General features: G+C 37.1%; 4 protein-coding genes across 8 annotated transcripts; 1 reads left to right on the forward strand and 3 right to left on the reverse strand.

The window, feature by feature from the left end:
* Positions 1-1,855: 1,855 nt before the first annotated feature.
* OSGEPL1 (O-sialoglycoprotein endopeptidase like 1) lies at positions 1,856-18,604 on the forward strand. Of its 4 annotated transcripts, none has more exons than XR_008998228.1 (9): positions 1,856-2,011; positions 3,147-3,380; positions 6,536-6,923; positions 7,748-7,952; positions 8,029-8,177; positions 8,967-9,097; positions 10,038-10,142; positions 14,188-14,296; positions 15,861-18,604. XR_008998228.1 is itself a non-coding variant. In XM_057503780.1 (9 exons), exons 2-8 carry the CDS (start codon positions 3,163-3,165, stop codon positions 10,114-10,116), a joined length of 1,242 nt encoding a protein of 413 aa, XP_057359763.1. In that variant the 5' UTR covers positions 1,856-2,011; positions 3,147-3,162; the 3' UTR covers positions 10,117-10,142; positions 14,188-14,710. The 4 variants fall into 4 exon arrangements, 2 of the variants coding, with proteins under 2 accessions (XP_057359763.1, XP_036737697.1); XM_057503780.1 differs by lacking the exon at positions 15,861-18,604 and adding an exon at positions 9,218-9,289 and having other exon boundaries at positions 14,188-14,710; XR_008998229.1 differs by lacking the exon at positions 14,188-14,296.
* On the reverse strand, positions 11,987-77,683 carry ANKAR (ankyrin and armadillo repeat containing). The gene is made up of 23 exons (XM_036881837.2): positions 77,065-77,683; positions 68,505-68,942; positions 66,863-67,026; positions 66,140-66,243; positions 58,901-59,081; positions 57,581-57,800; positions 56,439-56,474; positions 51,721-51,922; positions 49,030-49,238; positions 46,247-46,351; positions 44,643-44,884; positions 40,541-40,709; positions 28,464-28,705; positions 28,145-28,298; positions 27,899-28,060; positions 26,008-26,114; positions 24,239-24,361; positions 21,021-21,179; positions 20,207-20,324; positions 17,972-18,081; positions 16,304-16,500; positions 14,013-14,059; positions 11,987-12,775 (listed from the first exon to the last, which is right to left on the reverse strand). The coding sequence occupies exons 1-23, from the start codon at positions 77,663-77,665 to the stop codon at positions 12,528-12,530; spliced, it is 4,338 nt and encodes a 1,445-aa protein (XP_036737732.2). The 5' UTR covers positions 77,666-77,683; the 3' UTR covers positions 11,987-12,527.
* A 4,858-nt stretch (positions 77,684-82,541) lies between these two features.
* Positions 82,542-88,130, reverse strand: ASNSD1 (asparagine synthetase domain containing 1). Its single transcript, XM_036881770.2, has 3 exons — positions 86,673-88,130; positions 86,211-86,392; positions 82,542-83,040 (listed from the first exon to the last, which is right to left on the reverse strand). Exons 1-3 carry the CDS (start codon positions 88,128-88,130, stop codon positions 82,755-82,757), a joined length of 1,926 nt encoding a protein of 641 aa, XP_036737665.2. The 3' UTR covers positions 82,542-82,754.
* On the reverse strand, positions 88,110-92,159 carry ASDURF (ASNSD1 upstream open reading frame). 2 transcript variants are annotated; one of them, XM_036881813.2, is made up of 4 exons: positions 91,999-92,157; positions 90,186-90,239; positions 88,802-88,877; positions 88,110-88,222 (listed from the first exon to the last, which is right to left on the reverse strand). In XM_036881813.2, exons 1-4 carry the CDS (start codon positions 92,086-92,088, stop codon positions 88,152-88,154), a joined length of 291 nt encoding a protein of 96 aa, XP_036737708.1. In that variant the 5' UTR covers positions 92,089-92,157; the 3' UTR covers positions 88,110-88,151. The 2 variants fall into 2 exon arrangements, with proteins under 2 accessions (XP_036737708.1, XP_036737720.1); XM_036881825.2 differs by having other exon boundaries at positions 88,127-88,244; positions 91,999-92,159.
* Positions 92,160-144,179: the final 52,020 nt, after the last annotated feature.

A 144,179-nucleotide genomic window follows, 5' to 3' on the forward strand; every position in this document is an offset into this window, starting at 1 on the left:
ATTTAGACAATGAGGGACAAAGTATTGTAAAGTTTCCTTATATAATTTTCTTCTAAAGTTTACAAATGGAAAGTTAGACGAGCAATAGGGGAGACCAAATGAGCCTATTTAGATTCAATTGCAACTCTCAATTCAAGTTGAAGTTACAGTAATTAGGCCATATTTCATTGAAAATGCCCCTGAAAGGTGTTCTTACTATATGATGTGATCTGCATGAAAGCCCAGAAATAGACCCCACAAAGCATACATGCCTTTCCTCCAGTAACTGCTCATCTAGTACAATAAAGAACTTGGACAATGGGTACCTTCACTTGGCAAATACGTGTGACTGTTGTGCCATTTCTTTCTACGACTCACATGCACTCAAAAGGAAGAATGAAATTCCTTTCTGATGTGTCCTAGAGTTCTGCTGGTTCAACACCAGCCAAGAGTGCCCAGACAAGGATCTACTAAGAAACTAGCACATACAACAGGTGTAACTCTTGACTGTACAGGAGAGCACTGGGGCACACCAGCTTACGTAATTCAAATTACAAGAAAAACAGTGCTATATATGAAAGGTTTTATGTTCATGTGAACTAGATTCCAGTTTACAATAGAAAATAATCTCTGACTTATCATACACAATCAGACATGATGATTAATTTTTCTTAACTATTATATGTTCGATTTTCCTTTTTTCTCTTTGGGTCAACAACACATCCTAGGCAAAATATGAGTTATTTTCCCTTTTAGCAATTAAGAAAACAGGCTCCAGAACCAGATGGCCTGACTTCCAATCCTAGCTCCACAAATCCTAGCTGTGTAAACTACAAATCACCCAAGCTCTGTGGCCCCCCTTGCCTTATTGGCAAAATGAGGACAGTAATTCCCTTAAGGGATTTAATAAGGATTAAATAAACTAATTTGCAACACTTTCTGGCACAAAATAAGAATCGCTTTATTGTTACTTCTGGTTTTTATTGTCACTGGTTGTGTTTTCAAACACAAATTTCACCTAAACTCTCAAAAACATTCTGGCAATTATGAATTTACGTATCTGTATCTACCACTAGACTGTAAGTGTGACTTCCTGATTGTGATTTATTCATTTTTTATACCAGAAGTTTCACACTGAGCAAGGCAGATATATGTACCAGCGCTGTCCAAGTTTGCATATATAAAGTCCTTGCTTAGTAAAACCTTAAAGCCCAGCAGAGAAGAAGAAAGCCTCTTGGGAAAATCTATTCAATTTACTTACAAATGGTAAAAAGTTCACGTCCCAATAAAAGCAAAAAAGAAAAAACGGAGGTGCAATCTAAGTACATACTATGCTGGTTTGCATATATTTATCCTTATGAAAATAGGATAATTTTTTTAAGAATACCACCGCATTCTTCCTGCCTTTTTTTTTTTAATCACGAAAAACAAACCTGTTCCTGTCAACTTTTACTGCAAGTGAAAATGGGCGTAACGTTTTAGACTGTCCGACCTGAAACACTTCACCCTGTCGGAACCTTGTACAAGTTCTTGGGGGAATGTTCCTAGTTTCCACTTTATATGTCTGAAAGTATTAGGTTATCTCAGGCCACAACCTTTACATTTGGTAATAGTTCCTTTAGGACGGAAGGAGGAATAATCTTCCCTTGTCCTTTTCTCACAGTGGCATCCAAATTTCAGCCAAAAGAAAAATTTCTTTTAATACAGCGTAGTATTTAATACTGTGTAGTCAGACAAATCTGTATTCGGCCTCCGATAGGTCAGTCACCAGCCATGTGACGTTGCGGAAGTCTCGTTACCAACAAATCCGGGAGAAGGGCATGAACGCCCAGCTAGCGTCTGGAACAGAGACAGCCTTTCCGCTTACATTCACTATGAATAAAAAGCAACGCCGTCTAGGGCTGTAGCAGCGGTCCCGGCGACGCGACGCTGGCACCGTGTTGATTACATCACTTCCGGGGCGACAGGTTTACGCTTCTTGCGCGTAAGGAAGGGCATTTGGCTGTTTTTGCTCGGGAAGGAGACCAGTGAGGTGGGTGAATTGTTCACCCCTCTCCCGCTGATACTTTCACGTGTCTGGAAAAGCGGTTTCAGCCCGAGCCCCTTGCCTGCTTAAAGCAGACAGAGACTAGTGATGGCCACCTGCCCTAGATTCACTTGGGAGCCTTCTTGGCCCCGAAGAAAACTGCTTCGCACAGCTGCTTTGCCTGGATTTAGTGAATGCATATATAATTTCTCGAGGTGTGCCCATTTGGACTGCACACCCCGCAGCTGCCCTCTGCGAATAGGTCCTGCATATCTAATCCCTGCATGCCCTGTTCTCCCATGGAACAATGTAATTTTACAATAGTTATTTGCTCTTTTTTCCATTTTGTCCATTATTGTGGTAGGAAAGAGCCTATTTAAACATCCGGAAAGTTCTAGAACAGGTGATCTGGAAACTTGGCAGTGTGAAAATAACAGGGTGCTTTAGTGATGGACTGTTATTTTGGGGGGGGGGAATATTGGGATAGATCCCCGTTGTGGTAAACTTGTGGCAAAAATGAGATTTAATTAGAAAAATTGTAATTAGGGAATTAAATGCTTACTAGATTGTAGTTAATTTAGTTGAGATGTGGGTTTTTTTAAAGGTATGCTTTATGAGAACGCCTTTTTCTCGACTAAATCTTGTGTGTGTTTATGTGAATTACTGTTTTCAAGCCAAACGATGAAATTCTACTTTAAAAAACGTTTCCAGGATATGGCGTGCATATTTTTTTTATCTTTTCTATTTTGCCTTTATCGTTTGACCTTTTAAAACCATGTTTTATTGTAATTTTAGCAATCAAAAAATAAATAGCGCTCTCTAGAGGACTACCCATACAACTATTGTACTGTACTATTTGTTGTTTTATAAAGAATAATAGTTTAGTAAAAGCAGCATGAAAGTAATAGTAATACTAAAAAATTTTATATCGGACTTACCTGTTTTTCCCCTTCAAGAGCATTTATACTTTATTAATAGATTGCTACAGCCTTTAAAACTTTTTGCTGAGTTTTGTAAAACTTTCCTATAATTTTGCAAAACTATATGGAAAAATAAGTTATCAGAAATTTGCTTAACTGAATGGGCTGGTGGCTAATGTCAGTTCCAAATAACAGTGTTTATTTCTTTAATTCTTTTCTAGGAATGATCTATAAAGTATGCTAATATTAAACAAGACAGGAGTTTTTTCTAAACTATCAAAAAGGAAAATTTATGAATTTTTAATAAGTTTTAACTTTTATCCCGGAAAACTATTTCTTCATAAACTAGTATTGGGAATTGAAACCAGTTGTGATGATACAGCAGCTGCTGTGGTGGATGAAACTGGAAATGTTTTGGGAGAAGCAATACATTCCCAAACTGAAATTCACTTAAAGTAAGTAGACATCATCTTGGTAGTTTACACAATTTTTGGAAAAAGTAAAATGAAATAACTCTTTTGTGTTTATCATATATAAAAGTTATATTTTCGCAGTTAATTTCTTTTGTGCCAAAGCTTCTAATAACTTGCTGTAGAAAACCTTAAACCCTCAACATGGCTTTTAAGGTCCCAACATTAGCTAATCTTTTTGCCAAAAAGAAACTATCATTTCCTATTCCAAACGTGTCCATGATTTCCCCTAAGTAATGCCTTTTCCTCTCCTAGGCACTGTATGTTTCATGGTCTCAACTAAAGTCCTAAGAAAGTGTGACCCAACATAACTTGCATTGATCACTGGGAAAAAAAAAGTCCTTTCACTTTTATACACATAATTCATGTTGGTACTTGAACAAATAATAATATACTGTTATATTAAAGCACAGAATGGTGCAAGTTTTATAACTATATAAAAGGACCCCAAGGTGGGTTACATAAATAAATGGGCTGGATATTTATAACCACATGAAAGGACCCCAAGGCGGGTTACATAAATAAATTGGCTGGATGTAAAGTTGGAAAAAGTCTGGAGAAGGCCTGTACTCAGATCCAGCCAATTGTTGCCATGTGGGAATGCAGGCCCTATGTTATTTGATAGAATTTTCAAGAGAAAATGGAAATCCAGAATGTTCCTGTAATATCTCCATCATATTTTTTAAATTAGTAGCTAATTCAAAACATTAAAATACCATACAGATCGAATATGCCTTCATGCCATCAATTTTCAAAATCTGAATAGTGATGAAAGATGGTATTTTGGTATCACAGACCTGTATTTGAATCATGACTTAGGCACTTAGTATTGCTCTAACTTACGGCAAATTCCTCCTCATCTCTGTGTTTTCACATACATAAAATGGGAGAGATAATACCTGCCCTGTAGGACTGTGGGGAGTATAATAGGGATAATATAAAATATTATAATTGGAAATATATGTGGAGTCAATATATGACTAAGATACGTGATCCTTGCCTCTAAACAGTTTACTACATAAAGTAGTTTAGTGTAGGTTTACATTCTAGTTTAGCTACTTAACTAGCTTTGGGACCTTGCACAATTTTCTGTGTCTTGGTTTCCTTATCTGTGAAAGGGGGATAATGAAACTAGTTCATAATATTGTTGTGAAGATTAAATGTGAATTCTCTCAAAGCATTTAGTGCAGTTCTTGATAAACTGCTAAATAAAATAGCTCTCAATAAAACCTACCTATTATTAGTAACAACAGTACTTCTACTACTTCTGTAAATAAGTGAAGACGGGAAAACAGATCACGTTGAAACTGCATGGGAAGTGCAATAATAGAGGATTGCTTGGGAGGAGAGTCGTTTCTTCTAAGTGCAAAACCTGAAGGACAGTCTTGACTTCTCTTTCACCGTTCTGTATCCAAACAGCATCCAGTCACAGGAAAACTACCTCCCAAATATTTCTTGAAACTTTCATCTCCCTTTGCACTGACTTAGTTCCAACACTGTTGTCTCTTGTTTGGATTCCTGGCTGTAGCCTTGAGACCAAAGGGTTTCCCTGCCTCTTTATTAGCTTTTTTCCCTCATCATCCCCTATCCATACTGTATACAAATTAAGAAAGACAAGAAGACATGCTCATTATTAATCCTTCGAAAATAAAGCCATTGTCTTATTTATCCTTTTTGTTTCTGGTACTTAGCATAATCCTTGGAAGGTAAAATACATTGCAGAGGCACAGAAAGGAAGGGAGGTAGTCAAGTGGGAGAAGGAAGAAATAAGTGGGAGGGAGAGGATTTGGCTTTAAAGTCTCCCAAACTCCAAGAAAATAAAGGCTTTTGAGTAGGAGACTGATGGAGTTAGCACTGTGCTTTACTTTCTGGCAACACAACATAGAATGGACTTCCAGGATGAGAGAGTGTATCTAGGGTAGTGCAATTAGAAGGCTTTGAATATACTGAGATAATGAGAGCTTTCTAAATGTGTTGGCAGGGGGAATTGTGATAAACTTAAACGTGAAAAGTCAAGGAAAGAAAGGAGATAAAGGTGAACCGTGAAACCCAAGTGCTTAGGAGGTTATTGACACCATTAACAGTTGAGGAATATAGGAAAAAGTAGCTTTGAAGGATTAAGGAAAAAGGTATAATATGGATATGTTGAAATAAATTCATTTATTTTAATACCTCCCTCATTGCCTGACACAGTACATACAACTATTAAATAAATATTCACTGAATGCTCCTAACTGAGGATTTTCATTTCTTTGTATAGAACTAGCAGATCTTGCAACATCAAATATTTGAAGTTTTTTTGTTTTTTTTTTGAGATTAGAGGTGCATCTAGCAAACCCTGTATTTTATGGCCCGGCTTCTCTGATTATAAATCAGTCACATGCTTACAGATTTTTTGCTAACAACTTTGCTTCCCATTTCCTTACTCTTGGTACTTAGTCATCCCCTCCTTGTCCTGTGTGGACCACAAATCAAAATTACCAACTCTGAGTACTGGATTCCCAAACTTTTTCCCAGGATTTCAAGCTGTCTGTTGTCCTGCTGAAACCTCAAGAGCAGTGTGTTTAAAAATAAGCTCATCTTCACAAAACTGTCTTCATGTTTTTCTGTTAATACTTCTTTTCTTCCAGTCTTTCAAGCTCAATATCTGAATCATCTTTGATGACTTAAGTTGTCCTTCCCTTATATCCAATTAATTGTTACTGTTTTCAAGGCTCTCTCTCTCTCTGTTTCCATGATCACCCAGTTTAAGATGTAATTGCCTTATACAAATACTCTAACAAAAACTTCTTTAAAAATTTCCTTGTCTGCAGAGAGATTAATTTCCCTAAAATCCACTTTTATCCTGTGTCTTCCTTGTTCAAGACTTCTTACTTAGAATGCTTCTCAAAACTGTTTTGGTGATTTCATAGTAGCTTGTTGTACACAATTTTGAAAAGTCAGAGACACTACGCCCTCAATCACTGCATATTGAGTTCTTATAGTGTGCTACTTTATAAAGCACAATATTTGAAAATGCTTAACGTTTTTAGCTATATAATGATTAATTTGAAAACATGCCTTCATCTATAATATATAACTTTTCTTCATCTATTTTTACAATCTTAAAATTATAAAAGCTGGTTTTTTTTTTCTTTCAGAACAGGTGGGATTATTCCTTCAGTAGCTCAACAACTTCACAGAGAAAATATTCAACGAATAGTGCAAGAAGCTCTTTCTGCCAGTAAAGTCTGTCCAAGTGAACTCTCAGCAATTGCAACTACTACAAAACCAGGACTTGCTTTAAGCTTGGGAGTAGGCTTATCATTTAGCTTACAACTGGTCAAGCAGTTAAAAAAGCCTTTCATTCCCATTCATCATATGGAGGCTCATGCACTTACTATCAGGTTATCAAGTAAAGTTGAATTTCCTTTTTTAGTTCTTTTGATTTCTGGGGGTCATTGTCTCTTGGCATTAGTTAGAGGAGTTTCAGATTTTCTGCTTCTTGGAAAGTCTTTGGACATAGCGCCAGGTGACATGCTTGACAAGGTAATTATTTAAGAATTAATTTCTTCATTTTTTTGGTTAAGATGTCTGTTTCAATTAAATAGTAATAGATGCACTACTACCATTCATCTAGCAATTCTTCTACCATTTCTGAATAATATATTGGACCCCCCCAAAATTATGTGCAGTAAGAAAAAAAAGAAAAACACTACTACATAGTCATATAAAAAATTCTTACACATTTTAAATAAAATGGTAATAGACTTAACATCAGTAGATAAAGGCTCAGATAGTTGGCAGATGCAGGTATGCTTTTAATCAAATAATATATGTGAAAGAAAGTACTTTTTAAAGTGTAAGGTACTGTAAAAGTGTGAAATAAAAGGATATCTGAAGTTAATATAAGGACATTAAAGATGCCCTGGGTTTATGATTAAATATCAAAATTGCTGACCCCACCACCAAGCAGATTTCTTTTTCCTTTATTTCAGACTCCTACAGATCCTACTGTCATATACAAAAAAACCTGCTGTCAACAGCTGAAATAATTGGAAGAAATAGCACAGGTTCTAATTTTTGAAGTTCATCATTAATAACCACTTTGAACTTCATACCTATTTACATCCCCAATAGAAGAGCAAAACTAGATAGGGAGGCAGTGATTGGCTACCACTGACCAAGTTCTCAGAAGGAGCAAGATTTTCTTGTTTTACTGATCACCAGCTGTAGTCCATATTTGTAGAAGTCTAGCATGTGTTATTCATCCAAAGTTTTCTTTTATAAGTAAAATTCACTTCTTTTGCATCTTGCTTTCAAAATGTACATTTTTATGACTCATTACAGAAATTTTTGTTTGTTTTTGATAGGTAGCAAGAAGACTTGCTTTAATAAAACATCCAGAGTGCTCCACCATGAGTGGTGGGAAGGCTATAGAATATTTGGCCAAACAAGGAAATAAAGTGCATTTTGATTTCATACCTCCCATGCAACGTGCTAAAAATTGTGATTTTTCTTTTTCTGGACTTCAAAATGTTATTGATAAGATAATACTGCAAAAGGAAAAAGAGGAAGGTATATTTCCAATTAATAAAGTTGGACAAATAAGTAATCCTGGATTATGCCTAAAAATACCTTCTCATTTCTTCAGGTATTGAGAAGGGGCAAATCCTGTCTTCAGCTGCAGACATTGCTGCTGCAGTGCAGCACACAACAGCATGCCACATCGCAAAAAGAACACACCGCGCTATTCTGTTTTGCAAACAGAGAGACTTGTTATCTCCAAGTAATGCAGTGCTCGTAAGTTTTGTCAACTCATTTTAGAATAGTAGTAACTCTTTACAATATGTTACTTTTCTTCCAAAAGCACAATTGACCCTGTGCATAGGATGAAAAGATGTTTATGCTGTATGCTAGCCCTGACAGTATGAAATAATGCAGAATAAAGGAGAACAGCTACTTCATGTACAAGTATGGCAGCTCTATGGGACATCTCTGCAGCTTGTGTGGCAAAAAAGCTCAAGGCTGCATCTTTTCATTGAATTTAAAAGAGGGTTTTCAATAAGAAAAGGAATGCAGTAACTGCTGTCATCATCTTTAGAAAAATAGGCTGGTTTCCTTCAAATTTATGGTCTTTGATGAAACCTTTTAAATGTGCATGAAAGTCTTCATAAACTTCCTGTTTATATCTTAAACTTAATTATTTTGAAAGTAAAAAAGTGAAAAAATATTTAAATGATGGTAGATTAATAATACACATATCAAGGATAATAGGTTTTTAAGAATTATGTAGTAAAATGAAGAAAATGCTTTTAAGTACAGCTGCAGGGTCTAGAGTATTGTTGTACTATGATTGTAATTAGAAATATGTTGGAAGAAAATATACAGGAATAATAGTTGTAAGCTGTTATAGAAACTGTTGATTTTTTTTCCTTCTCCAAGTTTTTATTATACAGATACATGACTTGCCCAAATATCTAAATGTGATTATTTTCTTATTGTATAAAGTTGGTATTTTCCTAAGTTAACTAACAGCTTGGCTCATCAGTATGTGATATTTGTTAATTTTCGTCTTCCCAATTTCTTCAGGTTGTATCTGGAGGCGTTGCAAGTAATTTATATATCCGGAAAGCCCTGGAAATGGTAACAAATGCAACACAATGTGCTTTGTTGTGTCCTCCTCCCAGGCTGTGTACTGACAACGGCATTATGATTGCATGGTAAGCCACTGGATGTATGAGCTTTACTCATAATTATGTAAATATTAATTGCCATTTCATCATGCTAAATCTTCCTCTAAATCGTGGGCTATTCATTTTATTTTACTGATTCTTATTTAGGAATGGTATTGAAAGATTGCGTGCTGGCTTGGGCATTTTATACAACACAGAAGGCATACGCTATGAACCAAAGTATGTGGAACCATTTATAATGTTTATGCAAGTTGAATTATGAAAGTCAAAGCCTGGATTTTGCTTTTACATTTGAGGTTTTCATTGACATTCTGGTGGTACTTGAAGAAAGGTTACATTAATTTCCTTTAATGAACTTAGGCTAATTAATTTATTTAATGAACTATAGTATCAAATTATAAAAATGTGACAAATCATAGGATAGAAATAGACAGAGGGTAAGGGTGATGAATTACCTCAGAGAAGAATCAATAGAAACCTTGGGAATTTCTCAAGAAGGATTGGACACAGGTTTGACTTTAGCTATGTGGTAAACTTTATGCTTAAAGCTTTATAGAGAATTATGAGGCATTTTTTGTTATTCTGTTTCATTTTCAGTGTTTACTTATTTACAGTATTTGAAAACAATAGAACTATTTCTTTCATAGCATCTAAATCCCCAAATTCATCGAGTTGTATACATTAAACACAGATAGCCTTTTATATGTTGATTATACCTCAGAGTGGTTTTTAAGAAATATCTTCAAATTTAGATTTCTTATTAATGGAATTAGCCTTCCTTCACCCATTCTTCTTGTTGGAGGTCTCACTGTATTTGTACATATTTAAGGACTATCACTGCATATCGGTGATTATACATCAGATAACTATACCGATTGTCAGAATTCTAAGCAAATAATGTACAAAACTAGTGACAAATCAGGAAGCAAATATTTGAAATAATGTGATTTATCTGATTGTGATGCAGATGTCCCCTTGGAGTAGATATATCAAAAGAAGTTGGAGAAGCTGCCATAAAAGTACCACAGTTAAAAATTATGATTTAAGTTTTACTTTCCAAAAATCCCTAAAGGTAATAATTTCAACATTAAGTTTTGATTTTTTTGTATATCAAATTGTGAAAGATAAATAATATTAATTGTTTATCAAGACTTCTGTTATACCTTTTTATGTTTGATGTTCAACCTTCTTTTCTAAGAGACTATAATAATATGTTATAGTCTTATAAGGGAGTAGAAGTTTTTTAATTACCAAAAGCAAAGTAAGACATTTTGTGGGGAAAAGAATGTATTAGTATTGGTGGGTAGAAAGAAAAACCATGAAAGAACTACAGTGATCTGCCAAATCCTGGCCCCATATCAGATAGGCCCAGATCTTTTTCCCCCTTTCTTATATCAGGATTGTAGACGCTATTGTTTGGCTCCTGCTAAAAAAAACATTAGCCTGACTTTTTTAGTAAGAGAGCAGTTTTAGAAAGGTAGCCAGGTCAAAGTCGTGTCAAATCAGAGCATTCTAAATCAAGACAAAAGTGACTTCTCTAACAGAATGTATGTTATTAACTATAAAAATATGTTGGTCAATTTTCTTCCATAAGTTTCTATGTACTCTGATTGTAATAGCCACAGGAAATAATACACCACTTCTCTATGAATTCAGATTCATGTGGTACAGACACAAATTCAAATGTAAAATGTGAATTCACAAACTATTAGTTTCTTTTAAATGATATTCACAAACCAATTCTATCATACTTATACCTCAACATCAAAAATGCAAAGGGGTTGTGTATGTATTTCTTAAAATCCATCTATTTTAAGAAATATGATATGCAAGTAACTCCTTCAGTGTGTATTATATTTTTTTAGTTGACCACAAACACTTACGTCCATTATTTTAGAATTTGTATTTAATCGATGAAAATATATCAGATAAAAAGGGTTTTTTTTGGTTTGCCTTGGGATAATTACCTTTGAATCTGAAACTTTGTACTGCAGCTATCGTAACAGTTTATCACATTTCTCTGCCTAGAGTAAAGCAACTGAAGATACTATTTCATTGTATGGACAATGCTGCTGACTGTTTAATGTCCTTTGAGAGATTGTATCAGAAATTTATATTTCATCATCCATACTGGACCAAGTTATTAACTTTGTAATTAGTGACTTGCTTTATTGAGAAACTAGGGGGTAAGGATAAAAATTCAGAATGAAAACATTTCTTATTTTAATCATGCCTTAAGGTGACCTCCCTTTTGAAAAATTCCATAGGCAGTTCTTTTTTTTTGAATTGTGATCACACAATAATATTGCATTGTCATCATCCATTTTATCCTGGACATAGAAAATATAATTTATATGGGGAACATAAAAAACATACAGAAACAGCAATATTTATGAAGCTTTGCATTTTTGATATTGAGGTTTAAGTATGATAGAATTGGTTTGTGAATATCATTTAAAAGAAACTAATAGTTTGTGAATTCACATTTTACATTTGAATTTGTGTCTGTATCATATGAATCTGAATTTATAGAGAAGTGGTGTATTATTTCCTGTGGCTATTACAATCAGTGCATAGAAACTATGGAAGAAAATTGACCAAAATTTCTTGTACTATCACAAATATTATAAAATAGGGGTATCTGTAATCTAATTTCTTAAAAATTCAAAGTATCAAAATTGTTCCAGGTGCTACAAGCACACATCAAAATTGAGCTCATGATATAAAGAAGGGAAACTGCAGATAAAGAAAATGATAAAATTCTGTAAACATATTTTTAGTTCTATCAGTACTTAGCCATAAGGAAGGAAGGAAGGAATGGAAAGAAGAAAAAGGAAAAGATGGAAAGGAAAAAGAAGGAAGAAACATTAACAGGCATATGTGCTGAGGTTAGTTTATAGTATAGTTAAGAGGCAGGCCATTTGCAGAAACCCTCTTTATCTTGGAGAATGGTCAGTGCTGGTGGCCACATTTTTTAGAGCCATGCTTTTGTATTTGATGGACAATGATTTCAGGGTTTTTAAAAAAAAATATTTTTAAAGTATACATTTCAGGTTTTAGAAAGCGTCATGCAGGTATAGTAGTTATCATTAAATATCTCAAGGTATTTACAGTGTTAACATGTGGGCTACTTTGAGTCAAGTCTCTAGCCCAGCTTACCAATTTAAAAATGTTTTCAACACTTGATAGACTAGCCACTCGTGTTGGTTGCCATATATTAATAGTTTTAAGTGCAAATATTCTATTACAGAAAATTCTACTAATTTTTTTTGAAACCATAACTCTGACCTGATAACAAAATCCCAGTAGACATGCTTAGGAAAATCTGTTAAGCATCAATATCAAGAACTTCCATTCAAAAAGATTACTAAGATATGTGATGTTTACCAAAACTAAAAATTAGAAGCTTTAAAAGATTGCTCAGGTATCCTTTCATCCTTTCATACTGATGCTTTTATTAGTCTTCTGCAGACTCTGGATTATCTTTCTGTACATGTTTCCCAAGTTGGCTCAAAACTACTATTCTTGGTCTTGATACTTTTATGATATCTGATGAAGTTACAGATGAAAAGGAAAAAATATTATGAGAAACAGTGGTCTTTTTTGTTGTTTTGAAGGATCCCATGAAGTTAGTTACAGGAGGTATTAAAGTCAGAGAATCTCTTCGTTGGATTTTAGGTTTAAATTTTCTTCGGTGCTCTTTTCCTAAAAATTAGAGAGCCACAATTAAATGTCTCTTTCTTACCTAAAAGCCCTAGGTATAGTCTCATTGCTTTCAATTCTGCATAGTTCTATTTTCTTCACATCGCTAAAGCATATTAAGAGAACAAGTCAGTAGCCCCCATACTTTTAGATGTCAGAGTGCAAAAATTGTGGGGACCAATATATGGTTGCCGATTTTTTATTATTTCAAGTTGGCACTAACAAAAGAACAAATGTAAACTACTATCAACATCGTTTTGTAAAAGAAGGGATATTTTAACACCAAAAGAAAGTGTAAAAGGCATTATTTCAAAATGACAGACTTTATATTGAATGAAATTAACTATCAGAAATTTGCTACATTGCCCTTATTTTTTATTTTTCCACAAACCTGTGAAACTTAATTGTTGTTTAGAAACCAATATTAAAGTGAAGAAAAAAAGGGACTGACTTTATTCTTTTGTGTAAATTACTCCTACACTAAAGAAATTATACAAAAAATATTCTTTAACCTGTGATATTCAGAAATATAGCCTCCCACACATATGTAACTACCCTGAATAAATGAAGTTTCTTACCTCTCCTTTTATTCTCTCTTCCTATTCTCTCCCTTTCTATTTGTGGCTTAAGCAAACTGATCATGTCTTCTAAATGTTTCTAGCCTTGCTTTTCACCATGGGACAATATACACTACTGTAAGCATACATGAATAAGCACCAAGCATATACATGAAGTCAATAAGTACCTTATTTTTCCTATTACATGTTTAATAGGAATTGGGGGATAATATAATCATATCTGGACTCTGCTCTTAACAGGCTTAGGTCACTCAGTCATTATCTACCAACTATGTATAAAACTATATGGGGTATCAATGGAAAAAATATGGTCTCTGCCCTGAGAACTTTTAAGACAGATAATTATATGTGAAACAGAACAATAGCAAGATCATAATTTAAGTCATACTTACGTGTTTCAATAATAACATGTGCATGGCTTGAGAGAAAAGACTACATAAGAAAGGAATTTCTGTCAGGTGAATTTTAATAGAGAAAACCTTAAAAGGAATTATTAACATGGGCTTGCAAATGAGTGGATGTTTTAGGTACACAGAAAAAGCAAAAGTTTACAGGTAAAGTTTTTTGGTAGCCTCTACATTTTCACTTTTTAGAAATGGAACACAGTATTATAAAGTGTCAGAGCTAGAAAGTAACTCAGAAATAAAGGAAAAATCAATTACCTTTTTTAAAGACAGGAATTATGGATGGTCCTCCATTTATCTCTAGACTAAAAGGAAAACATTTTTACCACAAAAACTAGAAATATATAGAGACAGTATACCCAGATACCATGTTCAGTAGCTAATAGTCTAATTTATACAAGTTACTTATACTAACTATGCATGTTACCTGCAGGTATTTTATATTCAGTTACTCATTTACTCACCACTCAAAATATTTCGAACATTAAATCTGCTTGAAGTGATTGGGAAAAGCTTCATGGGAGAAGAGACACTTCAGCTAGGTATGGAAGAAAATAGGTCTTCAAATGAATGACATGGGGGGAAGGTATTCTAGATAGAAGAAATAGGATATGAAAAGTTATAGTATTGTAAAACATCATGGCATGTTCAGAGGGCACTAAGTAGTCTGAGGTGGTTGGAATGAAATGTGATGGGAGATAAGGCTCAAGAATAAAGATCAGGTCAGTCACTTTATGCATTGAGAATGAAAAAATTTGAAAAGCAATTATTGATGAAGTGTTTCAAGTCAAAGAAAGTATCTAAGTTAATATGGTGCTCTGTGTGTGGCTTTAACAGAAGTGTTAGTTAATTATCATCCTGTACATGTAACATACAAATAGAGTATTACAAAATTTCCCTCGTAATAAAATGTAAGTCTTGATTAAAGTTAATATATTAAAGGTTGTTATCACAAATGTATTGCTGGTTACTTTGATGAGGAACATTTGCTGTTGTCAGCTTCAATGAGGCACAGGCCTCAGTCTGTTCACATGCAACTTTGTGGCTATAGGGTAATACAAAACTAGCTAGTGTTAGGCTCAGGTTATTTTCATGCAAGGTCAGTTAATGCCAGTATAATTATGTCTCTCTACATACTTCAGAATGTATATATCCATGGCCTCTTCTAATCCACTATTCTTGGAGCTGGATGGGGTCATGGGAATAGAGAAGTGGTATGTACTCCACAAAATGCTAGCATGATCACAACTATTCATCTACTTTCTGTTTCTAGTAGTGGTATCAGGGAATATTTTATGGAAGGATATGATTTTCCATCCCAAAGTTCCAAATTGTTCTTACTAATCTTTTAGTGCATTTCCCATAGTTTGATTTGAATCAAACTCCTTCATGGATTGTTATAAAATTTAAAGGAAATAGTCCATAAAAATGCTCTAAGGAAAGTGTATAGCACTATTAGTTATGGGAGTAATTGTTATTTGCTTACCAATTCTACTTCACTTGGTAACCATTCTTATAAGTTTACAGACCAATTGTTATAATCCTGAAGGTTGATTATTCACAACTCAGGGGTGCCGCTTGCCTTACAGTCATTGCAGATTTGTATAGTTACTACAAACATTTTCCAGCAGATTAGCAGCGAAGTGTCCTGAGGAAGGGGCACCTTTTTCTAATGACCAAAAAGTTGCCATATGGGCTAGCTGTAAAAGTGACTGTAAAATAATACCTCCATTATTTACCTTAAATTAATTTTTTGAATCATATTATTTTTTAATATTGTCAATTATAGCAGTTGTAATTTTGATTTTCCTGGCTTATTGTATAAAATTAGATAACCAGTTTTGGGTTTTCAGTTTTTGAAAGAGTTAAACTTAAAGTGACTCTGAAGATGTAGTCATTTTTCTCCATATTTTAAAACTAATTTATAGAACCATGATTCACTATTGGATCTTATTCTTTTCTATTATCATAGATTTAATATGTCTTCATTAGTTATTTCCTGTACATAAATAGTGCTAATTGCAGAGAAGACTTGTATTCAGCTACATGTATGAAAAAAGAGAAAATTTGCCCATTATAAGGAGGTTCTCCTCTCTGTTTTTTCAGAAACTTAAGTTCATGATGAAACTGACAAGAAGGAGGCAAAATCATCTGAATATATGCCTGAGGAACTTTGCTGTTATTCCAGCCCTGTTTCTGCTGTGGGAATTTGGCATAGTTTTGAATCAAGTCCAAAAGTTCATATGATGTCAAGGTCATGGTGTTCCTGGTTGGCTTAGAACTCTCAAATGTACGCCAGCTTACCCCCAAATGGCTTCCTGGATCAGACTTAGAGGCAACCAGTCTCCCAAAAACTTGTCTGCATTCACAGTTCTGTTGCTAAGTTGGAATTAAAACAGGCATTGGCAATGGACATTTAGAGTGAAGTTTTTCTCTTGGTAAACAATTCATATGAAGAAGAGTCCCCTTTGTTTGATCTTCCTTCAACTTCCTTAAAATTTCCTCTATCAATAATTTCACTACTGCAAATTCAAACAGAAGCACAGTACCTTAAGGAAGGAAGTCCCACTCTTTGTTGCATTTGAAATTCCTTTAAAAATGCTGGGTTAATACTTGCATCTCTGCTGATATTATTTGTTATACGAAGGAACTGACTGGGCTTATTCCTGCACTCCTTTAATAGTATGCGGAAAGCATTTGCATTGTAAGTTAAGTAGCCAAGAGCACAGGAGCAAGCTGTGCAGACCTAGGTAAAGAAGAAACAGTTCCTCCTTAAATACTGAGCTTTGTTCTTAAAATACCTAACCCAGTGGTCTCATTAGAAATTTCACAGGAAAGTCTTTGTAGCTATTAACGAATACATATGTCAACCAGTGGCAATCTATAGATGGAAGCATAACAGCCATAATTTTAGAGAGGGCTGCCAACTGCCATTGATTTCTACTAGTTCTCAATTTCCATTACATTTTTTTAGAACCACCAGGAGTTTAAGGAAAAGCCCACCAATTGAATCAGAATCTCTTGGGGATAGAATCTGCGTATTTGCGGTGTTCTTTAAATGCCAAAGGTGATTTTACTGTTTAGCCAGAGGAAAAAACATTGAGTTTTAACTAAGAGGGTTTCAGTCTTGACTATGCCTTACAGTCATCTAGATAGCTTGAAAATTATTCGCACCTGAGTTCCACCCCTAGAAACTGATTTAATTTTGGAGGGGTGTGGCCTGGACATTGGAATTTTTCAAAACTGCTGAGGTGGTTGTAATAGGAAGCCAGAGAAGAGACTGTAGGACAAAAGTAAGTAAAAAATAAGACAAACAGGAAAGCAACTCCGTTTTTTCAACTGGCGAAAACAAACAAGCACAAGTGTCAGGCCACAGGATTCCAGAAATAGTAGCCATTTTCTTCTTTGAAGGAAATACCCTCTGCCTGTGACCTGAAGTAATTAGGTTTTCATGTGATTAATTTAAGTATAATTTTGGGGGTAGTTGTTAGGAAAATCTGTTCGTGGTGGCATAAGAAGTATCATAGAATGAACATAAACCAGGCCCATGCAGGATAACAGAGGGTTGACATATTGGTCTTTATATTGGCAACTGACTGCTGTATATGCCTGTATATCTTCCACATCTTGAACAGTGGTTCTCAGTTTATGTTCCCTGGACCAGCTGCTTCAGCTTCTGCAAACTTGTTAGGAATGTAAATCCTAGGGTGTTAGGTACTAGATCAGAAACTCTGGGAATGGAGGCCAGCAACCTACGGTGATTCCAGTGTACCCTGAAGTTGGAGAAACACTACCTTAGACTTTGGGGGAGAAGCGTAGGGGAACACTACACACCCTCATCTCTAACACTGTCTGGCAGGTAAAGAAAACTCCATTGGATTCCACTTTCATTCATTCCAAATAATCACAGAAATGACTTAGATCATAAAAATGAACCAGTTTTTATGAGATATTTTATAAATGTTTTAATTATACATTTCTTTATCAGTATACTTTTTCATAGATTGAATCTTAAATACTGAAGTTAAAACAAATAAGTACAATTGTGGGAACCAAAATTGTGTATGGCAGATGTAGTATTTAAGAAATCACCTAATTTTGAGTTAGTAGCATGAAGTATTATATAAAAGTCAACTTACAGAGAAATTAGCCCACAGAAGTGAGAGAGGCAATTATATTTTTAGAATAGACAATTTTAGAATTATTTTTGTTTTTACCTCTTCTTTTCCTGAATACAAATGATAGCAGAGCCGTTGGATTGTCCCTAATGTGGTAAATGCTTCTGGAATACCAGCTCTCGAATGAGCCAGGCTAGCTATTAAATTCCCTATAAATTAAACAAGAAAAAATGCTTATTATTTAATTGATACAAACTGACATACTGTGCTTTTGTTCATTTGCACAAAGCATTAAAAAGTTTTGAATCACAGACATCTCTATTAATGAAGTGTTGGGAGGATAGTGTATGTTAAGTGTAGAATACACTTTTGCCAAAATTATGGCTTGGTTTTCTGTCTCAAATAGTAAAGGTTACATAGTTTATTTAAGAGTGAGGAATTTTGAAAATAAGAGGTTTTCTTCCTCATGACTTCAGAATATATTTTGTTTTGAGGCTCTAGGGTTTTTTTTTGTGACTATGGATGTAATAATTGAACTACCATATAATATGTCCTTTATGTAGTTCTAATGGCTTTGAGTTAAGAGCATAATGGTATTTTAAAATCAAGCAATGTATTGTTTATTGAAGTTTAAATTTAAAATCAAGTTTTTGCTGTAAAATGAAATGTTTTGGGATTGGAAATAATAAAGTGATCTGATAATTAAATAAATGTGCAACTACCAGCTTAAAATTATTTCATTCGAATTCATGTTTTTGGAGCTTTCATGTGATATTTTTTCACAGTATTTTTGCTATGTTGGAGTAAGTTTAACATATTTTAAGATATAAATGCATTTTTACATTTGTGAATGGATATTATATAGAGATATTAACTGGGTTTTTGTTCTCCTTGTATTTTTTTTCTGGCCTCCATTATAAGCCAAGAAGGCTTTTTATATTTATTGCTTCAGGATGGGGAAGGCCAGATTCAATGCCTTAGAGCAAAAATTGTCTAAAGATAACCTTTCTTTCAGGCTTATATTTTCAAAAGCCAGAGTTTATAAAAGGCATTATGCTAGGGAGAAGGGCGAGAGGTGTCTTTAAAGATAGGACTAAGAATTAGGAAACAAATGGAGGAGGACAGAGAAACTAAGTCTAAGAAGAAGATAGAAATAGTTCTAGTGGAGAATGGCTAAGTAGTGCACAAAGGAAAACTGGACACTTGCCAGTAGAAATCCCACATTCTGCAAAACTTCACCTTTGGAGCCTCTTCTAGCAACCATGTCGACTTGGACACTAAGCACATCGTTTATTTTACTTACACCTAAGGCTTAAATATTCTGCTTTGCTTGAGATACAATGGACATACATTTGACTCTAGAGGTGTGTATGACTCTGATGGTGAAGTGCAGAGAAAGCCCAGTAATTTTTTTGAGATTGAATTCCTACCAGCCTGGGGAAATTAATATTTGAAAGCTAGTTTGTTTCTTGCATGTAAGAATTTGTGGAGTAGAATTTAAACCCACTAAAATTGTGTTTCAGAGTCATGGAATTACTATGACAAATTAAGAATGTTATTTAGGTAGAAATATATTTAGTAATTTCTTTTAAACATGTTTTTCTTAGCTAGTTTCCAATAGAAAGTTTTAGTTTGCTTGAATTTTCCTTCCATATCAAGTAAATATACTCCATAAAAAAATAATTCTGTGGCAGCAAGTGGAGTTTCCTTTGCTGCCTTCAGTTATCCTTGTCGGTTAAGAAATAAACACCGTATTTATTTTTTGGTAGTAGTCACCCCATATGGCTGTCATTCCAATACTGTTTGTGTTGAGAATGATCAAGTGAGTTAACTCACTGATCATCTCAAGAGTTAGGTGTGGAGTAGGTAATAGTTACACAATTCTCTTTAGTTGTGTAGAGAGCCCTCTTGGGCCATTTTGTTTTGCTACTTCACATAGCAATATAGGAAAATCCTAAATGTTAGCTAAATATGCACAATTGGTCAAAAAGAAACCAGACAGGTACATCAGTATAAATCTGCCAGTACTGCTATAAATCAGTGTGTAACTTGGTGGTGGCAGCTAGTAGTTGGATTCTCATTTCATACTCTGGAAAAAATTATTAGGGGTTTGAAATATAATTAGGAAATCAAAAAGACCATGTTCAGAGTTGACTCTGCTCCCATTCAGGACACAGAGTAGACTCACATTGCTCCATGTAGACTTAACACTGGTTCATTCCTCAAACTGTGACAGGTGTATCAGACTTATTATTTTATCATTGCTCAGATTATAAGAAAGCTTTTTCAAAAACAGTTTTATGTGGGTACAGTTAGCTTCTAGTTATTTCTTACCTGTCAAGACAATAGTAGTGGAATGAATTGAATATAGACTATCAGCTAAAATAGTAACGCCTCTTGCAGATAAAGTAATATGGTCCACATCTATAATGACTTTAGCTAATACAATAATCTAAAGAAAAAAGAAGCATAGAATCATTGAAAATTTTCTACTCATCTTTTCTAATTAAGCCTTATGTTTAGGGGGGCACTTCTCAGGAAGGTAGAAGGAGTCATTTGGTATGATTCAGTAGAAGAGAAAGCAAGTGGCAAGGGAGGAGTTTGCACACTTGTTCCTGTCTGATCCCTGCAGTGACAATAGTAGGCCATATTATTCTTTCTTCAGTGTTTGCAACCTTTGTATCCTAGAAGTATGGGTTCATAGAAAATACTAATACTAAAGGTCAGAGGATAGAAAAAGAAGAGAATAAGACTAGGAAGAACCCAGATACACATCATTGTCATAGGTTGAAGAATCAGGGTGATCAGCTAAAGATTTGCAAATGAATACTTGTGTTGAGCACTACCACATTTCTCTCTTGTAATCGGGGTGATGAAAATACTACTATCTGCCTAGCAACCTGACAGAGTTGTTCTAAGCATCAGCTGAGGAATAAAGGCAAAAGTGCCATGTAACTTGTAAAATTCTATATAAATGAAGAAATCCTCATAGGATTTTTTATCAGGTGGAAGGGTCTGGTGTGAAAAATACTGTGAATTTTACAAAGCAGTAAACATTTTTCTAAATTCTTTTTTTAAATTTTTTCTATTTTCAAGTTTTCACTAAGAAAGATTTATTGATTTGAAGTTTTAATTTCCAGTTTTATACCTGAAATGCTGCCATTGCCTTCTCAGTTTCAACTGTAGATTCAAGGAAAGGTTCAAAAATTGATATGGTCATTATTCCACTTTCCAGTATTAAGTATTGTTGCAAACGATTTTTGAAGGCAAAAAGGGCTAATGCATAGCCTGCTCTTAAACAAATATTCTGGAAATGGAAGAAACATGCATTATCTTGAACTTACTTCATTTATCATGTTATTAAAGGTAATAGATTTTTAATTATTATCCATTCAAATACAGCTAACCCTCAAGCAATGCAGGGGTTAGAAGTGCCAAACCCTCCTCAACTTTGTGCATTGGAAAATTCACATACTTTTGACTCCCAAAATGTTACTGCTTAACTACTAGCCTACTGTTTACCAAAAGCCTTACTGAGAATAGAAGCAGTTGATGAACACATATTTTATGTATTTTATGTATTATATACTATATTCTTACAATAAAGCAAACTAAGGAACAAAATAATTTTTCAAATTGTTGCAGATCTCCCCCAATTTTTCCAATATATTTACTAGAAAAAATCCATGTATAAATGGACCCCTGAAATTCAACCCTGCGTTGTTCATGAGTCAACTATGTATTACAGTCTTAACTCTGGGAATAAAATTTTAATGACATTATTGGGGAAAATAGATAATAAATTTACCCCAGAGTATTACTGAGAAGATAAAATAGGAAACTAGGTTGTGGTATTGGGGAAAAAAAGAGAAAAAATTTTTAAATTTTCATAGGGAATGTTAAGATTACCAATTATGCAAATTAATACTTAAATGGTAATAGGAAACTCCATAATTTCACTAACCCTCAACTTTTTGTTTCAACCTACTTTTATTTTCATTTCAACCTTTCAAAGTAGAATTGATATATTAAGGCTTCCCTTACATAGCATGCTATTATTGCATTGTGAATGACCTCTATCATTTCTTAAGATAGGTTTATTTGTAAAATTCTATTGAAGTAAATCCTAAGAGGAGTTCTAGAAAATGATTTACTTTTAAAAATCACATTTTAACATTCAGGGACTGGGCAAACAGAGCGAATTTTCCCTTAGAGTCAGTCCACTAGCCAAAGATGAAGAAGTACGGTAGATCTTCCAGCAAGACCCAAAAAATGGAATCGTATCGCTAAACATTATTTTTAATATTTTAGTTGAACAGTTTGGTATACAGAGAGAGAACCACTCATCTGAGTGAGTTTCCTCATGCCATTCTTCACCTTTACATAAAAATGCTCTGTTGTACCTACTGGAATATTTACAGGTAAAATTTTATGGTGCCTGAGATTTCCTTCAAAAATAATATAGGGAGAGCAAGTAGGTATATGCATGAAATAAAACTGACCATGAGTTGATAACTGCTGAAACTGGGTCAGGGAATATTTAAATTTTTTATGCTATTTTCTATTCCATATATGTTCGAAATTTTCTGTAATAAAAATTATGTGTATCAAAGTAGTCATCTGGCCAAAGGGAAGAAGAAAGACATTAGGTACAGTCAAGGGAATAGGGTCCAGAAAGTGAAGCAGGTGGTAACAGTCTGGGAAAAAAAGGAGAATGATTGAGAGTGGAATGGGTAGGAGAAGAAAAGGGAGAGAACAGTGTCCCTGAGGAAGAGATATTGAAAATACAGTGTTGAAGGAACAGAATGGAGAGGAGAGAAATGTGGCTGAGGGAGTCAGTCAGACATAAATTCAATCTCCTCACCCTGTTATCCCCCATATTACTGTAGCAGCTCTTCTGCATCCTTTTGTGTACCAAAGTAAATTTCTATATTAAAAAAAAAATGCAACGACTTCCTTTCTCCCCTTACAACTCTTTCTTCCTCCAAAATTTCCCAGAACTGAGAGAGTTGGCAGTTTTCTTCCTTGATTGGTAAATACACTGTAGACAATAAAATTTCTCACGTTTCTCTAGGGTTAGTGCTTTTCAAAGTATGGCCCATGGAACAGTAACAGTTCACAAAATGGTTGACAACAAGATTATGGAAACTGAGAGGAAGCATTTAAAGTAAACAGCCCTTCCTTACAGTTAAATACCAATTAATGTAGAAGGAAGAAGGAAATTTTTTGAAAATCACATTAGGTAAATGCCACAGTAATCGTTGCATCAGTGGATGCTTAAATTGGTGAATAAAAGTATAATGCAAGACAGAATATTTGCATAGTCTCAAAATACCTCACCTCAAGATAATTGTTAATTACAAACAGAAGGACAGAAACTTCACAGTGGAGAAATATGGCAGACTTCATGTTAACCAAGTACCATTGCCAGTTAAAAGATATGTCAACATCCTATAGCCCCTGAAATGATGCACTGGGAAGGTGAATAAAGGAAACTGCATCACTTCTGTGGTATTCTTGCCAAAGTGCATTACCTCAAATTAATCATGAGAAAACATCAGATAGCTCAAATTGAAGGACATTCTGCAAAGTAACTGGCCTGAACTTAATCAAAATTGTCAAAATCATGAAAGGCAGGAAAAGGAGACTAAAGAGACATGATTAGATGGAATGAGGGATCCTGGAATTCTGGAACAGAAAAAGGACACTGATAGGAAGATTGGTGAAATGTAGAAAAGGTCTGCAGATTAGTTAATAGTGTAGTTCAATGTTAATTTCCTGGTTGATAACCAGGAAAGCTGGATGAAGGATATGCCAGAACACTGTATAATTTTTGCAAATTTTTGGAAAGCCTAAAATTATTCCAAAATTTAAAGTTTTTTTAAAATTATTTTTTTAAAATTACCACTCCATAACAAATTGCTAGGAAAAGGCTATTCCTTGTGTATCACAGTAGAGTAAAAATGTGTATTTAAAAAATAATTAGAAATAGTAATTTGTAATTATTCTCACAATAGTTTGAGAATAGTTTGAGATGCAGCACTGTAGAATATTGGGTAAGAAGTGGATGACTGAGGGGTGAAAGGTCATAAAATTAACTTAAAGGTTTGATGTATCCAGGACAGAAAACATTCATTTTTGGTTAGTCTCCAAGCATTAAAATTGCTATATTTCAAAGGTGAAGAGTACTGTGAAAAATATGGAACATATTCCATTATTACAAATTAATGACCTACCAAAGGGCTTTTACATTTCTTAAATAACATATTTAAATATTGCCATGAAAAAGATACAATGATAATTTGAGGATATGGTCTAAAAAACATTTTCTTCTAAATGAGCTCTAACATTTTGTAAAGGTATTACCTTATCTTGTAAGTGAAGGAGATAAAGGACATCAGCATACTTAAATCCTTCCTTTTCTTGTAATTCATTCTGTAACAGGTCATTCCCTAGGACAATGCATGCCAAGGAAAATGCCACTTCAACCTAAATATGTGGTTTTCAGATATTAATTTATTTTTCACTCATGGTTTATCAACTGATGTATTTCATTATACAGACATATACATGGGATATACTAATTTAAAGACACTTTAAAAACCATTGATTCCAATCTTCTGACTAGTATTCAGAGAGTGGCATTTATAGCCTCTGGAGGAATGTCCCTTGTAATTTTTAACAGCTGGGAAAATGTCCTTTCTCTGTGTGCCAGCACAACCACAAAGCTCCATTTGAGGGCATGGGGGAAGGCAACCAGGATCAGTAGGACATGTGAGGAGAAATTATCTTAAGTGCATAGTTGTATCCCTTCCACATCTAAAAAAATTTTTTTAAAAATTTTCTGGCATGGTTAAAAAGCTGTTTTGAACTGCTTGTTGGCTCCTGACCATTGAGTTTGAAGGCTTTAATGGAACACCTATCAATTAAGCCAAGCACTGGGGAGAAGTCCTTAGGAATAATTTTCCTCCTCTAATTCTGGAGTCATTTAATGCACATTCTGAGCCCTTGAGGAGTATGTAAATGTTTACTATGGGAATGCAATAGATACGTGTTCTAAATACTATATTATACATTTCTAAGAAAAATGTTATGAATTTGAAAAGCATGATTATTACTGCAAAAATATTTTGTTTACTGTAAATTCTCATTTAAGGAAAAATATTGAAATGTATTGTTTTAACATGTTTAAGAAATTGAAAATATATACTGAAATATAGATGGGTACAATTGAAGTAAACTGTTTTGCCATGAAAATGAATATTCTAAGAAAATACTTTGATGTGGCGTTTCCCATAGTCTTTTGAAAATTATTCATACTTTGAAAGTGAGTGTAGTCTTTACATATAATGCAAGCCAAAAAATTGCTAGCATGTGCTCCATCCTTTATAATCACTTCCATAGCCAGATAAGCCACATAATTTATATCTTTTCTGATAACACATTCCTTCAAAGAAATAATATGTTTACTTGCATATTTTCCTCCTATGTTAGTTCTATTTTCTCATTTCCAACAAAGCCCATACCAAATTTTAAAGTGAAATGTATTTTTTTCTTATAATTTCCTGCCTGGCCAACTATAGATGTCCTGACTTTCCAAAGCCATGGTAAAAGATTTGAATAGGTGTGAATGTCACTTTATTAAAGGCATTTTACTAGAAGTAAATAGACGAGTGAATGACTCTTTAACAACTCATTAATTCTTCATAATGTCCTCACTTGAGAAAACTATTGCTGCCAGCCAACAGGTTACTAGGTAGAAGGTAGGTTTTGGTGTAACCCTGACAGGATTCACTTATATTTGAGAAATTCTGCTGTGTAAATCAAACATCTTCATTATATCCACCCAGTTTTATTAATCAATATTTGAGGAAGTAGGAAAGAAATTCTGTGAATAATCAAATATCTAAGGAATAAAACTTCTTTGATGAGTAAAGACAGAAGACTTTCTTATTATATTTGAAAAAATCATATTTTAATAAAATTTACTACTATCTTGGTAGCACCTTTTTGTTTGAAAGATTAAATATTTTTATTATACTTGTAAACTTGCATAACGATAAAAAGGATTCTTTAAAAATCATATTTCAGTTAAATTTTACAATATTAGAAAAAAACATAAACCTTATATGTACCTTAATATTAGGAGAAGGGTGATTTCTCAATAGTTGAATGAGTACTGGAAAGGCATTTTCCTCTACAACAAAATGTTGACTAATGGGATTGCTTGTATGGGCAACACCTGTAAGAATCCACATGTCAATGGGAGTATTTTTTCCATCTTGGAAATGGTAAAATCAAACATAGCTTGATATGTTTAGTTGACAAAGTGTTCTAGCATAATATGGTTAGTAAATTACAAAGGGAAATGCTCTATTGACACTATTTACCTGAATTAATTTTTTAAAAGGCAAAGTGAATAAACATGGGAAATTTACTATTAGAAATGTGGGTTCAATTTTCTAATAGTCAAAAAACAAAGAAATGAGAAATGCTAGACAATTAATGAATAATATTACAAAAGCTATCATTTATTAAAGAATTATTGTATGCAAAAGTACTTAAGCTTATACTTGCTATTGTTTTCCATAAAAAGTTTTATGAAAATGACTAGAGTAAATTACCTGTTTAAAATTTCTGGGTTCCTTAAATACACGTACTAAAAAATAATCTATCTCCTTTTATAATATGCTCCTTTAAATTGCAGGCCTAATCTCAATGAAGAAATGTAAGTCATGTCATCTCTTTCTAGTGGACATGAAGAAAATTTGAATTCTATTCTTTTGACAATAAATGTCACAACAGATATATAGTGGGTTTATATACTTAAATATAAATACAAGATTGGGCCTCTTTATAAACAATGAAGTGAAGCCATCTACTTACTATGATTTTTTTTTTTTCTTGAAGAAACTAGGGGAAATAGAAGGAACAAAGAACACTTTTATCTCCTTGTCCCCTACTCCCCGACTGGCCACCTGGGGATGTACACAAACACTAATCACAAGAAAGTTCTTCCTTCAGCTTGACAGGTATTGTATACCTAATGCATCAGACACTGAGTAGAAAGTAGGACTAAAAAGAGGAATTAGAATCTCTGCTCTCAAGGGGTTTATATTTTATAGGGGAAGCAACTGTTTAAATACATGATTTCCATACTGTGCAGCAAAGAAAAATACACTTGAAGTGCAAAACAGGGATTGCTTAATTCAGAATAGGCGGAAAATGAGTAGGTAGAGACATTTCAGTGGGGAAAGATGTTGGGTGTGGGTCTCAAAAAATGAGGATTTTTACTAATAATGATTATGATGAGGGTGGTAGTGTTACAAGAAGACTACTCTCAAATCTTTGACTAAATATTCACAATGAGATGAAACTCCATTAAGATGGGAAAAGAACCATTACAACATTCTTCAACCAGCTAGAATATTTTTGGAGGAAATACAGTGAACTAGAGATAATATTTTTTTCCTCTTTTCTAAAAGAAGCATTGTACAGTCAGGTCCATACATTCATAAAAGTCAACAAAGGATTCAGGTTTTTGTTTTTGGTTGGTCAATCACTGACAGTTCCACAGCATTCTTCAGATATTCCAAAATGTTCATTCCTTTGCGATGAAAAGAACAACTAGACCGAGTGACCACTTTATAAGCAAAGAATTGTTAAGAAAAGAGACTGGAATTGAAAAATGTGCCCCAGCCTTAGAAACTCTTCTGTCTTCAAAAGGATACACTTCTTAAGATTCAAAAGAAGAAATATTTTTATACTAAAATTTAAAAATGAGATTCCTTTAAGTGAAAGAGTCAAGGCTAATTGTCTTTGTTTCCTTTAAAAACTAGAGTTTAAGAACAAGACTGATAGAAAATTCTTAATTATATGCTTTTTACTCTTTAAAGTCTTGGAGAGAGAAAATAATTATACTAGCCTTTTATATATTGAATATGGTGTAGGGCTCTAACAGCAGGGTAGAGAGGAAGAGATATATCTTACTCATATTTTTAAAAAATTGAGAATAAGTTTACAAACCAATACAAATGGATCCCACTGCTCTGATGACACTCAGAAGTGTGCCTTCAGCTAGTTCACGAATTCGTAGTAAGCGAACCAATGGTGCAATACCATTCTCTTCACATATTTTATTTTGATGCATCCTGCTGTCCTTACTTAGAGCTATGACCGCTTCACCTCCTGGCAAAGAAAAGTGAGAAATATATCTGATACTACGATGCTCTGTTCTATATTGTGCAGATTTATGTATAGAAAATAACTTACCAACATACTGCATCTTAGCTGATGGTGACAAAAGCATATTTATTATAAGGGTGTATCCAATCTGTTCTGCCATGTACTTCTGTTGTTTCAGTGTTTGTCCTGCCAAGGCCCAAAGTGCTACAGCTGCTTGTTCCTTAACATCTATTTGAAATGCCTGTTAAAAAAATACTCCATTCATTCAATGGGCATTTATTGAACACTGAAGGAATGTATGTTTTATATAATATTCCAGAATTGATTTTCATTTCTTTACAGCTAATTAAATTCAATATTGTCTACTTTGTCTAAGAAAAATGATAAGTACTCATAAAATTCCTACCTTGAGGAGTTTTAAAAGATATTTACTTAATGATTTTTCCAGAAATGCTTTCTGTATAGGAGGGTTGTAACTTGCCAGTGATTCCACAGCCATTGCACCCTTCACTTGGACACTGACTTGTTTCCCTTTGAAAAGAGCCACCAGAGGAGGAATGGCTCCTTCCAGAGCCACCACATTCTGAATATCCTTATTGTCACGTGAAACCTCAGCAATTGTAGCAGAAGATACAGCCTTCAACACATCTTCAAATGAATTCAAGAACCAGTTAAATATATATTTTACAAAGTAAGAATATTAAAGTGCAGCACATCATTAGTTTCCCATAAAAAATCAAATTTATAGTTAATAGAAAATTTAGAAAGTAAAGAAAAATAGACAAAAGAAATAAAACTGTCTGGATTATCACCATCCAAATGCAAACATTTCATTTAATCACTTCTATTTTTTATGCATATAGTTTGGTGTTATACACATATTTAATATAGTTGTTCTATAAACACAATATTCTACAGTTTACTACCAAAACATTTTCCCACTTTTTCATGAACATCAGTGTCTCCTAAATATTCCATTAATGGGTGTACTATATTTCCTTAGCCATTTGCATGTTTAAAAACATACATTGTTTCCACCTTTTCACTGTTTTAAACAATGCTTAGGAAAAATTTTGGCACACAAGGTATTTCCTTCCTGTCTGTATCTTTTTCCCTTAGTATAGAGTTCCAGGAATTACTGGAATAATTTAATATATCCCAGTAAATTGCTCATAAGTGATAATAGCATCTCACCCTTCCATAGAGTATGAACGTACCAATGTTACTGTGTCTTTTTAATTACATATATTATCATTAAGAATAAATACATAGATAAATTTTTCTAATTTGATAAAAAATTGTCTCATTTTATTTTGTATTTTTAGTTGCTGGTGAGTATAAACATTTTCATATATGCTTATTATCCAGTTGCATTTGTTCTTTTTAAACTTTATAGAAAAATGCAAGAATAAGTTAGAGATTCATTTACAAGATTTAGCAACAATTGGTATTTTTTTGCCCAAACCAATCTTTACTATGATATTTGCAAAATATTAATTTTCCAAATCTATAACTCCCTTCACATTTATCAGTTGGCATTCCACTATAAAGAAGAGCTCTGCCTACTTATTTATTTTGCATTTATCCAGTCATCAAGACAAACTCTTGGATTTTTGCTTTACTTTTGAGTTATAATTCATTAATTTCCTTATTTGCATTGGTAGTCAAATTGTCCAAGATTTAGCAATTGTCCAACTTGAAGGACTAGTGGGGGCCCCTTCAAGTTGTCCTCTGTTTCCTTTAGATATACCTCCATCATTTTTTATAGTATTTTCTCACTTTTACAATATGATGTTTCAGACTCACCACATGCCTGCTCTGACTCCTTTTAATGAGGAACAGTATTTAGAAATTAATATTTGGGTTCTAGGTATGCTCATTACTACTGGAATATCATTGCTTCTAGACTCTTAGCAGGGCAACACTAGGAAAATACATATATTTCCAATTTTCAATTCCAGTCTAATGTCACAAGATTCTTTATAGCCTTCCCACATTCTGTATATTTCTTCTCACAGTGAGAACCCAGTAATGTCAACACATTCATTCATTTGTTCAGTCCTACAATATGTACAGCACAGGTTCAGAGCTGCTACACCCATAGCACTAGGAAATACAAATCCACTAGGAATTCAAAATATACTTAGTTTTTTTCTCCTATGGACTAAGGCTATATAGTAAAGCACTGTTTGAAAGTTATTTGTATTCTTTTTTCTTTTTCTTTTTAAATCTAGTTATGTAATGCATTTTAAGAACATTCAGGGAGAGATTAAAGATGGCGGTGTGAGAGGTGAGACAGAGAACTCCTCCCAAAAACCACACATAACACAAAAATACAGTTAATACAACTAATCCTAAAAGAGCGACAGAAAAGAAGGCTGTTCCAGACTGCATACACCTGGAGAACAGAGCAGACTTCACGAAAAAGGAGTGTATATCAATGATACCTTAAAAAGAAAGAAACCCTAGGCAGTGGCCGCCCCTCTCCTCATTACCAGCTCTCGAAAAATTGCCAACATTGGTCATTGTCTCCTGTCAAATGTCCTCTGACCATTACCACCACACAGAAAAAAAAAAAAAGAACATAAGATTCATTTGTTTCTGTTTGTATTAAATTTTAGTTTCCACCTTGTAGCCTTGTAGAGTTAAGGCATTTTAAAAAATATATGACGTGTTTCCAAACGTTAAAACTTTTCCAAAGGTGTTTTTGGATTCAAGCATCCAGACTCTAAATCTACCATTTGTTCTTTCATAGATGATCTATTCAGGTTAATTATCTTGATTAAGGTCTTTTCAGTCTATATACCCACTTTATAGTCAAGTATATAAACTTCTTTTTTTTTGCTTGAACTTTTAATGTCTAAGCCATTCATTTTTTTTAAAACCCATTCATTTCTAAGTGAGTGCTAAACTCAAGTGACTTTTTTTTTTTGGTACCATTAATCTACAATTAGGGCAACATTACGGTTACTAGACTTCCCACTTCATCAAGTCGCCACCACATACCCTATTACAGTCACTGTCCATCAGCGTAGTAAGATGCTATAGAGTCACTACTTGTCTTCTCTGTGTTGTACAATCCTCCACGTGCCCCCTGCCTACACCATATGTGCTAATCATAATGCACCTATCCCCCCCTTATCCCTCCCTTCCCACACATCCTCCCCAGTCCCTTTCCCTTCGGTAACTGTTAGTCCATTCTTGGGTTCCGTGAGTCTGCTGCTGTTTTGTTCCTTCAGTTTTTTTTTTTTGTTGTTGTTCTTATACTCCACATATGAGTGAAATGATTTGATACTTGTCTTTCTCTGCCTGCCTTTTTTAACTGAGCATAATACCCTCTAGCTCCATCCATGTTGTTGCAAATGGTAGGATTTGTTTTCTTCTTATGGCTGAATAATATTTCATTGTGTATATGTACCATATCTTTATCTATTCATCTGCTGATGGACACTTAGGCTGCTTCCATTTCTTGGTTATTGTAAATAGTGCTGCGATAAACATAGGGGTACATATGTATTTTTCAAACTGGGCTGCTGCATTCTTAGGGTAAATTTGCAATTCCTGGGTCAAATGGTATTTCTATTTTTAGTTTTTTGAGGAACCTCCATACTGCTTTCCACAATGGTTGAACTAATTTACATTCCTACCAGCAGTATAGGAGGGTTCCCCTTTTTCCACATCCTCGCCAACATTTGCTGTTGTCTTTTGGATGATGGCCATCCTTACTGGTGTGAGGTGATATCTCATTGTGGTTTTAATTTGCATTTCTCTGATGATTAGCGATGTGGAGCATCTTTTCATATGCCTGTTAGCTATCTGAATTTCTTCTATGAAGAACTGTCTGTTCAGGTCCTCTGCCCATTTTTTGATAGGAATATTTGCTTTTTGTTTGCTGAGGCACGTGAACTCTTTATATATTTTGAATGTCAACCCTTTATCGGATCTGTCATTTATGAATATATTCTCCCATACTGTAGGATGCCTTTTTGTTCTCTTGATGATGTCCTTTGCTGTACAGAAGCTTTTCAGCTTGATATAGTCCCATTTGTTCATTTTTGCTTTTGTTTCCCCTGCCCCAGGAGATATGTTCATGAAGAAGTTGCTCATGTTTATGTCCAAGAGATTTTTGCCTATGTTTTTTCTAAGAGTTTTATGGTTTCATGACTTACATTCAGGTCTTTGATCCATTTTGAATTTACTTCTGTGTATGGGGTTAGACAATGATCCAGTTTCATTTTTTTACATGTAGCTGTCCAGTTTTACCAACACCAGCTATTGAAGAGGCTGTCATTTCCCCATTGTATATCCATGGCTCCTTTATTGTATATTAATTGGCCATATATGTTTGGGATAATTTCTGGACTCTCTTTTCTGTTTCACTTGTCTGTGGGTCTGTTCTTGTGTGGGTACCAAATTGTCTTGATTATTGCGGCTTTGTAGTAGAGCTTGAAGTTGGGAAGCAAGAACCCCCCTGCTCTATTCTTCCTTCTCAGGATTGCTTTGGCTATTTGGGGTCTCTTGTGGTTCCATTTGAATTTAGAACTATTTGTTCCAGTTCGTTGAAGAATGCTGTTGGTATTTTGATAGGGATTGCATTGAATCTGTGGATAGCTTTAGGCAGGATGGCCATTTTGACGATATTAATTCTTCCTAGCCAAGAGCATGGGATGAATTTCCATTTGTTAGGGTCCCCTTTAATTTCTTTTAGGAGTGTCTTGTAGTTTTCAGGGTACAGGTCTTTCACTTCCTTGGTTAGGTTTATTCCTAAGTATTTTATTCATTTTGATGCTATTGTGAATGGAATTGTTTTCCTGATTTCTCTTTCTGTTAGCTCATCATTAGTGTATAGGAAAGCAACAGATTTCTGTGTATTAATTTTGTATCCTACAACTTTGCTGAATTCAGATATTCTAGTAGTTTTGGAGTGGAGTCTTTAGGGTTTTTTTATGTACAATATCATGTCATCTGCACATAGTGACAGCTTGACTTCTTCTTTACCAATCTGGATAGCCTGTATTTCTTTGTTTTTTCTGATTGCCATAGCTAGGACCTCCAGTACTATGTTGACTAACAGTGTGGAGAGTGGGCATCCCTGTCTTGTTCCTGATCAGGTGAAAAGCTTTCAGCTTCTCGCTGTTAAGTATGATGCTGGTTGTGGGTTTGTCACATATAGCCTTTATTATGTTGAGGTACTTGTCCTCTATACCCATTATATTAACTTTTTTGTTGTGCATATTTTCATCATTCAATCATATTTTTATTCAGCAAATATTTTATTAAATGGCTACTACAGCCAGGCACTATCCTAGGCACTGAGAAACAGTGATGAACCAACAGACAAAGTTCTTGACCCTGTGGAGCAGCTCAAAGGCCAGAAGGATAAAACAATAATAATAAGCTCGTTATTACTTTAGAGTAAAATAAGAGAGGAAAGGAGTGATAGAAAATGATAGAAGGTAATTTCCTTTTGAACTAGGAAGGTTAGTGGATTTAAAGGCTATGCTAGAAATTTGGACTTTATCCTAGGTGACAAAGAGCCACAGATAATTTAAAGGAGGGGAAAGATAATACTCAACTTTGCACTCCAGATACATCACTCTAGTAACACTTGGAATATTGTTAGCCAAATAGGTTAATAAAATTTAGAGTTGAGGTGAACTGTTCTTTTACCACATATTCCTGCATCAGTCCAAAAAGTAAAAATCCCTACTCTGAGTTTCCATTTAGGAACATCATTCATTCCTTCCATAAAAGGAGCAGTGAGTTGCATAATTTCTGAATTTGAAGAACGAACCACTGCAAATGCATGGCTTACGTTGTTTTTGGCACTTTTTGCTATTTTCTCAAAACAAGCTTTCCAATAATAAGGTTTAAGTTTTGACATCTGTTTGATTCTTCCTGTGTCTGTTTATCAACTGAATCCAAATTCTAACTGGAAAGGACATAGGTTGTCTACTTAGCAACTCAGTAATCCAAAAAAGCTCTTAAACTCAGAGGCAAGGCTAGGGTTTTAGATAGAGAACTGGGAAGAATAGATGATAACCTTAGTGAAGTTCTTATGAGTAACAATATTACTTTAGGAAAGTGTGTTGTGTGAAAAAGCAACTGACTAAGAATAGAACCTCTAAGAACTCCAACTTTTAAGAGTTGGGTGGAAGAAAGCCTAATGGTGAAAGTTGTCTTTTTCTAAAACTCTTGGCGTCAGAATTCCAAAGCTTTCAGATTTTAGAAGGTGATGAGTACTTATACTATATACTACATAACATCCCAAGTTGTCTAGTAGAAAAACAGTTCTGCAGTGAAATGTGAATAATCATTCTAAAAACAATGAGGTGAAAGATGGTGCCATGAGTAGGGCGTGGTAATCTCCTCTCAAAACCATATATATTTTTGAAAATATAACAAATACAACTATTCTTAAAAGAGAGACCAGAAGATACAGGACAACAGCCAGGCTACATTTACATCTGTGAGAACCCAGTGCCTCACAAAGGGGGTAAAATACAAGCCGCGGCCTGGTGGGACCCGAGTGCCACCCCTACCCCAGCTCCCCAGTGGGAGGAGAGGAGTCAGAGCAGGGAGGGAGTGGGAGCCGAGGACTGCTAAATACCCAGCCCTAGGCATCCACACCAGGAGCATAGACACACAGTGCGTGGTGTACTGGATACTAGGGAAACAGAACAGTAAAACCTGTGAGCAGGTTCCCACAGCTGGTGCCCCTGGGACAAAAGAAAGGCGAGTGCTTTTTGAAAGTCTTAAAGGAAGAGGAGCCTCACAGCTGGACAGAAGCATCCAGCACACTCAGCCAAGCAGCTGGGAATCCCGGGGAACTCCGGGTGCCATAACCACCTCAGCAGCAGTGCAGCTCTGAGGCTCCTCACGGCGGTAGCCTCCCGCCTATTCCCCCTCCAGCATGGCCCCGCCATAGCAGAGAAGCAGCCTGAGACTGGCCACACCCACAGCAGCAGCGCAGAGCTTCCTCCACAGCAGCCTGGGCAAGAATCAGAGACCCCATTTGCAGGCAGCTGCCCAGCACAAGCTGCTAGGGGTCGCCATTCTCCCAGGAGAGGAAAGTGAGGAGCAAGTGGGAATGGACTTTGTTCTCCCAGCTGACACAGGTGCCAACTGCCCACAACTACCTCTATCATCATGAAAAGGCAGAAGAATTTGATCCAGAACAGACTAACCCAGACATCCTCCTCTGAGAAGGAATCTGGGGAGATAGACCTAACCAATCTCCCTGAAAAAGAATTCAAAATAAAGGTCATAACCATGCCAATGGACTTGCAGAGAAATATGCAAGAGCTAAGGAGGGAGAATACAGAAATAAAACAATATTGGAACGACTTAAAAGCAGAATGGACAAGATGCAAGAGGCCATTAATGGAACAGAAATCAAAGAAAAAGGAATGTAGAGAAGCTGATGCAGAGAGAGATAAAAGGATTTCCAGGAATGAAAGAATATTGAGAACAATGTGACCAATCCAAATGGAACAATATTCGCATTATAGGGATACCAGAAGAAGAACAGAGAGAAAAAGGGATAGAAAGTGTATTTGAAGAAATAATTGCTGAAAACTTCCCCAAACTGAGGGAAGAAATAGTCGCTCAAACCATGGAAGCACACAGAACTCCCAACACAAGGGACCCAAGGAGGACAACACCAAGACACATAACAATGAAAATGGCAAAGATCAAGGACAAGGACAGAGTTTTAATGGCAGCCAGAGAGAGAAAAAAGGTCACCTACAAAGGAAAACCCATCAGGCTATCATCAGACTTCTCAACAGAAACCTTATAGGCCAGAAGAGAATGGCATGATATACTTAATGCAATGAAACAAAAGGACTTTGCACCAAGAATACTGTATCCAGCACGATTATCATTTAAAACCGAAGGAGGGATTAAACAATTCCCAGAGAAGCAAAAGTTGAGGGAATTTGCCTCCCACAAACCACCTCTACAGGGTATTTTAGAGGAACTGCTCTGGATGGCAGCACTCCTAAGGCCAAATAGATGTCACCAGAAAAAATAAAATCACAGCAAAGAAAGCAGAACAATCAAATACTAACTAAAGGCAAATTTAAAATCTACTACCCACAAAATCAGTCAAAGGAAACACAAGAGCACAAAATAAAACACCTAACATATAAAGAATGTAGGAGGAGGAATAAGAAGGGAGAGAAATAAAGAATCATCAGACTGTGTTTATAATAGCTTAATAAGTGAGTTAAGTTAGACAGTAAGATAGTAAAGAAGATAACCTTGAACCTTTGGTAACTACTGACCTAAAGCCTGCAATGGCAATAAGTACATATCTTTCAATAATCACCCTAAATGTAAATGGACTGAATGCACCAATCAAAAGACACAGAGTAACAGAATGGATAAAAAAAGCAAGACCCATCTGTATGCTGCTTACAAGAGACTCACCTCAAACCCAAAGACATGCACAGACTAAAAGTCAAAGGATGGAAAATGATATTTCATGCAAACTACAGGGATAAAAAAGCAGGATGTTACAGTACTAGTATCAGGCCAAATAGGCTTCAAAACAAATAAAGTAACAAGAGATAAAGAAGGACATTACATAATGATAAAGGGCTCAGTCCAACAAGAGGATATAACCATTATAAATATATATGCACCCAATACAGGAGCACCAGCATATGTGAAACAAATACTAACAGAATTAAAGGAGGAAATAGAATACAATGCATTCATTTTAGGAGACTTCAACACACCAAAGGACAGATCCACAAGACAGAAAATAAGTAAGGACACAGAGGCACTGAACAACACAATAGAACAGATGGACCTAATAGACATCTATAGAACTCTACACCCAAAAGCAACAGGATACACATTCTTCTCAAGTGCACATGGAACATTCTCCAGAATAGACCACATACTAGGCCACAGAAAGAACCTCAGTAAATTCCAAAAGACTGAAATCCTACCAGCCAACTTTTCAGACCACAAAGGTATAAAACTAGAAATAAATTGTACAAAGAAAGCAAAAAGGCTCACAAACACATGGAGGCTTAACAACATGCTCCTAAATAATCAATGGATCAATGACCAAATTAAAATGGAGATCCAGCAATATATGGAAACAAATGACAACAACAACACAAAGCCCCAACTTCTGTGGGATGCAGCAAAAGCAGTCTTAAGAGGAAAGTATATAGCAATCCAGGCATATTTAAAGAAGGAAGAACAATCCCAAATGAATAGTCTAATCTCACAATTATCAAAATTGGAAAAAGAAGAACAAGTGAGGCCTAAAGTCAGCAGAAGGAGGGACATAATAAAGATCAGAGAATAAACAAACAAAAGTGAGAAGAATAAAACAATAGAAAAAATCAATGAAACCAAGAGCTGGTTCTTCGAGAAAATAAACAAAATAGATAAGCCTCTAGCCAGACTTATTAAGAGAAAAAGAGAATCAACACACATCAACAGAATCAGAAACGAGAAAGGAAAAATCACGATGGACCTCACAGAAATACAAAGAATTATTAGAGAATACTACAAAAAACTATGCCAACAAGCTAGAAAACCTAGAAAAAATGGACAACTTCCTAGAAAAATACAACCTTCCAAGACTGACCAAGGAAGAAACAGAAAATCTAAACAGAACAATTACCAGCAATGAAATTGAAGCAGTAATCAAAAAACTACCCAAGAGCAAAACTCCTGGGCCAGACAGATTTACCACAGCGTTTTATCAGACATACAGAGAAGACATAATACCCATTCTCCTTAAAGTTTTCCAAAAAAAATAGAAGAGGAGAGAATACTTCCAGACTTATTCTATGAAGCCAGCATCACCCTAATACCAAAACCAGGCAAAGACCCCTACCAAAAAAGAAAATTACAGACCAATATCCCTGATGAACATAGGTGCAAAAATACTCAACAAAATATTAGCAAACCGAATTCAAAAATACATCAAGAGGATCATACACCATGACCAAGTGGGATTCATCTCAGTGATGCAAGGATGGTACAACATCTGAAAATCCATCAACATCATCCACCACATCAACAAAAAGAAAGACAAAAACCACATGATCATCTCCACTGATGGTGAAAAAGCATTCTACAAAATTCAACATTCATTCATGATAAAAACTCTCAACAAAATGCATATAGAAGACAAGTACCTCAACATAATAAAGACCATATATGAAAAACCCACAGCCAACATCATACTGAGCAGCGAGAAGCTGAAAGCTTTTCCTCTAAGATTGGGAACAAGACAGGGATGCCCACTCTTCCCACTGTTACTTAACATAGTACTGGAGGTCCTGGTCACGGCAATCAGACAACACAAAGAAATACAACGAATCCAGATCGGTAAAGAATGCAGCAGCCCAGTTTGAAAAAGACATATGCAACAAAGGAAAAACTGAAGGAAAAAAGAGCAGCAGAATCATAGAACCCAAGAATGGACTAACAGTTACCAAAGGGAAAGGGACTGGGGAGGATGGGTGGGAAGGGAGGGAGAAGGTGGGGGAAGAAGAAAGGGGGCCTTATGATTAGCATGTATAATGTGTGGGGGGCAGGGGGAGGGCTGTGCAACACAGAGAAGACAAGTAGTGATTTTACAGCATCTTACTATGCTGATGGGCAGTGACTAATGGGGTATGTACAGGGGACTTGGTGAAGGGGGGAGTCTAGTAAACATAATGTTCCTCATGTAATTGTAGATTAATGATACCAAAAACAAAACAAAACAAAACAAAAAAAAACAATGAGTTGATCTTTAAGTTTTGCTCAGATAGTTTGGAGTTTAAAAGCATTTTATATGCTTTCTGTTATTTTTGGCTTTCCATAGTGGTGTCATTTAAACCTTTGTTAGTGACACATAAACAGGACAATTCTGTGCTATAGAAAAGATGAAATCAAAAGCATTTTAAGAGTGAAAACTTACATGCATGTGCATACACAGGTGTAAGAGTGTGAAACAAGCAGCTAAACATGGGTGAAGGAAAGGCTAAAAAAACCAAACTCAGCAAAGATTGAGGAAGTGACCCCTGGAGAAAGGGGTTAAAACTAAGGAGATGTTAAGAAACCCATAGTCTCAAGAAACTTCATGTGAATCTATTTTGGGGCCATTTACTTTAATATATGAAATCTCACAGTGGTTCATAATGGTAAGAAGATATTAGAATTAATAAAATTTCTTTGTTATCCCCTACAACTTAACAACCCAGCTAACATCCAAGAGGATTATTTGTTAAAGCACTAAAATGATGAATGTACCTTTTATAAATAATATATGGAGAGAAAAAATAGTTAAAATGTTTTTTCAAAATTAAGTTGATCGTGCTTGGAGTGTTTGGAATAAAGAGAGTAAATATGATTACAGTGTAGGATAAATTACTTTTATTTAGGTTTCAGATAAGGCAATAATGTAAAATAAATAATTCCAATAATTTTCTCTATAGCTTTCTTTTATGAATTCATTTATTGTTTATTCAAACTGCCTGTACAATTTGTGCTTTGTTCAAGCATATGGGGCTGGGAGGATGGAAAAGATAGGGAAAACCTAGTCCCTGTCTTTAAATTTTGATTAGGGAGATAAAACAAAGAATAAAATAAAGAACAATTATAATCAAGTAAAAATGCTATGGTTAAAATATGCATGGAAACTGCTCTTCTTAGATGATAAAAGAAAGCATTCTTAGTGATGGAAGGAAACTTAGAGCAGATGACCTTATGAATCTGTAATGAAAAGAAAGGACTTTCAAAAGATTTCACTACATGATAGAGGTTCTTAGAAGATGACACTTGCTTAAATTCGAAGTTCTAAAGTAAAAAGCCCTCTGCAACAATATTTTTATCCATAACCTTTTCTTACATGTTAACCAACATCTTTGTTCAGTATTTTTTCCTAAAGAACTAGAATAGAAAGACATATGATGAGCTGAACAGGAAGAAAAAAGGATAAGCTCTTCCCAAATTTTTTATCCCCCCAAATTCGGGGAAAGCTGTAAATTTGAAACTTACACTGTATGTGTATGCTCACTGAAATGAGATAATTCCTACAGGACCTAAACTACCATATAGCTTCTGGTATTCGTGGTACTTCAGAGTCTTATAATTAGACTAATAGTCTGCTAATGTTGAATTTTGATACCAAATAGTCTAATGGCACATCTGAAGTCCTTGTTGTAACTTGAAAAATTACCAGTATGTGTTTTTTCACACAAGGAGACATCTACTTGAGTTCCCGAGCATATTAATTGTATTGTTTTTATTATTTCCATTTATAAAAATGTCTAACTTTTTTTAAACTATGGTTTTGAGAGTCGATTCCTTTTACAAACCCAAAAATTTACACTCAAGTGTTTCAGATATTATGTATGTCTAGATCCATTCTAAGATAAATCCAGGAAATTTATTCATATAGGACAAGTCCATACCTCTTTGCTTCACTTTTCTGGCCACTTTAATAAAGAAATGGAGTCTCACCTGAGTCAGAACTTAGAAATGTGATAAGGTATTGGATTCCTTTATGGTCTTTCACTGCTTTTTGATTTTTTTCATTTCCCATACATAATACCCGAATACAGTTCATTACATTTACTAGCACATTTTCTATGTTTAACTTTAAGAGACTTAGTAGAACTGGGATTCCATTCTAAAAATAAAGAAACAAAAAAGTTAATTACAATTGGATTTATTTAAAATATATGCAGTCTTTATTTAGAAAGACAAGTCTATAATCTTTCTTGCTATAAATATCTATTTAGGACAGAACGATTGACCCTAAATAAATGTGTCTGCTGATACAGCACATTAAATGACAGTTAATACAATTTTGAACATAAAATAGACTACTCCATACAAAAATATACCTCTGTACCAAAACTGAGGCTGCAAGTTCACTGTAACTTTTAACAAATATCTAAAAAATGAAGTAGTTGAGTGAGATCAGTTGAATACACTACCCATTTGGAAATATTTGCCATTGTAGACATTGCACTGTTAACTGGTAATTGTATTTGTGCAATACAAAATGTTATTTTTAAATGTGAATATAATTTCATAATTTTAAGTGGAGTAAAGGTGGCATTTCTCCCTACTAACAGAAATAATGCAAGAGTATTAAGGAAGATAAATAGAAATGTAACCGCATTTTCAATAAAGTTAGAAGACATCTATAATGTTGAACCATAGTAAGTATGTATGAGTTGCCTGCTGAAATGAGAGAAATCTACCATGGCCACTGGCTACAGGTAATGCTGGCAGAGCATGGTTTTCCAAAATGAGTGGCTCTACTTTGAAGAGCAGAAAAAGAAACATACACTTCCCTTTTTCCTGCCTGGAACAACAGGAATGGGTATGCAGGAGGCCAACAGACTGTTTCCTGGACCAGTTTGGCATTGTTTCCAAAATTAAGGAAGGCTAGGATGATCAAGGAATCACACCAACAAGGTATGTTTGGAACAAGTCTATTGGTGAGGTAAAAAGGAAAAGATAGACTTTGCCTTATGGAAATAGAATCTACATTGTGAGGTACTATGCACCAGTCTCTGTTGGTTAGGGAAAAGTAAAGCCAAAAGGATCCATTCATACAACTCTGTGGCATAAGTCATATTCTTGGTAGCCTAGAACATCAGTCTGGGCTCTTTCCTAAATATACTTCCTACCAACAGGTGGACCAGAAAGAATACACCTAATTAAAGATGAGTAATGATAAAAAAGACTGAGAACAGGATCTGTCCAAATATAGGGAAAAAAAAAAAGAAAATCTTATGATAAATGAAAAATGCTCATTAGAAAAATATTGCCACAAAGTAGATGAAAATTGTAACCCAAAGTGGCATATTATTACCAATGGGGAAAAAAAAATGAGGCAGCCATCTCATAAAACAAGCATGCACAGAAAAATACCAGAGCTCAGAGAAGAGTTTTTGACATGGGGGAGATGAAACAAGAGCTGAAAAAGCTCAGGAAAGATGTAGAAAGATATGAAGGCCAAATTGCAATGCACACAAAAATGAACAATGCTAAAAAATATATATATAGCAAGGGACAAGAAGGACAAGATTGTGAAAAAAAGAAAAATGAAATGAAACTGGAAAAGTATTTGAAAATGATAGTTATGTAAGACAGGAAAAGGTGATACAATACACAAATAATTGATTTTACCAAAGAGAAATGGTCAGTAATTCAGTGATCAGTTAATTCAATGGTCAAATTTTGACTTTCATCTTACTACAGCATTTGACATTATTGATCATTCTCTCCTCTTTTCAACACTTTTCTTCATTTGGCTGGTAGGACCACAGATTCTTCAGGTTTCCTCCTACCTCACTGGTCATTCCTTCCTAGTATCCTTTGAGGTCTTTCCAGATCTTCCGACTTCCCCACAAACCCTGGTGACTCAACTTTCAAAAATACTACAGAATATGATCACTTTTCATTATTTCCAGTGTTACCACCCTGATTCAAGACAACATTATCTGTCACTTGAACTACTGTTAATACTTCTTAATTAATTTTTTCTGCATCCACCCTTGCCCACCTATTGCAACAGAGAAGGTAGAGTGGTATAAATCTAAATCTTTTTGTGGAACGTTTCAGAACAAAAACATTCAATGGCTTAACAGAGTAAAGTCAGGGTGTCTAATAATTGCCCACATGGCCCTACATGATGTGGTCCACCACTAATCAGCAGAGAGTTCTTCTATTTCTCTCCCCTCATCTACTTTTGTTTTCTTGTTGCTATTCCCTGAATATGGCAGGCATGCTTCCTCTTCATTTACTTTGCACTTGTTTCCTCTGCGTACAGTGCTTTTCCCAAAAGAAAAAGAAACATGGCACACTGCCTCATCTGGTTTGGGTCTGCACTCAAATGCCATCTTCTTAGTGAAGCATTTTTCACCATGTGTCCTGCTCCCTCTTCCCTGCCTTATTTTCCTCCGTAACACCTATTCTTATCTAACATATTTGGCTTATTTGCTTTGTTTATTGTTTTGTTACCTTGAACTAGAATAAAAGCTCCACAAAGCCTGGAATTTTGTCTGTTTTGCTCACTGCTATAACCACAGCACCTACAATAGCATCTGCTATATGATAAACTCTCAAAAAGTACTTGTATTAATGAACTGAAAGAGTACTACAGAAAAAGTATTTAAAGATATGAATTCAAGAAACATCCCCAAAATAAAAGAAGATGAATGTGCACGTTGAAAAGTTATACAAAGTCCCAGGCAAAATAGGTAATGAACATTGATGTGTAAATCCTGGACTTCAAAGATAAAAAGAGAAAAAAATATTTATCATAAAGTAAAAGATCTAAAAAGGTCAAGAATAACAAAATATGACATAATTAAGAATAAACATGTCACGCCAATAGATATAAAAGCGATACTCATTAAAAATGAGACAAAGCAAGTAAATGACAAAGCAAAACCTAAATATGCTGCATATGAGGACACATTTATCCTAATTCTGGGTAATTATCAGAATCATGGGAGATTATAAGGTGTAAATGAATACAACTAACTGACAAACTCTGGAGGTGAGCCTGGGGATTTCTATATTTTTCATACATTTTCCAAGTGATTGATACAAACCAACTAACAAGAAATAAAATGACTCTAAAAAGTTGAAAAGAATGAGTAAAGCCAAATTAAGCATGAGAAGCAGATCACAAGCATAATTTTGGGGAAAACAATTCAGGACAAAAATGTAGCGCCTGACAAAAAGGGTATATTTTATAATGCTAAATGACTCAATCTGTAATGAAGCATCACCTGAAGAAAACTATACAAATAATCTTACTTGTAAATATCTATTAAAAGATTTTAAATAAAATATTAGCAGACATAATAAGGTAGGTTTTATTTGAGGAAATACAGCATGGGGAAGATTGCTTGCTGTTAACAAAAAATAATGTTCTTCTACTTCTTTCTGATACACAATTATACTACCTTCCCAGCCAGAATGGAAATAACCAAAATGATAGAATTTCTTTTAATATATTCTCATAAACAAGAAGCATCCCCTCAAGCTAAGTAGGCACTTGGCCTGCCTTCCATGCTATCACAAGTGACAGTTTTACCAGATAGTTTTGTTGAGAAACAGTCCTTCCTGGGTCTCTTGCACTGCTATCTGTATTGTGAGTGTATCTGGATTGTAACAGCTTTTTATCTGGAGTGTTCCTCAGGGTTTTTATGTATCTAGTGATCTTGAAAGGTGTGGTAATGTCTTCCTTCACATGAAGAACAGTCTTGCTTATTGGTTCTATCAAAGTTCAAGGTTCCTTAGATGTGACACAGACCCAACGTACAGGTAGCATCCATCGGGGTCCACTGTTGTCGTCTGAGACTTGGGGGTGGGGAACTGAGTAACTGCTGAAGCTCATGCCCTTTGGTGATTGCTCTGCTACTGACTTGCTCTTTTTACTTTGGGCACCCGTGGGATTGTGGGAAGTTTTCTCTCTGCCATCATCATTGAGATTGGAGTTCTTCCCTGAGAGTTTTACCACTGTGTAATAATATGGGTATGTATCTTTCTAGCTTCTAACTAAGGGAATTACTGATCTTCTATGCAAAGAACTTACATATTTAGCAATAATGTCCTTGTTTTCAAGTTGAGCAATATCATATAGAATGACAGCACAGCGAGAATGTAGTTCAGGCTCATCAGAAGCAAGTAGGTTGATGAGAGCTGGAATGCCTCCTGCCTCTACTATAGCATGCACTATATTTGCATGGGTTGAGATATTACTCAATAACCCAACTATTTTGCACTGTAATTTTAATTTGGAACTTTTTAATAGATTGATTAAGGCAGGAATTGTGCCTGCAATGAAGAAATCAAGGAAAAGCATGAATTATTTGTAAACATTTACCATAATATTTAAATGACATTTATGGACATTGTCATATAAACAATTAGAAAATAATTCTATAAAATATTTATAAAATTATCATTTTTAAGTACATGAATGTACTTTTCTGTCTTATCCACAGCATAGGCAGCTCCCATTGCTCACATACTGGATTTTCACAGAGCACACAATCATACATTTCATGTTGGTAACCCCAAGCCACCTTTGAAATGCTTAATTTTGGGTTGATATCATTCATAAATAATTCTTTGAGCTACCAATATAGTAGCATTCAGTTCTGGTTACTGCATCAACTTTGTGTGGCAGTGTTTGTGCAATTATTTGAGCATTTTATTGTATTTTACCTGTATTTAATACAAGTGACTGAAAAAATAAAGTGCTGAATCTAGTAAAAAGCAACCTTAGCCTCATTAATTACAGTTGGCTCAAAGATATGAATATCACTGGGCATGGCGAAAATAGAAAATCTGGCTCCAGTTGGATGCTTATATCAGTTCAATGTGAAAGAAAAGAGCACATTATAGAGTACATACAAAATGCTGGAAAATATAACAGGGATAATTAGGGGTTTATTTATTTATCTACCTGAAATAAAACCTACATCAAAGACTTGATTATCTATGGTTCACTTCTGAACAGAGCTTTTTATACATGTCTTTAGGAACTTATTAGGGAACCACCTATAATAATTTTTTTATTCATTTATTCATTCGACAAATATTTATGGAGTATCTCATGTGTGCTCAATATCCGTATTAGAGTAGTAGCTCTCATATTGGACAGTGCAGAGAGAACATTTCCATCACTTCAGAAAGTTATATTGGATACTGCTATTCTCAGAACAACCCTATAAAAGTAGGAGCCATTTTATTAATGAAGAAACTAGGCTGAAAGAGGTATTTAGCCTATTAGAAACTATAAAAAATTCATAGCTAGTTACAAAGCCAGTACTGACACAAAAACTGCTATTTTTAATTAAAAATAGATTGTGTAAATACAGAATCGGGATAATCTCTAAATCAAATCTCTAAATCAAAAATAAAGAGGTAATATGGTAAAGTGGTTTAATATCATTTTTAAGTTTGTAAATTTTTAGAGAAATGGGATTTATATGCATTTTTGATACTGTGAAGGAAAATAAAATATAAGGTTATCAGGTAAAGGAAATGATCTTAGAAAAAGGAAAACACAAACTCAAAATCACCTAAAACATTTCCTCCACAATTAAAAATAGATTTTAAAGCTATTGACTGAATATAATATAGTTCTACATAAAATGACATAAGAAAAACAATTAATAGATTTTATGTCACCTGCACTCAAAATACATCTCCAGTATCCATCCCTCGCTAAGCAAATTACTTCCAAGGACATGACGGCCATCATCCTTCGCTTATAGCTTTCACACTGCAACATTTCTGATAAGTATTCAACAGAAAAGCATGTTATAATTTTACATAGGGAGTGGAATGATTAATTCTGTTTCTGTATAGGCCAAGTGAAGCTATGATTTGAGATCACCACCCTCAAATGCATTCATTAAACCCCCTCTGTGCATGGCCTTCTGTGAGATGCCAAACAGATTAAACATACATGTGATCTTTGAGGTTTTTAATCTGTATAATTAGTACAAAAAAATCCTGAAATTTTTTATCTAACTTTGGTCTGAATAACTTAGATTTGCTGGTCATACAGTTCAAATTCACTTGGAAAATAGTATACCTCTCTCTTGCCTGAAATAAATTGTTGAATAAAAGTTGAGTATGGGTTTTCAAAGATGGCAAAATAATCTACATTATTGTCAGTAAAAATTTTATTCATTAAATCATATATGAGGCTTTATACGTATATGAGTATGAAGTAGATACTTTTAAAAATCTTGAATGAACTTATACTCCAGATAGGAGGTAATATAAATATACATGCTTCTAAGCAATGTCTGTGGTATAAGAAAAAACACACAGATATATCCTTACCTCATCTCTCTTTACCAAACCCCTGTAAAGCAGATCTGGTCCTAAACTCCTACCTTGGCTAGATCATTTCATGGCTTCTATTTCAAGACCTAACCCTGGAAACTTCTAATAAATTCTAATTATTCTTTTACTCAAGTGGAAATGAGCAGTGTGAAGAGGGAATACTATTCCAGGGCTCAAAGCAAAGAAGCAGTGATGAGATGCTCACTGGTTGTTACTGTGTTTGAGTCACTGTTAGGACTACCCAATAATGGTTGCAGGAAAGGGTGGATGTCAGGAATTTTTTGTGCCATTAGGCCATTCTTTTTTGGGGTCAGAGTTTCCTATGATTGTGGTGAGTATTTCTTATGTGTTAGTCTATTAAAAGTAACAGGATGGTTTTTTTAGTTCCTCCTAAGAAGACTAAGATATATATACACACAAACATTGAAAATACTTTCTAATATCTCTTGGGGCTGATATAATTGGAATGTGTTTCCAGTAACCAGTAAATTCCAAAATCAGGTATTAAAAATGTTTCAAAACCAATTATTCAGACTTCTTGAATCCGTAGAATGGGGTTGAAAATCTTAGATATCCCATCTAAATGATTTGTTGGGAACACTATCAGTTCTCGTTCTACACTTTGTTTCATTTTTTGCTTGAGTTTTTATCTTATTGAAGCAATACATGCTCATGATTTGGAGCATGGAAAGACCTATAGCAAAATACAGTGGTTTCTTGCCCACTCTGTCCACTTGTCTGACTGAGTTCTTCAGATATAACCACTTTGGACATTTTTCCTGTATCTTCTGTGATGTAAATATCTCCACATTTCTAAATATTAATATACACTGTTACCTTTTGTTATATAAAATTTAAATACCACTTGACTTCATATTATGTTAAATGAGAAACTAGCTCTTTCAACACTGCTCTGCCATTTCCCTGCTTCCCATTCCCCATATTTATAGTTTTTAGTTAAATGAATATTCAATACTTACATTGTAATGCCTGTGTAGGTATTATTCACAGCTAAGCATTGTAGTCTAGTACAATTGTGTCTCCTTTATTACTTTTGTCTTCCCAAAGGTAATAATTTCCTTATTTTATTTTATCTGCTTAGTTTTCTTTGTACCTATAGGTAATTCCTCCCACATTTTCCCTTTGGCTGGGTATACAGTTTCCAGTCTGGGATTTCCCTTTACTATCATCTTTGAAATTTCCTTTGCTATGCTCTTGGTTAGACTCCCAGTTTGCTGTTTGTTGGGGAGAATTCCCACCTTAGTATCTTTAGGTCTTGACTGGTTCACCTCGGCAGAGACCACTCCTGACTAGCACTGCCGTCCTCGAGCGCCCTGGAGATTTACAGTGTGAGTCTGCGAGGTCCTCAGCTTCCCCACTGTTGGCTCAAAATGATTTCTCTGGTCTAAGTCCTAAGACTTGCCTGTTGCCAATATTTTATTGTGTCATATCCTTTCCTGTTTTCTCTTGAATGCTTGTTTGATGCTGCTTGTTATTATTCAATCTCCATGTAATGTTAGTGGGGTCTTGAGAAGAAATAAAATTGTATGTGTACATTCAACTGGAGTTTTGTGTTCCCTTAACCCTTATAGTATTTCTGAAAGCAACCTTTACCTTTACAATATTTCTGGCTAGATTGAATACAAATATGGAAATATCTTGAGCAGGATTTTTCAAAAAATCTTTAGCAAAGTCTGAAGGAAAATGTTGCTGAATCTGTCTCTAACATTAGGAGTAAGGAATAACATGGAGGGAATCTTTTCCATTCAAAATTTAATTTCCTCCCTGTGTGTGTGTGTGTGTTAATTAGCTCTTTTGATGGAGAAGAGAATGGTTGGACTTTGGAGAAAGTTGGAAAAACAAAAACAAATTGTGTAAAATACAGTTTGGGTTATTCCTTGATTTTAATTTAGAAGTAAAACTATTTTCATACACACATACAGTTCAGTATTATTTGTATTTCTGGCTTTAACTAAAAAATATGTCATGATTTTTAAATACTTAAAATACAATGCATGTGTTATTTTATTTGCTCTCTTTCAGAGTCAGTATCAATATTTAAGCTGTATAATAATCAGAACATTTATTTATAAAGGGATTATGTGATCTATACTCACCTACTAAAGTTTTCCAAACTGGGAGTTCAGGAATATTTAACTCTATTAAATGCTTGAGAACCTCTGTATGAAAGGTTAGCACTGATAAATGAATTATATTGTTTCCTTTGTTATCTGTTTTTCTCCAGTTAGCGCCAAGAGCAAACAGGTACTGGACAGTGTCCAGTGCTCCTGAAGTGGCAGCAAGAAGGAGTGGGGTACATTGGGTCCTGAAAATCAAAGAACATTGTGGTGACTGAATTCTTGCAGTGTCAGATTTACTTCTGTGAAAGCACCCAATTGCTGTTGGAGGAAGTCTGATTTATACCATCATTGTCTTTTCCCTATTTGTTATTATTTATATTCCACATGTAAATAGATTGGCCTCTCTTGCCCTGGCTGTCCTTGGTATTTACTCCTACCCTCCCTCCCAACTTAATTATCATGTCTTATAATTTGTTCAGCAGTTAATACACTACCTCATCTGATCCTTACGGCGACTTTCCGAGTGAAGGAACAAGCACGGTAAGTACTGTCAGCCCATCTCACAGCTGATGGAGCTGAGGCTCAGGAAGCATTCCGACCTATGTCTTTACACTTCAGGTCTGGTTCTCAAATCCCAGCTTCCTCATTCAAAACAGTTTTTTCACAAAAATCCACTGTCTGCCTTTCAGATACTGAAGATCTTTTGGTTTAGCACATGGCTCTCCATACAAATATTACATTTCCCAGTTTCCATTATGGATAAGTATAGCCAAGCAACTAAATTTGCCCAGTGTGATGTTAGGAGAAGTTACCTGGGCAACGCCCTAAAGGGAAGAGTATGCCATTATTTCTCTCTTTTTCTTCTCATGGCTAGAATACAGGCATAATAATGAAAACAGGAGCTGCATTTTGTACCACGATATGGAAACCACGTGTGAAGAAGCAACAAGAGGAAGTCTGGGTTCCACACACCATTTATGCCAGCTCATAGCCACCAACCCAGACTTCATAAGAAAGTGCTACATGTTTATCTTGTTTAAACTACACTATTTTGGGGTATGTTTGCAGCAGCTTTAACTGTATCTTAACTGATAGATCTCCTGAATAGCAATGTGACCTTAAGCAAATTGGGTTACTTTCTTTGTAAAAGAATGAGGGCAACAAGAATCAGCGGATGGTGTAGGTGAAAGGGATGAATAAGGTGCTTAGCGCTGTTCCCCTCTCCCTTTTCACCACATCAGATTGCCTCAAAGATTACTTTTTTATCCTTATTCCTGTGCCTTCCTCCCTTTGTCAAACCCCTTTCTCTTGCTGCCTGTCCTTGAACTCTCTCTGTGAGGCTGGCCCCGACTCTCCTCTATACCCTTTTTTCTGGTTCCTGGGGAAACTCTTGTCTATTGTGAGCAGTGTATGCTTTCCCCCCTTTCTACTTTAACAAGACTATTTTCCTGCTATTGTTTTTCTCTTACACAATGGTAGGAATAAAGATTGCTTGTACTTCTAATACCATCACTGATTTTCCTCATTTGAAAAATATGTTACCAAATGAATTATATTACCCTTTTCAGTTCCATATTGCCATTCTGCCTGCCCAGCTGGGTCCTCTTCCAGCAACCTAGCTTATGAATTGCCTTACAACATGCCCCTTCCTGTTGTCAATGACTTCAACATCCATGCTATTAGACCTGTGTTCTGATTTTTCAGTACCTTGTCACACCTTCATTTGTGCTCCATATTCACACACACCAGCATGGTCACACTCCTCATGTGTGCCACATAGATCTCAGTCTCAGTAATTGCTTGAATTACTAATCCTTTGCTTCTTCCCTACATCACAGTTTCTTACTTCTACCTCTGACATCCAATTGTTCGAGTTTTTGCAGTCCACCCAGTCTTTTAGCCTTCTTCTGCTTGAAGACATATTATTAAAATACGACCGAACCAAGAGCTGAACTCTGGTCTCCACATTCCATGACTCTTTCCAGAACCTATTAGAGAATCTATTAGCCAGATACCCTAAAGCTTCCTCCACATATCTTTGCCCAAAACTTGAGTGAGGATTAATTTTTTCACTTAATAATAATGGGCAGGTTTTTTGAAGGCCCTGAGTGAATGAAACTATGTCTAAATCATGCTCAGAGATTCAAAATAATAACCTGGTCTTTCAATTAATAGCCAAGAATGTACCTTCAGGAGAAGTTACACCTTCACCCTAAAGGTAGTTCCTCAACGAAATTGAAAAATGGAAGATTGTTTAGGAATTTTCCCTATTGCAAAGTTATTTTCCTCTTTTTAATGTTTTTCTCTTCTAACCACTAGATATTCTCCTGTTATCCAAGGCTTATCCACTTTGGTCTAGAGCTCTTGATTTGCTTCCTGGTAGTATAAGTTTCAATTCAGAGCAGCTCACCCCTTCCTAGTCTCAGACTTCTTCGAGGGCACTAAGTAGCTAACCTGATAGTGTATAGAACTATATTGGGAGGAGTTTAGGAAAAATTCATTAGGTTTACTCCTTATTCTTCCAGACAACATGTATAGGTTAATAGAAGTTCTGTCTTTATAAATTCTAAAGATAAGTGGTAGGAGGAAAAAATAGTGACCAGAAAAGACAGCAGAGCAAGGCTTCCATAGTCTTTCAGGTCAACCATACCAACCATTCCTTCAGCGTCCATGTCTGGAGAAGCCATGAACACAGAGGTTTATATTTACAAGTGCTTGATAACTTACTCAGCTGTCGCCTCAGCTTCTAGCAAACTAGGATCCTTCCTACAGAGAGCAATGATGATGCCAATGTTATCATAGAAAGCAGCAAAGTGAATCGGCATCCAGCCTCTTTTTTCTGAAAGGGTATAATCAGCTTTGAAACAGAGTAGACAGATGGTTGTTTCCAATGAGCAAGCCTGTGCAGCCAGGTGTAGAGGTGTTGGACCTACAATGGGTGGACAATTCCAGTGGTCAAAGATCTAAAATTCCTAAAAAGCATGCCTTTTTTATATCAAACCACAGAGCTTAGTATTGAATGATACAAAAGCTCCAAGATAAGCACTGAAAGGATTAACTTAGACAATTCTATATTTCTTTAACTCAGGATGTCTGACCATTAAAAATCAATACTTTTTAATAAATTAAGAATAAGTAACATTGATAATACTAGATAATTGAAAAATTAAGTCTGTGTAAAAGTCTTGTGATAAAATAAGCTATTTATTATTTTAATTATTTTCTATTTTATTCAAAATGTTTTGTAGTAGGAGGTACAGTCCTTTGAAATTGAAAAATAAAAAAAGCTCACAAAAAGCCTCTCTATGTCGCTAAATCCAGTGGGTGTTTTTCAATTCTCATTCTCATTTTACCTCTCAACAGTAAGTTGACCATTTCTTCTTTATAATAGTTTCTTTTCTTGGCTTTTGTGCCAAAACCTCCTGTTTTTCTCCTACCTCCCTGGCCACTCCTTTGTAGTCTCCTTTGGGACCTTCTCATTGTCCTGTTACCTAAATGAGCCTTAAGGCTTCTCTTGGGTCTTTTTATCTTTTCAGTGTCTTCATTTATCACCTATAAATTGTTGGTTTAGGATTACGTCTCTGGATCTGATTCTTCTCCAAGCTCCTGATCCTCATATCTCCAATATCTCACTTGGCATCTCCACATACCAGCTCAAACTTAGCATATTCAAAATTGACCTTGTTGCCCCAACATAATGATTAGTACCTGTCTTGCCAATGGGTTTCAGCCACCGGCAAGGTCGCTATGGATTCAGTGTGACCAAAGAAATGACAGTAGAGTATTTCTTTGGGGTGAAAGGGTTCTCCTGGCGATAGGTTGAGCACTAGTGTCTCTGCCTCCTCCAGAGCACTGGGCTGAGCTCTCTATGTAGAGCAGTAATAGCTTATTGCCTATGGGTGTGGAAGCGGCAGCCCAGCAACAGGCCAGTTACATCATCAGGTGGTTTAAGTTCAGTGAGGATCCTGGCCGTAGGAACCCCAACTGCCCCAGAGTACCCCTTCCATTTTCAAGTCTCACTGATTTGGCTGATAAATTATCTGAGCACCTTGGACTATTCCTGCTGTTTGAAAGCTTCCTTCTCCAAACAACACTTCCCTTCCGGGGCCTATTCATTTCTCAGCCTACGTGTTATTTCTTCGGTGAAGCACTGTTTTTCTCCCAACTTAGAAACTTCTGGTGACCTCCTGCTGGCTTAATAGTATAAGTTTTATTTCATAGCCTTTGATAATCTATAATATCTGACCCAAATCTACCTACTTAAAGTTACTGCTTCGTTTTCTGGTCTCTGGACTGACATTAAGGAACTTAAAAGTCAACACTCCATCCTAACAGCAAGGGAAAAGCTGAACAAAATGAAAAATCAACAACCCTTCCTAGATCCATTAGAGAAGTGAGGTCACAGGGTGTGGATAAAGTGAAGGTTCCTATGGCCAGGATTCTCACCTGGCCCTGGTCAGCTAGCTTACTACATAGGTGTGGTCAGTACATCATTATTGACTGTATATAAAGAGCTCTGCCCAGTGCTCTGGGTGACACAGTGGTATAGCTGCAAGGCTGCAGGAGAGCAGAGGCAAGACTGGAGGGGTGGCTGCACTGAGAACAGAGGCTGAGACAGCTGCAGGGGGCAGAGAGGCCCAGAGGCAGAGACTGGCTTGCTGCATGCAGATTTGCTCTGAGTGGACAGGATTCTAGTGATTGACCTGCCACTATGGGAATAAAGTTGGGTATAAACCCTTTCACCCTGAGAATGTTCTACTGTCATTTCTTTGGTCACATTGAATCCATAGTGAACTTGCCCAGGGCTGAAACCCACTGGCAAGACACAGGGAAAAATGCTGCCCCTGAAATTGGGTGTAGAGACAGATGGGTACAGAGTCACAACTTAACTGCAACAGAAACCTTCACAGGAACCAGCACTAGGGTAGGAACATCTGACCTGTAATGAACAAATTGCTGGCAGCTCAGTGTGGACAAACTTGAGAGTTAAAAATTCCAGGAGGACTCAGTCACAGGAGGCCTCCATGCTTTAGTGAGTTTTACCTTGTTGGGAAAATCGAATCCTATGGCCAGGATCCTCACCTGACTCTGAACTATTTGATGATGTAACTTTCCTGCTGCTAGGCTAATGCTTCCACACCCTAGGCAATAAGGTATTATTGACTGAGTCACTATATAAAGAGCTCTGTCCAGTGCTCTGGGCAGAGGCAGAGATGGAGGAGAATTACAGACCTGCAGACTGTTGGATGCAGACGTGATTCTATTACTCAACCTATTGCGGGGAGAACAAGCCAGGTAATAAACCCTTTCACCCCAAGAATGTTCCATTGTCATTCCTCAGTCTCACTGAATCTATAGTGAACTTGCCCAGGGCTGAAACCCATTGGCAAGACATACCTCCAGGAGCCTGACCATGTCCTCACAGTGAATATTGGAGAAAACCCCCTTAGGCTTCTGGGAACCATTTCAAAATATGCCAGAGTACTCTGTTTTTCTTAACAAGGCCTGCCCTCAGGAGAACCTAGTTTACCAGAGCATAACCTGCTGGGGTTTTATCACAGCCTAACCTACCCAGGGGAAAGAAAATACCCAACTCTCACCCCCTCCAGCCATTCTAAGGTGGGAGAGGACTCACAAGAACGTGTGAAGTTCACAGTCAGGTAGCACAGGCTCCGGGAAAGACTTCAGCCTCATCACAGGACTAGAGAACACGTTGGTTCCTTTCAGTCAGCAGAAGGCGTTAGCTGCCCTCAGCAGGACAAAACATACCAAAATGACTGAAGAGGGTTTTAAAACCAGCCTCCCCATTGACCCTTTCCCTTCTCTCCACTTCTTTCCAAAAAATATATCAGCACAACCTATGGGCAGGAGTACTATTCTTATATCCCCCTTTTACTTCTTTAACATGTGAATAGAATGCAGAATCTTGGCTTCCATGCAGCCCTTCTGAATTAGAATTTGCATTTTAACAAGACACCTGGGTGATTTCTGTGTACTTGAAGTTTATTCTAGAATAGTGGGATAAAGTGCCCCCACCCCATACCTGCAATGTCTGATGACATTTTTTGCTTGTCACAATTTAGTGGGTACAGGCCAGGGATACTACTAAACATTCTACAGTATTCAGAACAGCCCCCCACAACACAAGATTATCCATCCCACAATGTCAGTAGTGCTGAGGATGAGAAACACTGCCCTAAGATGTGCTAGAATCAGCAAAGTTCTAGAGGGGTTTATGTAGTCTAAAGAAATTATTTTGTGGTTGAGATCCCTTGTCTAGGGAACAGATGTTCTGCTAGGACCTGAAAGCCACATTTATCTCCCTTTTCTTCAATTTTCTATAATATCTCACTGTATATGAATTATGCCAGTGACTTTCAAATGCATTCATCCATCCATGCATTCATTCAACAATTATTTCCTAAGCATGTACTGATGTCAGGCTTTCTTCTGGGCACTAGGATACCATGTGCAAGTAAACCAAAATCTTGCCTTTCATGGAAATTATACTTGAGTTAGAGAGACACAATAAACACATACATAATATTATACAAGGCAGTTATAAAGTGATACTTAGAAAAAGAAAAAAAGAGAGAGAAATAATGCAGGAGGCACGCTATTGTTACTCCACTGCCAGTTCACACAGGGTAGGTGGGCCAGATAAACATCCTTTTACCCCACCCGGCCCCTTCACCTCCCTTTACCACCTTCCCTGAACTCTGCCTTGGCAGATTTGACAACCCCTGTTGTCCTTTGGCCTTTTGTCAGCATCTGTCAGTGGCGAACACTGGCCAGAGGTTGGAGGGAGGAGGGAATAAAGTCAGAATACTTATATACTCCCTGAGAGGTTCCCTCTCTGAGGTCGCCTTTAGCTGTGTTCCTCTACCAATGGAAGGTGGCTGGTTGAAATAACTACCACCCTCCCCTTACAAAATTAAAGTCTTTGTAAATGGTTTCTTTAAAAATAACTATCCTTGCATTACCTTATATAGAGTATTAAGGTATAGCCTCTTGGATTTAGAAGATACAGTCCTTAAAATTTTTTGTTTTCCCCATATCCAATATTTAGGTCAGGTCTCTCACCTCTGTCAAGAATGACATCCTCAGAACTCACAGATTGTTATTGTCACTAGATGGCAGCATATCTAAATAAGTGCCCTTTTTTTTTTTAAAGGCATAACAAGCACTTTGGAGCCTGATTTTATAAAAATAAGAGGTGATAGCAAATTTCAAAGGAAGGAAGGGAAGAAGGGAGGAAGGGAGGCCAGTCAAACTCAAGGAGAATATGAATAAATAACTGTAAGTAGAGAAAATTTATACTTTAAAATGTATACAAAACAACATTATGTGATATCCTCACGTGATAGCATTTTGGAGATTATATAAGAAAATTTTAATGTATGCAATAACATTTTAAATGCCCAAATAGTTTACTTATGTCTCACCATTTCTTTCTTTTTTCACATCCATTTTTGATGACTCTGTTTTGAAAGGGAATACACATAGAAGTATGATTATTAATATATAGCAGTATCCTAAGTTAGTCAAAGTAGACTCATATGAATAAAGAACAAAATGATTATATTTAGATACAGATGACAGGATTACATCAAACAGACAGAGTGTAACTTTTGGTCAAGCCATCTGGGCGCATGCATGCACCTGACATCATCCAGAGCAGACCTGGAGCACTGCCTCTCAAGTTGCTGGTGAAAATCACAGCAAGCTGGGACAATACATAGACAGTGCCAGTAGAGTTACACATTTTCCATATTTCCAGATCTACCCAATTCTCAACAAATGGAAATCCACGTAGCCATAGGATGAATGAGAGACTTTACTTTACCAAAGTATTTTTTCTACACCAATAAAGGCTTAAAATATAACACATCTTTAAATGATAAGTTACCCATTGCATTTTTATACTGGTTAAATTTATTCCAATGAATATATAAATATGTATGTATATCAAATAATCAGGAAAACATTGCTTGTTAAAGTTTAAACTAGGTTAGCCTTAAATGCATCACTAATCTTAAAAGTTATTACTGTAGAGGAATTTTTTGTTACTAAATGTAACTTTATGTAGTGTGAAGAAACTACTCCTTGGTTGAGAACCCTGGGATAAGAAATGGATGTTCTGTGGGAACTTTATCTCCCTTTCCTCTGAATATCTGTAGTATGTCACTGTATATTAATTCTGCCCATGATTGGCAAATGCTCCTCTGCATTCATTCACCCACATGTTCATTCAACAATCATTTCCTTGAGTACCTATTAATGCCAGCCTTTCTTCTGGGCACTAGGGTACAAAGTAAACAAAGTAAAACAAATCCTTGCCCTTTATGGACCTTATTTTAAGTAAGGGAGAAACAATAAATAAATAAGTAAATAAATAAATAAATACTACCATATAAGGGAGCAATAAGTGATACTTAGAATACTAAAAGGAGTCCCTCTGAAACAAAAACCTCAACTACTCTGTGTATCAATACCAAATTTTATCCTTGTTCTAAAATCAACATGCATTCTTAATGCTGAAAAGGGATAAGTAAAAGAAAAATATTTTAGATTTAAAATTTTGTACCTTGGCTAAACATAATGAAGCGTCTCTGGTTGACATTGAAGTTAGCATTGCACAGCTGACATATAATAGCAACTCTGTTGTGTAGAGCGGCATGATGGAAAATAGCATAACCTGCCTCATCTGAAATGTTAATTGTTGAGCTTGAGGTTTTACGGCTAAGTGTATGGAAAACAGCAGATAATCCTCTTTCAACGGCAGACTTCAGACCAAATGGGATACTCTAAAATTATCAAATAGGCCAGAATTAGTTTTTTCAAAATAAACTTAAAGTTTGGTTTAAGGAAAAAAAAGGACAATGAACTATGTTAATATAATCATATAATATGTGCTCAGTTACAGTAGATCTTTTCACAAGAGCCATGTGGAAAGAGTCTTACTGGACAATGATTAAAGTTGTTAGAGCTATAAAGAAACATGGAGACCTTTAAAAAATATTTTTGGTAAGTTTTTCCCCTTTTTAAAAGGAGAAGTTGTAGATAACTCTTTGGAGGCAATTAAGACAGTATAGACAACTATCTTTCTGAAATACTCTAAAAGCAAATGGATATCACTGGTTTTTTTCCTCTAATTTAAGATCAGTATAACTTAGTAGTCAAGAAACTTAAAATATATAGCTGTAGATATAGTTTGTCTTGTTCTAGGTCTCAAAATGGAGAGGTAAAAATGTCACACACTAAGACATTTTGACTAGTTTATATTTTAAAATTAAACTAACAGATTATTAAATTTAAAATTTTATGGACATTGAAACAAATAAATAGTAAGAAAATGCCAGGGTAACCTTTGAAACTGGTGAGCTCAACACTTAATTTATCAGTTCCAGAAACTGTAGATCAAGGCTTCTGGAAGCAGATGCAGAGATTTGATTCAGGATGCCGGGTTTGCTCCTTAGGTTTAATTCCCAGGACTGAAGCCAGGCTCTGCTGTTTACTGGCTGTGTGAATTGGGAAAGATCCTTAACTCACTGCACCTCAAATTTCCCATTGTAAAACAGGAATGGTAATGATAGTACTACTACCTTGAAAAGAGTTTGTTGAAAGGATTTATAATAGTGTCTGCCATATAAAATAAGCACTCAATAAATATTAGCCATTATTAAGATTAATCACAATCTAATTCCTTAACAGGTTGTTTGTATCCCTGCCAGAAATTCATAATCCAGAATTTTATAGCTTCTCAGCTGCTAAAAGGTGGAATTTTTATTTCATACTGAAGACTTTATTTAATCTATTATTTATCCCAAAGTTAAAAATTTGAAACATATATTCATCTACAACATATAACTTCTTACACTAAATAATGTGGTAATTACTGAAATACCTTGCATTTCATAGCTTTTTCGAAACCAAATTTTTTCTTAAACTGTTCATGTAATTGAGCATCTGTCAATGGGAGTCTTTTCAATCTTAGACTGTTCACTATTTCATTTATGGCTCCCCACCACTCTGTCTTATAGAGTTGCTGATAGAAAGTTTCAAGTTCAAAATAGATCACATAGTAGCTATAAAAAAAAAATAAAGAAAAAACAAAAAGTTTTTCTGACTGAAGTGATTTGCTACGTTTTTATGATAGCTAAACTTAACTTTTTGTAACTATTAAATACAAAAAATGTAGTTTAAGTTTACTTGATTGTAAATATTTTAATAACACTATTATCAACTGTTATCAATCAAGTCTTTCTATCACAAGTACACTCTACATATTGACTCTCCTTCCCATGCCAGTGACCAGGGGCATTGCCTAAAAGTCACCAGAAAGCCCTAACTCTGGCTAGAGGAATTCTAGGTTTACCTTTTAACCATCTGCTTATGATCCTCTTACAAATCAATATAGTAACTTACAAATAAATATATTTGCTTTCTAAAGAGTTTTTCTTGAGTCTGACCTGGAATAACGCTTTGGGTAATGGCTTCTTTTACTCACTACGGTAGTGGACTTAAGAGAAACCCCAGCTCCGCAGGTCCCTGAGATATAGGTGGGCAACAGCCCCAGCCACCTATTGCTCTGGAATGGGGAAGTGACAATATTTTGAGTGACTCTTTTCCCTGGGATTGCTTCTCATCAGAGGAAAAAGAAAACGGTGGCCTTCCTCCACTTCTGCCCATGAGGTATCTTTTCCTACCCCCAGATTTTAGCAGTAAGTAAAGCTCCTGACTCTACCGCTGCCAATAGGAAGCCTCTGAATGTTCCTTGGTTTCTGCTGTAAATGGAGCTATTGATTCTTGACAGTGGTCATCCCCTCCTGGGGTTCTTCACTGCTACTCAAGGACTGTCAGTTCTCCTAAGGATGCCAAGAAGTTCGTTCCATTGTACTAATTTCCAGGGAAGAGGTTCAGTGACTACGGTAAGGAAACTCCTTGCCCAGAAGCTAAGGGGGAATCACTGGGCCCCATGGATCAATTATAGGAAAGTCTTAGGGAAACACTGTTGTGAACTAGAGGCTAATACCCTCTTTTCCTTGACCTTTACTTCAACCCCATTTTTCTGACTATAATAAACCTCTGCATGGATGGAAACATGCTTGAGGACCTGTTCACATTTACTTGAGGTTGTCATTCTTCCTATCCAGCATCCTCTCCCCTAAAAGGAAATTAGACCGCAAGATGATAAACTAAAGGCTGTCTTCACCCATACCTCTCAGATACAGTACCAGGCCAGGCAGTGGGACTTGTCACTTTATCCATGGACCCTGACCTGTGGAGGTGCCACCTTCATCGGTAGGGACTTCCTAACTTACTAGACTCCAGCCTCTGAAATCAAGGAGCAGGCATTCTGAGTCCTACTCAGATTTGAAGGCTTTTCAAATCAGTGATGATAAGCTCTACGATCTTAAGGAGCTATATGGATCAGACCTGGATGATTGATTTGAGTAGATGACTAGATCTCTAGAGGAAAACAGCTCACCTTCCCTTAGTATTACACACACTGATAAGAGTGGATACCGCAAAAAGATACTCCAAGTCCTGGAAGACTGCTTCCATCAATCTAGGCCTGGGGGATTCATCAATGATGTCCTTTGATCTTTGACTGGGCCAGCTCTACATCATCCAGCTCCATGAGAGTCCCAGTGCCAGCAACCTCTGTCTTTTCATGTACTTCTCCAGGGAGTTGGCTCTGGCCATGAGAAATTACTATGGGATAAGAAGCTGCTGACTACCTTTGGGGCCCTAGTACTCACTGATGTAAAAGCATAACTCACTTTAATGTGCTTCACTTTATTGCACTTTGCAGATATTGTGTTTTTTTACACACTGAAGGTTTGTGGCAACTTTGTGTCAAGGAAGTCATTGGCACCATTTTTCCAACAGCATTTGCTCACTTTGTGTCTTTGTCAAATTTGGGTAATTCTCATAATGTTTAGAATTTTTCATTATTATTATGTTTGTTATGGTGATCTTCAATACTATTGTAATTACTTTGGGGTGCCATGAATACCCCCATATAAGCTGCTGAACTTAATAAATGTATGAGTTCCAACTGCTCCATTGATTGGCTGTTACTCCATCCCTCTCCTTCTCCTCAGGCCTGCCTATTCCCTGAGATACAACAATCTTGAAATTAGGCCAGTTAACAACTCTACAATGGCCTCTAAGTGTTCAAGTGACAGGAAGAGTCACACGTTTCTCACTTTTAATCAAAAGGTAGATGTGACTGAGCTTAGTGAGGAAGCCAAAAGCTGAGATAAGCTGAAAGCTGAGCCTCTGAGCCAGTCAGCCAAGTTGTGAATGCAAAGGAAAAGTTTTTAAAGGAAATTAAAAGTGCTATCCCAGTGAACACAGGAATAATAAGAAAGTGAAATAGCCTTATTGCTCAGATATGGAGAGAGACTGATGGTTTGGATAGATCAACCAGCTACAAAATTTCCTTAAACCAAGCCTAATCCAGAGAAAGCCCCTAATTCTATTTAATTCTGCAAAGGCCGAGAGAGGTGAGGAAGCTACAGAAGGAATTGGGAAGCTGGAGGGGATGGTTCATGAGGTCTAAGGAAAGAAGCCATCTCCATAACAAAAAGTACAAAGAGAAGCAGCAGGCACTGATGTAGAAGCTGCAGCAGGTTATCCAGGAGATCCAGCTCAGATCTTTAAAGAAGGGGGCTACGCTCAACAGATATTCAGTGTAGACAAAACAGTCTTTTATTGAAAGAAGATGCCATCTAGGACTTTGATAGCTACAGAGAAGTCGATGGCTCACTTCCAAGCTTCAAAGGACAGGCTGAGCGTCTTAGGAGGGGCTAATGCAGCTGATGGCTTTAAGTTGAAGCCAGTGCTTATTGACAATTCTAAAAATTCTAGGACCTTTAAGAATTATGCTAATTGTATTCTGCCTGTGCTCTATAAATGGAACAACAAAGCCTGGATGACAGCACATCTGCTTTTAGCATGCTTTATTGAAAATTTAAAGCCCACTGTTGAGACCTACAGCTCAGAAAAAATGATTTTCAAAATATTACCACTCACTGACAATGCACCTGGTCACCCAAGAGCTCTGATGGATGTTTTTTCACGCCTGCTAACACAACATCCATTCTGCAGCCCATAGCTCAAGGACTCATTTTGACTTTCAAGTCTTATTATTGAAGAAATACATGTAATAAGGCTACAGCTGCCATAGATAATGATTCCTCTGATGGATCTGGGCAAAGCAAATAAACAGCCTTTTGGAAAGGATTTATCATTCTAGTTGCCATTTAGAACATTTGTGATTCCTGTAAGAGGTAAAAAAATCAATATTAACAGAAGTTTGCAAGAAGTTGAATCCAACCCTCGTAGATGACATTGAGGGATTCAAGACTTCAGTGGAGGAAGTAACTGCAGATGTGGTAGAAACAGTAAGCGAACTAGAATTAGAAGTGGAGCCTGAAGATGTGGCTGAATTGCTGCCATCTCATGATAAAACTTGAATGGATGAGTTGCTTCTTATAGATGAGCAAAGAAAGTGGCTTCTTGAGATAGAATCTACCCCAGAAAAGATGCTGTGGAGATTGATGAAATGACCAAAAAGGATTTTGAATATTACATGAACTGAGTTGCTAAAGTATCACAGGGTTTGAGAAGAGCGACTCCAATTTTGAAAGAAGTTCTATTGAAAGTGAATGCTATTAAACAGTATCAAGCATTACAGAAAGATAATTTGTGAAAGGAAGAGTCAATTGATATGGCAAACTTCACTGTTGCCATATATTAAGAAATTGCCACAGCCACCCCAGCCTTCAGCAACCATCAGTCAGCAGCCATCAACACTGAGGCCAGACCCTCTACAGGAAAAAGATTATGAATCACTGTAAGCTCAGATGATGGTTAGCATTTTTTAGCAATAAAATATTTTTAAATTAAGATATGTACATTGCATTTTAGACATATGCTATTGTACACTTAATAGACTAAAGAATAGTGTAAACATAACAATTATATGTACTGGGAAACCAAAAAATTAATTTGACTTGTTTTACTGCTATATTTGCTCTATTCCAGTGGTCTGGAACTGAACCCACAGTATCTCCACGGTGTGCCTGCACTCTTAGGTCACTGCCCAAACAGTGAAACAGACATACATTTAACAAATACCAAGGGAAGATGAGATGATTTCTTCTAAAAGTTCAGTTTAGTCATCCAATACAAATCAAGCACCCAGAACCAGCAGGAGGCTGTCTACCCTAGAAACTGGAGAAGCAAGAGGAGGCAAAGGTTGATGTGCCCTAAGAAAGTCTCTCACTGCAGAATTCTGTGACCCCCCATCAAGGTTGGAAACACAACCGGGCATTAGGCTAACACTGGCTTACACAGAGATAATTATCGGGAGCATGGAAAGCCTAGATGGCCAGCCCTATGAGGGAGCCCTCATCCAAGTACTGCATAGTGACACTGTTCTCACTCAAAACCATAAGGAGAGTCGTCAGCAGGGATTTTAGGGAAACCTCCTTTTAAAATAACTCCCTCCATATTCTTCCACCTAGGAATCTGTACCCAGCTTAGGGACTGTGACAAGGAACATCTAAAATTATACTTCCTGACAGGCCACTGTCACAAAAAGTTGATTTCTGACCTGCCTCCTAACATCCACAAGAGTATCATGATGCTGATATGCTCTTCCCAAAAAAGGACATTTTAGTACCAATATCAATTTATCTATTTGCTCCATTAATTGTCATCTTAATAATGCATAAGTTCTTTTATTTTTATGGACTGTGAAATCCTGAGTATCTGAGTGTGGCCCCTATTTTTTAATTCTGGAATGGTGGGAGAACCTAACCTAAGCCAAAAATCAATATAGGATTTAGATGTTTCCAGGCATGATTAGGGGACCAGGGGAACTGATCCTGTTTTCATAAGGGACTGGAAGTCTCCTAGGAAATACATCATTCTGAAGAAAGAGAACATCAAGATACATGAGCTCAGTCCAATAACAATGCCCCTAAAATCCAAGAAGAGGGGAGATTTTGAGTTGACATGTTTTCCAATCATTCGGATTATTCTCTGGTCCAGCACCAACACAGAACAATCCCACATCATAGAATGGAACAACTGTAAGCAATATGAATTGAAAGATCTGTTTTTGCACCAGATTGTTGGGGGTTCAAAGTAGCACTTTTTTAAGCCAGAACAGTTAGGAAAGAAATTCTCCTTACTTCACTGGATTGGCTTCGATATGTATCAGTGGATGCATGCTACTTAGCAGGCCTCAGGAGGAGCCAGCCCAAAGGAGCCACCGGCTCCAACCAGGAGCAGCAGTGTTGGAGACAACAATGGCTTTAGTGCTGTTACCGTCACAGGGCCTATTGGGCTCGATGGGCCCAGCAGTGGATCATTACAGGGAGATCAGGCAGGAAAGGAAGAAACGGAAGATACCTCATAATATCTGAGAGTACCGATTCAAGGGCCTATGAATTTCTAAGAATAATTGTGTGGGACTGGGTTTTACAGAGAACCAAAGGTTCTCTAGTAATTGGTACAGAAGCCAGGAAAATACTGATTATTACTCCACTTGTGGTTTTTACTTTTACTCCATGCTGGCTGGGTCTAACAAACTTATGCTTGTTTTGAGAGCCTGTATATTCAAGTCCTTCTATCCACAATTTTCTAGTAGTGATGACCAAATGCTGTTCATTAGTCAGAAAGTAGAGAAACAATTCCATCATGTTATCCCATTGCTAAAATATGACTGGATCCCTTATAGTGTAATGTCAGTGTGCTTACACCAAACATATTCCTTCACTCACACAGCCTCTCATCAAGTACAGCTTTCATCCCAGCTGCTTCCCTGCATTCCAGGATCACTAGTGTCCATCCAGACATTAGAAGCTGGGAGAATTTGCGAGAATAATCCTTTATTTAGATGTGCCTCCAGGACACAATTTAGCTTGGCAAGTATTGTACATGGAGTATGTCAAAAGGTGCTGGCTCCCACAGCTAGAGATTCCTCCTCCACAGAGATGCACACCAACTGTCCATTCCAGAGGCATGAGATCGGCCACTTAACTTCCTTCAAAATCATGGAGGTAATTAGCCACATAGTCCTTGACTTCATCTCTAGTACCAAGTGTGCATCCAGGCAGTATTCAATGGAAAGATCCACCTCTCATCTTTTACCCTGACTCTTCCTCTTCCTTATTTCACTTATTTTTATCATTGTCATACATCTTTGTGTTTGTTTCTTCACAACCCATGAAGTCCCCCCAGCTTTAACCTTCAACTCACTGTACGTAGATTTCTAGACCCACAGCTAAAATTCTCTTACCAAGTCATTGCCAAATTTAGAGGACTGTCTTCAGTCTTAAATTGACAAGGCTTTTTTCTCTGTTGAATTTGATGTTTTTAACTATTTCCATATTTTTAAAATTCTCCCCTTTTGGTTTCCATGCTATCGTACTGTATTGGTCCTCCTCTGCTGGAATCATTCATCTCAGTCTCCTTTGCTCTCTCCTCTGCTTTTCCCTACCCCCTTTAAAAGCCGTTGTTCTCCAGAGTTCCAGACTTGACCCTATCCTCTCAACTTCTTCCACATTGCTAAGAAAACAAACAAAATAACACCAAAAAAACACAATTCCATATGCTTTTCAACCTTCAGTCTCTGTCTCCAACACCAATGTTTCCTCTGAGCTCTTTTTCTCATATTTCCAAACTTCAGTGTCCAAGATATGAAAACCCAAGAACACAACACACAAAAGACCCCAGCAGTACTGAGAGAAGCATACCACACAAAAAGGGCAGCATAATGAGACCTGGCAGAGGAAGAGGATTTTAAATTATCTCCTTTATGGAAATAAATTCACTGCTTTTCAGTGGGCCCAGGGGGATTGATCCTCTCCATCCCCATTAAGCAATATGTTAATTATAAGAATTGATTACCATCTGTAAGGACTATTACACAAAATGTATCAAAGTGCAGAAAGTAGTAAATATAACATTTAATACTTTGTTGAATCCATATGTCAATCATTGGGGGCTATTATTGTTCTAGAATCTCCCATCCTGAGGGTTTTAAGTTAGCCTCTGCATTTTGACACTTTGTTTTCTGCTTCAACAAGCTGGCTACTGTGAATAATTGCTGAAAGTCCCTTACCTTTTTCCATTAAGTTCCATGACTGGTATTGAGTAATATTCTTTGTATCCTGAATCTTCTACAAATGTATTAGCAGCACAATCCCGTATTTTTTCTAAATTGTTCTAAAATATGAGTTGTGTTACTAAAAACACATCTTTAAACAAACTAAACAATTATAACTTCAGATGAAATTTATACATGTAAATGACAAATTGTTAATATTATATCCCACCAGATCCTAATCATAATTGCATAGACTCAATCCCTACTTTGGGAGTGAGAAAAAAATACAAAAAGAAAGATAACATAGGGAAGGTAAAAAAGCAATGACAAATGAGCTATATAATGTTTATACTAAATTCCAGAGGGAGAATTATTGTTCCCAAACTAATCTTAGAGGAAAATGGAAGATTATGTAGTAAATCTTCAGGGACTTCTACTTCACTCTTTGATTAACTATTCTAGGGCAAATATGGCCCATTAGATGCCTGTAAGTTCTGCAAGGATGATAGCTGTACCTAGCTTATTATTTTATCCAAGACACCTAACATAGTACCTTAGATATGGTGGCACTTAATTCATGTATGCCTTTTTCACAATGTATGAAAAAATTAGTGAGTTGGGAAGATAATCATTTGTAGAGCTGCCTGGTGCTTGTACCAACAGAGCTCTTTCTGGATAGAAAATAGGACAGAAGAGTTGTGAAATGACAAACGGTTTCAGAAACAATAAAAGTTAAACCTTAAAATCTTCCAAAGCATTCTCAATTGAAGGGGTGCTGATATCAAATTCAATTCCTCCATGAACATGAAAATACTGATCCTCTTTGTAGTGAAAATTCTGGCATTTAAAATCTCGTCCGTAAATAAATGGAGGCAATTCTCGCTCTGTCTTGACCTTGTCATCTCCAAAAATGAAAACAAACTTTTACTTAAGAAGTGAAAAACAGTGCATAAACAATCACATTTTGGAGATCTAGATTCTTATTTGCATAAAGTGAAAAAACCCACATGAAATGAAAATCTTAGTAATTATAGTTTATAAAGTAATTTGTGCTCTTATTGTATATTTTAAACATTGAAATATATTTACAGCATACATTTGGGCAGTTTCTGTAGTTTCATTGTACAGACATTTCAAAAGAATAATCAAAACATTATTCTACTTATTGACTTCTGTGTGTGAGCTCAAGATCAATATTTTACCTCCAATTATTAGAAAAGATTTGAAATTCTGTGCCTTAGATGATCTTTGGTTAAATAAACAAAAATCTACCTGTTTAAGCCAGTTTAGGTAAAAAGGGACATTAAAAAGAAATAGGTTTTCTCTCAGGTGACAAAAATAATAACTCCACTTTTCTGGAAAAGTAATGGAACTACACATATAACATTTATTAAAAAAATAATTTTCTAAAATCCTAGTAAGGATAGGTTTGCTCAATATTTTGACTTGTTAGCAGAATATAGTTTCACCAATATAAAGCATATAATGTGTTTTAAGAAATATATAAGCTGTAGACAGAAGAATACAAAGAATAATGTAACACCCTAATTTGGAATTATAAACATTTAGTCATATTTGCTTCCAAAAATCTAAGTAATAAACCATTGCAGATATAACTAACATTCTCTTTAAGCAAGTCCCTCTTAATTCCGTTCCCTATCCCTATCCTGGGATAAGCGTTGTCATGAGTTGGTTTTTAAATGGTTCAGAGATACAGATAATCCTCACCATTTGAATGCTCATGATAAAATTTTCATTAAATAATTTGCAAAATTTCTGCATAAAAGGCCCACTAAAATAAACCTAGATTTTGGACACCAATGAAAACATATAAATTGTGTGCTAATCTGGGTAGGAGAAATAGTCTTCACTGTATTCCTGTCAGATTCCATGTATCACCTTTCTATTCTCTTGTATTAGTTTATTTGTTTATCACAGTGCTAAGACATCATGAAAGTTTTAAAATATGTTTTCATCTATTTTTCAGAAATATAAGACCATTTATGATCCTTTACTGCTCCATATTAATTTCAGAATCAGTTTATAAGTTTTCATCAAAAACACAATAGGTATTTTGAGTAGAAGAGCATTGCATTTATAATTTTGTTGTCCCATCACAAACATGGCATATTTCCCTATTTCCTCAGAACTTGTTTTAAGTCTTTCAATAGCATTTATAATCAGTATAAATATATACCAAGCACTATATACATATACCAAATATTTTTAATTACTTTGGAGATATCAAATTTTGTTTTTTCTTCCTAACAGCCTTCAGTTAGGTAACATGTCTGGACCCTCATACTAGAAACAAATTGAATTTAAATATAAATTTAACATCTAACTATATTTTATATTTGAGTTTTGGTGATATTCTTACCGGAAAAAGGCTGAAGCAGACTATGTAAGTATGGAACTTTCATCTTCTTTTTTAAACTTAGTAGAAATGGAGTCAGAAAACATATTAACTTTAGGTATCCTATTCCTCTTCTGATTTCTTTTTTCTTCTCAAAGTGTTTTTGAATAATCTTTTTTTGAAGATGTAATCTTTGCTGTAGTCTCTGGTAGGTACAAATATCAAGATAATCTTGATTGTATTTTACAGCATTAGTAAGCCAATAGGCTGTTTCAAATATAAAAATATTTTCATACTGTTGAACTTGTGTGGTACTGAATGTCAACTTTAGCATAATATTTTCAGCATATTTCATAAACATGTCTTTTTCTTCAGGACTGTTGGGATTGTATGTTGGATCTTCATTCATGTCTTCATCATAGATTCCATTAAAGTCTGGATCCTTTGTAATATCAATTAAACCTTCACAGTAAAAAACATTTTAGAATAGTAAAAACTTCATACTTGGCTTCTGGATAATATAGCAGATTCAACATTGATTTCTTCTTGAAATCCTACTAACATGACAGTAAAGGGATAATGAGAGGCCAATAAAATTGTTAAAGATGAAAAGCAGTGGATGAGTGGTAACTAAGCAAGGTAAAGCAAGATATAAATAGAATTAAAAAGAATAGATTTCCATTCTGTTTGGAGGAAAGAAACAAAATACCATGGAACAAAGTCCCACCTGTAGTTAGGGAAAATATGGAAGAACAACCAGAAACTGTGATCTCCCTTTAAACAGGGAATCAGCTTCTTACTTGGGCTAAAAGTATAATTTGCTTTTGCAAGTCCTATGTTACACATGTCTGTTTTAGCCGATAACAGAAGCTAACATAAACCATGAAGAACTTGCCTGCAAACTAGTCATAATGAGTAAGTCAGAATTAAAACTTGAATTTACTCTACTATAAATGACAAATTTCCTTTGTAACTTTTTCTTCCCATTTATATGAAATTAAGGACTTTCTTGTTGCCAAATGGTCTTCTTAAAGATAGTTACATTTATAATACCCTTAATTTAGGCTTGAGAAAACTGCTTATGAGATAAAATATGACTGTAGAAAATGTGTAGTCTGTTTGTAATATATGTGCCTTAAAGTGTAAAGGATTCATCAGTGTGCCTCCCTTTCTTTTCCTTTTTTTCTTTCTCAAACCTATTAAAAAGAAAAAAAGAGCCAGAACACTCTTGGATTTTAAAAATGGCCACTATGATTCACCTGTCTTTTGCAAAGTTAGTACACTAGGCTATTCAGAGATCATTAAAAAATTCAAGTGTTTTGACAGTTGCTAAAATCTAAACTTAGGGAATCAATGTGGTCAGTGAGACCACGTAATGGCAGAAAGGCTTAGGAACTGGAAACGCATGGAACCTTTCTGCAAGGCAGGTCAGAGTGTTTGAATTAAAACAAAAACCAAAAACATTGGTTCAGACTGTGGTGACAGCGCAGTGCGAGCCCCGGCCGCCTTGCCCGGAGAGCGCAGCTCCCGCCCCTCCTCGCCAAAGGGCTGTGAGGCGCAGCGAGGGGGGAGCGGGGCCGCGGCTGGGTATCCGCGCGAGGAACCGGGAGGCCCGCGGCCCCTTCTCAGGCCCACACTCGGCGCTTTCCCACCAGGCAGGGGGCCGGAGGACACAGACCAGTCAACAGAAAAGATCTACATAGTTTTTGACTGTTTACTATTGACGTCCCTTTGTTTTACATCGCTCTCAACAAAAATTTGCATTGTGCAGTAAGAGAGAAAAGACCTATAGATACAGCATTTGGGGAGCAGCTCCCCAGTGAAACAGCAAAATTTCTTCCTGATTCCCCTACAGTGCAGTGTGCCAGTCGGCAAACCTCACTCTTGCCTCACTCCTAAAATGAGTACAAACAGCAAAGGTCGCCAGACAGGTGAGGAAGGCCATTCAGGTGAAAGGCAGAGAAAGCAATGTGAGGGTAGAGAGGAGGAGAGGAGAGGGGAGAATAGATTTCGGGGGGCAGTGAAGTGCCTAGAGGAGAATCGGTCGGTTCAGATGGGACCAGGAGGATGAAGGTGTGCAGAGAGACATCGCTAAGGAAAAATGGAACTGCTGCACTACCTGTGAGAGTTTGGGCTGAATTAGTGATAGGTACATGGAAAACTAACCTTATTTGTTTTTATAAAAAGGATGCAATTGTTCATGTCACAAAAAATGAAAAGTTATTAAAGAAAGGAAATGTGATCATAGCACATTATACAAATCATCTGGGAAGATAGGTACAAAGTTATAATAAAGAGAAAAGTAAGAAAGGATTTAATTAAAAAATTGGATATAACTGAATTCGGAGGATTACGGAGGGGAAACCCATGATTCCATCATTTTAACCTCCATGCCAATTTCACTTCGTCTTATCTCTTGCCCAGCTTTTGCCCCTGACTCCAGGTTCTTTTTCAATACCTAGTACATATCTTTACTGAAACGCCAAAGAAGCACTCCCAAACTAAATTCATCTTTCCTCTGTCCAAAATTTGCTTTTCTTTCATTCCTTATCACAGCTATGGTATTATTTATCTGTCAGTTCCTCAAACTAGAAACCCAAGAGACTCTTCTAATTCCTTTTCTCTTACATTCTGTTGTATCTACTTAATTTCTATATATTTTGAAAGTTTACGATTTGCCAAGCACTGTATAAGATGCCAAGAATTTAAAGACAAGAAAGACATACTTTTCTGTGCTGTCAAGAAGGCGCTAATAAGGAAGAGAGAGATGAAGTCAATAATTTCAGTACTAAACAATACAGTGTGCCCAAAACAGAGAAGGCTGGGTCTGAATCAAGTCTCAAAAAGTGAGTAGTAATAATCTGGAGAAGAATATAGAAGAGTGGAGTGAAGTGTCAGAGAGAAGGGCATTCCAGACAGGACAGGGAATTAACAGAGGCATAAAAAAATAACCACTTCACTTTACTAGCCAGTGGTATTAAATTACATCACCTCCCTCTCTCTCTCTTTCTCTGTATGTTTCCTTCTCTGTTTTCTATTTTAACAAAAATTTCCCCTCTCACATTTTGCCAACACAAGAATATCTTTTCTTTCTTTCCTCTCATTCCACAAACCTCATATAATAAATCCAAGAATCCAAGAATTACTCATGTCAAGGAACCCACCTTACCTAAAATCCCCTCTCAGAAAACTGGCTAATGTTCCCAGATTTTGATGTGCTCTATTCCCTACTGCTGTTGCAACTAAGAGTAGTTGCTGGTGGTTTTGTACAGTGCAAAGCTATCAGAGAGGTAAAGTTTAACTTGGCCAGACTGATGCCCAGCATCTGCCCTTCCAGAAAAACAGCTGGCTCCCAGAGAATCCTTGGAAATCCACCACAGCCTAGCGATAAGGCATCACATGGTCGCGAGGCCTGAACCCAGTCTCCCAGTCATGCAAGAGAAGGAGCCATTTCCCCAAACATGAATGATGACATAGGAGCACTTGCTGTTAGCTTGTTGTCAATACAGCTGCAACTACAAGGCTTGGAGCCCAGCTCCCTGATCATGCCAGTGAAGGAGTGGCATTCCTCCTCCACCTCCAGCACTAAGCTGGGAGGATAGGGCTGGAGCCATTTCCATGAGTCACATTGTGTATCAGAAACCTTTTGTTCCCTCCTCAATTCCCCCTAGACCAGATTTTTGACTCCTGCTACTGTTACATTGACCAGCTCCGCACAGATACAGCCTGATCGCATTTAGCCTCAGATGCACCACCTGGGTTCTTATTTTTGCCCTGGGGCTTCTCTGCCACTGCTGTGCTAGACTTCTGATGGTACCCATTCAGTCATTCTGGTGAATTAACAAATCTGAAAGTGTGTTAAGGTGTTAATCCCCATACAACCTTTGGCCAATGGGGGAGGGGAGTCAGGGGTTACATACTCCCCTCTCCATCCCTTGGGATGACAATTCTGAAGCATGTTCTATGTGACTCCTTAGAGAGCCCTAGCAGAATGGAGCTCAGTTGTCCTTGCAGTGAAAGCTCAACAACACATCCTTGGATTGATGCCCCCTCCTTTTCTACACACTTTTCCTGTTCTTCATTTCTGTTTCCTAGAGTCATTTCCCATAAACCACCCCGACCTAAGCCCTAATTTCAGGCTTTAATTTGGGAGGTTACCTAGGCTAATACACACATTGTTCTTGCATCCTGGCCCTTGACCTGGTGTTTCCTTAATCATGCAGCATGAAAGCCCCATAGTCTAAGAGTCCAGGTTCCTTTCCCCAAGTATGACATTTGGTCCTGCAGGATTTCAGTGATGTGTCCGTGGGTTTTCCCCATAAACTCTGCTCCAACAAGACTGGTGTGCTGGAGGACTAGTGCTGCTTGGTCATTTACCATTGTTTGCCCTGTACTCTCATTACAGAGCCTGAAGCATGCCAGACTCCTAACGGGCAATGAAGAGAGAAGAAAATCTCTACCCTGGTATGATGCTCATCTTTGATGGCCCAGCAACCAACATTATATAAATATTATAAAACAAAATTCTGTAACATAATCATTTTGCCCAAGGCGCATGGTGGTAGAGTGACTACATTTGGAAGATATTTGGCCTCATTCATAAACAATGAAAAACGGATTAGAGGCAGAGAGAGCAGTCAGAAGGCAGTTGCACTATATAAAGCTAGAGAAAAGGGTATTCTGTATCAGGGTTTTGTAGTAGAAATAAACTAAAGTGGAAGATATACTTGAGAGGTAGAATCACAATAGTCAAGATATAGTTTCCCAGTCAGGAAAAAATTAAGTAGAAAGGTTCCAGGACTGATATTTAGCTGCTATGCGCATGGCCACACTGGTTGATAAAATAGTGAACCTTTGTATATTGTTTGGTAAACTGAATTGCTATAGCCTTGGCCTCTTTGAATGCTTCTTCTCTGGGATCTTCTAGAAAGACCCACAGTCCAGCAAAGGCTATATATGATAAGCAGGAGGTCTCTGAGGTCCTGCTGCAGCATTATGGCTAATACCTGTTCTGATTGATCATACAGTGCTCATGCTGTACTGGTGGTTAAATATGAGTATCATGCCTGAAAATGTAGGCGGCAGAAGATAGGCAGCTTTAGTTTCTGGTGCTCCCCTAGTCTACCTACAACTTGATTAGAATGTTCCTAAGTATTTCTCATTTATCTACTCAACCAGGAGCACCACTGAGAGGGAACCCTCAGAGAGGGTGGCCTCAGATATGACAGATGCTGGGCCATGAAGTCACTTGATATAGTTGACTTTGTCATCCACTGAGTAGGAATTCTCTGCCAGTTATACAATAGGGCATGTGCTCCTTCCTGAATGGCCTTGTCTCTTATTATTTATACTCTCACTGGATGATCCAAAGGCTCTTCTGACTCTAAAATGTGCACAGCTCCTCAAAGTGTACCTCTAACCCTGATCACTGCCTGGAATTTGACTTCTAATATGGTAGTTTCCACCTAGATATCTGAATCTAAAAAGGCTTGTTGTTTCTTTGCCAGTCAAATCTGTCAGCTTTGGCCTTTGCCATGCTTGACACATGACATATGGAAATCTTGGTTCATCAGTTTCACCTCCTCTCTGATGAGAGTCCCACATAATCTTTGTGAAATGGAAAGAAAAGCAAACTCAATTTATATCAGCTCTCCCATTTTTGGAAACAACTGTCCACTTCTGCCTCTCCTTAACCTCCATGGAGCTTGGATCATCATGAAGTTCCTGCTGTCATCTTGATCAGGAAGGGCAGACCATGTAGCTTCACTTTCCAGACACATCTCAACCAGTTCAAGTAGACAGAGACATCTTCTGGCTTGTGCAATGTTCCCTACCATCTTCCACTGACAGAAGGGTCATCACCTACTAAAATGGTATCTTCTTAATTTAGTCACATTTTATTTACATGATTTGAGCTAGACCTGGAGGTCCTAAACTACCAGCAATGACAGCACTTCTGGATGAATGCTAACATGTTTTTAAGACTTCAGCTATGCTGTATTGTCATTCTCTTCAACAACGCATCCACATGATGCCCAAGTGTCAGTGGCCTTTAAGAGGAAACTACGAACTACCAGACCAGTCAAGGGAATTCAGAAATTAATGGAATTCACTAGATATTATTGGCAATATTTTGAATTTCTTCATCTTATTCACATTAAAGATCTGAACAAGAAGGAATTTATTGGGTTCCAGTTACAGATATAATCTCTTAGAAGCCCTGATCCTCCAATACTATGATAACACCTAGACAGAAGCATTAGTGCTGATTCCAGCACCACAGAGTGAGTAATTTTCTCCTGGAGAAGAATTTCTGCCTTATACTCACTACACCTGGTGTCTGCTCTCAACAGAAGTTGATTACCCTGCATGGAAATGAGAGCTATTAGCTATCTAAACTGTCTTTGAGACACAGAAGTACCATCCTCAAGAGACTATACTGCTTGTTGGTGCACTCAGGCTAAGAGCCTGAAACAACACGTCTGAAAGCCTAACACACAGCAAGTGAGTTAGGCTGCCTTACTGTCATCAAACAAATTTTATTCTCTGGCATTTGAATTTCATAATAATCCAGCCACAGGTACAGTAAATAGCAAACAAACACTTTGGTAGTTCAGGTCCTAACCAAGATTTGGAAGTTCTCAGTGGTGTGGGGTGCTGGAGGGGTGGTCAGGGAATGATTACTCTTTAGTAGCCATTGCACCTAAACACCATCCTGATTGGATACTTGGGTACAGTCAAAAATTGAGCAAGGTCTACCTGTGACACCTTTGCTGAAGGGCTGCTCCCTTAGTTCACATTTATTAAATCACTTTGGGACATCCGTGCTAGGCTTAATCTCCAACCTGACTTGGTAATGGTAGAAGCCCTTTCAAGATGTGTAACACCCTGCCCCATGTAATTTATTCACTGATTCAATTCAATTCATTTAATGTAATTTAACAAATTCTGTTGATGTCTACTATGTGTCAGGCATTATTTTAGGCACAAAACATATAAGGATAAATAAGGCAGGTAAGGCCCCTTTCTTCACAGGGCTTACACTTAAGCTTTCTGTTTATTTGCTCTTGACATCAGACAGTTTTGTGTCTTAGCAAGAAAAAAACTCAATGAATATTTGTAAAATGAAAATATCAAACTAGAGTCCTTTGTGAACATACATATGTATATATTTTGTGTGCTTGTGTATAATATTTGGTTTAGCTATCAATGACAGAAGAAAAAAATAAGGAAAGAAAACAAACATCTCCATGAAAGTAACTTACCATATTAATTGCATTAAATATTCAAATGATCATAATTCTTCCAAATTCTACTGAAGCTAAGAAAAAATTAATTTGATTTTTGGGGCATTTTCTTTATAGCCAGATTTAATTGACAAACAAGTTTTTTCCCAATAATTTTCTCCCCAATTACATTTCTAATTCAGATAATAGTGTTTCATTTCCACCTGATTTACTATTAAAAAGTTCTATTATTAGTTCTATTTAGTCAAGAGAAATCTGGGAATTATGGGAGAATATTAAGCCCTTTCTGTTTTAATAAGATTATGCAAAAACTCCTTGCCATATTAAGATTACATATAAAAATAAACTGAATAAAGATTGAGAATATTTTTGCATAGCAATACCATAATGTGCAGCCAATTTACATGCAATACATAAATCAGCAGATTTTGTTCTAAGAGTAGCCAAGAAAGGAAGTATCTGGGCAACATTTTATTCCTGAAGGATGAGGTGTCATCCTTTTTCAATTTCAGATATGATTAAATCTATGTAAAATCTGTTGCCATGTTCTCTCTTGCAGTCAAGTGAAATTCTAACACATGTTTAAAAGAATTGAGAGTTACTTTTAAGTTCATGCCAGCAAACTGTGGAAATTGACAAAGAAAATTAGATATATTTGATCAACTAAAGCAGTTCAAAACAGTGTCTGGGACACGCTTTTCCCATTTTACTCCTTATTCTATTTGGCCTGCTGCAAAGGAACTATGGGAATTTGATAAAAAATTTACATATGCTAAAGGAGATGCACCAGCACTCAGTAGTATCGAGTGTTTATATATAGGCTGGGTGGCCCTGAGGAAGGAGGAATTTAAAACTTAGGTGAACCCAAAATAAATACTTATGAGAAACCACATGTTACTGAAGTACCAAAGCTTAGATTGCTGATGCACATCTGTCTTTAACTTCAATTCTTCTATCATTCATTTCTGAGGTTTATAAAAATGGCAATGTGGATGACTAACCAATCTGGCAATCATTTTGTTTTCAAGTTTGGGATATTCCCATTGCACTCCAATTCAACCCTTGGCTCTATTACTAATTTTCCTACTGAGGCCCTGTAATACAGAAAGTATAAACTGAAAACTCTCCTTGAAATCTGTTTTGCAGAAAATGGAGATTAAGAGAAAAGAGGTAAGATATCTGACTTAAAACATAATTTTTGGTGACACTGAAAAGAGTCTTTGGAGTTTAAGTCTCTTTAAAGAAATGCAGCTAAATGCATAAAACTGAGTCTTAGATAAATTACTTTAAAATTTTTTAAATGGCTATTAAAAATAAAATGTGTTAAATTCTCTTACCTGCTGAACTAAATACTGCAAAAATATCTTTATTTGTCTGAGGCTTCCCATCTGGATCAATGTCCATGGTGGTACGCCACAATTCAGAGAATCTGGCTCGTTTTTCTTTGGGCATGTATATTCCATGCCACAGTGCTTTCAGCATGTAGTCAATATTGATCAGAATTTGTCCAATTCTGGTATTGTAATAAGCTGGAGGTAACTGACAAGAAGAACTCTGATCATAATTAGCTTCTAAACTGATTGAAGGAATTTGATTTAAGCAATAAATTCCAACAGCCAACTCCCTTATGATCTGATGAACCTCTCTATAGTCTAAGAGGGCAGTAGGGTCCACAGGAGTCAGCAGGATTGCAGTAGAGAAGCCCACATTATTCATCTGACTCATAATTCCGCACGGGATGTCTAATTGAGAGCGTACATCTTCTTTGGCAGACAACCAGCTAACTAGTGCAGTAGTCAGCAACTCTTGTACTTCACTACACTCATATTTTTCAAAAAAAGCAGAAGCATTTCTCTGTACTGCTAAATTTTCCAGGTAGGTTTCTTCATCTTGAATTTGATCATATTTAGGTAATCCTTTTATGGGTAATCTTAACATTTCTAATTAATTCTAGTATGTCCTTTCTGAAGTTTCTGCAATGAATAAAAGACAAGCAATAAAATTTGCCATGGTAATGAAGCTGAATTTCTCAAGAAACCAATTTGTATTTTTCATCTTCTATTAGGTGAATTGCTTCATGGTTAACCACTACACTTTTTTCAATATTTTTTTAAACAGTTAAAAAATTGAGTTATAATTGGCATACATTTTATTTGTTTCAGGTGTACAACATAATGATTTGATATTTGTATATATCACAAAAGTCAAGTTAATATCTGTCACAATAGTTACAGAATTATTTTTATCATGAGAGCTTTTAGATTTACTCTTAGTAACTTATAAATATGTAATACAGTATTATAAACTATAGTCATCATACTGTACATTACATCCCCATGATGTATTTATAACAGGCAGTCTCTACCTTTTGACTCTTTCACCCATTTTGTCCACTCCCTACTCCCCCACCTCTGGCAACCATCAATCTGTTCTCTATATCTTGATTTGATCCCACAAGTAAATTAGATCATATGGTATTTGTCTTTCTCTGTCTTACGTTAGCATAATGCCCTCAAAGTCCACCCAAGTTGTTGCAAATGGCAAGATTTCATTCATTTTTATGGCTGAATAATATTCCATTGTATATATTTACCACATTTTCTTTACCCATCCATCCATAGATGGACACATTGTTTCCAAATCTTGGCTATTGTAAATAATGCTGCAGTGAACATGGGGTGCATACATACATCTTTTTGAGTTAGCATTTTCTTTTTCTTCAGGTTAAATACCTAGATGTGGAATTTCTGGATCATGTAGTAGTTCTATTACATTTTTCAATCTTAAACTAATTGCAGCATAAGAAAGTTGAAATTTGAATTAAAACAACTACAAGTGTAAAACGTTTAACATTAGCCATGTTTCACTTTTCAAAAACAGGCAAAAGATACTAAAAAGTATGTCAAAAAGAAATGTTTATATATGAAAAGCTACTGTTACATACCTATTTTTTTGTTGTTGTTGGAGAGGAGTTTTTGAATGTTGTTTTCAGCTTTTAATGCTTGAAAATAAATACCTGCTTAAAAGAAAAGTTAAGACAAGAAATGCCTGCTTAACTTTGTATTTCTGTGCCACTAAATGCCTCTCTGTTCCTGGAATAATAATAGCCATAAACACCATTTATTGAACATCTATTTGCCCAGCTCTTTAGATACACTATTTTATTTCGTTTGTCTTCTCCTATATAATGGTTCTCAAAATTTAGCCTGCATCAAAATCACCAAGGGTTTGTTAAAACGGATTGCTGGACCCCACCCTAGAGTTTCTGATTCAGTCGGTTGGGGTGGGCCGATAATTTACATTTCTGGGAACTCAGAGGTGATGCTGTGCAGCTAGCTCCACCCTTTGAGAACTCTGTTCTGCCGGGTATGCCTTCCTGTCCCCACTTTAAGGACGCAGGAACGGAGACCAGGAAGCTTACAGAAAGCGCCTAAGGTGTCACACCGTTAGAATCAAAACGAACCCAGGTCTGCCCATATGCAAGTCCTACGCCCACACTGACGCAGGAAGAAGGGAGGCACAGGACAGAGAAGAAACCTACTTTGAAACGACTGCTGTCTGGCCCAGGAGAGGGCGGCTGCGTGCACGGGCCAGGGACAGCGGTGGCCTCTCGCGGCTGCTCGCTGGGCCTGAACCCCTAGTCGGGAGCCTGCGTGCGCGAAGGCGAGGGAGAGAGGCAGCCGCCGCGGCGGGGGCTGCGAGGGCCTTCCTGAGGCGAGGCCCGCGGAGGCCTGTTCGCCCCGCGTGGCCGCCTGGCCTTCCTGGGGCCCTCGGCACTTCCCTGGGCGCGGGTGGAAGCCGCTGGTCCTTGGGGCCTGGGGCGGCCAAGGCGCGCCTCAACGGGGCGCCCGTGTGCGCCGGGTCAGTGCCACCCACCCGCCGGCGTCAGGGCTGCTCCCTGCTGCGCACGTTCTTCCCGTACGGACGCCCCCGCTCCCACCCACCGGATCAGGCCGCATACACCACACGTTCTCTGATACTTGCTACCTTCACTGCTTGGCTCTGTGAGCACACAGTAGTGGAGCGGCAGCGGCGAAAGCGCCAGGCTCAGAGGTAGTGCTGAGTTGGAACCCCACCTCCATCATCATTCTTTCATGCAACAAACACGTATGGAGTGCTATTGTGAGCCAGACACTGCGCTACAACTTGGGGAACCCTGGAAAAAAGGGCAGACACAGAGCCCCAAGGAGCTTACAGATGATCATTCAGGTATATTTAAATAATGGGATAAATTTAAGATTTAATGACAGTACATGAAGGAAAGCTAACCAATACCAGGGTCTAGGAAAGGCTGCTTTGAGGAGGTGGTCATTTGAGCTGAGCATAGATGGAAAAGAGCGATCCAAGCAAAGAGTTGGGGAAGTAGCTTCCCAGGGATAGGGAACAACAGGTGAGGAATTGAGAAGAAAGTTGAATTTTTGAGAAACTAAACAAAACCTTGCATAGAGAACATGAGAGATGTGGGCACAAAACTAGGCCTTAGAGATAGATGAAGGACAAATCATGCAGGCCACTGAGTTAATGATTTTGAACTTTATTCTAGAAACTTAGGCTACATTGGTGGCAGTAGACTACAGTGGTGGCAGGGAGATGCAGGACTGTGGATAGATTTGAGAAATAATGAGGTGGCCTATTGGTAACAATGAATGGGGATGGAGTGTCGAAGTGATTGTCCGGGTGACATCCAAATGTCCATCAGGAGCAACAGGTGATGAGGACAAGATTAAGAGTTCAGTTGTGGATGTATTGACCTTGATGTGCCTGTGAGAGAACCAAGTAGAGGTGTCAGATATGCCTTAGATACACAGGTCTGGGCTAAGAATGGTACCTTGAGTTAGATGTGTACTTCTGGGTGGGCTTAGGGTAACTGAAGCCTGGGGAGTGGTTAAAATCACTATGGAAGAGAATAGAGAAAAGTTGAGAACCAAGGGTGGAGACCTGAGAAACAGTATTTAAAAGTGAGGAGCAGAGGGCGGACTCGGCAATGAAGATAAGCAGTGAGCAGTCAGGCAGGAGGAAAATCAAGATTGGGCTCAGAAACCACGATAAGTGTTGTGTGAATAAGGGAATGGTCAGCTTCACTGGCTGCTGCTCAGACAAGGGAGGTAACTGAAACTTGTCCACTGAATTTACCAACATGGAGGTGATTGTTTGAGGGTAGAACTTCTCTTAGTCCAACCATGTCATTATTTCAGCTGCTACAGAGGTAGTGAATTCTAGTAAATTTATGATTCCTGTTCCAGGGCAAGGGATGTAAAAAAGTCTTCTTGAGATTTGCATGTCTGCACTTAGGAAGTTTAAACAATATATGTAAATTCCTCTAGTTTTTGTTCAGGTGATTTAGAACCCAGATGGTTCTAAGTGTCTCAAATCATGGGAGAGATTGTTCCCTTAAGGATTAACATAGAACATCCCAGAGTTTATGAGATTAAGTATCAAAAAGGTTTTAACAATCGGTCTTCTGGGGACTAAAGCAAAAACAAAAAAACCATGCACACAAAGTATCCAGTTGGAGATGACCTAAAGATTCCTACAGAGGTTCAACTGATTAAATAAGCACCTATCAAGTTCAAAGAATAGTTCCTGGCATATAGTTAACACTACATAAATGGTAGCTGTTTTCAGTACTGAACTATATATACTGTGACTATAAAAATTATTACTATACTCAACTCTTGGCTGCAGGGCAAACCAGTTAGTTTTTCTACTCCTCACATGAGCAATGTCAGTGTAGTGCTCACGTTGTCTTCAAGTTGTCCACTTTTCAGGTAGAGGGATGAAAGCTATTCAGGTAATATCTAAATCTGGTTTGAACATTGTGTTTCCCAGGAAATAAATTCAGGGCATGTTAAAGCTTTTGACAGACTTGGGTTTGTCAGTGTCCTAAAATCTCTTTCCCACTGTTTAAAAACATCAGAGTATGTCCAGAACCAGAAAGGTGTCAGCTCTAATTCAGCATAGATCCCAGTGACCTTGATATTGTGGTCACAACTGAATAATGTGGGTGGATATCAGGTTGTAGTAGAGTTGAGTGGGCAGGTGAAAAGGTGCAGAGGATGAGTATGGATGGGAGGCAAGAGATGGGTAAGTAGAAGATAATATAGGGCCAGGGATGTGCATTTTTAACTGGTTTAGACTTTTAAAAATTGGTACACACATTTTTAATTGGTATAATTAGTAAAGTCAAGTTTGCCTTTTCCCAAATTGGTAGGGAATTGAAAAAGGAGACATTTTCATTAAACAGAGAACATTTTAAATGATAATACAGATCTTACAGAGAAGAGGCGGAAGACACTAGAGAGAAAAGTGTAAGGTTCCTGAAAGGAAGGATTGGGATACAGAGAATGGGTGGAGGTACCACATTTTGATGGATGGATGGATACATTTTCTTTTCTAATAGCAAGAAGGGAGAAAAGTATGGGTGTACCTACAGGTAAGTTAGAAATTCTGGTGTTGGAAAGTGGAGGCTGTTCTTGGCCTAATACTTTGATCTTTGTGAAAAGTCCAGGTCATGGGCTGAGAATGGGACAGAGGGGGGAGGCCAGAGATGTGTTGGACAGGAGAATGTTTTAAATAGTCTTCAAGAGTTCTCAGAGTGGGAAAATGGGATGCCTAGAGAGCTGTAATAGAAGCACCAACTATTGCTCAGGAAGTATGACCCTCAAGCAAATTGTCATACTTTTTGTTCTCTCATCTGTCAAACAGGGACCAATCTAAGCCAGGCCCCTAACAACAATAAATTGAGTTGTTGTTTTTGGTTGTAGCTACCAAGAAAGCTGGTTTCTTTTAGTGTTGCAGATGGGACAGTACCATGTAGGAGTTCAAAGCAATGTTTAATATACAGTTTAAAATATCCAAGTTGTTCTTTCATGTGTAATCTCTCTCTCCAGAGTGCTAATTTGACTAAATTGGTTATATTAAGCAACACAGTTAAATTCACCTAATTTGTGAGTTTTACAATGTTAAAACAGCACAGTGTTTTATTTTTATATAATCATCATTCAGTAAATGTTACATTGTGAAATAATTACATTTCAATTTCCTTTTCAATAGAAAGGTTTTCTAAGGAAATGACTTGGAGCCTTCCACATTTATCAGATGCCTTTTCATTATTATTCTCCATTTTTGCAATTCTGGATCCAAACTGCATGGCCCGTTTTGGCAGAAGAGCAGAGGCTGTCAGACCAAGTTCCATTGCTGCAAGACGCAAAATTAGTTTTTCACCAATTCCACGGGGTAAAGTCAAGTTTGCCTTTTCCCATACTGGTAGGGAATTTAGAAAGGACACAACATTTTCATCCAGAAAAGGAAATCTAAAATAGATAAATATAAATATAGCCACTATAACAAAATAAGACCAATCTATTATTTCTCTTGTATTTTATTCAATATGTTAAAATTAAAAGTATAAAAATTTCTGAGGACATGATTTTTCTCAATTAAAAATATTCTAGTTATTTATACAATTTTACAGCTAAAATTTAATCACATTTAAAAAGTATTTCATAACATATGACTAATTTTAATACATATGCTACATAATAACTTGTTTCAATAAATAAATAAATTAGGTCAATGATGTCAAGAAATAATTACAAATTGTTTCACAAAATGTCCTTGGGAAGCCTTGAAAACAGACATGGTCTTAAGTCAATTATTCAGTCTGTGTCTGCTCTTCATCATGTCTAAAGAAATTGAACTTTAGAGATAGGAAATCAAGGGCTCTACAATCCTGAACTTGTGAAACATTTATTTATGGTAAAACTTATGGTCTCAAAACTGTTTAATTGCATTTAAATAATTTAAATAGCAGTAAATGGTGTAACATAACAAAGCATTAGACTAAAAAAATAACTTCCTGCCTTTTGGTTTCCTAATTTCCTACAAAATTCTGTTTTTTGTTTAAAATACTTTATCATTCTGCCATCTCAATTCTTTAAAATGCAATAAAATTACACTTGTGTTTCTATTTCATTACAATTGATTGGAGCTCAAGTGGAGAGACTGGAAGGGGTAAAGGCATTTGTTACATGGAATATTTTATAAAAATGAATAAATTTTAAAAGCAAATTTATATATAAGATAACCTAGTCAAAGTACTACTGTTAATATGTATGCCAAAATTAATAATAAATTTATTAGATTTAGCTATTACAATGGTATTTGTTAAATCACAATTCTGTATTAGCTGTTTTAAACATTCTTTATGTGCATTTTTACCAAAGGGTATCATATGGGGCTTTAGAATTAACTGCTTTTGAACAAAAAAGGCAGCCTACAGTATAGGAGAATATACTTGTAAATGATTTATCTGATGAAGGGTTAGGACCCAAAATACATGAAGAGCTCATATGCCTCAACATTGAAAAGACAAATAACCCAATTAAAAAACAGGTGCAGGACCTGAATAGACATTTCTCCAAAGAAGAAATACAGATGGCCGACAGGCACATGAAAAAGATGCTCCACATCACTATTCATCAGGGAAATGCAAATCAAAACCACAATGAGATATCACCTCACATCAGTTAGAATGGCCACTATCCAAAAGACAAGAAATAATGTGTTGACAAACATGTGGAGAAAAGGGAGCCTCCCTACACTGTTGGTGGGAATGTCAATTGCTGTAGTCACTATGGAAAGCAGTATGGAAGTTCCTCAAAAAAACTAAAAATAGAAATACCGTAGGACCCAACAATTCCACTTCTAGGAATTTACCTGAAGAAAACAAAATCCCTGATCTGAAAAGATATGCACCCGTTTATTGCTGCATTATTTACAACAGCCAAGATATGGAAGCAACCTAAGTGTCCATCAATTGATGAATGGATAAAGATGTGGTACATATACAGAAGGATATTATTCAGCCATAATAAAAGAAAGAAATCTGCCATTTGTGACAACATGGATGAACCATGAGCGTATTATGCTAAGTGAAATAACAGGAGGAGAAAGACAAATGCCACATGATTTCATTTATTTGTGGAATATAAATGCAAAGCAAAACACAAGGAACAAAACAGCAGCAGACTCATAGAGAAGGGACTGGTGGTTACCATGGGGGACAGGTTGGAGCAAGTGGGAAGAGTGAGTAGGATAAAGAGGCACAAAAAATTCTCAATCATAATGTAGGTTGGTCACAGGGGTAGTAGTATAAGCATGTAGAACATAGCCAACAATTCTGTAACATCTTCCTATGTTGACAAATAGCTGTACTAGTGGGGGTGAGGATTTAATAATATGGGTAACTGTTGAACCACTGTGTTGTATACTTGAAACTAAAATAAGACTATATATTAATAAAAACAAATAAAATAGAAAGAAGGCCAAGATAAAATGTTAAATGAAAAATGCATTTTAAGTTATTGTAAATAAAAGAAATTATAATAAATACAGAAATTAGAGCTGGAAAAAAAAAGAATTAACTGCTTTTACCAAAATAAAAAATATTCCCTTATTTCTGACCTAGCTGAAACAATGGATTGAATTTCTTTTTTATACACACACACACACACACACACACACACTCCCACATGCACTTCAAAAGGGAAACCTTTTACATATTTTGTATTGTGGCAATATTTCTCTCTTTATAATGGAATTTTGAAAATTAGGATGTAATGACATAGTAGTCAGAATGTTACATGTGTCAGAACTGGTAAAAGTAAGGATGACAACTGTGTAAAGGCAACCACGGTTTAGTGGACAGAGGGAAAAACTCAAGGAGGGACAAACAAGTGTGAAATCTCAGAGTGGTGTACTATGATGTTCCAGTTCCTGTGAAGCTTGTTTGGACTCCCTGTTCTTGCATGCTTGCACCTCCTAATAAACTACTATTTAATAAACTACTTGAATAAACTTCCATTTTTTATAACTAAATAACACAGCTTCTTGTATTCTTAATGCTTTAGAAAGCTGTGTTCAAGCAGTTGTTTATTACCATTGGAAATATATTGTTGGTAAAAATAAACACTTGAGATTACAAAAGAATATACACATGAAATGCCTTGATATCTCTGAAGGTTTAGGTAATCTGAAACAGATGACTAAATTGTGTTAAAAAAACATAGAGGGGAATTCAGTACTGGAACACCATTTAAATCAGTATGGAGGTATACATACGAGGTTGGAGGAGAAAGCTTGGGAGTACGCCCTTGGGAGTATACCTGCTTATTATTTCACTTTCTCAATTTTAGTCTCTTTCATGGTAGTTTTAAAAGCATCATGTTGCTGTATTGTCTTTGAAAACTACAGGGAAGACATTGCTTGGAGAATGAGTTCTGGAAAACAACTGTTCCTCTGGTTCCTCCCCAGCTTTGATTCTGACTGACTGTGTTTATAATATTAAGCCAAGATACTATTGCTGCTATTATTCATTTGAACAGTCTCAAAAAAAAAAGAAAAGAAACATAAAAAAAAATCTCCTTCTACAGTCTATTATTTTTACAAAATTACTCAACAACATTCAGATAGATAAGATTACCTTGCTTCTTTCCCATGATCACCAATAACTCTGTCATCACGACCAAGATTTCTGGACGAAATTCGACCCAGGTCCATCTTGATTTCCTTATTCAATCCTTCCATTCCCTGTGTCTGAAAGCTGAGCCGATGACGGGAATAACCGGCAAGTTGCTCATCAGCACCAATTCCAGTAAGAACTACCTATAAAGTTTGAAAGATTTCCATGTGAAAAAAATGTTTTCTATTATACAGTAAGGGAAATAAAAGCAAAGTTTTGAAAATACAATCTCAATAACATTTTCAAAGGAAAACTACAAGGTAAAGTCATACAATAGTAAAATATGCCCAAATTTCAAAAAGTCATATACATTGTGTAGTAGTTTAAATGCAACCAAAATATGCTATCCTCCTGCAACCATGTTCAAAGCTTTAAGGGTCAAAATTAGGTCTCAAAAATTCTAGCAGAAATAATGTGCCATACCTTTGCATTACTCTGATATGACTGCATTTCGTCCTGAGTCATTAACCAACCCATTCCTCTGGAAGCAAACCAGACTGCACAGCCAATGCTATCATCCAACACTGTATCCAAGGGCTGAACTAAGTGGCGTATTCGAGTTCTTCTTAGCTTTTGCAGTTCGTCCAGAGAAACATTAATTTCAACAAAATTCCAAATCCGGGAAGGGTTAGCAGCTTGTAGTTCCTTCAGTCCTGCTCTTCCTGTGATTCGATCTGGTACAGTAAATTGTTTGTCAGCACTATCAGCAGCTGCAGCAGTATTTCTAGAGGATTTTTCAGAAGGTATTTCACAATGATGTTTCTGTCTTCTCTTTTTGTTACAGTTAGTTGATACGGTCTTTTCTTCAGTCTTGAAAGCCACATTAAGGAGATCGACTGGCTCATCTAAAGGAATATGACGGTCAGCAAGGGTCGCGATAACCATGGAATCAATACCACCAGAAAACAGGATTGCAACATTTGCTTTCCTATCATAACTTTTCAAAACTTCACTTGGTGCCAAACTGTCATCCCTAGGTAAACACAAGACACGTCTCCTGACCGCGACACTTAGGACATCAATGAATTGTTGAACAACTTTCTTCATGTGCCCACGGGTAAGAAAGACCTCCAGTGTCTCTCTTGTAGGTGGGACACTGGAAATATTACTGCAATGAATTTCAAATGGACATTGTGGCAACGTCATATTTAAAGGAACGACAGGTTCTTTAACATATAGTTTGGCTTCATTCTCTACCACTGATACAAACGTTGGCAAGTTTGCTGAAATCTGAGTCAGGCTATTAACACATTCTTTGATAACATTCTCTCCAGAAATGTATTTCCAAGGATATAATTTTAAAACGACTGAATTGGAAATGGAAGAGAACTTGAGATCAATTCTGAAAATTCCAGATGCTGGAACTTCTTGCCATTGATTGGCCACACCAGATGTCTGCCTGCCAACTGAAGAGAGGCAGAAACTCCTGCCCAAATTACTAAAATGCCAAAGCAAGCTACGGCGGCCAAAAAAATCCCTACCAAACCATAAGTAATGACTAGATGCTTGATAATATATAAAAGACCAAGGACCTTGGACTTCTGCAAAGAGTGACAAAATATCAGATTCACTTTTACAAGAGGAAAGGTAATTAAACATTATCTGAGTATCATTCTCTTCAGCCTCAACCTTTATCCCACTGAAGACTTCTCCATTCCATAGGAACACATTGCCTCTTTCATCTTCCACAGGCTGGGCAGTCAAAATACCTCTTAAGTGAAGGACATGACCAGAAAATAAACAGTGGTAGTTAGCATTAGACTTTAACAACTGTTTACTACTATCAGGTCCCCGCCGTTTAAGGTTATACAGTAAGTCTTCTTTCAAAGCTTTGTGGAAATGCTCCACAGAAAAGCTTACAGAACAACAAATGCCACACATTGTTATGTGAAATCAAGTTGACTATTTCTTGATTTTGGTCTTCTCTGAGTTTTCTATTTCTTGGTATTCTTTTTTCAGCTCATCCAATATATCTGTGGAGGAAGGGGAAAAGAACTATTATGCAAAATAAAAATTGCCTAGTAATTCATAGGATGACATACATTATTTACCAAGATCAAACCATTTGAGTATATGCACTGTTAAGGTGAACAACTTACAACGGGCTTTTAATAATAAGCATTTATCTTTTAGGAAAATAGTTTATTAGATGCTTGTTTTTGCAGTTCATATATATAATCTTATTAAAATCCCACAAGACTTCAGAGACTCAAACTAATTCACTCGAAGTCACAAAGGTAGAAAGTAGCAGAACAGTTTTTCATACCTAGATCTGTCTAAAACTCTAAAGATGTATTAATAATTATTGCTTTTGAACACATCTTACGTATTTTTATTTGATTTCATCTTTACTGTAGATGCATGTTTGGAAGGCTAACTTGATGAAAACCCAACCATTGCATCAATTTCATTTACAGGTATACTACCATCCAATCTTTAGATATATATTAAACATTCAGATATAGACAGTGTAATTAGGTACTACCACGAATTTCTATAGAAAGCCTACAAAAGAATTTGTATATTTGCATATGATATACCGAAAAACTTACTTTTGCTTTCAGAAAGCATTTCTGTTCGGTCAGCAAGAAAGAATATGTTGCTGTTCTGTTGCTGCCGATATACTTTCTGCAAAACATAATTCAGGCTAATATCATGATTTGATCTAAAAAGTATCAGCTATCAAAACTTTGAACCCTACTATTGCTTATTCTTGAACTTCACTAACATATGTTCAGAACAATACCTTAGCAAATATGGATATATGAGTCACCTATTATTTTACCATCTAGAACTTGTTACCATTTATATTGAGGTGAAACTTTTTTCTCTGCATAAACAATGCCAATTTTTTTTAACAAAAAAAGGCTCCTATTATAACTACAGATTTATGATTTGCTTTTATCAATGAACAATATATTGAGAACACCTTATTAACAAGAAATAATTACATAAAAAGATATTTATAACATTACTATATGGGTATAGCATATTACAGTTGGTTAGTTCTCAAGTTTTAGACATTAATGGTGTTACCAACTTTTCACTGTGATAAATTAATGTTGTGGTGAACATCTCTGTAACAAAATCTTTGTGCACTCCCATGATTCTTTTCTAAGTATCAATTCTTTTAAACAGAACTGTTGGGTCCAAGTATTATAGACTTTTAAGGCTTTGGTACATTCTGACAATTTGCCCTCTAGAAAGTTTGTATCAATTGTATCAAGTATGTCAATTTAACTTCTAATGTTCTACAAGTAAAATATCAGAAATGTCTAACCTGTCAGTCATCAAACAGTTTTTAACATGCTTTAAAAGGCTCAAAATAATTTCTTCTGGAACTTTAAAATGTAATTTGTGCAGCATAACTACAAATGAAGCAGTAGATTGCTTGTTTATGAATACATTAATGGAAATATCTTTACATAACCATGTTAAATACTTGGAAGATTTGTGTAAAAAAATTGGAGGGCAAGGGGAAGCAATTTATCCTTTGTTTTTTCCAACAGTTATCCACATTCACTTAAAGGAATAGTTTCTTCTCTTTTCAATATATTTAAAGTTCATTTATTTCAAAAGAAAACACCAAATTCAAGTACTATAAAATAAATATCATTAGTGATTACAGCTCCAAGACACCATAGTATAATTAGTATCATTTGGTTCATAAGTAATGTGAACTGCACAGGATGGGGAAAAGATATCATCAACTATGATTAAATATATATATATCTGTATATGAGATATATATATACATGTATATATAAAATATTAGATACTTTTCACTTTTGCAATTTAACTGAAAAGATGCTGAAATCTTATTATTTTAATGTCAATATAAATCTTTTATACATAATTAATATAACTTTAGTATATAATCAGTAAGTTATAATCAAATATTCCTGCATACTGTTCAGAATTACTCTAATAACTCACCCTGTTCTTCTTCAGGTTAGAAAGTTCATCCACAACGACTTTTTGTTCTTTAATCTATTGAAATAAAGAAAAACTTCTTAAATCACAGGTTATCAAAGTATGCTTAGTGAGAGCCCTTTAACAGATGGGCTAAAGGGAATATACTGTACTGATTGTCCAAACAGGCAGTCTGTGAATATAAAGATTCTTTTTAATGGCAGTCTGTGTGGAGGTGCAGGTGGTGGAAAGTTGGAGGAGGAAAGCATCATTAGACTTGTCAAGTTTAGTCCATTAAGTCCAGACAGAGGGTTTGATTTTGGTAATGAGCATTCATGCAAGGGCAATAGTTACTGAACAAGGTTTACACCTTTTACTCAAGAAAGACAATATGCATGAAAAGTAATTACAGTTTTTCAATGATTCAAGTTGTTTTGTTTTTTTCCTTTTCTAAACAGCAAATGGAATGAGGGTTGGGCTACCCTCACACACTTGATACTAATACTTTTCATGATTTATATACTGAATGGCACAGCCAGACATTCCGAACAAGCGAGTAGTACTAAATGCCCTATCTGGATCTGTAAGAGCTATCACTTTCTATCTTTGCTTTATTCCTCTTTGTATTTCAAAGACTAGCTGGCATTGTTGAATTAGGCCTCACTTTTTATTAGTTGGAGAAGGCTCAACTAAGTGGTAATGAAGTTTCTTTTCAGTAACAGTACTTGTTTTGAGAATATGACTGTTATATAGTAGCACTAGAGCCTCTAAAAGCAGATTTTATAATCTTTCTCCTGCTTTGCACACCTCAGGAATCTGTCACACATCACTATAAGTAGCTTGCTACATAGTAATCAGAATGCCATGTGTGTGGTTTGAAAATTCACCTCCCACCAGGGTGTACCATTCATTCTGTCTCTCAGTTGGGGTTAGTGTAGTAATTGACTAGATTGAGTTGAATTTCAACATCGAATTTGTACGACCTCCTTGAGACTTATGTTTGAATAGCGCATTCCCATTTATTTGAGGAATGGCAGGTACACATTTTACTTTACTTCAAACAAGGAAACTGTGGCGAGATTACAGACTTGCCCAAGGTTGTCACTGTTAGTTTTGAACAGAACCAAAGTAGAATCTTGAACATCTGATACCTGAAAGGCTATAAACATCCCCATCTCCAATTTACATGTATTTTTAAATGTCTGTTTATGGCAGTTAAGACTTACATTATTGGCTCCCACCTCTTTTTTGGGGGGAGTAGAACTGTTACAATCAGATACGTGTTTAAGGATCACTGCTCTGGCTAGAGTGGACAACAGGTCGGGACGAGGTAAGGAATGGATGAAGGAGACCAGTAAGGAAACCGTTGCAGGGTTCCTGATGGTAGATGAAGGTGGCTGGTTTAGGATGTTTTGCGTGTACAAAGTGATGAAGGGACATACATCGAAAGGAACTTTATAAGTAGAATTGATAGAACTTCATAATGGACATCAGGGATGGCTGCCAGGGTACTGGCATGGACAAATGGTTGGGGAGTGGTGACATTTTCTGAGATGGAGAATATCTGCAGCCGATTTGGGGTGGGCGGTATTTTCTAAAAGTTCAAAGAGTAGAGGAAAAACAACAACGAAACCTCCGCCACACTGCCTGCTTGGTCTGACCTCGGGGCAAGTTTCATGGTCTCCCTTTAACTGTAGCTGTCACGTGTTAAGACTAAAAAGAGCAATGCTGCTGGGCAAAGCCAAGGCCGGGCCACGGGGCCGCGGTGGGCCTTCTCCGGGGACGAGTAGAGGTCTATCCCGAGCCATAGGTCCTTCTCACCTCGTCCCACACTCACCTTGCTGCTCAGATCCTCTTTGTGCAGGATCGAGTTCTCCGTAGGGACCGGCGCGGCTCCGTCCTCCGGTCGCGAACCCCCGCTAGGCATCTCCACCCAAGGTGAGATTCCCGGAGAGCTGAGCCCTACAGCCGGCAGCCCCCAGTCTTCGCGCGTGCGCGCTTCCAGCGGCTCCACCCACTCATTTCCAGAGTCCTACCAATAGCGGCGCGCACTCACGAGAACGCCTGCGCAGTACGGGTCTGGCGTGGAAGCAGTGGCGCGCGTGCGCACAGTTGCGTAGAAGCGCGTGAGCAGAGCCTGGTTATGAAATCTGAAACATTCCGGAGCGGTCCCCTAGCGGCTACCGTCTAGAAACGCTTCTGTGGTCTTTTCACCCTCTGGCATCCAGTAGACTGTGAATTGAATGCACCCCCCAGTGGTAAATGAAAAATAGATGGGCAGTAGCAATACTACTTACATCAGGGCAAGGATAGGGAGCGAGGCACAGATTTAAGAGACACATTGTTGGCGACGGAACTGTACAGACTTGGTAAAGTTTTTGTTGATTTGTTTTAGGGTTAAAAGATAAATACAGGATGACCAGTTAAATATGAAGTAAAAACAAAAATTTGGCATTCTTTTAACATATCTCCTGGTTCCATTCCCTAAAAACCTTTAGGTTCACTACAGCTGAGCTGGTGGGAACATAGGAACATGCTTCTCCTGATATATGGGATGTCATTTTAATAGTGTTTGGAAGTGAAGGTGAGGCTTATCTGTAAAGCTGAAGAGACTGAGTCTTCTGGCATATTAGTCTTTTTTTTGTACCCCACCTTCTACAGCAGTGGCTTAGCTCCCACTCTTTTTTCCCCCAGTTATTTCCATACTGAGTGGCTGGAAACACTGCTGACTGGTTTACAGCTGTTTACCCCCTTTGGGGGGTGCTTATGGTTCTGCCTTCTTGTGATGTTTCTGTTTATTTACAAGGGCCAGTCAAGATGATATAATATATTAAACAAAGTAATCATAATCATATCAGTGTGGGGTTAAGCTCTCTTCAAAGTTCTTTCAAGTTTTATCTTACTCTTCATGCTTATCCAGTTGCTTCTATATTCCCCCTCAGCTGCTGCAATTCCTGCATTGTTTGAAGTCACACTTTAGGGCTACATGGTATTATTTGTCTTGTATGACTGGTTCAGAATTGCACACCTGGAGCCCACCATACAACTAGCTAGGCTGTTCTTCCTTTTAAGTCCATTGCTGTCGTATATCCTACTTAATAGAATAATTTCATGTGTATTAATGCTATGTAGCAGTCTGATACTACATTCTTAATATATTTCATTCTACTTAACAATACGTAGTTCACTATTGACCATTTTGTAAAAATAACATGTATTATTAGTCTGGCTTCCAAGGTTCTGAATGAATAGCTCTCCCAAGCACTGTTTTTCCTTGCTTTCTCAGTGTACTTCAATACAGATTTGTTTTTAGCCACATGGTTCTCCTTTTCTCTCCCAGATGAGGTGTGGAATAGTGCTGTGGTTCCTAAATACTAGTTAACAGGTGGGTGCTCTTCTCATACAAAATCTCCTGAAAATCTTGTTCATATACATACAGATTTCTCAGTCCTTTCTCCAGATTTACTGAAACAAGTCTTTGGGAATGGATATGGTTGTTTGCTGCTGAACATAGTCCTTACCATTTACCCTATAATCAAAAGGCTGGGCTTGAATTTTGGCTTCTACATTTATTAGATGTGTAGCTTTGGTTAAGTCATTAGCCTCCCAAGCCCCAGTTTCCTAATCTGTAAAATAGGAGTAATAATAGTACCTACCTAAAAGGGTTGCTGTGAGGATTAAATGAGTTAATTTTTGTAGAGTCTTTATAACAATTTCAGGTACATAGTAAGTAGTATCTAAGTGTGTGTTACATAGATAAATCAGAAGTTGCCCCAGATGAATTTGACACAAGTAAGGTTTATGAACTAATGGAATGGAAAGAACCATGCCTGAAATGCTTGACTGTTTCTCATTGAAGATATGTCATCTCTTTTACTTCTAGTGATTGTCAACAGGGCTGGAGGTACTTTTGGCGGCCACAGTCGTTACATGGTCTGTTAACTCTGATAGAGTGGGACTAACTGGGAGTAAATTGGAACAAGATAGCCTGAACCACAGGCTCTTCTTAAGAAGCCTAGACTGGCAGGCCAAAGGGTTGCCTCATTAAGCAGACAGCACTGGAAATTGTATGGGGTGGGAATCAGATGGACTCTAGGACCAAATAATAAGGAGTAAAACCAAGGGAGTAATGATATTGTAATCTAAGTACGTTATGTGCATCCGGAATTCTGTCAGAAGGTGACAGGACCTGAGATATTGGACTGATGTTTATAAGCAGAGCTCTAGTATCTGGAAGGGATACTACTGGGTCCTTATCACATTAGCACTGTGAGGAGGAGGCAGCATCTTAGTCTTGGTAAGGAAGCATAGCAGGCTGGTCTTGGTCTGTTAAGGGAAAGGCTGTGTCTCCAGGTACTGGTTTGGAGGTGAGTAAACCCTTTCTATCTGAGGTTAGATTGGTTCTGAAGCTTACTTAGCTTCAGACATGCGATATGGATATCAAGTAACCCGGACTACTATGGCCAATATCACTTTGGGACTCTCCTGCAGGGCAGAGACTAGGGTGAAACAAATGAGGCACCTAGGGTACAAAATATAAGGGTACACTCACTCTCAGGGTCTTTCAAGAGAGTGCCTCTTTAAAATTTCCACCTAGGTACCTCTTAAACATCACTCTAGTCTCAGCCCTGCTAATGCACCCACTGGATTTGAAGATTTCATTGTTGGTGGTTCTGTTTTGCAATATAGTGTTAAGTGTGGTTTGTGAATGACACCAGTGAAAGATGCTTCATATGTATCTATACATGACTGACAATTATGAAAAAGATTGATTAAAATTATCTTAACTTTGCCATATGGATGCCATAGTCCACCTGCTTTCCCCACGCTTAAAAAGTTTTGGTCATTATTGAAGAAGAAAAACTAAACCTAACCATGTCTGTGAGTTAGATCACAGTGAATGGCTGAGTTGGTTGAATGAAGAAGTTATGAATTGTTTAATATCTGAGGAGTTTACAAATAATGATTAGGTATTTACTGTTACCAAATTTGCATTTAGATGCTTTTAAAACATATGGAAATGTGTCCATTTGAGTGAATCAACAGGGACAAAGTCTAATTGGTGTATTAGTGATAAATATTTATGTATTCAAATAATGTTTTTCTTTATAGAATGACCTCATTATAATGCAGAACTCTTGAACTGGTTATTTTTATTCCATTTCTGATTGTTAGCTATAATAAAACTTTACAAAGCTGTTAATGAAACTCTGTTGATGGTGACAGTGTAACTCTACCTTTGTGTCTTAAATTTGTTTTTCTATGTGAAGCAACTAGCCAGTAAAATGCTATTTATATTATTAGAGAGTAAGCAAGTAAGTTAGTTCAGTTTGTCTGTGCTTGCTTGTAGGTTCTGTTGTTTTAGGGTTAAAAGCATTGCTGTGCTGTGGTTATTGACTTGCCCTAGTCAAACAGCACACACAAAACACAACACACAGGTATGTGTCTGCAGCTCCCAGTGATTTTATAGTGGACATTGAGTGTGCAAGGCTGAGATTACATTTTGAATAACCAAAGCCATGCTTACTGCGGGGTTTGATGTCATCACAGGAGTGGTTGTCACTGCACTGAAAACTGTGATTGAGGCTCCTTGAAAGAAGGGGCACAGGATAGCTTTTGCAGAAGAAAGGTGTATGTAGGAGGCAGGGGAAGATGCAGGAGGTGAAAGAGTATAAAGAAGTTGGGTATGAGAACTTGGGAGATTATTTTGTTCAACCAGAAATTATGATCAAACCTCTGATACTAATATTTGAACTAATTGTGTTTTTATTTAGAATTAAGTAAACGAAGACAAAATACAACTTTGTAGACTTCCCCATAAATATAAAACTAGAACTGGGCTTTCTTCTACAGGTTACATGGCACATGGTTAAAAGTGTTTAATTCAGCTAAAGAAACTTTTATGTAGGCATGAATTTGTCTATCATCAGACTCACAAGACTCTGAACCATTTTTTCATTTTTTATTCAGTTCAGGAATTCTTCTATTAATAAATTTTTTTCTTGAAAAACAAAATATTTCATGAACTTCTTAAGCATTGTAGCTTAAATATTATATCCCTATGATAAATTAAGGCTTACATATTAAAGTAAGAACCAGAAAGGAACTGGTGGGAGTTTCCTTACTGGGAACTAAATATACCTGAAACTAGCTCTCTGAAGCTGGTGTAATACTTTATAGCCCTATTTTAGAGTGATAGGCTCTGCTTCCAAACTCTACAGTATCTCAGTTTTTTTCTTTACTCTCTATGCCTAGCTGTTTTTTATTCTAAATTCATGAATTTTGATTAAGGGGTCTCATCATAAAGTTTATCTGATTACTATTGATAAACTAAACAAAACCAGCAGCATCAATAAAAGTCCTATGGTATTCCATTGTTTCCTCTTTCATGTAGATAGGAAATTATGCAACCTCTCAGGATAATTAAATTCTAGTCTAAAAATGTGGAATCCTAGCTTATAAATCCGAGATAGTTCGGATTCACTACCTAATTCACTAGATATTTTCTAACTCACTGAGCAAGTCTCAAGAGTCCTGTGCCTCAGCTTCCTGTTCTGCAAGATAAGGCAAATTATTAGCATTTGCATTATAAGAGTGTTCTTAAGCACAGCTAGAATAAAAAGAAACACAAACTAATGTTGACACTCTCTTGGATATAGAATACTCAAACAGGAGTTCTTAATAAACTTGCCAGGTATTAGTTTTTAAAGCTCTTCTATAATTGAAGACCCAGTTCATCTCTAACAATACAGTCTTACATACCATCTAGAAAGACAATATTTATTATATATATTTATATACATCCCAAACATAAGTCATCACAGAAGCAAAGGACCTAAAAGTTAAAATACATGGCTACCAATTCAATTCATGACTGTAGGATTTTTAACTTAACCTCATTTATAGTTTCAGAATAAAAATACCAACAGTACTATCAACATGATTTCCTTCTTCCTTTGGGAAATATCTCACCAAATGTGTACAGTTAAATTACTGAGCTTTAAAGTAATTTCAAATAGTTTCTCTTGATAGATTTTTAGGTAATGCTTTATAAAACTTTGAAGTTCACTTTATACTTATGCAAATATTTACAAGGTTACAAATTAAGTATACAAAACAAGGTATATTCAGAGTTTAGCTTCTATTCCTGCTTCCACTCTATTTCCTACCCTCCCTTTATTGACAATCATTTATTTTTCATTTAAAAAAATTAAGGTAAAATTTCACACTCTTTTGTGTACTGTCCTGTGAATTTTGACAAATGCATATATAGTTATACAACCACTTCAGTCAACTATACTGCCACCCTAGCTTCTGGCAACTACTTCTGTTTCCTGTCCCTGTAGCTTTGCCCTTTCCAGAATGTCTTATAAATGTAATTATATATAGAAAGTCTTTTGAGTCTGGCTTCTTTCACTTAGAAAAGTATATTTAAGATTCATTCATTATTATTGAATAATCTAATAGGTGTGTAGTAGTACCCCACTGTGGTTTAATTAGCATTTCTCAGATTAGTGATGTCACCTTTTTTTCCATGTGTTTGTTGTCTGTTTATCTTTTTTTGGTGATGTGCCTGTTCAAATCTTTTGCCTATTTCATATTGGGTTGTATGTTTTCTTATTTTTTAGTTTTGATTGTTCTTTTATATAGATTGAATATAAGTCCTATGTCAAATATGTGATTTGCAAATGTTTTCTCCCAGTCTATGGCTTATCTTTTTATTCTTAACAATTTCATTTAATGATCAGACATTCTAACTGTAATAAAGTCAAATTTATTGATGCTTTTTTCCTAGAACTGTAATAGTTTCATTTTGTATTTAGTCCTATAATCCATTTTGAGTTACTTTTTGTAACAGATATGACTCGTGTTCCATTTTTTTTGCATATAGATGTTCAAAAGTTCTAGTACCATTTGTTGAACACTATCCCTATCTCACTGAATTGCTTAAAACTTTGTGGAAAGTTACTCTTCCTTAGGCTAAATTTTTAGTTGTAGAATTAAAAGTTCAAAGGGCATGGAAAGTTTTTGACTCATGTTCATTTTGTCAGATTGTTGTTAATTAAATTTTTCTTTGATGATGATTATTGCTTTTGCCTTTCTATTTCAGTCATTGCCCATTGGAGGCTGAAATTGTCCATGGTTGGAATATGTATACCACATATATTGATAAATTAGACATATCAGAGCTTCTTTGCCTTCCCCCACCCCACAGATGGTGGTTGTTACACATTATTAACACACCAGTTTTCTGTTTAGGATATAATTTAGAGTGAAATGAAAAGCTATGTGTACAGAAATGTTCATAGCAGAATTATTAATTGCAAACAACTGAAAATACTTTAAATTACAGGTCAGGTGTCTTGCTAATGGGTTTCAGCCCCAGGCAAGTTTGCTATGGATTTAATGTGACCAAAGAAATTGACAGTAAAATGTTCTTTGGGGTGAAAGGGTTTATTACCCGCTTCTTCTTCCAGTGGTAGGTCGAGCACTAGCATCTCTGCCTCTGCCCAGAGCTCTGAGCCGAGCTCTCTAAATAGAGCAATAATAGATTATTGCCTAAATGTGTGGAAGCAGTAGCCTAGCAGCAGGCCAGTTACATCATCAGGTGGTTTAAGTTCAGTGAGGATCCTGGCCATAGGAACCCCAACTTTCCCACACTCCACCCCTCCAGGATTTTTGCCTTACAATCTACACATTTTCAATTTTCCGCAATGGTCCCTGTGTGAGAAAGCTGGAGCAATGTAACCAGATTCCACAACAGCAACAGAGGATAACAACAACTCAGAGATAATAACAAAAATTAAGATACAACAAGATTTTGATACAGGTAACAAAAATTATAAAAATCCTTAAGCTAGAAGAGGTTCCTAATAACAATAATTATAATAATCCTCAAGCCAGAGGAAGATCCCAATCCACAAAGCCTTTGGGGCAATAAGACACATGTTTTAATGACACCAACATAGGCAAATTTTGTCCATCAGGTAGGATGCATGCAAGAGAGTGGTCCTGTGATAGGACTGTAGCAGGAAGGGGGTCCCTTCCAGGTCTAGTATACCATACTTTTACTCCTTTCCCCATGGGGGTTACTGAAGGATCATATATATATATAGTGCTACTGGAGGTGCATGCACTGGCCAGAATGATAAAACAAAACTCCCCAGTAAGATGCTCCTACCTTCTGACCATTCAGGATATACCACTGTGACCTTTGGGGGCCACTCTGCTGCTACTCCAGGAATACACAGGAGGCCAGCTTCCAGGCCTTGTCCACAAGGTGCCAGGAGAGCCAGCCATCATTGGTCCATGTGTCAAAAGGTCCAAGGCCACGTCCACTCAATGGAGTCTCCGGAGTTTAGTGCAGTTGGTGCTGGCAGCAAGATGTTATTCTGGTGGCCGAACATCTGCTTCAGTGATTCTCCCTTGGTTTGTACTTGCAGTTGTATAGGGGAGGCAGCCATATGTGTTAACATGTCTATGGAGCTCAGGGCTCCCTTTCATGGTCTCTCATTCATGAGGATCCTGTCCATAGGAACCCCAACTTCCCCACAAATGATAAGTCACCTTGAATGGGCCATACAGTGCAAAGGGTAGCCATAAGCCATTAAAGAAAGGAATAGGTCTTAGGGATCTGCTGTGCATTCTGTAATCTCTGCTTCAAGGCAGGATGAGCTGTCAGGGAATACAGCTTTCCTATCTCTGATCCAGACAGAATGATCTCATCTACCCCTACATCCCAGAGGCACAAGACCCAGGTTGATGTGGACTGTGAAGATTTCTGCTGATACTGGGAGCTCAAATCCACCAGCTCTGCCTGTGTATAGAGGCAGAATATGGAGTTCTCCATGACCTTGGGAGGGGGCTGCACCTCTCCATGAGGAACCTGCAGTTGCTAGGTCTTAATTTTCTTGACTACAACAAGGTGAGATTTCAATAGAGGAGGGGTTGGTATCTCTGGAAATACCCCTACCTCCTCATTATTCCCCAGTTCCTCCACCATTTCCTGGGCCTCTGGCAGTGGCTTGAATGAACTTTCCAGCCTATTGGATTCTGGACACAACTCTGGAAAGGAGTAGAGGGATGGTACACCTTAATAGAAAAACAATTGGCTGCTGTGTCCCATGCCTTGATGGCTATGGAGCCTATTACTAGAGTGTTCCCAGTACAGGTTAGAACCATCTATACTGTCATGGTGTGGATGTTAGACTGAGACCATATAGGATGGAAGATGGAGAGGGGAAGAGCAGTCAATGGGCAGAGTTGTGGGCAATATGGCTCATGATCACCTGGGAACCCTCTCCAGTAGTTTTCTCCACTGATAGCTGGGCCATCTATTGAGGGTTTACTCTGTCTGCCAACATGGCACCATGCCAACTGTATAGTTGATCACTGACCCCTTTGGGGGCAAGGGTTGTGGCAAGACTTATGGGCCTCTGGTCAGAATAAAACAATTACAGTGTATCATGTGACAGGCCATTTGCTGCAGGCATCCCCAGGAAACAATGAAGCAGATGAATTGTCCCAGGTACATTGGCTAGAAGGAAGGCCCACCTCTGATGTGGCCCAGTGGGTACATCAACGTTTGTTGCATGCAGGGCAGAAGACAATGTGGGCTGTAGCCCATTGGTGGGGTCTTCCTTTAACCTTTGAAGAAGTCAGCAGAGCCCAGCCCGAATGCACTGTGTACTCCAAAAGGTACTTACATTGAGTCCCACAGCAATCTGAGATGATAGCTAATGAGCCACTACCCCTTGTCAGGTGGGAGATTGACTGTATTGGGCCTCTGCCCATGTCAGAAGGGTATTGCTATGTCATGACTGTGTGGACACAGCTACTGGACGTCTGGTTGCTTTTCCTATGCTTTGCACAGACCATCAAATGACTAAAAGAGCCCTAGAGTGTCTCTCTGAAGCCTATGGCCAACCATAGGTAATTAAGAATGATCGAGGCACCCACTTTACTGTATACACACTACAAGAATGGGTGCAACAATTAGGGATAAAGTGTAACTTTCATACACCATATAGTCCTTGTCCTGTCTCTCTACCTGCTTCCCAGCCACTCACAGAATGGGTCATGTACTCTTTATGTTGAGGTGACCACTTTTTTGTCCTCCTGCATCCTTGAAAAGGAAATTATATTTTTTGCCAAAAGTGACCAAATTAAGATGGTGAGACCTCTGAGACCAAATCCTACCAACTATGCCAACTGTCATGATGGGTGGTTGGGGAGGGGGTTCCAGTTCCCAGCAAGTTCACTGTGGATTTGGTGAGAATGAAGAATGACAACAGAATATTGGAAGTAAAAGCATTTATACAAAGCTTTATTCTCACAGTGGCAGGTCAAGTGCTAGAATCATGTTTGCATCCAGCAAGTCTGCAATCTGCAGTTCACCTCAGCCTTCACTCCCAGTCAGAGCAGTGGGCGGAGCTCTCTATATAGCAGCACAGACAGTAATGGCTCATTGCCAACAGGTGTGTAAGCATTGGTCCATGCAGTAGGCCAATTACATCAAGTAGATTAGAACCAGGTGAAAATCCTGGCTGTGGTCAGTTCTATTTTCCCTACATACACTTAATTAACATTTAGAACATTCAGTTAACATTTTAATTAACATATGTCTTGCCAATGGGTTTCAGCCCCAGGCAAGTTCACTATGGATTCAATGTGACCAAAGAAACTGACAGCAAAACGTTCTTTGGGGTAAAAGAGTTTATTACCTGGCTTGTTCTCCCAGTGGTAGGTTGAGCACTAGTGTCTCCGCCTCTGCCCAGAGCACTGGGCCAAGCTCTCTATACAGTGCTATAATAGCTTATTGCCTAAAGGTGTGAAAGCTGTAGCCTAGCAACAAGCCAGTTAGTTACATCATCAGGTGGTTTAAGTTCAGTGACGATCCTGGCCATAGGAACCCCAAGTTCCCCACAACATATTATACATACATATGCACTTATATACACACACCATTATATAGTATATAAATTAAGTGCATTTGATCCATGATCATGGATTTGAACTACACAGATCTACCTACACACAGATTTTTTTCAATAACTCCATTGGAAAATATTTTGGAGATTTGTGACAATTTGAAAAAAAATTTCCTTAGGTTAATTTATTGTAAGAATAAAGTGTATAAAATATATACAAAATGTATGTTAATTGTTTATGTTATTGGTAAGACTTCCAGTCAACAATAGGCTATTAGTTAATTTGGGGGGAGTCAGAAGTTACATGCTGATTTTCGCAGGTGTGTGGGGCAGTGCCCCTAACCTCCACATTGCTCATGGGTCAACTGTAATTGTAGATAGGTTACACACATTATTTTATATTCAGCCTCTTAATAAAAGGAAACTATTTCAATACTGATTTTCATGTACCAACAATGTCCAAATACATATGTATTTCATGTAATTATTATTTTTCTTGCTTATACACCTGCCACCAGATTAACAAATCAGTTTCCTTAATCACTTTCAGCCTGTTTAGCTTTTATGAATAATACTGCTTTATAATTTATGGTATTATTGACTATATACTTACATATGGTACATAGCATAGCAGTATACCCTATGAGACATTTTGGACTTGAGCTCGAATTCCAGCCATTATTTACTGGCTTTGGGATCTTGGACAATTTATTAATTTCTCTAAAATCAATTTCCTCATATATAAAATATGAATAGTAGCATCTTTTTCAGTCTTGAAACAAATAATAAAGTTCTGTGCCGCTGCTGAAAGAACGCTAGGTGTCAAAGAGAAAAAAAAGTAGACTGAAGCTTGAGTGTTGAGTGAGAAAGTTGAACTGCCAAGAATGGAACAGTGCAACATAGTCCAGGCCCTAGGAGGATGAAGTTTAGAGGGAAAAGAAATGGAATAATAGAGCTTTTAGGCCCAAATATTGCCCTATATCTCTCTGTCCCATGCTATGAGTGTAGCTGTTGGCTATGGTTTCTGGACTCTGCAGGTTAGGTAAGCACTGGGTCTGCTGAGGTGGTCTGGTCCACCTGCAGGCACCACCTTGTGGTTATGTCATGCAGCTGCCCCTGTGCTCTCCATTAGGTGCCTGCCCTGGTGGGGTGAAGCCTCATTTACTCCTGCTGTGCACTTTCCATGCTCACTGAGGACAACCTCCACACACCCCTAGTCAGGTCTAAACCAGAGTAAACAGGCTAGGTAGCCAGCCCAAGGTTTGTCAAAGTAAAAACTGAGCAATTGCTAATGTTTTCAAAATCATTAAAGAGAGACATCATGTGATAGGTTAGGTTAATCTTTCTTATTTGATTTCTTAGCTAAGTTAGACATTTTTTACTATCTGTATTCAATCTCTAAATGTTGAAATCAGTCAGGGCTTAGTTATAGGCCTTTATCTTTTCTTAACTTACACCCTGCTCTTGGGCAACCTCATCCACTCCTATGACTTCTTATCTGTCTAAATTTCAACAGTTCCACTTGATCCTGACCACACCTCCCTTCTGAGATTTAGACCTGTATATGCAAATTCTCATTTTATATCTTGACATAAATGCCTTACACTCATCTCATGGTAACATATCCCCTATGTATGTATGTGTGTGTGTGTGCTTGCGTGCATGTGTATCTGATAATTGGAGACAGTGTATCATAGAGGTTAAGAACATGGGATCTGGAGTTACATATGGCTCACTAGCTGGGTGAGTTTGGGTAAATCATCAAACCATTAGGAACTTCAGTTTTCTCACCTGTAAAATGGTGGTTAAAATAATCTTACCTTGTAGAACTGGGTGAGAAGTGAAGGAGATAATTCATTTAAAGCACTTAGCATGATAACTAGAGAATGGTTGCCATAGCTAACTACCATTATTGTTGTTTGCTTAAAACCATTTCATGATTTCTGATAAAATAAGAAATCCTTTAAAATGACCTACAAATTTCCACCTGTGACTGTAGACCCACTTCAACCATTCATTTCTTTCTTTATACTCTTGTTTAATTGGTCTTTTTCCTTCAAGTAATCAAGCTGCATAGTAACTCAAGACCTTCACCCATTCTGGCCCAGGATACATTCTCATTCTTTCAGTGTTAATTCCCATTTTGTCTTCAGGCTTTGGTTTAAATGTTATAGATACAGAAAGGTTTTCCTGACCTTCTTATTTAAATTAGGCCCCCTTTTCTCTTTTCATTATACCAGTTTGTACCTATGCACTTATTTGTATGATTACTTATTTAGTTTATCTCCATGGGGGCAGAGACTATGACTGTTTTTCTGACACATAGGTTACTATTAAATATTTGCCAGAAGTATGGGTGAATAGTTTTATTTCCTAGCTAACCTGATTGTAATACTTGTAGCTCTGGGAATTTGGAAAAAAGAGGTTGGTGGAGAAAGAAGTGCAGGTAATAATACATGTGTATTAAAAACAAAATTCTCCAGAGAGAACTTGAGATCTCTAAAGCAACTTATTAGGATGTGTTTTTAAGTAATCAACCAAAATGTTTCTAGGCAAAGTTAAATAGATTTGGTACACCAATATGATTTCTAGGAAAATATATCCTAGATTTTGAAAGCAACTTATAGCTTTCTTTTAAAATTCTGTGTTACTACAATTAATGCCTTTGAATAAAACAATAAGGAGAAGGGATGAAAAAGACAGAGGGAATAGATTAGTCCATACAGGTGCAAACATTTTTGACACTTATATTGCACAATTGGAAAGCAGTAGAATTCTGGTGTTTCTGTACTTAATAACAAAGGAACATGTGTATATACTAAGATTTCAATGTTTTTTCTTAATGCAGAGAGAGTAAGATAATATAATTTTGCCAAATATTCCTATTATTCTTTGGAATTATTGTTTTATCTAATATAAAGTTATGTTGTATAACAAATTGTAATAGGGCTGTTACTGGAATACAAAAAGATTTATTTATAATCTTTATTTTCAAGATCTTTGAATCTTTATTTACAATTTTTCTGTTATAACCTATTTTTAGTAACAAGTTAAATACTTAAAAATGTAATGTGTAGTGTTACTTTTTCTCCTTGGTAACCAACATATGATGAAACACTTAAGTAACTATTATAATGAAATCTCATTTATCTATGTCAGTGAAAGCAGGGATGATTAATTCAACTTCACAATTAAAGGTATATGCTTTTGGATGAAGAGGTTGTGATGTTATATACACAGTGGAATACTATTCAGCCTTAAAAAAAGAATGAAATCTTGCCATTTGCAACACTGTGGATGTACCTTGAAGGCACTATGCTAAGTGAACTAAGTCAGACAGAAAAAGACAAACACCATAAGCTTCTCAGTTAAATGTGGAATCTAAAAAAGCAAGACAAAACAAAAACTCAAGCTCATAGATACAGGAAATAGATTGGTTGCCAGAGGCAAGTGGTGGAGGGTAGGTGAAATGGGTGAAGGGGGCCAAAGGTACAAATTTCCAGTTGTAAAACAAAATTAGTCTTGGAGATATAGTGTACAGTATGGGGACTATAGTTAACAATATTGTATTGTATATTTAAAAGTTGCTAAGACAGAAGATCTTAAAAGTCCTCAAGATAAGAAAAAAATTTGTAAAAATGTGGGGTGATGGATGTTAACTAGATTTACTGTAGTGATCATTTCACAATGTATAAAAATATCGAATCATTATGTTGTACACCTGAAAACTATTATGTTATATGTCAAGTATACCTCAAAAAAACAACAACAGGCATATGCTTTTATACTTGGCATTTGAACATAAATATATGAATTAACAACAGTTAAATTTATTGGGAACTTAACACTATAGACCAGGCCTTGATTTAAGAATTTTACATATTTTAACTCACTTAATACTTATAACAACACTATGAGGGGTAAGTGCTATCATATCACCCCATTTTACAGTAGTGTTGGTTAATTTGCCCAACACTATGTAGTCAGTAAGTAGCAAAGGTTCTGTTTGAACTGAGGCATCCTGACTCTGTGATCTACACTCTCAATATGCTATTCTAGGGCTTATCACCTACTGTCTTAGGAATTCAACTAAATACAAGTAGTAAAACCACATGAGGAAGACCTGATTGGAAGAAACTAGGAGCAGTAAAATTATTTCTGGAGGCCTTCTCTCTATTCCATTTTACTTCTTACTCCACTGTATAAGAAGGAAACATAGTTTTTCACATGGTTTCTGGGAAGTTTGCTGAATTTTCTTGGAAGGTTGCTAAATGTCTAAATGTGATAATTGGTACTGAGAAGTTCAGTTACAAGTGAATATATTTAAAAGGAAAACAAATTTTACATTAAATATTGGAAGAAACAGCTTTGAATCATATTATTTTGAAAAATGAAACCAACACTTATGAAAATAAATTTGTATTTTCTTACACTTAATGAAATTCAGGTTATATGACAGCTATGCCATAATTTTTAGAATGAACAAAAAATAAATTGTGTTGTTTTACATTGGCACAAGAAAATGAAACAATATATGCGAGCCTGATTTGACATCTTTCATTTTACATTTGATTGGCCTGAAATGATCAGAGGGCAGTTTTGCAAAAATATTTGAGTACTTTATACTTCTAACATTTTTCTCCAAAATTGACTCTGAATATTTTGATATTCAAAGCATTCTCTTTGGAATCACTCATTGTGATACATGTGAGCCTTGCTTATTTTCTCTGTTGTCAAAGTTTTTTTCAGTGATCCATAAAACATCACTTTACAGCTTTGCAACGTTAGTAATATCATTTTGCAATTCATTTTCATTTTGTATATTTACACTGGATGTTTCCAGCAATACAATTTCTGTGGGACCTCAGATAATAAATCACAAATAACACATATACCTTAATCTTTTTTTTCTGCTAAACTACAGAAGCAAAATCATATTTTGGCAAAAATTCAAATGTCATGGAAGAGTACAAAGGAAAAAAACTATTCATCCTCTTTTCCTTCCCCAACCAGGTTATTTAAAACATTACTTGTTTATTTTCAAACTAGGAACACTGAAATGGTATAGAAATTAAAATTAAGAGGTAAAAAGAACAACAAAACCAAAAACAAATAGGAAGAGAGATATAATGAAGATAAAATCTGAAATTGAGAAACATTTTAAAAAATGAATAAAAACAGTAAGTAAAATAAAAAGCTGGGTTCTTGGAAAAGATTAATAAATGTCATTAAGGAAAAGGAAAAAAAATAAAAGATACACATTTAGAAATGAGAAAGAGGACATGAACATAGTTATGAAAGAAATAATAGAAAACTGTTAAGTTAATATTACCTGTAATAAAATGGCAAATAAATTTGAAAATCTAGAGAAAACTATTTCTGGAAAAATATAAATGAACAAAGTGACCCAAGAAAAGGAAGAGAACAGAAAAAGACTAGAAAATACAGAAGAAATGGAAAAGATTGTTAAAGAAATACTACCTAAAAAGGCACTAGGCCTGAATTATTTTTAGTATTGGCTTCTTTCTAATTTACTAGTAATGGATGATTCTTGTATTTGAAGTAGTCTGATTCATAAAAAAATTGTGGGGAAACTCCTAATTTATGAAGCTAGCATGGTTTAAATACCAAAACCTTATAAAATAAATGCCTCCCCCTCAAACTTATGAGTATAGATGCACATATTGAACTAAAATATTAACAAAGTGAATCCATCACCAAACTGGAAGAAGACCATGGTATAATTTATTCCAAGGTTACAAGGATGGGTTTCCTTGTTGATGATCTAAATGACAAACAGATAAAGCTAAGCTGTTAATAGTAAAAGGGAATTAAGCAACAGTGTCCAAGGGTTTAAAGCAAGTAATTGACATAATTCCCTTAACATACTCACAACCAACAGCTACTCTGGGATAAAGTGCATTTACTCTTAATTCAACAAGGAAATTTTTAAGAATTGCCTATAGTAAAAAAATAGTATTTGCTATTTAGTAATAAATGAGCATTTACAAGACACAAGAACATACAATGATATCAATAGATCTTAAAACCTGACCCTTTAAGAATATAATAGTACACTTCAGGTATTATATTTCAACTTGAAAGTTTAACTAAATTATTACCAAAAGAAATAAGAATACTTTGGAGAAAAATTTTAGGATAGTTTTAATGTATATTCCTTAAAGTCACAATTAATTAAGTTTTTATTGACATATATTTGCATTTTAGGGAATTTTTAACAGCTTCTTTTTATATTGATCAAATATTCATTTTAGAGTTTGAAAATTAAGAAAGCATGTCCCCACAGATACAGTCGTATTGAAGTTAATTATGAATATGAGAAAAACACAATAAAAGTAATTTTGTTTTTCATTTAGACTTGAAGGGAAGTTCCTCAGACATCAAAGTGATAAAACTTAAGCCCTCCAATTACTACTGCCTAACATGATGCCTGGCACTTATGAGGCATTCAAATATTTGTTGAATTCAACTGAAATCAGTTCTGTAGCCATTGAAAAGACATTTCACAATTTTGTTTGCTGAACTGTCCTATGATAAAAGGTCAATGGGCAAATAGTTCTGTGTCCTGGTATCATCTCTGTACTAATATGCTATGGGACCTTGGACAGATCATTAAATTCTTCGGCCTTATTGAGCTATGACCAGTAAATCCTCAGCATGGGCCCTCTAGAACATGTGATCCACTTTTTTGGGTATGAATGCTTTTATCTATGAATGTTGGGTGAGTTTAGGGACTTAAATAATAAAGGCCCGAGACTATAGCCAACCAACCAACAAGCTTACATATGACTGGCACTACTATTCTAGAACAACTCTGTTCACTAGAATGTGACTCATGTATTTAATATAAAATTTTCTAATAGCCATATCAGAAACACCAAACAGAAATAAAGTAAAATTAATTTTAATAGTATATTTTATTTAACTCAGTGTATCTAAAACATTATCATATCACCATGAAATCAATATAAACATTATTAATGAGATATTTTATATTTTACTTTTTTTTCACACTGTCTTCAAAATCTATTCTGTATTTTATAACACATCTCAATTAAGATTTGGTGCATTTCAAGGGCTCAGGTGCCCCACGTGCCTAGTGGCTAACCATATTGGTCTGTGCAGTTCAAGGCCTGCTGGCATAATAAAATAATACAAAAGAGTGTCTGCCATTATTGTGTGAAGGCTGACGTGGTTGCCAAATTAACGTGATTTTCAAGCACATCAGTGGAACATTGAGAAAGCTTACCTTTCCTGATTTGTGAATTGGGTAAGTTGATCTACAAGGTTCTTCTATTTCTGACGTTAGTGCTGTGGCTCTGTTGAAGCGCCTTGCATAGAGGAGCCCCTTCCTATTGCTGTATGTGGTGTGTAGGCTACATGTGTACACCTTGCCTCATTCTATAAAAGCTTTGAGGCAGAAACTATCTGTGGAAAGAAAGAAAAATGAAAAAAAAAAAAAGGAAAAGAAAGAAGGGAATGAGGATTAAAGGAATGAAGAGAGAGAGAGAGGGAAGAAGTGGGGGGAGAAAGAGAAAGGTAGGGAAGAAGGAGAAAAGATAAATGGAGAGGGGTCAGTCTCAGAAATGTCAATCTCCATTAGGTTTATTGGTAATTATTTCTGGTGTCAAATGAACTTTCAAACAGAGGCCTTACCTGTTGGGTGCAGTGCTCTTTTAAGCTACAAAGTACATTTTCAGGCAGACCATGTCCCGAGAACCCCTTAGACTGTGGACTTACTTACATGTGTCACAGGCCTAACAGACCTTGGGCTCTGTGATCAGCCCTGTGAATTGTAAAGTTCATGCCACCATGAGAATGACCAATCACAGATCTGCAATTGGCTCCCTGGATTTTCATGTTCAGTGACATTTAAAAGGGTGTGATGTAAATATATTTCAACTTGCAAATCTTACTTTTAAGATTTAAGTGGCATCTCTTAGTAACTTAAGACGTACCCTAGGTTGATGCGTGCTTTATTAGAGTGAAGTTAGGCAAGCCTGCTTTTAGATGAATTTCTAGTTTGGGGTTGTATTGAGAGATAAACCTCCAGAGAATAGAACAGAGAAGGGTATACCTACTATGACCAATAATAGGAGATTGCAGGGTATTTTTCATGGCAGTTGAACTAAAATCCAGGACATACACAGTTGCATTTGTTGGCCTAGGAGTCACTTGAATGCAGTGACCCTAGTGCCTACCATTGTTTCCTGAAACATAGTAAATTACCACATCTACTTCTGGTAACATCCATTATCATCTACATGCTCACAGTTCTGAAGTGTGTAACTTCACTCCCGGTCTTTCTTGTGCATTTCAGACCCATTTTATTCAAGAGCTCCATTTGGCTGACAGTGTTTCACACTCACTGTGTCTCAGACTGAACCCATGTTTCTCACTGAACCTGCTCCTCCTCCAGATTTCCTTATCTCAGTCAATGGTGTGGCCATCCACCCATTTACAGAAACCTGAAATCTTGATGCAATGTTTCCCCACCTCCCACAGCCCATCAATCACCAAGCCCTTCTGAGTCTCCTCAGAGTGTCATCTTGTATCTATTCACCTTTCTTCATCTCTTCTCTCACCACTTCATAGTCCATCACAATTCCCCTGTCTTCTGTGGCAGCCTGTTCTCCCTGTACCCACTCTCACATCTCTGCACTCCAAGCACTCTGAGGATGTTAAAATGTGTACCTCAGATCACCTCAGCATCCAGCTTAAAATATTCAATGCTCTTGAATTCTAACTCTCTTACCTGGGTATTGTACTAACTCCTATTTATTCTAAATCTTATTCCTCCTTCCCCCTTCACTTACTAGTTTCAGTCTTTTTGGTCTTCTTTCTGTTCCTAGTATACTCTAGCTCCTTCCACCTCAGTTTCCTCCAACTTGCTGTTCATCCTGCCCCAGCACATACAACTTCAACTCATTTATCAGGTTTTACCTTAACTCTCACTTCCCCCTACAAACGTGTCTTGCCCCTTTATGCATTCTTGTAGCTCTTTGTGTGCCATTGTGATCCTAATCATATTGTGGCATTTACACAATGTTTATCTTTCCACCTGGGCTTGGATTGTGTTTCTTATACTCTGCTGTATCCCTAGTAACTAGCACAGAGACTGAATGATATAGCAGGCACTCAACAATAAATATTACCTGAAACACTGAAGAAATGGGTAGATATATCCCTGTCTTTTATTTAATTAGCACATGGGTCATTGCTATTCACATGTCTTGGCCTACAGATTTCTTTTTAAATTTTTTATTAAGGTATGATTGATATACACTCTTAATGAAGGTTTCACATGAAAAAACAATGTGGTTACTACATTTACCCATATTATCAAGTCCCCACCCATACCCCAGTGCAGTCACTGTCCATCAGTGCAGCAAGTTGCCAGAGATCCACTATGTCCCTTCTCTGTGATACACTGTTCTCCCTGTGATCCCCCACACCATGTGTACTAAACATAATACCCCTCAGTCCCCTTCTCCCTTCCTCCCCTCCCGCCCTCCCACACCCCTCCCCTTTGGTAACCACTAGTTCATTCTTGGAGTCTCTGAGTCTGCTGCCATTTTGTTCCTTCAGTTTTGCCTCATTGTTATACTCCACAAATGAGGGAAATCATTTAGCATTTGTCTTTCTCCACCTGGCTTATTTCACTGAGCATAATATCCTCCAGCTCCATCCATGTTGTGGCAAATGGTAGGATTTGTTTCTTTCTTATGGCTGAATAGTATTCCATTGTATATATGTACCACATCTTCTTTAGCCATTCATCTACAGATGGACACTTAGGTTGCTTCCATATTTTGGCTATTGTAAAAAGTGCTGCGATGAACATAGGGGTGTATATGTCTTTTTGAATCTGAGAAGTTGTATTCTTTGAGTATATTCCAAGGAGTGGTATTCTGGGGTCAAATGGCATTTCTATTTTTAGTCTTTTGAGGAACCTCCATATTGCTTTCCATAATGGTTGAACTAGCTTTCATTCCCATCAGCAGTGTAGGAGGGTTCCCCTTTCTCTGCATCCTTGCCAACATTTGTTGTTCTTAGTCTTTTCCATGCTGGCCATCCGTACTGGTGTGCTGGTGTGAGGTGATATTTCATTGTGTTTTTAATTTGCATTTCCCTGATGATTAGTGATGTGGAGCCTCTTTTCATGTGTCTGTTGTTGGTCTACAGATTTTAAAAGACTTTATTATACTCCTCAATATTTTTGCATGGAAGTAATACCTCATAAGAGTATTTTAGAATTATTAAGTTTTTTTCCTACATGAACATCAAATACCTAATGGAAATGTTACTGAAAAAAGGTAGAATAAGAAAAAGGGTATATATGTTTTTACATATGGCATGAAGTGAATTTCTAGAGTTGACAAAAGAATTTAAAATTGGCAGTTATTAAATAAAAGTTATTTCAGAGCTAAAAGCATCTTAAAAACCACTCAGTTAACTTCATTTTAACCTCAGCTATACAACATAACAACTTGGACCAATTAGATTAGAATCTCTGGGGATGGTACGTTCTAAAAACTCATGAAGTGATTCTAATTGTGTCTATGAAAGAGAACTACTGATTTGGCCCAACCTTCCCTTCTTCTATAAATGAAAAATTCAAGCTCAGAGCTCTTAACTGACTTGTTTAAGGTCATACAACTAGTTTCTTTATTAGCGGTCCATTTAGTGGGACATACTTCCTTACATTAATAGCTAGGAAAATAGAAATTGATAAGGAATAATGCTGCTAAGCCCATGAAATCAATGATTTTTTTCCCCCAGGATACCTAATTTCTAATTGACAATTGAACCTGAATATCTCATCAGATCAGCTAATAAAATATTACCCAGTAGCTTAGATCAGTTTTTCCTTAACTCAGCTGATTCTAAGAATCACCTGGGTTGCTTGTTAAGCATTCCAGTTCCTAGGCCCATATCTTGTATATTCTGATGCAGTAGATCTGGAGAAGGGCCCAGGAACTGTAATGCTTAATAAACACTCAAGTGATCTTATCCTCAGTTATGTTTGGGGATCATGGGCTTAGAGGCTGTCATAATTTCCATTTCCAGAGACGCCAGTAAAGAGGCCATAAAGAGCTGCCTTCAGCATGATGATTCGGGTTTACTCCCATGGAAGAAGGTCAGGGTTAAAGCCCATGATGCAGAAGTAAGTCAGGGTGTGCTGATAAGAAAAGGAGACCAAGAGCCTTGCAAGCTAAGGGCCAGCAGAGGGCCCAGGCTTGAAATGACTTGGCACAAAGCTTAGGTATGCTGGCAACAGCCAGAAAGCAGTGAACTATATGAGGTGACCTCATATGGGGTAGAGCCCCAGATATACAGATAAGATTGGGCTGCACATAGATGTGAAGTGCTGCCTCTATTTCTAGAGCAGCAGGAGGCTCCCATAGAGTCAGTTTTTAAGGACTCATTGAGGACATTCTTGGAGCACAGCTCAAAAGTGTGAGATATGGTGCTTTACTGTGCAACAGCATGCAACAGAATTATAATCCATTCGGGCAAACATAAAATTTCCGTGGAGTTAAATTAAGGTGCTATATGGCATAGATAGACTGTTGGGGCTGTGAACATCTTTAAATAGAAAAGTCTTGGTGAAGCTACAATGACCAGAGAATGCTTCTTCTCGGGGGTGCTTCAGCCTGAGCTGCACCTACAAGAGTGGCCAGGATTTGGACTGAGAAGCAGAGATGAAGGAGAACATGGCCAAACATAGAAGCCACTGGATGAGGGGCACAGATAAGCAAGGGTTCCCTTCAGCCAGCTTGTAGGATAGTGAGGAATTTGGCTAGCATGGGGGGCTAGAGAGACAGCATTCAAGGGCCTTGAATGTCAGTTAGTGAAGTTTACACTTGATGCTTAAGAAAATAAAGATTAGTATGTGCTTTTCTAGTGAGGCAATTACTTGGTGAAGTTAATTACTGCCAAAGATTGATCTGGCAGCAGGATGCTAAATGAACTGGAGTGTGGCTCAGGGAGGACCTCTGAGGCATTCGGGGCATGAGCTTTAGTGAGGGCAAGGGATTAGGCAGAGTTCATGGAAACAAAAAGGAGAAGCCAAGTGGAAGAACAATATTAATCGGAGAGGGACTCAGGACTGCTGAAGGAGAGAGAAGAATTAAAGATGGAGCCTTATATATTTTTAGTTCCATTCATGTGTTTTTAGAATAATGCCATTTTTCCTTGTTTACCCATTTCTGGTAGGACTTACCAAAACCCTGTTGCTCTGCATAGAAATGCTCAAGGATTTCAGAACGAGATGAGGATTCTTAAGATCATCACATGACTCTTAGAGGTGAGGTTTGGCTTCACTATTATCCTCTGAAGGTCCTCCTATGAATCTATAGGTAGTACCTTCGTGGGTGAGAAGCCGAGAGAGAGGCATGAAGACAAACATCAACTATATCAGGGAGGACTAAAGAGCACACAGTCAAGCCATGGAGTCAGCTGAACCTGAGTAGTTTGGGTCACCTTGGGCAAGTTGGTAACATCTGTGAGTTGTCATATCTTTACCTGTAAAACAGAGATAATGTCATCAGCATACTACCTTGTCTGAGTATGTCTAGGAGTCAGTAAAATATTTGCAAAGAGCTCAGGTTATTGTACTGGCTCTCAATCAGGGCTGACTTTGCTCCCCAGTCATGGCTGGAGAGATGGTACTGGCATCGGGTGAGTAGAGACCAGGCATGTGCTCACCACCTTACAGTCACAAGACAAACACTGTCCCTGCCCCCAGAGAATTATCTGCCCCAAATGCCAATCACACTAAGATTGAGTGACCCTGGCATAGAGTAGGCACTCAAAAATAGCTATGATATTTAGATTACTTAAAATGTGTAAGACTGTATTAAGTGTGTAGTATGTGTTTTCTACTTTAATCCTTTAAACATCCTATGGAAGGTACTTACTCCTATTAGGCCCACTTACAGGTGAAGAAACTGGGAGTCTGAAAAGTTAAGTAACTCTCCCATGGACAAACAGCTGGTACATAGATTCAGAGAAACAGTCTGATTCTAGAGAGTTGTTTTTTTTTAATCACTTATGTTACCTTGTTAATCCAATAAATGATAGATATTATGTTGTTATTACTGTGATGTAAAGGCAATGCAAATTTTTTAATTCATCCATGAATTCCACAAATTAAGTGGCTATGAGACAGGTCTGTTGTAAGTACACGGCTAACTACTAAAGCAATGAGCAAGTCTAAGCTTACATTAATTGTTAAGTTAAGCCTCTTGTCTCTTTCCCTCTTATGAAAATGGACAAGCCCAACCAAAGACCTATGATGACTTGGTGCAGCTATTATTCCACTTTAAGATTTCTGAATGGTAGCCACAGTGGTGATAGTGGTACTGGGTGGAGCAAGATCATAGTCTCTGTCTCCAGGACTGTTGCCAAATGCTGCTATGTTACAAATAAGAACTGTCCACTACTGTTAATTTCCAATCTAGGCTGCAATTTCAGTGGCATTTGGAGTTGAAAGTACTGGGAACTTCTGCAATCTGGGCAATAATCTGAAATGACTGAGCCGGTTATGCTAATTGAGAAAATGAAGTCTTTGTATTTCAGCACTTTCATTTAGCATTAACAAATGAAGTTTTAGGATTTTACTATTTTCAGAATCTCTAAATCTAGCTTGCTTTGATTATCTGTTAGGAAATCTCCATCTTGATTTTTATATTCATAATAATACTTAGAATAAGATATTCATCTACATTCATTAAATTTCTATTTGTAAAGAGTTTTCATGTAAGTAATTAAAAAATTAGTCTTAAAGCACTTAATACTCATGGATATTATACTAGGTACTTTAGAAGAATGTAGAAGAATAAAAGCTCTTAAAACACTTAAACCTAGGTGAAGAGACAAAATATGAACAAACAGCTATAGGAGAACAACTGCAAAACAATTTGCTACCATATACAGAATAAAATAAAGGCAACATGCAAAAGTGATATAAAAAGAGAAAATGAATTGGGTTCCTGGGATCCAGATACATGGCAAATGGCTTCATGGTATGAAAGTAAGACTCACCAAGTGCTGGTTGATTACAGGCTGGATGATGGGCAAAGCACACAGTGGTTAGGGCTCAGACGGCAGTCAGATAGCCTGGTACCAGATTCTGCCTCAGTGCTTACTAGATGTGTAATCACTTAATATTGGGCAAGTGATTACCAGCCCTTACATTTCAGTTTTCTTATCTGTAAAGTGGGAATAGTCATAACAGCTATGTCATCAGGTTGTTATAAGGATTAAGTTACAATAGGCTTCTGAATTCAGCAAAGTTGCAGGATACAAAATTAATACACAGAAATCTGTGGCATTCTTATATACTAACAATGAACTAGCAGGAAGAGAAATCAGGAAAACAATTCCATTCACAGTTGCATCAAAAAGAATAAAATGCCTAGCAATAAACCTAACCAAGGAAGTGAAAAACCTATACTCTGAAAACTACAAGACACTCATCAGAGAAATTAAAGAAGATACCAATAAATGGAAACATATCCTGTGCTCATGGATAGGAAGAATTAATATTGCCAAAATGGCCATCCTACCTGAAGCAATCTACAGATTCAATGCATTTCCTATCAAAATATCAACAGCATTCTTTAATGAACTAGAGCAAATTGTTCTAAAATTCATATGGAGCCACAAAAGACCCAGAATAGCCAAAGCAATCCTGAGAAGGAAGAATAAAGCTGGGGGGATTATGCTCCCCAACCTCAAGCTCTACTACAAAGCCACATTGATCAAGACAATTTGGTACTGGCACAAGAACAGACCCACAGACCAATGGAACAGACTAGAGAACCCTGATGTAAACCCAACTACATATGGTCAATTGATATATGATAAAGGAGCCATGGATATACAATGGGGAAGTGACAGCCTCTTCAACAACTGGTGTTGGCAAAACTGGACGGCTACATGCAAAGGAATGAAACTGTATTATTGTTTAACCCCATACACAAAAGTAAACTCGAAATGGATCAAAGACCTGAATGTAAGTCATGAAACCATAAACTCTTAGAAGACAACATAGGCAAAAATCTCCTGAATATAAGCATGAGCAACTTTTTCCTGAACACATCTCCTCGAGCAAGGGAAACAAAAGCAAAAATGAACACATGGGACTACATCAAACTAAAAAGCTTCTGTATGGCAAAGGACACCATCAATAGAACAAAAAGGCATCCTACAGTATGGGAGAATATATTTGCAAATAACACATCTGACAAGGGATTAACATCCCAAATATATAGAGAACTCACATGCCTCAACACCCAAAAAGCAAATAACCCAATTAAAAAATGGGCAGAGGATATGAAGAGACAATTCTCCAAAGAAGAAATTTAGATGGCCAACAGACACATGAAAAGGTGCTCCACATCACTAATCATCAGGGAAATGCAAGTTAAAACCACAATGAGATATCAGCTCACACCAGTAAGGATGGCCAGCATCGAAAAGACTAAGAACAACAAATGTTGGCGAGGATGCAGAGAAAGGGGAACCCTCCTACACTGTTGGTGGGTATGTAAGCTAGTTCAAACATTGTGGAAAGCAATATGGAGGTTCCTCAAAAAACTAAAAATATAAATACCATTTAACCACGGAATCCCACTCCTTGGAATTTACCCAAAGAATACAACTTCTCAGATTCAAAAAGACATATGCACCCCTATGTTTATCACTGCACTATTTACTATAGCCAAGATATGGAAGCAACCTAAGTGTCCATCAGCAGATGAATGGATAAAGAAGAGGTGGTACATATACACAATGGAATACTACTCAGCCATAAGAAAGAAACAAATCCTACCATTTGCCACAACATGGATGGAGCTGGAGGACATTATGTTCAGTTAAATCAGCCAGGCGGAGAAAGACAAGTGCCAAATAGTTTCCCTCATTTGTGGAGTATAACAACAAAGCAAAACGGAAGGAACAAAATGGCAGCAGACTCACAGACTCCAATAAGGGACTAGTGGTTACCAAAGGGGAGGTGTGTGAGAGGGTGGGTGGGGAGGAAGGGAGAAGGGGACTGAGGGGTATTATGTTTAGTACACATGGTGTGGGGGGGTCACAGGGAAAACAGTGTAGCACAGAGAAGGCAACAGTGAATCTGCGACATCTTACTATACTGATGGACGGTGACTGCATTGGGGTGTGGGTGGGGACTTGATAATATGGGTAAATGTAGTAATCACATTGTTCTTTATGTGAAACCTTCATAAGAGTGTATATCAATAATACCTTAATAAGAAAAATAAAATAAAATAAAATAAAGAGCAAAAAAAAAAAGAAATTACAATAGGCTTAAGTGCTTGAAATCCAGGCTGTCTCCAAAACTTGACTATAAACCCCCAAGTTACAGCAGCCTAGAATTGTCATTATATTGTGCTGGTTGTTATTACAACAGCATGTGAAACAGCGAATCAGGGCAACACTAAAGATAGGAGACCATCTGAGGTTTTTAGAGAAATCTTGGCGTAAATGATAAGCATTAAGTGGTTTTAAAAGTAGACATTAAAGGGAATAAATACAGCAAAGGACCAAATTCAAAAGACATTACATTACATGAATCCAGAGGGTAGTATGATGGAGCTGAGGTATAAGCAGTGAAATGTAAGATAACAGAATTGTGAGCTCAGATGCTCAAAGTTGGGTCATGCCACTGAAAATAATGCAGAAGTTCCCATTTTATGATGAAAAATGACAAGTCCAGTTTTTGAAATGTTATATTTTGTATGTTAAAGGGAAATCTAAGTGAATATCACCTCTAGATGATCAGAATGTAGTCAATAAGAAGCCAGAGACAGAAAAAAATTTGCCTTTGAACTACATTGCTATTATATCATTGGAATGCTAAAGTAGGTATGGTTGGAGTATTGCTACCCTCATCAGATTCTTGACTAGTTGCCCTTAGATGTCATCATTTAGAGTACTTTCACTTTTTCTGATTCTGCTTTGATCCATTTCCTTATTTCTAAACTACTCTAATCCTTTATGCACTGCTAAAATGTTTCAAAGGTTGGTAATCTTGTTGTTAACTAGCCAAGTGATTCTTTCTAAGGTCACCATCCATTTTATCAGTAACAGTACTTAATTAATGCTTATTAATAGTTCATCCAAATGTTTCTGAGATTGAGTATGATAATTGTTATCACATAATTGTTTTAGCAGAGTTTGAATTGCTACTGATCAAATGTGGAACATGAAAACCCAGCCCTTCCCTTTTCCTTGAGATTGACATTTCCCTCAGTTCAGAGTACAACATTTAACAATTGTTTTAGAAGTTGTACATTCCTAGCAGCTTAGTAGGGAAGCAGTTGTATCTATACCTCTATGCAGCTCATCATGACTTTCAATGTCATTATCGTAACTTGTAAAAAAACAGAGTTTCTTGAGGTAAGAAAGGTCAGAGATACTCACCTCAGCACTATTGATATTTAGGGCCAGATAATTCTTTGTTGTGGGGGCTGTGCTGTGTTGTAGGGTGTTTAACAGCATCCTTGACCTCTACCCACTAAGTGCCAGTAGCCAAACTGTGACAACAAAAAATGATTCCAGACATTGCCAAATGTCTCCAGTTAAAAATCATTTAAATTCTTCCATTTAGCTATTCATATTGCTAATTTTGAATGTATTTTAAATATTTAGTGCCATGTGAAATAGGACACATTATATGTTCTACCTCCAAGGATTTCAGAAATCCTTGCTTCTTACATAATGATATGAATCCAGTTAAGTAACAAATCTTAGTTTAGATTTGTATGCTTTTAGAATGTGAGCCACATTATTCAATATGCAGAAGGTATATGGGGAAAAAGTACACCAGAGGCTTGTTTTTTGTCTTTGAATACTATGTTGCTGAATGTTTGGAAGCAAGTATTTAAAATCTAGTCAACATTCACTCAACTGAGACTTATTAAGTAACTATTACGTGCCTGGCACTGTTGCTATCAACCAAGGGTACAAAGATGAATTAAATGGTCTCTAACCTCAAAGAACTCTCAGTCAAATGGAAAAGCTGGACATGGAAATAGTTATATCATAAAATGATAAGTATTTTAGCTGAGGAATGGAAAAGACAGTATGGGAGCTCAGAGGAAAGGAATCAAGGAAGGCTTTTCAGAGGAACAAAACCAGAACAGCTTCTTAAGATAAGCAGGAATTTGCCAGACACAAGAGAAGAACAAGAACTTTAGGCAATAGGGACAGCCACTGCAGAAGCTCAGAGATTCTGTTTTCAGGGGATGATAAGCATGCTTGTGGGACTGGAATTGGGGAGGTGTGAGGTGGGGGAAAGGGAAGAGCCTGGGAAAGTGGGCAAGCCCTAGCCACTACAGGCCTTGAATGCCTGGTTAAGATCTCTGAATTTTTTCCTGTTGGCCATGAGAAGCCCTTGAAAGATTTATAGGTAGGAATAACCCTATTTGGTTTAGGGATTATCTAGCCAATATTGAGATATGTATTTTATAATAGCATTTATTGTGAATTATTTGTGCATGGGCATCTGTTCAGTTAAAATAATTGATTGCTTATAATGAAAAAGTCCTTGTGCAACATATGGGGGTAAAAAGACCTCAAGGAAACTTACTTTGCTAGGGGGGAAATCCTGGTATGTCATTAAGTCTGTGCATAGTGAGGAGGCGGCGTCAGACAAAAAGGGCTGATTAATTTTAACTGAGGGAGTCAGGGAACCTGGGAAGGTGTCACAGGACTTTGACAGCATCTGCCAGATGGACAAAGGCTTAGTGATACAACCTTGTAGGTGTGCTCACTCTAAGGACAGAAAATTTACTCTGAACTATGGAGAGTTACACTTCATATTTTTGTTTTCATAAAATAAGTATCACTTCAATTTAAAAGTTTAGACTATGTGGGTAAATTTAGAGGCTCATTCATACGTTTACTTAAGTGTAAGTTTTTCATTGACATTTTCCCTACACATCCTTTTCTTTGTTTCATTTTTTTCATGTTGACTGTTTAACAGATTACTTTGTGTATTTTATGAATTTTGTTTATTATCTTCTTCCTCTATAATGTAAATACCATGTAGCAGGGATATATGTCTATTTTGTTCACTGTTATATCCCTAGTGCCTAGTAAAGGGACTGGCATACAGTAGATCTCAATAAATGTTGAATAAATTAGTATAATTTTGTAAGTACTTATGCTGGATTACTTAGAATTCAGCTAAGTATACCATATCATTACCTATTAATGAATGTTTATATTTAAAAAGCAGTTAAATACTCTTGGAAATGGCATTATTTCCTTCAGTTTTATTCCATATTTCCCAAAGGAAGTGAATTATTTCATTTTCTTTCTTGTCTTGATTCATACTTAAATTCAAAATTCATGGTCAATGTTATAGTGACTGGCTAATATAGTATATATATATTTTTGAAACTGTAAAAACCATTTTAGAAATTTCAAGGCCAATAAATTACTTTGAAGTATATATTTTTAGTATCTGTAAATATTCTATCCCAATAACAAGATTTGACTTTCTGTAACTCAAAATGTATTGAATCACTTTGAGAACAGATGCAGGGCTAACATACACTTATTTTAACTCTGTGGAAATCCTTAGTATATTTCTCTTATCTCCCCCAACTTCTCTCCCTCCACTTCTTTCACTTCTTTCTTTGCTACATTGCAATGGAATAGTATTTAAGTCATGGATTCGGAGCAGCAGAAATTTATTCTAGCTACAAAGGAGGATGAATTCAAGCCAAATTGACTTCAGTATCTGTCTGTGCTTCAAACTGAGAGAATATATCTGATTGGTATCTTAGGGGAAGATGTTGGCCCTGATTTGCCGTGCTGTGGTCAGGGAGGAGACGTCATGTCAGACCCGAGAGCCACCTTTCTGGTGGGGGCTGCAGTGGTAGCGGGTGTGTGTGCCCGGGAGGGGTGGGCAGAGAGAGTGGGAAGGATCAGCTGTACAGAGACCCCTAAAGTGCCTTCAGTAGTAAGTGCTCAGCTTGAAGAGGACCATGCTTTTTTATTTTCCTAAAAGCATTAGAAACATCTAAAAAAAATCATTAAGATTACCAGGTAGGTTTTCTTTTATTCTGAAACTGGTGTCCTGTTCCATCTTTTTGCCATCCTTAGTATGTATGTTTAGCCTATATAGCATAATCTTATTTGTGAAAACGAAATTTCAGAATTTTTTCCTTCCCTCCCCTCCCCTCCCCTCCCCTCCCCTTCTTCCCTTCCCTTCCCTTCTCTTTTCTTTTCTTTTCATTTCTTTCTTCTTCTCCTCCTTCTTTTGGCTGAGATCTCTGTTTAGGGAAAAGAAAGATAATATTTTGTTTTTCACTTGATATCTAAGAAAAAGTCTATATTTAAATCAAAAGTTGCCTTCATTATTTTCTCTTGAAGATCAACAAACTTATCAAATAGTTTATTTCATGAGAACCAGAGTCAGATAGTTTCCTGTTGTTCCAGAATGCGTTCTGAAATGCTGTTTTATTCAGTTTATTTTCACTGTTTTTTTTCTATTTCTGTCTCTTCTTCCCTGCCTGCACCCCTTGATGTTGTTTAGCAGTTCGTGTTCCATGTTAGTATTTTGATTTCTTTTCAAGTTAAAAAACAACAACAAAATAAACAATTAGGAGTAACACGGACAATTCCCTGGAGGGAACAGTGAGCTATCCTTAGCTAACAGGGAGAGGATCCAAATGACCACATGTTTGTTTTCGTAGTTTTCCAGATTTCAGTTGGAGATAGGCTGCTCACTGCCCAGCCAGAGGCATTTCTTGGCCGAGTGTGGAAGTCAGCTTTTAATCCAGCATGCCTTCAAAATTCCTGTGTGGAGAAATATGAGACAGATATGGTACCTCCTACAGAGCCAAGTACACATGATTCACTCATGCCACAAGTAAATGTTAACTTCTACTTTATGTTAGGCTAAGTGCTGGCAATGTAACTGAGCAAGATAGGCAGTTGTCTTTGCCTCAGATAGCATGGAATGCAGTTAGACAGGTAGACAGGTGACAATTATTTTCTGAAGTGCTAAATGCTGTGGCATGGAAAGCACTGTTTTCTGTGGGAACACATGTGGAACATCAAACCAGATGGGTGGGGCAGACAGGGAGTGGGCAGGGAAAGGTTAAAGGCGAACTTCAGGTGAGACTAAGAGCAGTGCAAATTAGCTAGGCAAAGGGTAAAAGCATTGGTATAAAAGAGAGGGAAAATGAAGTCTTATACATAATCATCACAAACATTCAATACGATATCCATTTCTGTGGATATTTACTGATGAGCTACCTTCATGTGTACTACCTGCTAATCCAGGCATCAAACTTGGATGAACAAGTGCTTTTCACCAAAGTAGACGTGTAAGGAACGGCCAGTGCCCACCTGTGCAAGTCCATCTTTTACCATTTAGTCATTAGAGGTTCCTTTCAGAGGCTCAGGATGCTTCTGAGGAGTCCTTATGCCCGCATTTATGTGCACACCCTTCTCTTAAGGCTTGTGGGACTATAAGAGTGCATGAAAATCAGCTCAGCCATGCCCATAATCCAGGGATTTCCCCCTTAGTATAAATAAGTAATGCCTGCTTACTATAAAAGAGAATTGCCTTCTAGCTCGCCCAGTCCTCTCCTGAATCATTTCACTTATTTGTGTTATCTCTCTGGTATTTAAAACCATATGAATTTTTAACACTGCCAAAAAGTTAACATTTAGCAGACTTAAGACATAAAACTTTAAAATTTCTATATGGTAAAAGACTCCAAAAACAGAGTTAAGCTATAGTGGGAAAAATATTTGAAAAATATAAGAGACAAAAGGTGAAAATTCTAAAGATCCTGCCAGTCAACAGTCAAAAGAGAGAGAGAGACACACACACACATACACACACACACACACACACACACACAGAGAGAGAGAGAGAGAGAGAGAGAGAGAGAAAGATCTCATAGAAAAATAAGCAAAAGGTAATGAATAAGAAATTCATTTAAAAATACAAATGGCTAATAAACTTAATTTAACTATAAACTGAAACACCAACATACCAATCTTTGCCAATAAATATATGACAAGTTACAACATTAAAATGCCAACCCCCCAAAATGTGTAGACTGGAGCCACTCAGCCCCAAGCTGCCAGTTTATTCCTGCCATTTTGACTGGCCTTGTATTAGGTGTGGGGCGTAGGAATTGGGATCCTATAACTCGAGGATCCCCATACCCATTGTTTTCTAAAACAGTGTCACCTCCTGGAACACAACCATGGTCAAAGCAAACAATGACCTTTGGAACTGAGCAAAACTCTGAGCCCTAAGTGTGGGCACAAAGTATTTGAAAACTTTATTTTAAGAGAGAAATAGCTTCTCATCTCTCTCAACAATATTCAGTTAATAAGTTTTGCCCTCCTGTTTTCTCCTGTGGGATGGATTCCAGAAAGGAGAAACATAGTACTAGAAGCAGAGTAAGATTAGAGTCTCCCTTACTAGCCTCCTGTAGTTTTCAATCCTTTGTTTGCTTCATCTGTGTATCTTAGAGATAAGAGAAAATCTGGAGACCACAGAGGACTTTGGATTTGTCCGCAGACTAGTCATTCAGTCCTTGGTTAGCTGTCCTTGGTCTATAGGATGATGGCAAAGATCCCTGACTAGCAGTCACATTCGAGTTTCTCTAGTAGTAGATTTTTCATTTATTGGGTAACTCAGCCTCTCTGAACTTTAAGTTATGAGAATCAAAAAAAAATGAGGGATGTACAATATTATTTGCTATATTAATATTATTAATTATAATATTGCTGTACATACTATAACATTAAAATATTGCTATAGGCTTTGCTTCCTCTATAAGACTGGCTCTCTCTGTAAAAGATAAAACAGCTCCCTTGGTGGTTCTAGGCCCATGGGCTGGGAGCCTGGGGAGGGTGGTGAGCCTGGGATGGAGACAGGATGGCCTCATTGTCCCCCCTTCCACCCTCAGTTTGTGGCTTGGCAGTGGTGTGTCAGGTGGCCCAAAGGTCCCCTTTCACTTTCCCTTGCATTGGGCCCCATTAGTCACCTTTGCCTCCTTCTTTGTGTGGCCCATCCCTTTGATACCTTACTTGCTTGCAGACACTCCCTATGAAAGTCTGTGGCTTTGATCCAGATGAATGGATGTGCATGAAGGCAAGAACCTGCTTGGTATCTTTGACTACTTTGGCTTCAGAGCATTGAACTGGGGTACAAGGCAACCTGCAGAACCACTGTCGTCTGGGAGAAAGCTGTAGGACTCACCTGCCCTGCATAAGCAGCAGGTGTCTCCAGGGACTGATTAGGGAATCTACTAAGAGCTTGAAAATCACATGACAGTGCCTCAACCCTATCCAAGAGCATATCCTGTATGTTGTCATCAAATGTGCCTGCGAGGAACACATCAAGGTTGCCATCCTCATAGAGGGGAGATGGTCATGCCACACCTGGCAATATTTCCATAAACGTTATCTTGTGCTCAAAGACAAGATCCTTGTACATTCCCTCCAGGATGCCATAGATAAGCTCACAGTGCCTGATGATCTTCAAGGAATGGGGCCTGGATCAGGTTGTGTATGTTGAGGGGTGTGGCTGGGGACAATAGGGACAATAGGAGCATTCCCTTTTCCTTCCAACCAGCCAGGTCATTCTCCCTTTTTATTCTTCTATCTTCCTTATTGTTTATTGAAGCCCAAACCATTTTCTCACTCTCTGCTTCATTTTCTCTCTGAGCTGGCAGGGTGAGAAAAGCCGAGGTCCATCTCCTTCTCAGCCTGTGGTCACCTCTGAGAAGCCAAAACAGGCCTTCAGGAAAGGGCTGAGGAGGACTCTTTCCTTCCACTAAGCCCGAATGTCTGAGATTCCCTAAAGAATACCCCAGAGAGCCACAGAGAGCACTTGGCTCTTAGAAGAGCAATATATTTGGAAAGAATAAATATACTTGCTTATGAGAAACAGAAAGAGAGACCACCTCTTCAGAGGACATGGTAGCGTGTGGACTAAGTAATTATTTCTAGTTGTACAGAAACATTTATTTGGTAGAAACTTTCCTTCTCAGAAGAGATGGAAGACTTTCTTGCTGACTTGATGAAATACTTTATAAAGACAAAGCCTGGGATGAAATCTCTAAAGACAAAGCCTGGGACAGTGGGGAGGGTGGCTTGAGGAACCCAGCCTCCTTCACCCATGCTGGCAAGGCCTGACTGGGGGGACAAGGGTTCATGGCATGGGGATGACCCAGGCACAGAGGCTGATCCAGTTTTGTAGGGCTATCTAGAAACATGAAAACCAAATACAACACTCCTGTGGATCATGTTCTGGATGGCAAAGAAAATACCTTTATGGATATTATTGTGTAAATTGACAAGATTTTAATATGAGACAATAGATAAAATTCTGTTGTAATGTTGAATTTATTGTAGTTTTATGTGTATTGTGTGTATATAAGAGAATATCTTTTCTTTAACTATAGTTTAAAAAGCTGTAGTATTAATAGGTAAAGGGCTTTGAAATATGTAACCTATCCTTCGATGTTTGGAAAAAATAATATATTTCTCTACTGATCTGTCTGGACAGAGAGAGAAAGAGAGAGAAAGAAAGTGCAGAGAGCAGGGGAGTCCAAGGGGCGAATGGTTGAAGGACAGAATATCTGGATCATGTGTCTGGGTCATTCATGCAATTTTTCTTGAGGTTTTATGTTATTCCCAAATTAAAACAGTGGCCAGTTGACTTTGTCTCCCTATCATCAAAAACACACATCATCTTTTAGCTATTTAAATTTTTCATTATTTAAAATTTCAAACATATACAACAGAGGAAAAATATAATGAATTCTTACATACCTACCTCCTGTCTTAAAAATTGTCATTTTCCCATTTGTGACAATACCACCTTTAAAAAAGCATAGAAGAGCAGTCTAACTGAACTCTGTGTTTCCCACTCTTGGAGGCCATGCTCTGTCCCCTTGGGCCAAACTCTCTGACCCTCTAGAGCTCTCCAAGCCATCACTTGAGGAACAGACTTTCCTACATCAGATTTACACAGTGTTGGTGCCTGGTACTCAGTGAGCTTCCAGGCCTATGCACCTGGGTCAGCCTTGCTCTCTGGCCAGCTCAGAGGTCTATTTTAAATAAATTTCCTTCACATAACATAGGTAAGTCATCTGACAAGGGTAATTTCAGTGCACAACAGTATAATCCTTCAGTCAGTAACTACTGCATGCAAAACAAGCAGGCAACTGGAAATATGGTTAGAACTTCAGGTATCTATATAAATACTTTCTAATATTAATAATAAAAACAGGTATAGTCCCAACACACATCTAAAATAAGAATTTGGGATTCCAGTTAAACATCATTTATGGAAAACACATTTTATCTTTTTTTCCTTCCAAAATACCACTAAAAGTAGATAAATAATAAGCTGATAAGAGTGGAAGAAGATAAAAGAATTTTCACATTTTTGGAGATGGAAATAAGATTAAGGAATGGTAACAGATTTAATGTGGGAGAGTTACCAGCTTAGGTGCCTATAAGAAGGAATTCAGGAAGCAAATCATATCACTCTGCAAACCTCAGTAGACTCAAGATTTGCAGGCTTAGAGAAGGAAAAATATGTGGTAAGGCATGAATCTAGTACTGAGGGATTGGTTGAAAGTCTTTGTGACCACACCCCTTCCAGTTCCCAGCCATTACTTTGAGCAGCCAAATTACCTTCTTCATTTCTACCCTCTCTTTATTAACCTTTACCCACACCCGCTTTAGTACCTTTAAATCTAATCAGATTAGAAAATCAATTCCAGAAAACCCAGGACTAATTCAAAGAATCCATCCTTAAATTCTGGTCCTCTGCAATCATTTCTGGTACTAAATTCTGTTCATTCAGGGTTTGGTCAGAGAGGCATAAATAATGAGTAAATTTTTGTATATATAATGATATACATATATATGTACTTTTACCAGAAATTTGGCTAAGCATATCCAAAATCTGGAGGGCAGAAATGGGAGATGGTGGGCAGGCTGGAGCTCCCTGGGCACAAGTAGAAGCTTACTGTCTACAGGCATTTGGGAACAGCAGATTATGAGCACAGCTTGAGCTGAAGCTTGTAATTTGTAATCATAGACAGCTTCAATTTTGTCACTTGCCTGAATAACCCAATGTTGGGAAGCATTACAGAAGGCAAGTGTCAGGCAAGCAGCTACTATTAATATAATAAGCATTATCTATTGACTTCCTATTTGGGGTCTCCTAGGAGATTTTATCTTCAACCCAAAATGGATATCTCCTATTAGAACGATACATTCAATTTAGAGAAACGAAAGCAGGTAGGAAGTAACATTCCTTCAAGATCTTTAATTCTTTCCGTGGAATGAATAAATGTTCCAACAGTTTGTCCAAGGCTAGTCTTAGGCAATAATGTTTCTGATAATAATGACTATTCTTTATTGAACACTATATGCCATCTAACTGACCTCTCACATTTCTGCATGTCTTCTAATCAGAGGCATTGCCAGCCTTTGTTCCTGTCTATCTTTAAGGGTATTTCTACATATGCTTAATCATATTACCCAGCAATCCTACTTGTAAGTCTTTACCCAAGAGAAATGGAAACAAATGTTCATACAAAAACCTGAGTAGAAGTCAGGTTTACTGCCACCATAAAATAGTTGGGTTCATTAAATTTGAGGTTCTCTCCTGTAATACAGCCCACTGCATGTACAGGTCACACAAAGTGGCCTACTTTGCATCATTATGCAGAATTAGAGCTCAGGCAACTGGTGCAAATGCTGATATTCTGACAGGGTTATTGCTGTGTGTAATTAACTGTCCTTTCCTCTGACTCAGGAGTCTCATGTCTTCTGTCAACACCCGTGACTAACTTGTTAACTTGCAAGCAGGGTAAAATCTCAGATTCTTTAAAGTTCTAGACAAAATACTATACATGTATGATCAATAATTATAATCATAAGCATAATGATAATAATTGTAATAACCCCATGAGAGAAGAATTATTTTTGGATGCAGAAGCTGAGATTTAGGGAAGTGAAACTTGCAAAGGTTACAACTTATAAGTGGTAATAGAAGGTGTTAGTTAAGAGCCTTGTCTCTGGAGTTGGACTGTGTGGGTTTAAGTCCTGACTTCACTACCAAATAACTTCTGTAGAAGGTGGATGTAATTAGGAATGCTGGAGGCTGTCTCAGCTGTCTTGCTCTGTAATCTTGAACATAAAGGCTAGTGAGGAAATATGATTGAATACATTAAATATAAGCCAAGTGCTGTATTTAAACAAACACACAAATTATCAGGATCACTGGGTTTCATTTTTAGGTATCCTTATATTGAAAATGAAAGACTGGAACTACCTGATATTTTTATATATCCTCTAGCTTTGAAGTTCCACAATCTAGTGTTTTAGCTTTTGGTACTGTGCTTCCTCTCCTGTTTGTCTCTAGAATTTAAATTCTGGACCAGGAAGTCTATGAGCTAGGAGTGCTGCACTGAATCATTCCTGTCTACTCCCCTGATCCTCTAGTTAAGGGAAAGATGTGATAAAACAGGATCGATGTGCTCTTGGAAGTAAGACAAGCAAGAATTTAAATCCTGGACCAGGAAGTCCATGAGCTAGGAGTGCTGCACTGAATCATTCCTGTCTACTCCCCTGTTCCTCTAGTTAAGGGAAAGATGTGATAAAACAGGATCGATGTGCTCTTGGAAGTGAGACAAGCAAGATGATAAAATTGTTTCTGAGGGTCTAATGCCAATGGTTCTATTACATTCTTGTTTGACACTGGGCCTCAGAGAAAGTCTTCCTTTTCTAAACTATATTGGCCCATATTAAATAAGAATAAACTTCAGATCCCTGATGTCAATAAAACAAAATTTACGTAAGGTACAATTAAGTCATCAGGTTGAATTTTTAAAAACATTTTATTAAATATGAAAATTTAGTGATCTAAATGTATGTTTATCCTAAATGCCCAGAAAAGCACCTAGTGTATAGTAGGAGCTCAATACATTCTTGTTAAATAAATAAATTAATGAATATTGATATAGAAGGATATATTTGCTTTACTCCATGGAAAACTGTGGGTTATGGAGTAGTTAGATCTCCTTACAACTCTGTGTTTTATATCTGTTCTATCTACCTATCTATCATCTATCTATGTGTGATATTCATAGTAACAAAACTAAAAAGTCCTGTCTCAAACAGATTTTTTTGGGAGGTAAGGTTATGTAGGACTTTAACTTTCTATTTTAGACACTTCTACTTTTGGTGGGGTATAGTAGTTCTAATATAATTTTTTTTTGTTATCATTAATCTACAATTACATGAAGAACATTATATTTATTAGGCTCCCCCCTTCACCAAGTATCCCCCCCACACCATTACATTCACTATTCATCAGCATAGAATCACTACTTGTCTTCCCTGTGTTGCCCAGCCCTCCCTATGCCCTGCCCTACATGCTAATTATACATGCTAATCGTTATAACACCTTTCTTCCCCACCCCCTTATTCCTCCCTTCCCACCCATCCTCCTCAGTCCCTTTCCTTTTGGTAACTGTTAGTCCATTCTTGGGTTCTCTGATTCTGCTGCTGTTTTGTTCCTTCAGTTTTTCTTTGTTCTTTTACTCTACATATGAGTGAAATCTTTTGATACTTGTCTTTCTCCACCTGGCTTATTTCATTGAGCATAATTCCCTCTAGCTCCATCCATGTTGCTGCAAATGGTAGGATTTGTTTTCTTCTTATGGCTGAGTAATATTCCATTGTGAATATGTACCACATCATTTTTATCCATTCATCTACTGATGGACACTTAGGTTGCTTCCATTTCTTGGCTATTGTAAATAGTGCTGCAATAAACATAGGGGTGCATCTGTCTTTTACAAACTGGAGTGCTGCATTCTTAGGGTAAATTCCTAGAAGTGGAATTTCTGGGTCAAATGGTATGTCTATTTTGAGCTTTTTGAGGAACCTCCATACTGCTTTCCACAATGGTTGAACTAATTTACATTCCCACCAGCAGTGTAGGAGGGTTCCCCTTTCTCCACAACCTCACGAACATTTGTTGTTGTTTTTCTTTTGGTTGGTAGCAATCCTTACTGGTGTGAGGTGATATCTCATTGTGGTTTTAATTTGCATTTCTCTGATAACTAGTGATGTGGAGCATCTTTTCATGTGTCTGTTGGCCATCTGGATTTCTTATTTGGTGAACTGTCTTTTCAGCTCCTCTGCCCATTTTTAAATTGGATTATTTGCTTTTTGTTTGTTGAGGTGCATGAGCTCTTTATATATTTTGGATGTCAAGCCTTTATAGGATCTGTCATTTATGAATATGTTCTCCCATACTGTAGGGAACCTTGTTGTTCTATTGATGGTGTCCTTTGCTGTACAGAAGCTTTTCAGCTTGATATAGTCCCACTTGTTCATTTTTGCTTTTGTTTCCCTTGCCCGGGGAGGTATGTTCATGAAGAAGTCACTCATGTTTATGTCCAAGAGATTTTTGCCTATGTTTTTTTCTAGGAGTTTTATGGTTTCATGACTTACATTCAGGTCTTTGATTGATTTGGAATTTACTTTTGTGTATGGGGTTAGACAGTCACCCAGTTTCATTCTCTTACATGTAGCTGTCCAGTTTTGCCAGCACCATCTGTTGAAGAGACTGTCATTTCCCCATTGTATGTCCATGGCTCCTTTATCATATATTAATTGACCATATATGTTTGGATTAATGTCTGGAGTCTCTATTCTGTTCCACTGGTCTGTGGGTCTGTTCTTATGCCAGTACCAAATTGTCTTGATTACTGTGGCTTTGTTGTAGAGCTTGAAGTTGGGGAGCGAGATCCCCCCCACTTTATTCTTCCTTCTTAGGATTGCTTTGGCTATTCAGGGTCTTTGGTGTTTCCATATGAATTTTTGAACTGTTTGTTCCAGTTTGTTGAAGAATGTTGTTGGTAATTTGATAGGGATTGCATCAAATCTGTATATTGCTATGGGCAAGATGGCCATTTTGATGATATTAATTGTTCCTAGCCAAGACCATGGGATGAGTTTCCATTTGCTAGTGTCCTCTTTAATTTCTTTTAAGAGTGTCTTACAGTTTTCAGGATATATGTTTTTCACTTCCTTGGTTAGGTTTATTCCTAGGTATTTTATTCTTTTTGATGCAATTGTGAATGGAATTGTTTTCCTGATTTCTCTTTCTATTAGTTCATTGTGAGTGTATAGGAAAGCCACAGATTTCTGTGTGTTAATTTTGTATCCTGCAACTTTGCTGTATTCCAATATCAGTTCTAGTAGTTTTGGAGTGGAGTTCTTTAGGGTTTTTTATGTACAGTATCATATCATCTGCAAATAGTGCCAGTTTAACTTCTTCTTTACCAATCTGGATTCCTTGTATTTCTTTGTTTTGTCTAATTGCTGTGGCTAGGACCTCCAGTACTATGTTGAATAACAGTGGGGAGAGTGGGCATCCCTGTCTTGTTCCCGATCTCAGAGGAAAAGCTTTCAGCTTCTCACTGTTCAGTATGATGTTGGCTGTGGGTTTATCATATATGGCTTTTATTATGTTGAGGTACTTGCCCTGTATACCCATTTTGCTCAGATTTTTTATCATGAATGGATGTTGAATTTTGTCGAATGCTTTTTCAGTATCTATGGAGATGATCATGTGATTTTTGTCCTTTTTGTTGATGTGGTAGATGATGTTGGTGGATTTTCAAATGTTGTACCATCCTTGCATCCCTGGGATGAATCCCACTTGGTCATGGTGTAAGATTCTTTTGATGTATTTTTGAATTCTGTTTGCTAATATTTTGTTGAGTATATTTGCATCTACATCGTTCATCAGGGATATTGGTCTGTCTTTTTCTTTTTTGGTGGGGTCTTTGCCTGGTTTTGGTATTAGGGTAATGTTGGCTTCACAGAACGAGTTTGGGAGTATTCCCTCCTCTTCTATTTTTTGGAAAACTTTAAGGAGAATGGGTATTATGTCTTCTCTGTATGTCTGATAAAATTCCAAGGTAAATCCATCTGGCCTGGGGGTTTTGTACCTGGGTAGTTTTTTGATTACCACTTTAATTTCTTTGCTGGTAATTGGTTTGTTTAGATTTTGTGTTTCTTCCTTGGTCAGTCTTGGAAGGTTGTATTTTTCTAGGAAGTTGTCCATTTCTTCTAGGTGTTCCAGCTTGTTAGCATATAAGTTTTCATAGTATTCTCTAATAATTCTTTGTGTTTCTATGGAGTCTGTCGTGATTTTGCCTTTCTCGTTTCTGATTCTGTTGATGTGTGTTGATTCTCTTTTTCTCTTAATAAATCTGGCTAGAGGCTTATCTATTTTGTTCATTTTCTCAAAGAACCAGCTCTTGGTTTCATTGATTTTTTTCTATTGTTTTATTCTTCTCAATTTTATTTATTTCTTTTCTGATCTTTATTGTGTCCCTCCTTCTGCTGACTTTAAGCCTCATTTGTTCTTCTTTTTCCAATTTTGATAATTGTGACATTAGACTATTCATTTGGGATTGTTTTTCCTTTGTTAAATATGCCTGGATTGCTATATACTTTCCTTTTAAGACTGCTTTTGCTGTGTCCCACAGAAGTTGGGGTTTTGTGTTGTTGTTGTCATTTGTTTCCATATATTGCTTGATCTCTATTTTAATTTGGTCATTGATCCATTGATTATTTAGGAGCATGTTGTTAAGCCTCCATGTATTTGTGAGCCTTTTTGCTTTCTTTGTACAATTTATTTATAGTTTTATACCTTTGTGGTCTGAAAATTTGGTTGATAGGATTTCAATTTTTTTGAATTTACTGAGGCTCTTTTTGTGGCCTAGTAGGTGGTCTATTCTGGAAAATGTTCCATGTGCACTTGAGAAGAATGTGTATCCTGTTGTTTTTGGATGTAGAGTTCTATAGATGTCTATTAGGTCCATCTGTTCTAGTGTGTTGTTCAGTGCCTCTGTGTCCTTACTTATTTTCTGTCTGGTCATCTGTCATTTGGAGTGAGTGGTGTGTTAAAGTCTCGTAAAATGAATGCATTGCATTCTATTTCCTCCTTTAATTCTGTTAGTATTTGTTTCACATATGCTGGTGCTCCTGTATTGGGTGCATATATATTTATAATGGTTATATCCTCTTGTTGGACTGAGCCCTTTATCATTATGTAATGTCCTTCTTTATCTTGTTATTTTCTTTGTTTTGAAGTCTATTTTGTCTGATACTAGTACTGCAACACCTGCTTTTTTCTCCCTGTTGTTTGCATGAAATATCTTTTTCCATCCCTTGACTTTTAGTCTGTGCATGTCTTTGGGTTTGAGGTGAGTCTCTTGTAAGCAGCATATAGATGGGTCTTGCTTTTTTATTCATTCTATTACTCTGTGTCTTTTTATTGGTGCATTCAATCCATTTACATTTAGGGTGATTATTGAAAGATATGTACTTATTGCCATTGCAGGCTTTAGATTCGTAGTTACCGAAGGTCAAAGGTTAGCTTCTTTAGTATCTTACTCTCTAACTTAACTCTCTTATTGAGCTATTATAAGCATTGTCTGGTGATTCTTTATTTCTCTCTCTTCTTAGTCCTCCTCCTCCATTCTTTATATGTTGGGTGTTTTATTCTGTGCTCTTTTGTGTTTCCTTTAACTGCTTTTGTGGGTAGTTGATTTTATTTTTTGTTTTTAGTTAGTATTTGGTTGGTCTGCTTTCTTTGCTGTGATTTTATTTTCTCTGGTGACATCTATTTAGCCTTAGGAGTGCTCCCATCTAGAGCAGTCCCTGTAAGATGCCCTGTAGAGGTGGTTTGTGGGAGGCAAATTCCCTCACCTTTTGCTTGTCTGGGAATTGTTTAATCCCTCCTTCATATTTAAATGGTAATTATGCTGGATATAGTATTCTCGGTTCAAGGCTCTTCTGTTTCATTGCATTAAATATATCATGCCATTCTCTTCTGGCCTGTAAGGTTTCTGTCGAGAAGTCTGATGATAGCCTGATGGGTTTTCCTTCGTAGGTGACCTTTTTTCTCTCTCTGGCTGCCTTTAAAACTGTCCTTGTCCTTGATCTTTGCCATTTTAATTATCATGTGTCTTGGTGTTGTCCTCTGTTGGTCCCTTCTGTTGGGGGTTCTGTATACTTCCATGGTCTGAATGATTATTTCCTCCCCCAGTTTGGGGAAGTTCTTAGCAATTATTTCTTCAAATACACATTCTATCCCTTTTTATCTCTCTTCTTCTTCTGGTACCCCTATAATGTGGATATTGTTCCATTTGGATTGGTCACACAGTTCTCTTAATATTGATTCATTCCTGGAGATCCTTTTATCTCTCTCTGTTTCAGCTTCTATGCATTCCTTTTTTCTGGTTTCTATTCCATCAATGGCCTCTTGTATCTTATCCATTCTGCATATAAATCCTTCCAGAGATTGTTTCATTTCTGTAATCTCCTTCCATACATCATCTCTTAGCTCTTGCATATTGCTCTGCAGCTCCATCAGCATGGTTATGACCTTTATTTTGAATTCTTTTTCAGGGAGATTGGTTATGTCTATCTCCCCAGATTCCTTGTCAGGGGAGGATGTCTGGGTTAGTCTGGTCTGTATCAAATTCTTTTGCCTTTTCATGACGATAGAGGTATTTGTGGGGAGCTGTTGCATGTGTTGGCTGGGAGAACGTCCCTTCTTGCTAGTTGTGGCCTTCCTCTCCTGGGAGAACAGCGACCCCTAGCGGCTTGTACTGGGCAGCTGCGCGCAGACGGGGTTTCTAAATCTTGCCCAGACGCTGTGGAAGAAGCTCTGCCTGCTGCATCAGGCTGCTTCTCCACTATGGTGGAGAGGCGTCAGAGGGGAAACAGATGGGAGGCTGTTTTTCTCCGTGAGGGGCCTCCGAGCTGTGCTGCCGCCCAGGGGTAGGGCACCCAGAGTTCCCCTGGATTCCCAGCTGCTGGGCTAACTGACCTGGGATGCTTTGGTCCAGCTGTGGGGTCCCTGTCCCTTTAAGACTTTCAAAAAGCACTCGCTTTTCTTTGTTCCAGGGGCGCCAGCTGCCGGGACCCACTCACAGGTCCTACTGTCCTGTTTCCCTAGTTTCCTGCACCCCATGCATGCACTGTATGTCTGCACTCCGTGCGGATGGCTAGGGCTGGCTATTTAGCAGTCCTGGGCTCCCTCTCCCTCCCTGCTCCGACTCCTCTCCTCCCACCAGGAACTGGGGTGAGGGGTGCTTGGGTCCCGCTGGGCTGTGGCTTGTATCTTACCCCCTTCATGAAGTGCTGGGTTCTCACAGGTGTGGATGTAGCCTGGCTGTTGTCCTGTGTCCTCTGGTCTCTCTTCTAGGAAGAGTTGTCTTTGTTATATTTTCATAAATATATGTGGTTTTGGGAGGAGATTTCCGCTGCTCTACTCACGCCACCATCTTGGCTTCACCCTCATTCTAATATAATTTTTATAAAGAAGAAACGAGGCCTCTCCCTCTCTTCAAGAGGCCTGAATGGAAACAGATAGTGGCTTGGCCCAAAGCAGGAATGGAAGGGCAATTTTCTAGGTTGGTGGAAAGGTGGAAATGTTTTCTTCCTCCCCTCTTCCTTTCTCTATTTTCCTTCCTCTCATTCTGCCTTTTCAGAGGCTTCCCATGAAAACTGGTTCTCAGAAGGGTTGATTGAAGAAGGTAGGAAGGAGGCCTATTTATTTAAAAACTTAATACTTTGTGGGCAGTGTATGGATCATTTTTAAGAATTTGTAATTGTAACTAATTATGTATCTGAAGAGGAGACACCCACTAAGGGATTCCTGAGGTACTAGAAACAAGAAGTAATCTGCATATCCAACAGGATGAACTTCCATTTACTTTAGCTAAATCTTCAGTTCAAGTTAAAAAGAAGTTAGATTCATTCATTATGAAAGGAGTATAAGAGAGTAGCAAATAGAAGAATAATATAGACTTCATATTGATTTTATAGGAGATTTCTAATAATAACATAAATAGATGAGCATGTTATATTTATGAGTACAGAAAAAACTATGTAGTATTCAGAAGTCATGGAGTACTTATCTTAATCATCTTCAGTTGGGGTTTTTTTCTTTTTGAATAGTAGTTTCAAGTCTTTTAAAGGTTCACAGGCATATTCAGGTTCTTGAGCTTTGGTGCTCTGTACAATGGGTTCTTCTTTATCTGTGTTGTCTGGGAGGTCTTGGGAAAAGTTTTTCCAGGCCTTTACTCTGGAGTGGTGAATCCAGGCTTTGATACCTGTGACTTTGACAGCAGTAAAAGAGAGTATAACAGTGTGGGGCCCTTCCCAGACTGGATTAAGAGTTGGAGAATTAGAAGGAGTTGACTTAATTAGAACTTGATCTCCTGGTTCAAAGAGGGGTACCCCAGGGGTTCTATTTTGTCCTTCAGTTAGATTTTGAAGGAGTGCCTGGAATTTAGCAAGGTGTGTCACATACTGGATTATTTCTGTGACTTCTCTGTCCATGATTAAATTATTCTTTAAGAAAAGTCTTCCATAGAGCGCATTTCAAAGGGACATAACCCCAGAATTTTGGGAGTGTTTCTTATTCTTATTATGGCTAATGGTAGTAGGTCACGCCAGGGCAAGTGAGTTTCTTGTGACCGTTTCCTTAAATGTCGTTTTATGATGTCATTAGTCTTTTCCACTTTGCCTGAGGATTGCGGCCTCCAGGCACAGTGTAAATTATACTGAATACCAAGGGCCTGGGGCAGTCCTTGAGTGATGGCTGCTTTAAGTGCCGGGCCAATGTCACTTTGTAATCCTTGGGGCATCCTAAATAAGGGAATAATTTCATGTAAGAGTACTTTTACTACTTCTTTTGCTTGTTCAGTTTTACAGGGGAAGGCCTTGACCCATCCTGTGAATGTATCTATCCACACAAGGAGATATTGGAGTCCTTTTGCCTTTGGCATATGTGTGAAATCTATTTGCCAGTCTTCTGGGTATGTGCCTGCTCGCTGTAAGCCAGGAGGAGCGGCTTTTTTATTTAATGGGTTATTTCTTTGACAAATCTCACAAGGCTTTAGTGATTTGCTCTATGGTCTTTAATAGACTACTGCCTGCAAAAATACTTTTGGCCATCTGATAGGTATTTTCTATACCTAAATGGAAAGTCTGGTGTAAAGTTTTAAGAACTTTCCATTCTGTACTCTGAGGTAAATAAATTTCTCATCATCTGTCTGAAGCCAACCAGAGGGAAGGAGAGAACTGCCTTTGGAGAGGCCATCTTGCAGCTCTTTTTTACTATAGCTGGGGATAATATTAGCTGGCACACCTGTCCATAAGAGAGGGGCTTGGATAGGTGCCTTATAAGTCTCTCGAGCTGCCTCTTTGGCTTTTGTATCAGCTCGCCTGTTTCCTTCTGTTATTTCATTTATTCCTTTCTGGTGGCCTCTGCTGTGAATAACTGCTACTTCTTTAGGCTTATGCACAGCTTGAATTAGCTGGTTAATTTCACTATGGTATTTGATAAGAGAACCTTCAAAATTTTTAAAGTCTCTTTCTTTCCATATGGCTGCATGGGCATACAGCACTAGGTAGGCATACTTAGAGTCAGTATATATATTGACTCTCTTTCCTTTCCCTATCTCAAGGGCTCTAGTGAGGGCTATTAATTCTGCCAGCTGGGCACTCATGCCTGGTGGAAGTGGTTGGCACTCGACAGTATCCCACAGAGTGACAACTGCATAGCCAGCTTTCTGCTGGCCCTGCTCAATAAAGGAGCTGCCGTCTGTGAAGAGGACAAGCTCTGGGTTCTTTAGTGGGGTGTCTTTAAGGTCTTCTCTGGCAGAATAGTTTAGGGCAAGGACCTGTTGGCAGTCATGCTCAGGTCCTTTATTCATGGATTCAGGTAGAAAGGTAGCTGGGTTTAGGATGGAGCATGTCTGCAGCTGGGTGACAGGGCCTTCAAAGAGGAGCGACTGATATTTTAGTAGCCTGCTGTCTGACAGCCACAGGTCTCCCCGGGTGTTTAATGAGCTGGTGATGTTATGGGGTGCATGCACTGTCAGGTCTCTTCCCAGGGTCAGCTTTGTGGCTTTAGGTACTAGCAGGGCCACTGCTGCTACAGATATCAGACAGTGTGGCCAGCCCTTAGCTACTGGGTCTAGTTCCTTACTTAGATAGGCTATGGGCTGCTGCATTTCTCCTCAAGGTTGAGTTAATACTCCCAGCGCCACTCCCGATCTCTCAGTAACAAATAGGTTAAACCGGTTTCCAGTGGGCAGGCTTAAGGTGGGGGCCTGGAGTAGGACTTTCTTCAAAGCCTCATAAGCTTTAATGGCATCAGGTTCCCACTGGAGTTTTATGGTGCCTTTAAGGAGTTGGTAGAGGGGTTTGACTAACTCCATATCTGGGGACCCGAATTCTGCAATATCCAGTGATGTCCAAAAATCCCCTCAGTTGCCGGATAGTAGAGAGTAATGGGTGGCAGAGAATGGGTCATATTCTCTCTTCTCCCAGGGCTCTGGTTCCCTGAGAGAGGTTAAGGCCCAAATATTTTACTTGCTGCTGACAGATCTGTGCTTTCTGTTGGGAGACTTTATAGCCACAGTCAGCTAGAAAGTTTAGTAATTTCTGAGTACCTTCCTGACACTCTGCCTCAGTGGTGGCACAGAGCAGTATATCATCCACATTTGGATGATTTCCACTTCCCATGAATTAAAGGAAGGTAGGTCTTTAGTTAAGACTTGCCCAAATAGATGTGGGCTATCTCTAAATCCTTGGGGCAAGACTGTCCAGGTTAATTGGGCTGAGGGATTTATAGCATCTTCAAAAGCAAAGGGAAATTGAGACTCAGGTGCAAACAGGATACAAAAGAAAGCATCTTTTAGGCCTAGCACAGTAAACCATGCTGTTCCCTCAGGAATCCTGGATAATAGAGTGTAGGGATTAGGTACTACTGGATGTAGGGACACAACTGCTTCATTAATGGCTCGTAGGGCTTGTACAAGGCACCAGCTTCCATTTTGGCTTTTGTACTCCGAATATGGGAGTATTGCAAGGGCTGTTACAGGCTATTAAGAGGCCTTGAGCCTTTAAGTTAGTAATAATTGGCTTTAAACCTTCATGAGCTTCTGGTTTTAAGGGACACTGTCTCTTATGAGGGAAGTAATTAGGGTCTTTAAGATGGACCTGTACTGGTTGGGCTGATTTTGCTTTTCCAATGATCCTATTAGTTGCCCAGACTTCAGGATTAATGTCTACTTCCACTAGGGGAAGATTTCACTTATTTTTTTCAAAATTCATATGTACAGAGGCTTGTACTTTAGAAAGTATATCATGGCCTAGAAGCAGCATCAAACTTTCTGGGATTACTAGGAAGGCATGTGAAAATAGCACTGAGTCCCATTCACAACTTAAAGACTGAGTAAAATGTTTGGTTATTGACTTCCCAGATATGCCTCTAATAGTAGTTGACTGGGAGGAAGGAGGGCCAGGATTATGGAGGAGGACCAAATAGGCGGCTCCAGTACCAAGCAGGAAATCGATGGTGTGGCCTCCTACAGAGAGAATCACCTGGGGCTCCTGTGGGGTTATGATGGTGACAGGAGCCAGCATGGGTAGCCCCGGGCCCCTTCAGTCTTGACCATATTGTTGCAAGTCCTACCTCAGCTGCCTACACCTCTGAGGGCAGTCCTCCTTCCAGTGGTCTCTTTGACAGAGTGGGCAGGGCATTGGCAGTTTGGAGCGCCTACCCATAGGGCACTCTCCCTTAAAATGCTCCTCTCTGCCACAGAGGAAACAAGCCGCCTGGGGCCTGGTCCCTGGGGCTGGTTTCCTTTTCAGGAGGAAAGGAACAAGAGGAAACGACCACATTTGTTGAGCATGTGCTATGGGTCATACTGCATTGGATGTTATCATATGCATCATGTCATAAGCCTCAAAATACTTATGAGGGGTGGGTTTTGGTATGCCATTTTATAGATTATCAAACTGAGTCTCTAGGAGTTTCACCAATTTGCTCAGATTCAAACAACTACTAAGTGGCTGAGCTGAAATTGAGGCCCCAGCTGATTTCAAAATCAGTTTACCTCTTTCCATTTAACTATACTAGACTCTCGTATAAGGGCAATTCCAGAAGTCAACCAAACAATGATTGAAAATACTCAATTTCAGCTTAGCTTATAATACATCATCTGAAGTGAGACCTGGGACACTGTTTACTATAGCAGCTTATTCTCACCTAACTGCTGAGAGCAGAAGAGCAATTGTATTTGCTACTAATCCCATAATTCAAGCAAATCTTTACCAAGTAACTCAAGGAAATTTTTCTCAGTCATACTCCCCAGTTTTGCCAGAATAGTTATCAAATATGGAATTTACATCAAATTAGTTATACCATGTGTGATATTATATACCATATTATGGCCCTACCTTACTGAAATAGCTCATGTGAAGCTATTTATTATAGTAGGGAAAATACCTGAATATGGGAAAGCAGATCCAAGGTAGGCATGTTACCCTAAAACTGACAAGTTTCTTCTCAGTTATCTTTTGTTGTTGGGAAAGAATTCTTCATTAAATTATCAGAGTTTAGTAATGATCTATTTCACAAATACCTTGTGAATGCCAAGCTCTTTCTGCCTTGGACCTTTTCATTTGCTGTCACTGGTACACGAAACCCTCCCTACTGCTCTATTATATGGTTGGCTTCTTCAGCTTTCAGTTTAAATGTCATCTCCTTGTAGAGAAGGCATCTGTTGTTTTGCACTCCACATCCATCCATCCATCCTTTTGGTAAGAGAGTGACCCGATTTTACTATAGAGTTCCACTCTTGCCCCAGTTTAAAGCTTGTGGTTTAAGTGGGATGGACCACATGTTCAGCTCCAGGCATGGTCCCAATTGGCTTGAGCCAATAAGCCTATTCCATTACCCTGGCCACAGTGGTTCATTCAGGGATGGGCTTGTAATCCAATCAGAGCCAAGATGTGACAAGACATTTATTAGGGCTTCTGGGAAAGGAAAGTTCCTTTCTATTCATTAAGAGCTTTTAGAAGAGACCTCCCTCTTTCCCTGGCTTATTGGATAGCAGTTATGCTCATGAATGAGGATATATGTGTGATGGATGGTGTGGTGGTGGTGATGAGTGTGAAGAGTAGTAACTGTGTGGAGCCTATCGATGAGTTCATCGGTGAGGAAAGCAGAGGAGGGAGATGGGCTGAAGATCTGAAATGGCTTTGAGGTGCTAGACCAAACCCTGCGGGTGATTAGATGTATCCTCAGACAAATCAACACATTCTTTTTATTGTTTAAGTTGATTTGTTTTTGCCATTGGTATTTATAACATAAAGAGTTCTAATCAATACAGCTATTCAGAGAGGATTTTCCTGATGAACCTATCTAAAGTGGTTCTCTTTCCCTACACTCCTTAACATGAACCCTTTTATTTCCTCATGTTACTTACCACAATCTCTAATTATATTTTTAATAATCTTGCATACTTGTTAATTGTCTATCTCAGCTATGAGGCTGCAAAGTCTTCAGGGCTGACAACTTTTGTATCTAGTTCACTATCACCAGTGCCTAGAGCAGTGTCTGAAAAGATGGAAATAGCATTTATTGGATGAATTGATTAGGAACTTTCCCATAGATCCAAACATGCATTTTCCCTAGTCCTTTGTTCTATGCTGCCTTGCGAAAGCAAGAAGATAAATAATTACAGTGATACCACATGTTTCTACCAGTATGAATTCTGACAGTCCTTTTCCAAACAAAATGGAATAATTTCCCTGGGAGTCAGCTTTTAACATGAAATTTTGTTATTTTACTTAACCGCAGTTAGACTTCCCGAAGTTTTATAGTTTGTTCTCAGACAAAGAACTTGCACAATCTGCTTTTAATTTTGAAAGGGCGCTCCAAAAAACACATGCCCGAAAACATACTGAAACAGAGCTTAGTGTTAAATGAGCATAAAAGTTTTTCCAAAACTGTGACCCAGAAGGTTAGAAATTAATTATTTAGTACTTTTGGCAACAACAGCAAAACAAAACAACAAAAAGCTTCATGTTGTGAATAGTTGCAGATAATGACAGAAGGAAATGAGATATGAACAGAGCAAATAATGATGAATAATTCTCAAACAATGGACTTCTAATCCTGTCAGTTATATCTGAATCATTGATTTACCTGTGATAATAGCAATTAATAGCAAAGGATTCTGTTTTCTGTCTTTTCCTTTTCATATTCTAAAATATAAACCATTCTCAAATGGGGTAAGATAATTTTTTAAATGTGTGTTTTGTCAATATTTTCACAAAGTGGTTTTCAATTTTAGGGGGAACAACACAATTTTACTGATTTTTCTAATCAGAATCTCAATCTCTGGATATTAAATAATGCTCATCCATTTAATCAAAAAAATTTATTGAGCAGCTACTATATGCTAAGCACACTGTTAGATTTATATTTGTGAAAGATGACAAGATCCCAGCTCTTAAGGTGCCTGTAACTTAGTTACAGAGTATGGTAAACATTCTTAGCACATAATTTATATTTTAAATGTATTGATGACAGGAAACTTAAAAGATGAATTATTAAAGTCTGCCACAATGTATATCTTTAACGGTCTGTTACTGATATGTTATAGGACCATCTGAGAAATCTAGTTAACATAGAATTCTGGGACAATAATAATATAAAGGAATCCTAGAGGTCATCTCATCCATTCCCTGGGTCAAATAGTAGCAGAGGAAAAAAGTCCATTCCTTTTTTATGTCCTGAGAAATATGATTTCCTAAAAATGAAGGTACTTTCATTCTAGGATGATAAAATTACTATGGTACTTTTAAAATAGATATTGTTGGAGTTGTGCTGCTTATCTTGAATTACTGGATTTAAGAGCCAAAAAAAATTGATTTTTAGGAATTTCAAAAACTAAAGAGATAAGAAAGAAAATTGCCTTCTACTTCCAGAAAGGAACGGAAGCCTAAAAATAGTAAGTTAATAGGCAGTAAAATTTGTGTGGCATCAGACACACAACAAGGGTATTTAATCGATCAAAACATTTTAATAAATGCAATTTAGTATGCATCCATATAAGCCTTTTGGTGTCTT

This window comes from Manis pentadactyla, chromosome 6 (genome assembly GCF_030020395.1).
Source record: "Manis pentadactyla isolate mManPen7 chromosome 6, mManPen7.hap1, whole genome shotgun sequence".
Taxonomy (NCBI): Eukaryota; Metazoa; Chordata; class Mammalia; order Pholidota; family Manidae; genus Manis; species Manis pentadactyla.

What these genes read in the sequence shown, in the direction of transcription:
- OSGEPL1 (XM_057503780.1), top strand. Translation starts at nt 3,163, where the DNA reads ATGCTAATATTAAACAAGACAGGAGTTTTTTCTAAACTATCAAAAAGG. An exon ending in CAGGTGACATGCTTGACAAG is followed by an intron (nt 6,924 to 7,747) that starts GTAATTATTTAA and finishes TGTTTTTGATAG; the next exon opens with GTAGCAAGAAGACTTGCTTT. An exon ending in AACGGCATTATGATTGCATG is followed by an intron (nt 9,098 to 9,217) that starts GTAAGCCACTGG and finishes ATTCTTATTTAG; the next exon opens with GAATGGTATTGAAAGATTGC.
- ANKAR (XM_036881837.2), bottom strand. Translation starts at nt 77,665, where the DNA reads ATGTTAAGATTACCCATAAAAGGATTACCTAAATATGATCAAATTCAA. An exon ending in TGTGAAAAAAGAAAGAAATG is followed by an intron (nt 51,923 to 56,438) that starts GTGAGACATAAG and finishes CACCCATTGTAG; the next exon opens with GTCCAACACCTCTACACCTG. An exon ending in ATCTTTTAAAACTCCTCAAG is followed by an intron (nt 28,299 to 28,463) that starts GTAGGAATTTTA and finishes TTTTTTTAACAG; the next exon opens with GCATTTCAAATAGATGTTAA.
- ASNSD1 (XM_036881770.2), bottom strand. Translation starts at nt 88,130, where the DNA reads ATGTGTGGCATTTGTTGTTCTGTAAGCTTTTCTGTGGAGCATTTCCAC. An exon ending in CATATCAGAGTAATGCAAAG is followed by an intron (nt 86,393 to 86,672) that starts GTATGGCACATT and finishes CAAACTTTATAG; the next exon opens with GTAGTTCTTACTGGAATTGG. An exon ending in GATCATGGGAAAGAAGCAAG is followed by an intron (nt 83,041 to 86,210) that starts GTAATCTTATCT and finishes TATCTATTTTAG; the next exon opens with ATTTCCTTTTCTGGATGAAA.
- ASDURF (XM_036881813.2), bottom strand. Translation starts at nt 92,088, where the DNA reads ATGCCTAGCGGGGGTTCGCGACCGGAGGACGGAGCCGCGCCGGTCCCT. An exon ending in CTAACCTGAAGAAGAACAGG is followed by an intron (nt 88,878 to 90,185) that starts GTGAGTTATTAG and finishes TATGTTTTGCAG; the next exon opens with AAAGTATATCGGCAGCAACA. An exon ending in AATGCTTTCTGAAAGCAAAA is followed by an intron (nt 88,223 to 88,801) that starts GTAAGTTTTTCG and finishes CTTCCTCCACAG; the next exon opens with ATATATTGGATGAGCTGAAA.